Source organism: Crotalus tigris, unplaced genomic scaffold (assembly GCF_016545835.1).
Source record: "Crotalus tigris isolate CLP2741 ecotype Arizona unplaced genomic scaffold, ASM1654583v1 scf7180000019699.406680, whole genome shotgun sequence".
Classification (NCBI taxonomy): Eukaryota; Metazoa; Chordata; class Lepidosauria; order Squamata; family Viperidae; genus Crotalus; species Crotalus tigris.
In genome coordinates, this window is record NW_024097668.1 from 299,453 (window position 1) to 406,680 (window position 107,228).

Consider the following 107,228-nt stretch of genomic DNA (forward strand, 5'->3'; position numbering starts at 1 on the left):
ATTATAATTAATAAGAAATACACCAATATGTTAATGTTATTATGATTAATTAGCAATATATTAGTAATATTATATTAAGTATGGTTATTTTATATTAATTATTATGAGTGAATATGTATACCCGGACGGGTTTACTTGCTAAAGCGTTGACTTATTATGGGGATAACCCCACTATTATACCTATCTCTTCCCCTGGTCTAACCCTTTTTGTTTGTCACCCCTTGTTATAATGTATCTCCATCGGGATCATTTCTTCACTCTTTATAAAAACTGAATTACTGGAAGAGTTTCCTGCAGTCAGAGAATCCATGGTGGTATATTCTTTAGGCCATGGGTCTTCAAACTTGGCCCTTTTTTGACTTGTGGACCTCAACTCCCAGAATTCCTCAGCCAGGCACCTTGAGGGCCAAGTTTGAAGACCCCTGCTCTAGGCAATAGCATAGCAGAAAATGAAAGCAGATCTGTCCCAACTTGTTAGAAGATGGTGATTCTAAAAGGGTCTTTGAAATGGATTTAAAATTCAAATAGGAAAAGAACAAGTGAATTGTAAGAGAAAAGATATATTTGGTTAGGGAACCAGTGACACTTAAAAAAAAACCCCTACCGTTTAAATCAACTTTCCTTATTTTTCAAACACAAGTATGATCACAACTGAGCCCCAAAATACTGTTGTTAAGTGAGACATTTGTTAAGTGAGTTTTGCCCCATTTTATGACCTTTCTTGCCACAGTTGGTAAGTGAATCATTGCAGATAAGTTAGTAACTTATCAACTTAAGTGAATCTGACTCTGTCAGAAGGCTGCAAAAGGGGATCACATGACCTTGGGACACAACAATGGTCATAGGTATGAACCAGTTGCCAAGCATCTGAATTTTGACCACATGACCATGGGGATGCTACAAATGTTGTAATTGTGAAAAATGGTCATAATTCACTTTTTTTCAGTGCAGTTGTAACTTTGAACAGTCACAAAATGAACTGTTGTAAGTCGAAAACTTCCTGTAATGCTTTTTATGTTGACGGTCCATGTTCATAACTTCTCTTTTTGGGCAGAAATGCAACAACTAATTCAGATTTGTTTTCCTACAGTATGGGTGTGGATATGCCACCTTCTTTAAATCAGTTAGTATATTGGCAGTATGATCACACAACTAGCTTTTCCAGCTGACAAAACCATGCTGGACTAAATCAAAATAATACATTGTAAGCTTTGTCTGCACAAGTCAGGGGGTTTTTTGGGGGGGGACGTGTATGTAATTATTATTTGAATTACTCTTCTAATAAGTTGTTGTCAGTCACTAAGTTATGTCTGACTCTTCTTGACTCCATAGACCATAGCATGCCAGACTCCCTTGTCCTCCACCAAATTCACATTTATTGTGTTGATGACATTTCTCACCCATTGCCATCCCCTTTTCCTTTTACCTTCAATCTTTCTCAACTTCAAAGTCTTTTCCAGTGAGTTCTCCCTTCTCATTAAGGGGTTGAAGTATTTGAGCTTCAGTATCTGTCTCCTAATACAGGGGTCCCTCATCCCTGGTCTGTTGACCGGCACCAGTCTACGGCATGTCAGAAACCTGGCATTGCAAACAAGCAAAGCCCCATCAGCTGGATGCAGGCAGCACGAGAAACCACGCTCCCTCCGGTCTGTGGAAAAATCTCTCTCGACAGAACTGGTCCCTTGTGCCCAGAAAGTTGGGAGCTGCTGTCCTAATGCATGAATCATTAAAGGCATTCATTTGCTGCTTTGCTTCCTCCATTAGTCTCAGTAAACAGAAAATTAGCACATGCTGCATAATCACGTATTCTTTAAGCCTAAACTTTTTTCTCTTAATGATTGTTTCTCAGAATGTAAAAAAGAAAAGAAAAAAAAGCTTTTCCTGCACCACCAAGCAACCATTTCCACTTGACACACCTCAAAGATTAAGAGGAAATCTGATCTGGCCAGGCTCCCAGATGCCTCCAAGAAGCAAGGGAACAACTGTAAACAAAATAGCTTAGCAGAAAAAGGTAATCAGGAAAAAAAAAAAAAAAGAACTAGTGGGAATCTGACTAAAAGAAATGATAACCTAGACTTCTTGGACAGAACCACGTTTATTATTTTTTTAAGAGAAAAAGACAATATTAGCTCTATATTTTGCATGCACGCGTGCGCGCGCACACACACAAATGTACATTGAGCCCGAATCCACCACACATTGTTTCTTTTGTGGAAATGTTTTATTTTTTGTAATGGACAGATGTGTTTAATTTTTAGTTTTCCTGACCTGGTAGCACTTGCTACAACTTAAGAAAACCTCCCATTTTTATTACCCTCATTTCCTTCCTTGCTTTGCAATACAAATGGTTCAACAAAGCAATTTAAATATATTTGAACAAGAATATCTTCCTGCTTGACTCAGTCTTGCATGACTATTATTATTATTTATTTTATTATTTTATGAGACTTATATACCGCTTTAAGTGCAAGCACTCTCTAAGCGGTGTACACCAGTAAGCAATGTATATATATATATTTACATTGCCCCCAACAATCTGGGTCCTCATTTTACCTACTCCGGAAGGATGGAAGGCTGAGTCAACCTTGAGCCGGTGAGATTTGAACCGCTGACCTGCTGAACACAGTCAGCTAAAGTGGCCTGCAGTACTGCACTCTAACTGCTGTGCCACCTCGGCTTTATACTTTCGGCTTTATACTTTCCTCCTTATTGCAGGTGCAGCTGTTAATATCCACAACTGACCTCTGACAGCCAATTATCTAAACACTTAGGATGAATGAAAAAGAGTGCATTTTTTCAGTCCCAATTTCAATCCAATAGGAGGATCTTCATTAGGACCACCTACGGAGGTGAAGAGGGTCATTCCTCTCCATGCTCTCATGTGCCAGTCAGATTGCCAGCATCCCAGGCCTTCATAGAAAAGATTCTGAACATAGTCAAATGTGATCAATCACCTCCAGATAATGTACAAAGACTCTGGACAGGAGTGATAGAGAGATTGACAACATGGATGTCAGAACATTTACCCAATGTATTTACTGTCAGTTTTTTAAAAGACGGAAGACACAACTGTTCAATTCATGATGGTTACTGCAAAGTGAGTAATAGCTCAATACTGGAAAAATTCAGACCCTTCAGCATTAGATCTGATATGAAAAGTTACAGAAGATGGTTATTATGAAAAGCATTGATGTATAAAAAGGTAGAGGATGTTGGGATATATTAGGCAAGTTATCTTTGATTCAGTTGGAAAAATAGTTATCCTTTTTGTAAACATAATAAGCCAGATTATTTTTGTTTACTTCAATATTTATGAAAGCTGTTGATTTCTTCTTAGATTTTTTAAAAATATGTTAATTCCACTGTGATATTTTAATTTGTTATTGTCTTGCATTTCCTATTATTGTTTTACTGTATACGCTATCACCAAATCATACATTCCTCACCCCGTATCTATGGTTTGATTTGTTTTCTAAGCAAAATGAGGATTAAAACAAATGTATGATCAATCACCTCCCAAGTGCTAAATTACATTCCTGAATGGTGAAATGAAAATGGCAAATACCCTTTTCATTGAAAAAAAGAAAATAAAATATTTGTTTTTCTATGAAAGCACTAAAAATGAAGAACGTTTTGTTGCTGCAAATTATTAATTTTTTTTCATTGTTAATGATTATCTAAAGTATTTTTGTATTTAATCCTGGATTATTATAGTCTTTATTTTAGGGGCTTCTTGTCCATTTTATGTTTTTAATGTTTGCACATGCATATATACAACAAAGTAATAGGAGAAAGTTATACAGTAAAGTTATACAAACAAGGCCAACTACAACATGTCCTTATATTCTAGGAAAGCGTAGCTATAATAATAAATAATTTATGAGCAAGTTGGTAGTTCAGAACATATACCCAAATAGATCTCAAAAATTTCATATTCCCAATGCTATCCTCCAGTCCTTAAAAGTGTCAGTTGAAGATAGATGCTTGTTTACAGTCTCTGAAATTTTGCACTCTGCAGATATCAAGAAAATCCACAAGGTTTGTTTGGAACCCTTCTGTCATTTACCATGTTCTAAATGATCAGTTTAAGATGATCAGTGTAAGCATCCATGAAAGAAAACTCCATTGTTTTGCAGAACAATGCCTTGTATACATGTTTCCAATGATATAATGTAGTAAAATTGCTGAAAAGAATCACTTTTCAGAGTGCGTCTTACTATTCTAAAACAATAAAGCACTTAAAACTAATAAAAGCAGTACAAAAATAAATATAAATGGATTCTCATTATTACCATATGCTGTGAAAGAGCTACAAGAGGGAGTAACTTATGCTTATTTTATTTTAAAAGTTGTACTTGATCCTTCTTCAGCATTTCCACTTTTTAAAAATTAATTATCCAACTACATAAGGAAGACTGTTAATATTCCTTAATTATGGCTTTCCTAAATTACACAGATTTTTTCACCATCAACTATACTGTAGAATGTTGACAGAATGGAGAGATGATTCTTCACCTCTGTCTTTATAAATCAAGCTTTTTTGAGTGTGTCCCTTTGGATTATTATTGACTTCTAGTGGCTGCCTGGACTAGTCCCTGTATTTTTTTTTTTTTTGGCAAGATTTTGGAAATGATTTCTTCTCCTTCCTAGGACTCCAAGCAATTGAGTGATCTGTGGTCACCAAGTTGGCTTTCATATCAAAAGTGGGACTAGAACTTACACACAAAATATACATTTTCAAAACAATCAAAGAAGGCTTCTAACTTTCGTTTACCAAGCAAGATGGAGTGGCTGTTGATTCAGAAATCTTCTGTATTTAGGATAAAATTAACTTTGTATTGGAGAGAGCAGGCTAATAACCCCTGGATTATTTCTGGATTCACGTTTTTTGTTGGAAGCTGTGGCCAGAAATATTTTGCCCAGTTCCAACTGATAAGCCAGTTGTTGCCTTTCCTGGAATAGGATTCAAAGAAGGCAGTCATTCATCCTCCTATAATCTCTTGATAGGATTATTGTAATTTGCTCTACTTGGCCCTGCCTTGAAGGCAACCCAGAAACTTCAGACAAAGTCTATCCTTTTCTCTTAGGCTGATTCCTGACAGATGAATATGATTTCTGAGCAAGACGATGAAAGGGAAGTAAATGAAAGGGACATAGAAAGACTTAGTTTTCTCTCCTTCCCTTTTTTTTTAACGTTAAAAGTATTCTAGGAAGCAAAGACAAAAATGAATGGAAGAACTGTGGCAAGAAGAGTTATCTAACACTGGTTTCACATTGGATGTCTTATATGTACGCAGTCAAATGAAAGTACTAGTATGAAAAGATAAATGCCAATCTTTTCAAATTGCTGAAATGAAGTATTAGTGGTATCAAATCTTCTGGCTATTGGAACTTGACAGAATCTGAATGATTTTCATCTGTGGTTGCTTTCTAAGGTTGTAGGTCTTCTGAAGTGGATTTTGCTTTTGTTTCCATGTTTGGGATTAATGGTTGGCATAATTTTTGCAACAGGAGAAAGGAGAAGATGACCGACAGTTCTGAAGGCACATTAAGAGTTGGAAAAGACTTTTTGCCCTGAATGTGTAGTGTTAGATTCCATTACCGTATCATTTACTTCTGGCACCAAAAAAAAAAAAAAAAAAAAATCCTGGTAATTTCCCTGGATAACATATGAAGGATTTTCCACCTTGGTAGCTTTCTGGAAAAGAAAAAAATATTACATTTCACATTGACACATTTCACTTCCAGCCCAGATATATTCCTTTAAATTATGTTTATTTTAGTCATTTTTTTTGATAAGACCCAATTTTAATTGAACAGCTAATAATTTTTACAGTGAAAAATGCATCTTTGCCAAGTAATCCAAGGAGTTAAAGGATTGGGAGAGATAAACCCTCTTCAGATGTTCTGAATACTTTCTGGCACAAGTGGAAAGATAAGTGCAAGGATTCTAATTCCATTCTCATTTACTTCCTGTTACATTCCTCATAAAGCATCTCAGCAAAGTGCTGCTTCTGTTGATTTGATGAATCAAAAAATTAAAAAAAATTGGAGTTGCAGAGAAATTTCCTATTTTCAAAATGTGGTTTGGGCATAAGGAGGAGGCTGACAACTTGGATGGAGTAAGCATAGCTAGCTTGTTTGGTGCTTTTACTTCTTACGTGTTACTATATAAATTCAGAACATATAAAAAGAGCTAAGCACAATTGCAATATGCACTTGTCTTTCCCTTTTTAGAATTAAAATTCACTTAGTTATTTTAGCCACTATAGAAATAATACAGTTTTTGCTCTGTTTTTTCAAGAGTATTGTCATCTGCAAAACTGATAGGCATTTCTTACATCTCCTTATCCAAGTCATTAATGAAAAAAAATGAAGAGTGTTGTGTCTAGGATTGAACCCTGTTACACCTAACTGTACCAAACTGATGATGCACTCTCCATGGGCACTTATTGAGGGTGATTTGAAACTCTGGGGCTTTAACTAGTAGTCATTAAATCCACTCCCACATTTAATAGTTTGCTAATCAGCACATCGTGGAATACTGTGACTCTTCTCTAGAATTATCTATGCTATCGTTAACATGTTTTGCATATTAAAAATTGCTGGTGATTTCTTCTGGAAATACACTGCAATCAGTATAATTCTACCTACATTAATCATTATAGCTTTGAAGGATGTTCTAGTTATGTTCCTTCCTATTGTTTATGCTATTTCCTCTCTGACATGTACACAATCAGATGATACAAAAAAGGACTGTTCAGCAGAATATATATGCACTCACACAAACACACACGTACATATTGGGTGTGTTCTTTTATAAACATAATCCAAACTGAATGTGTCAAGCCAGAGGCGTTTAATTATTTTAAGTGTTTTTAATACATCACACCCAGGAAATATCTACCCAGAAATAATAGCTTCTTTTTGGTTATGATTATACAACTACTTTCTACAATTAAGGAAAAAAGCATAATAGCCAAAATTATGATCAGAGGAATGAGAGTGACATGCATAAGATAATACAACATTTTATAATATATCATTTAAATGATAATTTGGCTAGCATGTGAGAGTATTTTATTACTTAAATGTGGAAATTTTTATATCTCTAGCTTTTCATAATTGCATGCACATTTTGCTTATGAGCTGAACAATGAGCCCAGTATTACCAAATGATAGCATACTGAAGGGCTGGGTCATCAGCAATAGTGTCAAGAAAGAATAATAAGGAGGTTGGGGAGAAGGTTTGTTAAACTAATAATTCTTAACCAATTTCCAAACACTGGTATAAGAAGACCTTCTGTTCAAGATGCAATTAATGAAAATATTGCTTTGAGGATGGTGTTCTGGTGAACTGCTTGAACAATGTATCAATTATTCCACCTCCAAAGTTATTTAAATAATGTAAACCAAAATATTAAATAAACCAAAAACTGTATTGGAGGAATTCATTTATTTTGTCTAAGCTTCCTCTGATTCTACTTTAAGCATTTGTTATGGCGTCAATCTGCCTAATTTATAACATCTGAGTTCAGAGGTCATTTCTAATTGTCACTCTGCCATGTATCTCTGCCATAAAAAAACTTAAGAACAGTAAAAGAGAATAGCTGCAATATTATTTTTGTTCAGTTGTGCTGATCCAAAACCTACAGCAAGATAGGTTGAAAAAGGATGATCTCTCATCCTTCAAACACAGGTTTCCATGATCCAAGTCAGGATAAGATAAACAAAGAATATCATAACCAAGCAAGGGTATTTATTGGTGTTATAAGTGGTTCCATGTACTGGTATTAAAAATTTAAGAGACAAAACCTTATTTCTGCTGTTTTTTAGACTGCCTCCTAAATACCCTAATTCCTTAGAGCAACAACACAACTTACTGCCAAGGCTGCAAATTATGGTTTTTGACTGGTCTGTTCCATTTCCTGGATACCAAAATCGTCATATTTTCTTGATATCCAAATCTTTACTATGAAGAACTCTGGTACTTTCTGTATGAAACTTCAAAAGAGCTGAATGTTCACCAGCAATGGCCATGAGCAATTATGATGCCATCACTCGGCTGTATCTCCGTTTACCTGCATTCACAAGTGGTCGTAATAATGTGCCTCCTTTTGACTAGAATAACTTCTGCCTCCTTATTCCTTTGAAACTCCTGCTTTGATTAATAAAGCTGATATTCTTTATACAGTATATTAAGCAACAGAAAAACCTCCTTTTAGTGAAGCTAACAAAATACATGTTTATATGTTCTATTTTACTCAGAGGGGGAAAGAAATGTGACTGATCCACCTCCAATGCAATTATAGGCATCTTTTTAATTGGAACATGGTTTCTTTTCATTTTGTGGTTGGTTTGTACAGCCCTATTTTAACATCCTAGACTAAACCCTTCTCCTCTTTCATTTCTCATTTGTCAAATTACAGATTGCTAACGTTTGGGATGAAGCCTCTCTTCATCTAAGATAATATATATATATATATATATATATATATTGCAAACTATACTTTAAATTACGTACCCATTCTTTCTCTTTCTCAGTGAAATGAAAATTTAGTGCATCTTCCATTACTCTTCCCTTAAAATCACCTTGCACAGATATTTTTTAAAAAACCCACTCAATATGTGCATCTTGTCTTTGTGCTTGTGGTTTGCTCTCTGCAGGGAGATACTGTGCCCACTGCCTTTAGGGGGATGGGGGAGTCTTCACTAGAAATCTCCTCTTCAATTCCAGAGTGAAATATTTCCAACCTTCTCCCTTCAGACTCCTTTTCTAACCTTTCCCCGCTTATTTTTTATAAGCCAATTTCCCTTTCTGGGACCTCGTGGCCCATCCCGTCTATTGTAATCCGTCTCTCCCACCCTCGCTGCCCACCTAATTCAGACGAATCCTGGTTCTCATCCAAAGTCCCATGTACTGCTTTCTCCACCCCGCTCGCCCCTCTGACAAAACTTTACTCGAAAGACCAGAGCAAAGCAGCCCTTCTACTACGTGGAGAGCGGAAGAGGTGGGAGGAGAGACATCAAGGGGGTCTTAACGATGACTGATGGACCCCAGACTCCGGCTTTCAGGTTAGATAAACAAGTTCTGCAGTTGGTCGATTTCCTTGTGCTCTTCTTTTAAAAAGTCCCGCCCCTCTCAATTTCTCTGCCCCCCCCCCTTTTTTTGGCAGCTGCACTAGTGACGGCGGCGGCGGCGGCAACACAGCAGCAGCAGTGTAAGAATAACGGAGCCCGACAGTTGCGTGCCTATGGGGTGAGTTTTGATGGTGGATTGGGCGGGTGAGTTGGGTGGAGGGGCAGAACTGACCATCGAGGGGTTTAGATGGGCGCCGCTGGCGACAGTCAGGAAAAGGGGTCGCTGTTGAGCGGGAGACGTGAAAGCCAATCCTCAGGATAGACTCTGGAAGCTTTCAAGTACATATCAGGTCCAGATCCGAAGCGGAGACTCCGCTCTGGTCAACTTTGAGACACCCTCAATCTTCCTCCGTTCCCAGGCTCGAGGGACGGAGGCTTCCGAGCAGCCCTCCCAGCTGTCCCTTCCGGATTGCGCTCCGGGTGCCCCGGGACCAGGTAGCCCAGGGAGCGGCGAGCCAGTGCAGGGTCACCGCGACTTCTCCCTGGGAAACGGACTCGTTGGCCGAGGAATGAGCGCAGCTCGAGGTAAACTTTTGGAAGTGGACGCTCTTAGGCTGGGGACTTGGAGGGGCCGTTAATGTGACTGAGCAGCAGGAGGTCCTGCTAAGTGATGGAGAGGCAAGAGGGGAAAGCATCTCGACTTCTGGACGATTGGATAAAAAAAAAAAAAAAGATAGAAGCCAGAAAAAGTCATTCGAGAAAGGGGTGGGGGGGGAGGAAAAGGAAAACAAAATCACAGCGCTACCGGTAGTACCGAAAGGAAGTGTGTGGGGAAACAAAAGATGACAAAGGCCACTATGGTATTAATTTTTTAAAAAACTCTCAGCTTTGCTGCAAACAATTCCTTGGCAGAGGCATTTTGGTAATTGAGGCTTTTGAGAAAAGTTTACGGTGACATGACGAAAGAGGACTAAACCTCAGTAAATAACATAAATAAACCTCACTCCATTCTTTCAAACATGCATCCCCAAATCCCGAAACTTTTTCTGGGAAAAGTTAAAAGGAAGGGGGAGAAAGGGGGAGGAAGGGTTCCCACCACTGAGCAAATTGGAAAGATGGGAAAGAGTGGGGGGAAACCATGTAAATATATTGCAACTTTTCTAACTTAGTACTTCCTACATACCTTGGAATGATGTCTTTTGGATTTCCCAACCAGAATGGCCAAAGGCTTTTAATTCTGGGAGTTATGATTCCAACTTATCTCAGGGTACTAGCCTGAAAGGCTAATGCCCTCTGGCCAGATATATCATACATAAAATCCAACACATAATTACTACCTAGAGATAACTGAATTGACCTTGGAATAAGATTTTATTCTGCTCTTGGTTATATCTGTATAAGGTAAAATATGTAGCTAAACCCAAGAAAGAGAGCTTTAAACAATCTTTCTCTGCACCACTTCAAATTGAGTAAAGCAGACAGGAAAGAATGAAGAGTTTGTGTAGAATTCCTTTAAATTTTCCATAAGTTCTACTCTCTCTGGAGAAACAAACTGGCCTCTTGTCTGCAGCACTTACTCATTTTATGGAATTTCAGTGACAGGATGTACTGAATTGGATCTGGAGTTTTATTATATAGTATTTCAGATAGATCCTATGAAATCAAAGAATCTGAGTAAGTTCAGAGTAAATTTTTATGGCATCATTCCAACATTGTATCATCTGTATATTTTCACATGTATTCAAACTTCTGCTGCCAAAATATCAAAATTTTTGAGATTGTTGGTTCATAACTCCTGGGCCTTACTCTTAGTGTCTTCATTCTTTTTGGTTCAACATCCCTTGTTACCTAAAAGTTTTTTTCTTTTCTCAGATTGTTTTCTTTCTTCCTTGGTGTCCTTGACCTTTTTTTCCAAAGCATGTCTAGTGAGACAACACACCTCTTAGTTTTTACAAAATGTTCCCTTAAAGCAGCTTTTCTGATAAACCTTTAGTGCAATTCTCTAGTTCTCAAATTCCACCTCAACTCATGCTATAGATTAATAAGTATAAACATATAGTATGCAACTGAAAGACTCTCATATTTCTTCCATGCTAATAATACTTCCACTTTTCTTTCTTTCCTCTGTTGTTTCCCAATAAAAATTTTAGACTGCAAGCTCTTTGGAAGAGAGACCTTAGTTTTCTACTCTATAAAGTACCCTACACTGGTGAAACTTATAACTTGCTGTTGTAAGAAAGAAAAGAGAAAAGATCAGAGGAACTGTAAATCAAGAAAACATGTTGATTCATAAAGTCCTAAAGTAGAAATTGCAGGTTCCAAAAAATTAATGTATTGTAAACAATCAAGTAAAGTGTGATAGGAAAAGAAATTGGCAGATAAAAGACTGAGCTATTTTTGATGTATTGATTTCTTCTGGTGGCTTTAATAGATTTGTTGCTCAGAAAATGTAGTTCTTCTTGAAGTGATAAAACCAGCAGGATTCAATTACTTTAGAGAGATGAAAACTGGTATAGCTTAATGCTTCTCCATAAAATAAAGTTTGAACAAGTAAAAGAAGCCCCTCCCCTAAACCAGAATAGGTAGCCTGTCCCTAATTTTCATTATTACATTTTATGATTTTGAAAAAAAAAGAACTCATAAATCTGGGTGAAAGAGAGTATAAAGACAACTGAGATTTGGTGGACACAGATAGAGAAGACAAAAATATTCATTTGGGATGATATTCAGGGAAGTGGTTGATGGCTGAAAGCTCACTGAAAAAAATAGCAGCAATGAAAGCAAACACATACTGTGATTATTGGAAAATGATTGCAAATAGATTGGGTAAGCCATCTAAGTGAGAATAAGTGCTTATATAGTTAGCTTATGGCAGTATTTCTCAACTTTGGCAACTTATTAAAATATGTGAATTTCAACTCCCAGAATTCCCCAGCTAGCCAATTCCACGCCTCTTAACACTGGCTTATGGTATTTATCATCATATTATACCATTTATCTTGGCTAATGTGGATTAACTCTTATACACTAAGAAAAAGATCAACTCTGAAGATTCCTACAGTAACATATGACACCCTGGGTTAAAGAGATCCCTTTGACATGCACCATCATATTAAAGATACTGTAACAGCAGTACCGTCTGCACTGTTTGTTTTTTATTTTGCTGGACAGTTCCCTTCTAAAGGGTATCTCTTTAAACAACTGGATAAGATTATGGAACAAGATTACTCTTAGTTGTTTACAAAGACAGATAAGCCTGCCTTTGATACACCACTTCGGAAGACTACATTAATTAGGAATATTGAAATAGTTCTCCATCAATGTCCATTTTGATCCTGCCCAACTCCCAGCAGAAGAAATGTACAAGCAGTTGGTATAGCTCCTTACAATCTCCATTATACCATCAGCTCAGTAAAAAATTGCAACAAGCTATGTGTGCCCATGTATGTCTTTATCTATGTCTACTCCATTTCTTTGTGAACTGAGTATATTTATTCCTAGAACATGAATATAGAAAGTGACAAGCTTTGGCAGAATGCTCAATTCTTTATGCCGATAAAGTCTCTTTTTAAGCCTGTGCGTGGCTGTATACGTCCATTGCTAAGTACTGTAAACAAATTGTTAACAAATGCTCTATTTCATGAACTTTTTTTGTCATGATCATTAAGGAAATCACTGCAGTCGTTAAGGAAGCACATGGTCATTGAGGGAATTTATTCCCCCCCCCCCATTGATTTTACTTGTCAGAAGCTGCTGGGAAAATCATAAATGGCGATCATGTATCCCTAGGACACTACAACCATCACAAATCCATGCTGATCGTCTGAATTTTGATCATGTGACTTCAGAAGCGCTGACACAGTCACAAGTGTAAGGACTGTTTGTAAGTCACTTTTTTCACCATCATAACTTCAAATGGTTGCTAAATGCGTGTTTATAAGTAGAGGATTACCTGTATATGCATGCGCATTAAATCTGTACGCAGATTTTAATTTTAAGTTTATCCTTCTGCTTCACCAGATTGCCTTTAAGTGAATTATTGTCTCTCTTTTTTTTAAAAAAAGGTGCTATTAAACATTAAATCCAACCAGTAGGAAGAGAAGTATGCATTAATTGGGGGGGCAGGGGTGAAGGGAAGATGGAATGGAGAGGAAACAAAAAGATTAACTGTACAGTCTTATTCACATCTTCTTCAAAATTTACTTCCAGTAAAAAGGCTACAGATTACATTCTTAATCTCTAGTTAAGAAATTTAAGAGGCAAAAAAGGGTAGGGCTAGTTTGGGATAGACATTTTGTGGTGAATAGTCTTTCACATTTGTTTATAGAATTAAATGCTGAGGAGATGATCAGAGAGAAGTGACTTCTTTAGCGTATTTATGTTTATAGCATAACTTTTCTGGGATTTAAAAAATAAATCCCAAAAATAAGATAGGAAGAAAGTTTGTGTGTAGTTGTGTGTGTGTGTGTATTCAGGAAGAGAATGAACTTAGATCTTCTTGTGAAAAAAATCCCAAACTGCCATGTTCATAACATGACTTTCTTACTGGAAATGTAAAAAAACAAAGCAAAACAAAAAAAGATCAGAGGGCTAATATCTGAAGAGATATCTTTGCTAAAATTAGAATTTTTTCAGAGATCTTAAGATGTGATTTTAAAACCATCAGATCTGTCTAAAGCAGGCATGTCAAACTCACAACATCATGTGATGTCGCACCACATATTGTGACTTTTTCCCCATTGCCAGCAATGGAGTGGGTGCGGTTTCAGCATGACGCATCCAGCCCGCAGGCAAGCAGTTTGACATGCCTGGTCTAAAGGGTAAATATAGTCCACCTTGCCTTAAGTTCTCAAAGCAATAAGATACAGATGTTACACTATGTCATGGCGCCATATACAGGCTTTTACTTTATTTTTGCACATTGTGTATCAACAATTTAAAGGTATCTCATATCTGTTTTGGATAATATATCCACTCTGCAATCCATTTATGGTTGCATGACAGTAGTTTTGAGTAGCTTAACATCATATTATATAAATTACCCTTCCAGTTTTTCTTCCTGAAATAAGTGAATGGAATAAAATAAAACTGGGCCATGACTTTTGCTCAACTATTTGGGAAGAAATGGTTGGTAACACTTACATCACAGGCTGAAAAAGACAATTGTCACAAATACTTGTAGAATGAATATGAAGAAACTTTGCTTTTATTTTTTTTTAAATGGCAATGGGTTTTAGAGAGAGAAGAAAACTGTCTAAAAGTTGCTCCAGACAGCGAGATGGACAATATAAAACAAACAAACAAATCCAGATTCAGTGTACATTCAGGGAGTATATACCTCAGGTTGGAAAAGAAAAGACAAAGGAGCCATAGGGCTCTCTAAATCCCCTGCTACCAAGCCATCTTGACCTATTCAAAAGGAAGATGTTATGCAGTGTTTTTTAGTGTCCGTTGATGGACCTAGATTCCTAGAAGATACCATGTTTCTGGCCCATAGTATCATCCCAAGTATTTTATTCTTATTTTTGCTTTAATCCACCTTACCCGATCCTGAGGATCTTCTGAATTCCCTGTGTGCTCAAATGGCAAAATATTGAATACCTTAAATTAAGTTTGAGGTCACAAATGTGTGCTACATTAAATGTTATTTGCTTTACCATCCTTATGATCTTTTGTTATTGGCTGTAATAGTCAGAACTCACACAGCTGGAATTCAACAACATCTGGAGAACCATATGTTCTCTAGTGTAGGGCTGCCAAACTGACAGAGAGTTGAGTGGGGGAGAATCAGCCACCCACCTCATGATATCCTCACTTAATTTCCTTGCTCCAGTGACCACTAGTGAAACTAGTTACTTCTCATATCTGGAATCCTGGTCAAAACAAAGCTCCCTGTGTACAAGTAAAAAAACTTCACAAGGGAAAGCTCCTGACTGATTGAGGATGGCTCTTACTGATGATTGGTGATGTTAAGAAAAGGCTTAGAGATTAATGCAAGTGAGGGTTAGTGTTTTTTTTTTCTTTTCCTTTGTTCTTTCTCTCCTTTCCACCAGGCTTGTTTAGAGGCTCTTTGCAGTGTGCTTCATCACTCTGAAGCTGAGTAGTTGTTGAGACTCTTCCTAATAGACTTCTCTGTCATTCAGTCTTATATGAAAAGCAGCTGTCTCTACTTTTCTGCTGCAGAACCTATCACATTGCTGCCTCTAGTCTGCTTCAGGAGGTACAGAGTTGATTTCACTTGAGCCATGTTGATATCAGGCATCCCAAGAGGACATTGAGAGTGGCAAGGATACTTCTTGGGGAATATGAATATTGCACAGATATGTGCTGCAATGCTTGTTCAACTATATTGTTACCACATTGTCTTTAGTTCCACTGCTGAGACTTACATCAGCAGGAAACTATGCTGTTATGTGGTCGTGAAATTTGTTGACCTCATTGTATATCCCTATTTTGCCTTTTTGTGTGTGTGCATATATTCAAAGTCACAGCTAGTTAATATTGTCTGGAGGATGCTTGATTAGTAAAATAACTTTTCTGGCTATGCTACTATTCCTCTTCACTATATTGTCAGTCAGTGGGAACACCATATTGTTAATCAGTGGGAACAATCATGGCACTGTAACAGAAACAGGGTGGGTCTCTAGGCTTAGTTTTTTACTTTCTTCTATTTAATCAAATTGAATTAACTGAAACAACAGAAATAGGAAACATAAAAAGGAACCAAAGAATTAGGAGAGACTTTTTGCGGGGAGAGCACTTGTAGCTAGGATTTCTTAGCTCCTCTTCTTCTATTTTTTAATATCATCAGCAAGGACCAACTTCTACATTATTCTCTTTCATTGTCTGAATAACATTCCAGAGGAATACATGACTGAAATAGTTCAATTATGGGATGTCCTCCATCTGCTTCCAACGTTTCAGCCTTGCCGAAAACTGACAAAATAGTCCACTGCTCTAGCATTTGCAGAAGAAACCAGCCACAGAATTGCAGTTCGGGTGGGTGCAGCTGGTGCATAGCTACTAGGGTTTAGACTTCTAAAAAGTGCTTGTTGGGAAAACTGGGACAGAGGGGAAGCTCTGCCACCCTACTTGCCCTAGAACAGGGGTTCTCAACCTTGGCAACTTTAAGACTTGTGGACTTCAACTCCCAGAATTCCTCAGCCAGCAAAGCTGGCTGAGGAATTCTGGGAGTTGAAGTCCACAAGTCTTAAAGTTGCCAAGGTTGAGAACCCCTGCCCTGGAACAGTGGTTCTCAACCTGTGGGTCGGGACCCCATTTGGGGTCGAACGACCATTTCACGGGGGGCGCCAAACAACGCAGTCCGCCATTTTTTCCCCCTTTTCTTTGGCCATGCCCCTGGCACCTGGTGATGTATAAGTGGTTGGGGGTCACCACAACATGGGGAACTGTATTATGGGGTCGCGGCATTAGAAAGGTTGAGAACCACTGCCCAGTCAGGGGATCTATTGCTTCTACTTTTGCCCATAGCTCTACATTTGCTTCGTTGAGAAACACCTACCCTAAACTTTACAAAATTCTATGGATATTCCATAAATGGCAGACATAATCTGTTGGGGACTGGAAAGGAAGTGACCAAATTGTCCCAGTTCATGGAAAATTTTAACTGCCCTGATTAAAGATTAAAAAAAATCAAGTTTAATGAGTTCAAAAGTAGGAAAAACCTATAAGACTCTGTAAGAACAGGGCTTAGAAGATGGTTAATGAAGCATGCCCAAGCTATGCAGCATGAAATTTGAAAGTTGCAGGGAGAGTGGTGGGAAGAAAAATAATTTCTTTAGCAAGAATCTTTAGCCATGGAGAGAGATGACACCTTCCATCCTTGCCAAGCTCTCTGGGAAGTACAAAAGTGATAAATAAAATTTAAAATGTGCAAAAAAGGAGAGTTAGAGTTAGTAACAAGCCATATGTTGCTAACCCTGGAAGAAAAATGCTAAGGTATTCTAACTCAGGTACAATACAGTATGTCTGAAACTTGTAAAAAAACCTGATTCTTTTAAAACATTCTTCTGCCCAAATTAATTTTCTTGATCCCTAAATTGGCCAGAGCAAATGTAAAGGTTTTAAAGAATTTGGGAAAAGCCTATAATGCGAGGCTTCCAAACTCCTTCAGATGCTGACAATTAAAAAGGAGAAAAGCAAGCATGTGGGTGGATTTTTTTTCTTCTTCTTTTCCTCAGGACAAAGTCTTGTCATGTTGATTCTAAGCATTAATCTACCAGGGACAACTTGAATCCTGGGGAACATAAGAAACACATCTTTCTAGTGTACTTGACAACACATGCTTCATGCTGAGTATTTTTATTGCTGCTGTATCCATGTCTTAGTGAGACAACATCAAAATAGCAACAGAAGAGCTGACTGAGAAGGGACAGGGCAAGGTATATCTGCCTTAGCTTGCAATAACAAATAAGATATTTTCTTGCATCAATTTGTGGTGCCTGTTTCAGATGGCAGAGTTGTGGGCATAGAAGAGAAAAAGATATTGCTGGAACATATTTGTTTCATGATTATTGTAAGTATGAAAAACTCTAAAACCACTGATTTAGTGGGGGGAAAAAACCCAAGGATTTTGCTTGTTTGTGGAGATTCTCAGTCATCCAGGTCATGATTGTCCCAAAGATGCTTTCTTTCAAAGGCAATTTGTTTTGCTTGAAGACTTTCCACTTCTCAACACAGAAGAAGTGAGAATCCAGAACTGAAGATAAGAAGCGAAACATCTTCAAGCAAAACCAAAAAAGTCCAGTTGCCTTTTGAAAGAGCCTTTTGGGACAAGGCTCTTTCTTTTTTGGGAGAGTAAGTATGAGGTTGACATACACATAACATTGAAAATTAGCATGAGGAAAAAGTAGAGAAATGAAAAATGTTAGGGAAAATTACAAGATTAAAAAACAACAAAAGCATTGGAGTTCTTTTTTCCTCTCCTTTTGTCATTCAGGAAAATGCCTAAACGTATTCTAGCAGGAGAGCAAGATACAAACAGCAGCAGCTTTCCCAAACTCTTTGCTAATAAAATTTGTAGAGATGATAAAGCTTAATGATTAAGCACTCATGCCAATATCAGAGAAGCCATTTTAGCATTCAATCTTCTCCTCCTGCTCACGTTTTGAATACATATGGAATAAAGCTGCAAGAATAGATTCTGCCAAAGCCACGAAGCCCACTGAAGCGCTAGATCAATTTGAAATGTTTTTAAGTGATTTGGAGATATATTTTTCAACTCACAACTTTGCATCTATTTCCAGATTCAGTTAAGAAATCCACTATGATTCAGAAATGTAATCAACTTGCCTTTTCATGAACCTTTGGGTAGAATTTATATAGCAGTGAGGGCGAACCTTTTAGAGACCGAGTGCCCAAACTGCAACCCAAAACTCACTTATTTATCACTGGGTGCCAGATGGGCGTGGCCCACTGGGTGGATGTGGCTGTGGTGGTCATGGCAGACTGGGTGGGTGTGGCCAAGGTGGGCGTGATCACCTCGATGTTGATTGTGGGCAGGGACGTCTGTGGGGCCGGGCAGGGTTGGGGGAGATGCAGGCGATGTAGGGTCCAGGGCGGCTGCTGCCTGATACCATCGGCCCCTGCACAAAGAGTCCAGCAAGCGCATAGTGCTGGGATCCATCTGGCCACGTGGGACCTCAGCGAGTTAGCAGGCGGCTGGTTGAAGAGGGACGGTTGCCATTTCCAGGGTGGAAGATCAACACACATGCCCACAAAGAGGGCTCTGAGTGCCGCCTATGGCATGTGTGCCATAGTTTCACCAACATTGGCCTAGGATTGGGGCGACGGCACGTGTGCCCACCAAGAGGGCACTGAGTGCCGCCTCTGGCACCTGTACCATAAGTTCGCCACCACTGTTATATAGCTTTTCTAGGTTCTGGCAGGATAAAATGCTAGTCTACCTTTCCAGATCTCTATGGGAAGTTCTTAAGATCTTACTGCAATCTGAATTCCCCAACAAACAGTATTAGGAATACTGCCATTGAGAGATATGCTGCTTCTTACTTTGGAGGTAATCTATAACCATCATGACTAATAGGACTTGATAAGGTCTAGTTTCCTCTTAAAGCGATCCAGATCTATCTTTCATTATACTGAATTGTACTTGGAAGAAAATGCTGATGTTTCCTGTGAATAAAGGCTAAATGGGTTAGAAAGAATTCCAGAAGCTTACTTCCATACTGAATATCTATCTTCATTTTTTTTTAGATATATTTATTTGTTTGATTGATTTTTAAATTGGATTTTGAGGCCTTCTGATTCCACAAAAGACACTGTGTGGCTTACAATTTATAAAAGAATTTAAGAAAGGAATATGACTTCAAGAACAAGAATCCATAATTTAAGAAAGGGAAAAACCATATGAAGATAACAATAATATAACAATAGTTTTAAAAATCACCAGTGGCTTCACAAACAATCTAACCCAGAGTTTGAGAACAGAGCTATGTTTCAGAATATTTGAAGAGTTGGAATGGTTGAAGAGTTGGTTATTACCAAGGAGTACTGTTCTAGAGAGCAGGCAGCATGACAAAGAAAGCACGTTTGCTCAGTTTAGACCAATGTTGTCCAACTGTATAGACAGTTGGTAGAGAGAGATAGGCTGTATCCCAAATGACTAGGCCCTATGCTATTAAAGGCTCTATAAGTGATGACCAGAATTTGAATTGTATCTGGAAGTTATTTTCATGTTTATCGTAATAGCAGCAAGGATTTTATAAGCTTTTTATTGGAAAAGATTTTTGATCTCTGTGCAAGAATGGTTAATTAATCTATGGGAATATACTTTGATGTCTGGAATAACTGCATATCTAAAGAGTAAATCTGGTGTACAATTCAGTTTTATTTGGAGACCATTTCTGAGCTACAATTTTAAATAGGAATTGTATCACATCCTATGTACATATTATATTTTAATCAGGCATATAGTCTACACACTATTTAAAGTATTGTTAAGGTGACCAACTGTCCTCCTTTAGGGAGAACAGTCCTCCTTTTGTGAGTTCTGTCCTCCCTCAAAAAGTGTCCTCCTACATGTCCTCCTTTTCGATATTTGAAGACTAATGTGCAGGGCTTTTTTTTCCCTCATAGAACGCTCAGAACGGCGTTCCGGCACCTTTTTTTTATGTTTTTTTTTCAACTTATTAATGAGCTATGCTACTCCCCCTATTGGCTTTCAAAAGCCAATAGGAATTGCTGCTGAGCGTGCCAAAACACCCGGCTGGCAAACTTTGCATATATAAGTTGTCTGCAGCGAAGGCAAATTGGCAGGAATTTTGCACCCCTCCCTTCTACCCAACTACACCATCTCCTAGTTAGTCCTGAAGATACCTGGAGGAGACTGGAGTGGCAACACCACGGTAACTTTCTCTTGATGTTCCACCCTGCTATGGCAATAATGGCTGCGGGTGCAAGAGGCAGGGGCGGCAGGGCTGCTGCGGGTGGGGGTATGAGGGGCGGTGGTGGCCGGCTGCCCCTCATGCTGTGGGAGTCGCAGGGCCTGCTCTACACAGGGCTGTACAGGGTGGGCAGTGGTGCTGGCAGGGCGGCTGCAGGCTGGGTGTGTCGACGGTGGGCTGCCCTCTGGGGCCGGAGCCAGCGCAGCTGGTGCTTTGGGAGCCGCAGGGCCTGCTCTACACGGCAGGGCAGCAGTGCTGGCGGGGTGGCTGTGGGCGGGGGCGCGGTATGTAAGCATAATTACAATATAAAATGTTATTGTTACAAATGTTTTTTTTATTATGCATTTATCATATTATAGTGTATTCTGTATTATTGTTGCAATGAATAAAATGTTTCTTTTATTTACAATATTGTTTTCTTCAATTTATTTGTGTCCTCCTTTTCATTGTAAAAAAGTTGGTCACCTTAGTATTGTTTCATTGTATTATTAGCTATAGCTTTTCTTTTTTGGCTTATATATTGTTTTTTGGCTTTTATAAATTGTTTCTAATTGTGTTAAGCAAATATTTCAACAATTCAATAAAGATATGCCTTGACTAGAAATTTGGTATGAAATGTCTTATAGTACTCTAAGTTGTTAATGATGTATATTAATATATTAGCTATATGATATTTTAGATCTGATGGTTATTTAACAGTTGTTGGCCATCCATATGTATTTTAATGTTTACATGTTTTTCTTTCCTTACATTGCATCTGGAAACACCATGATTTAAAATATAAGAGATAATTGTAAAGAATATGAATTAAAAGATGAAATATATGGGGAGGTAGAGAGAATGATATTTAAAATAGTTTTCTCTATGTTTTTTTCCCTCCTCTCTTCAGTTATAATTTCTTTTACTTACTCTTTCTTACTTCTCTGCATAATATCGCTTATCCTGAAAGGGAATAACATAATGGTCATATACATATGTATCTAAGTATCTTTTGTTTTGTGTTCTGTTTTCAGTGGGAACTCACAGCAAATGTGTGTGTTGCACTTCTTTCATACAAATAAAGGTCTCCTGCCCCTACGATTTGTGTGTATCTCTTCAGTAGTGCCAAAGTCCTTTTATTTTGCTACCATCCTCAAAGTAACTACTTTAGAAACAACATTACATTCACTGAATATCAGTGAATATTCCATACTGCTAATTACTTGATCAAAAGCTATGTACAACTTATCAAAAAAAAAACACCATAATAATTTTTGCCTGTTATACACAGAAAATACAGAATGGAATATGACACTGAAGAATATAATTTAAATGATAATATACCGTATATGCCGGCGTATAAGGCGACTTCCGCGAGCACTAAAATCGGTGCCAAAGACGGGGGTCGTCTTATATGCGGAGTTGTCTTATATGCCGGAAATACTGGTAGTTTCCGGCATATAAGATGACGTTCTAGGAATGCGGCTCGGCGATAAAGACAGGGGTCGTCTTATACGCCAGGTTGCCTTGTACGCCGGCATATATGGTAGTCCTGGGGGGAATGCAAAATTTACTATCCATCTGTAATAAGAAGTGAAGAGACCTTCTTCTTTCAAATGAAAACCATTGAGAATGTAACCCTTCTCTCAGCTGAGTTGGGATCATCCACAAACCTTCATGGTAGTCTCAAATATTACAGCAAAGAAAGATTCTTATCCCCATTACCTTCTCTCTCCATAGAAATGTAATACTTTTCACGTTACAAAGGAATACAAAGCAATTTATTATTCAATTTTACTTTTATCCCTAAAGACTAATTTTTATGTTCTTTCATCAGAATTGAGTTCTTATTTTGAGAGGGCACACTGAGAGGAAAACTTGCTTATAACGCAATACCTTGAATCATCCAAGTAAATCAAACAGTAAGCAACATGGGGCAGATTAAAGGAAATACTACTTCCTACAGCATATAATTAATCTATAGAATTTGCTACATCAAAATATAGTGATGGCAACCAATTTAACAATTCATGGATAATAAGATTGTATATGCTGTCTCCAGTATATATCCTGAATAGTAAATTGCTGGAAAATAACTGCTATTGCTTTCCTGCCTTGTTTAGACATTCTATTTGCATCTGATTACTTATGAAGAGAATATAATAGAAGAAAAATCTCTGTTCTGTTCCAGTAGGCCCTTGTGAATTTGCTATGCAGTTAAGAACATTAACATACTTAAGTACTGAAAAATCCAACTTGCTTTTTGATTCAGGCATTAACTAAACCTTTTCCAAAATATTTTGGTATGAAACAAAATAAATCATAATAGCTATATGGCAAGATCAATAACTTACCTATATCAGCTGCAACACTAGGGTAGAAATACAAAAAAGATAGGTATCAGGAGGAGTTTTGAGAAAATTTATTTTTTCCAAATAATCACTGTTATTTTTATATAATGTAAGTTCTTCTCTCTCCTATATAACATCCACACACATCTGCATCCTCAAATACATATTTAAAGGACTTCATGTAGGAAATGATCAGGCTGAGTCTGAGGGCAGGGTCAAACATATCATCAGTTTGGAGTCATTAGCCCTCCCACAAGAAACCTAAGGCCAGCCCCCTATGAATTCCGTTGACTCTTTTCTAGCACGTTTCCCTGGACTGTTAGTAGATAAGATTCTTATGTATACGTAGCATGAAATAAAGTCATAGTACTTGTGAACACTATTCTAGCTCCTGGTTTCTTGCCCTTGACAATCAATACTATGATTTTAAGCTGAAATTTTGACTCAAGTTCTACCTATAGGTGAGGGGTGGCAAACTTGCAACATTACTTGATGTGTTGCGACGTATCATGACTTTTTTCCCATTGATGGCAATGGGGTGGGTGCAGTTTTGTCATGATGCATCTGGCCCGCGGGCCGGCAGTTTGACACCCCTGCTATAGGTTATTGTGTGAAGTCCCTTAAGCTCTTCCAGAAGAGGGAAGGAAATCCACAGTCTCCTTCTAGAAGCAAGAATCTCAACAGGATCAAATGCCTTTGCACAAATGAAAAAGAAAAGGACTCTTTTCTTATAATGGAAATTCTGGGTTGGCACCTTAATATGCACATTTATTTGCAATAGACTCATATCTATATATTTGTTACTAACAATTCTAGTATTTCTGGATTATCTAATGTGAACCAGAACATTTCCATAATCTATTGAACTTTTTGTTGTTGTTTTAATTTTCATAGATTTCAAACACACTTCTACTTAATAGATTCTGTTGGAGGAGAGCTGAGTTAGATTGTGGTAACAAAATATCCAAGGAGTCTGCTAACATCTTTTCCTGTTAATGCATTTTATAAAAAAAGTATAGAGACCTTTAGGAAGTGAACTGAGTTAATCAATGATAGCAAACAGGAATCTTTTGAAGTGAGCTGCAGCTCAAAAAAGCTTATACCTTTTAGTAAAAGGTGCTACCAGACTTCTTCTGATTTTTGCACTTAATACTTAACCCCAGTGTATGCATTTCCTGTATACTCTAGTTTTATGTCTGCTTTTTATTCTCCGAGCATCCTGGTTCTCCCTTCACTTTAATCTTCTCTTGCAGCTGTTTGCAATGTAACATTCCCCTCCAGTGTCTCTCACTTTCTCTCAAGTGAAAGCCTTCCTAAATTTCATTTAACTTAGCTTTTATTTCTGACTCCATTGCCAGGAGTAGTAAAACTGCCCTTCTGGAGCTTAAAATTGCAGTAGTATAAGAAGACACTTTACAGGACTATGCTATTGTGTTTGCTTTTTTTGTTTAATATAACATAGCTCTTTAAAAAAAGCATTTATATCCAGGGATTGACATTCTGAAAAAAGCTTTGCATATTAGGGAAGTCAATTTTATTTTCTGAGACTAGTTTGACAGTAGCTTCTAGGGCAATAGTTATAATGTACTGGAAGTACAGTAAACAATGTTGGTGTAATATCCTGGTTATGAGGTATTTTCTTCTGTCGGGAAGAATATATATTCTTTTCTGATCCTATTAGATTCCTTGTGTAGTGCTCCAATCAATGGAGAAGTGGTCCTTATATAAAGGTCTTGGTCAGGGTTAGGCAACCTTGGCTCTTTTATGACTCGTGGGCTTCAACTCCCAGAATTTCTGAGTCAACCATGCTGGTTCAGGAATTCTGGGAGTTGAAGTCCACGAGTCATAAAAGAGCCAAGGTTGCCTACCTCTGGTCTATGGAGATTCTCAATCATTCAGGTCATGGTTCTCCCAAAGGTATTTTTTCAAGAGGCAACTGGGCTTTATTGTTTTTCTTTGAAGACATTTTGCTTCTCATACAAGAAGCTTTATCAGAGCTGAAGAGCTGTACTCCTTATTTAAAGCTTAATTAAGACATTTAACCATGACTTGTTGAACAAGGAACATAACTACTTCTGCCCTTGTCATTTTTATTGTTTGTTTTGGATTTTGGATTGTCAAGGTGGTCTATAATAACACAAGTCCTAATATAGTAAAAAGTACAAGAATTGGACTAGTCATAAGATCAATACAAAAATAGGAAAAACTACACAGGTTGTCCTTAACACACAATCACAACTGAGCCCAAAAGCAAGGCAGTTGTTAAATGAGTTTTGCTCCATTTTTTTTAGCCCAGTTGTTTAAGCAAATTATGAGTTAAGTGAATTATGTGGTCATTAAGCAAATCTGACTTCTTCCATTGATTTTGCTTGTGAGAAGTGGGCTGGGAAGGTTACAGATGGTGATCACATGGACCCCCGGGACATAAATACATGCCAGTTGCCAAGTGCCTGAATTTTGTTCATGTGACTGTGGGGGTTCTACAATGGTCATAAGTGTGAAAACAGTCACAAGTCACTTGTTTCAATGCTAACATTTGTTTCAATGTAACTTTGAACAGTCACTAAATGAATGGTTGTAAGTCAAGGACTGTCTGTACAAATTAAATACAGAGACCTGGCAAGACAAAATTGCATGGATTGATTCTGAAAGGATATGAGATTTATGTTAGGTGAGATTGTCTGAGGAAAGCATCCAAAAGAAGAGATGCATACACCTCCACGTCCACACCCACATATACCTATACACCACTCCTTGGTAACCATACTCCTGATCTCACAAGGTTGAAAAAAATAGAGTAGCTTCTTTGAAGAGCAGCACATAATATACAGATAAAAGGGAAAAAAACAGACCAACCTATCAAAAATAGTGCCATAAAAAACAAAACAGAAACACAAGTTAAGATAGGCAAGAAAATGGTTAGTGAGCACCTGTCCAGCCTAGATGAGTTCAAATCGCCAGGACCAGATGGATTACACCCCAGAGTTCTCAAGGAACTGGCAGATGTGATATCGGAGCCACTGAACTATATTTTTCAAAGATCCTGGAACACAGGGGAACTACCAGAGGACTGGAAAAGAGCTGATGTAGTTCCCATCCTCAAAAAAGGAAAAAAAATGGATCCAGGAAATTACAGACCTATCAGCCTGACCTCAATACCTGGGAAGATCCTGGAAAAGATAATCAAACAACGAATCAACGAACACCTAGAGGCAAACAAAGTCATTACTAAAAGCCAACATGGGTTTGTCAAAAATAGATCATGCCAGACAAATCTTATTGCATTCTTTGACCAAGTGACAAAATTAGTGGATCAGAGGAATGCTGTGGACATAATTTACTTGGACTTCAGTAAGGCATTTGATAAAGTAGATCACAACCTACTACTTGACAAGATAGAAAAATGTGGGGTAGACAGAATCACCACCAGATGGATCTGTAGCTGGCTGACCGGCCGTACTCAGCGAGTGGTCCTCAATGGAACTGAATCTACATGGAGGGAAGTGTGTAGTGGGGTACCTCAGGGCTCTGTTCTGGGCCCAGTACTCTTCAACATCTTCATCAATGATTTGGATGAAGGGATAGATGGGGAATTCATCAAATTTGCAGACGACACCAAGCTGACAGGAATAGCCAACACTCCAGAAGACAGGCTTAAGATACAGAAGGATCTGGACAGACTTGAACACTGGGCACTAACTAACAAAATGAAATTCAATGGTGAAAAAAGCAAGGTTCTACATTTAGGCAAGAAAAACCAAATGCACAAGTACAGCATAGGTGGCACCATGCTCAATAGTAGTAACTGTGAGAGGGACCTCGGAGTCCTAGTAGACAATCACCTAAATATGAGCCAGCAGTGTGCTGCAGCTGCCAAAAAGGCCAACACAGTGCTAGGCTGCATTAACAGAGGGATAGAATCAAGATCACGTGAAGTATTAATACCACTCTTCAATGCCTTGGTAAGGCCACACTTGGAATACTGCATCCAGTTTTGGTCACCACGATGTAAAAAAGATGTTGAGACTCTAGAAAGAGTACAGAGACAAAAAGATGATTAGGGGACTGGAGGCTAAAACATATAAGGAACGGTTGCGAGAATTGGGTATGTCTAGTTTAACGAAGAGAAGGACAAGGGGGGACATGATAGCAGTATTCCAATATCTCAGGGGCTGCCATAAAGAAGAGGGAATTAAGCTATTTTCCAAAGCACCTGAAGGCAGGACAAGAAGCAACGGGTGGAAACTAATCAAGGAGAGAAGCAACCTAGAACTAAGGAGAAACTTCCTGACAGTGAGAACAATTAATCAGTGGAACAGCTTGCCTCCAGAAGCAGTAAATGCTCCAACACTGGAAGTTTTTAAGAAGAGACTGGACAGCCATTTGTCCGAAATGGTGTAGGGTTTCCTGCCAGAGCAGGGGGTTGGACTAGATGACCTCCAAGGTCCCTTCCAACTTTACTATTATTATTATCATTATTATTATTATTATTATTATTATTATTATTATTATTATTATTATTATTATTATTATCCTCAACTCTCAACTGTAACTGTGCCTGAAATTATGGTTGTAAGTCATGCTGGTCTTTAAAGGGGTCTTCATGTGACTATGCCCAGTTTGGATGCCATTGACATTTACAAGTTGATGATTTCTAGCAGAGGAGTGACTTGGTGAAAGTACAAAGGGATGATAGGGCTTTGTAATCAAAGGCCACATCTACCACTTTAGCACCCTTGTCTCTCCCCATTACTTCATATGGTCCTTGGTGTACTCATTTTATATGGAAGAGATTGGAGACCTATCAATGCAAGGTGAACCTATCTGAATTCTGAGAGAATTCTACAAACTAAGCAAGATGATAGATTTTTGAAAGGATCTAAATATGGTTTAGCTTCACCATTCTTAGAATATTTTTAACTGCTGATTTTTATTAATTATGGTTCAGTGAAGGCAAACAAATTATTTAAACAATTCTATTGATCTATAATGCCATAAAAAATATTCAGAAATTTAAAAACTTCAACGATATCTTTAGTCTTTAAAAATGGAAGTCTTGGTAAGTTTATACATCCCATACAGTACTTCGAATATTACTGATCTTCAACCCACTTGAAGTACTCAAGAGCTTGTATGCAGAATTAGTAAAAAACATCCAGAACATCCAGATGATGACATTTATTTAAATGTATTATTTTTTTCTTTTAAGATTTCCAGAACTGAAGGAGCTGCTGTTAATTTTTAGATCTCACCAAACTAAAAAATAATCTTTTGTAGTGTTACTGCTTTCTTTTGTTGCAAATCAGAGGGAGGTAAAAGAGAATTAACCATATCAGAGGCACATGGTATTTCCCTGCTCATATTACACCACAGAATCTGGGCAGTTCCTTTGGACAGGGGTGGGAAAAAGAATTTGTGAGCAGAAAGTAGGAGGCTGAACAACATAAGATGATTGAAGACAAAGGTTATAAGAAGCTAACTACATTTAAAGGTTTGTAAATCTATATATTTGCTGCAGCTAAATATTTCTGGTGACTCAGCATGCTTATACTTAGTTTACCTTTAGTTTTCTAACATGTGCTTTGCTGGTTTTGATTCTATTTTGTTTTGCTACTCTTTGATTCTGTTCTCAAGGTTTAACTCAGCCTTTCAAATTAGTAGTAGTTTTATCTTTGGTTTGACAACATTTTAAAACTGGATGTAAAAGGATTTAAGCAGGACACTTAAAGCACTGAGCTCAAACTGTAGCTATGTTATACAAAGTTTCCTTGCAGGATACAGTATTTAAGTTTTTTTTTTTCTTGAAAAATGTATTGTTAAATGTCTCTCAAGGAACTGGTTTAGCTCTTTGCAAATGGAAAACTTTTTTTTCCCCTGCAGATGCTGCTTCTGGCTTTTTAACTCATGAATTAAGAAACATTTTTTTACCTTTCAACTTTGGCTAGAAAGTTTGTTGTTCTTAGGACAGATCATGAGGGAATTGTGATTCAGTGTGGCATGTTTGAATGCAAGCCATATGAGGCTGTATAGAGTTAAACCTCTGTTCAAACTGATGGTATATGTTAGAGAATATCAGAGAATAATATAAAGTCTACCAAAGTGTTCTTCCCTGCACAAACTTTTCAGTTTCTTTATCTTATGTGCTTGGTAAGAATCATGTGCAATATGTGCAAAATTTTCAGATCTCTTAAGGATTTTTGCAAACTATAAAATGTTAAAAGATTTTTTTTATTGTTTGCTGTATAATTATAGAAACAATTGCCCCTAACTTCTTAACTGGTTCAAATAAACAGTGTTTTAAAATGATACATTCGGATGCTTCCCACCCAACAGATAACAGGTCTATTTTTTAAAAAAATTAAAAAGTGAGCTATGTTTTGCTCCAAGCATCTGTTGTCTTTTAATACAGGATTACATTTTTTCTGTGCATGTGATAGAATGTAATTTTCAGAATTCCTATTAACCGTATTCCCCTAATAAAAAATGCATGCTTCTTTGGCTGAACAGTTGTTCCTAGGCAGATTGTAGTCTTACTCTTGCTTTCAGGCAAAATCTTTAGGTTTTTCTTTTTCTTTTTAAAGGAATATTTTGATGAATACTGTAGATTCTTTCCAATCTTGAACTTCTGTTTTGGAACAAAAGTTCTGTCTCCCCATCCCTTGGCTCTATAGAAGACAAATGGAAGCCATAAGAGAATTGTTTAGTGAGCCCTATTGTCAGTATATCATGACGTCTTGAGATAAATTTAAAATGCATCTGAACACATTATTGTTTTTATACTTACCTAATTGATACAATCTGCTTGTGAGTGATGACTGGTGAAGTTTTTATGTACATAGTGAAGAAAAAGTGCAAAAAGGGTATTTTGTTCATCCAGATGTAGTTTTTAAACATTTAATATAGCAATATAAAGTGATTAATGACATTAGGATAATGGAGATGATATCGTTGAAGCTGCCCTTGATTTAAAAATAATTTCTGCTGGCAATAGCTTCTCCAGATGTTGCTGGAAGATTTCTGTTTCTTTTGGAGAAAAATAAAAAAAATTAAGATTGAAAGGCATGCCTAGGACAGTAGTTCAGATAATTGTATGTCTAGGAAGAATAAAGGTCAGAGAGCACACGTTTCTACAGGATAGGAGAAAAATAATGAGAGCACCGTTGCCCCTTTTGTATATGCATTAAGACTTTGCATGGACCTATGGTTGTGTCATAATAGTGTGATTTCATAATTTTGATGTGAACCTTTGGTCCTATGGACACCTCTACAATATACTGTAGAAAAGCCTCAAAGAATAATCTGGAAAAGAGAATAATATCAACAGTTAAAAGATAGGCACAGGATCCCATATAATTATTATTTTGAAACCACACAGCTGAATTTTAGGTTTTAACGTTTAACCAAGGATTCAAATTGTAGCTCTTATTAAAGATGGATTTTTGTAATAGTAGCAGAATGTAACTCCAGAATCAATAGCACAAAAGGTACCAGACTGGGGAGGTTTTAATAATAATAAAAATGGCAGAATTAGCCACAGAATTGACCCAGAAGTAATCTCACATCACTGAGGTCACCTCTTTAATTCTAAAACAGGATACAATTTAACTCAAACATGAAGATATCTTCTGGTACTGTGTCCTGAAGACCATTCCACCAGAAAGTCCTATTATTAGATTTCAATATTGTCTCTTATCTGACAGTTGAAGAAATTGTCCAGACTAAATTCTATTCTTAATTTATGGGATGTTAAATAGTTTGATATTACTTTTTCAGAAAGATGGTCGTTTAGGCAAGTTTTTAGTTTGAGATGAAATGTTCTCAATCTTAGACAGGTCACATCCATCTGTAAGGAAGACAGTAATTCTATGAAATAAATCCATTCAGGAGAATTTGAATTCTGTTATTTACAAACAAACAAAACGACTAAAGCAGAATTGTTAGGGGTACAATACAGTCTGGTGCTTTTCCAGGAAATTCAGATTATATACCCCAACTTTTTTCAATAGGCACTGTGAATATTAGACATGTTGCTTTTGTCAGCTAGGTGAAAACAGCAGGTAATCAAGAAATGGAATGCTAATTGTCGAGAATAGTAAAGTATAATGACTGCAAAGAGCTGACAATTTGCCAGAAGCCACCAGTAAAAGGAAGATGTCTCTTTTTATACAAATATTACTGAATGAATAGCACCAAGTGTGATCTGGGCCAAGCCAATCTTGGTTAGAATTTATGACCATCTTCATAAAAATTAAGAAAGGTGACAATGTTTGTTCAATTTACAATCCTTCCTGTTTGCACTTCTAGAAACAAAGCACTGATTGAAATAGAGTAATTGCAGTTGGATTTTGTCAGATGGCTGTGGGCAGCTGGTACTCATCAGAGAGGTTGAATACAGGACTAAATCTCTCTTGCAGGAACTAATGGGCCAATGTGCAGGTTTGCTATTTAACTTTACAGTAACATGTAAAAATCTTCAGGGGTGTTGGGATCAGCCAACTAGCCATATCTATTCAGGAGCTCTGCTGCTCGGCAATTTTACACCAAGCACATCTGAAAAGGTTGGAGGGCTTGCCCTCAGGATTCTTAAGTCTGCCTTTTTATGCTTCTCAAGAGGAGTTCATGGCTCAGAGTAGGCCAAGTCATCTTCAGACTCAAAATGGAAAACAAAATTAGGGGAAGGTTGAAAAAATGTACACTATATAGCCAAACAGGAGAGAGTAAAACAGTTGCTTTATGTTGGAAGCTGGTTGAGTTTTCACTCTAACATTATTAACTGTGACTGCTTAATTAAGCTACTCCAAATAAAATTGTCCTGTCCAATCTCTAAATTGAAAAAAGTATTTCAAAATGAGTGTTTATATAGAGCATAAGAAACATAATGATACAGATTTTTTTAAAAAAACAAAAAACAAAACCCTGACTCAGAACATGGGACACGTATTTTCCCAAAAGCTGGAATTTCCAAAATCCATAAAATAACAACATAGGAAACAAAGGAGATTTAAAAACTATTTTATTTTTAAAAATCTCCAAAGAAGACTTCCTGAATATGTGTCATCAGCACATTTTTAAATATCCCAGTTTTACATGGCAGTCTATAGATTGGAGATCCTGGGATGAACCCACTTGAGGTAAAGCTGGGCTTTGACTGCCTTTGTGGCCTTAATGGGAGGGAGAGGCCAATATCTACCAGCTGGAGATGATTGTGACTTAAGGAAGATTGTGACTTGAATTATGTCAGAAGTAAATGATAAAAGGGGCGAAGTAAGGGAGAGAAGATTGTGTAAAACTAAGAGAATATTGAACAATGTAATAGATCACCTGATCTTAGAAAATGGAGTTGATGAATGCCTATAGGGAAAAGAAGGTATAAGTTCCATTATGAATGGAAGTGCTAAAACACATACAGTATGAAAAACAATGGATTGGTGCCATATAAACTGTTGTGGATTTGTGGAACAAATAGGTAGGTGGTAAGTGCATGTTATACTCCCATAAACTGTGAAAATGGGGGAAAAAAGGAAATAAGTTGGGAATAAAATATGTTACATTCTAATGAATGTGATCCAGGAGAAAAATGTTACTTTGTTAGTCAACATAAACAGATGGGTAAGAATGAGAAAAAGTTATTAAGTAATTCATAGACCAAAGCATGAATGAGAATGCCAATTGATGCATAATCTGCTTAGAAAAAGGTATGACTTTTTTTTTTTTTTTTTACAAATAAGGGCTTATTTGTAAAATAAGCTATCCATTCGTACAGATAGTAAAGAAATTGAATAAAACAAAGTTAATTCAATTTTCATCATGAACAATTAGAGAATTTAATGAAGAGTACAAAGATGAAAAGAGGTTCTGACTGTAGGGCAGATATTCTTTGGTTATATGGTTCTAACTACAAAATAAATATAATAGGCATCTGCAGTAAACTGAGATTATTTCAGGTGCTCTTACGTGTATTTTGTAATTCCGTTTTTGAAGAAAAGTCATAGGAAGAATTTCTGTTCCTTCTCTTTTTGCTATCATGACCTATTACACGATTTTCATGAACCAAAATCCAATTTCAGGCAAATGGGAAAACTCTTGTAACCATATGCAAAACATTATTTGTGCAAATGACCACTGACATAGTATAATTTCAATACTTCCTTATACGTGTACAGTGTTTTCTACATGCTTATTTCTATTTCATGATTACAGGTAGTCCTTGACCTTCAACAGTTCACTTAGTGACAGTTTGAAGTTACAAGCGCAGTGAAAAAAGTGACTAGTGACCATTTTTTCATACAACTGTTGCAACATATCAAAATTCAGATACTTGGCAACTGTAAGAAGAAAAATCATAAAATGGGGCTAAATTCACATAACTATCTCACTCAGCAATATAAACTTTGGGCTCAATTGTGTAAGTTGAGACTACCTGTATTTTCCTTGACTTACAACCAAAATTAACCCCAAATTTCTGTTGATAAGTGGGACAATAGTTAAGTGAGTTTCACCCCTTTTTTTAACCGCCTTTCTTGCTACGGTTGATAAGTGAATCTCTATTTATTAAGTTAGTAACCCAGTTGTTAAATGAATCTGGCTTCCCTATTGACTTTGCTGGTCAGAAGATCACAAAAGGTGATCACATGATCCGGAGACACTGCAATTGTCATAAATATGAGTCAGTTGCCAAGCATCCGAATTTCAATGACGTGACTATGGGGATGCTGCAATGGTTGTAAGTGGTCATAAATCACTTTTTTTCAGTTCCTCTGTATCTTCGAACAGTCACTAAACAAATGGTTGTATGTTGAGGACTATCTGTACTCTCTTTGATTTAACTTCTGTCAATGGACTACGTATAACAGATGCAAATGACTAAGATTAATACATCTTCATTCTTGTAATAACAAGTTAATTGTTCTTTTGCCTAATTTATCTGCATTTATAATTTTCCTTTTCTAGAAAATAATTAAGAGTAGCTTGTTTTCAAGTGGAAAAGAATGGGCAAAGAGAAAGGTTTCATGTACAGACCTTGTATGTTTGTATAACAAATATTCATTTTATTTTATTTCATAAAATGGGGATGTTTTATATGTACTGTACCTATGCTGAACAAAATTCAAGATATTGATCAAGATGAAGGAGGTGTATTTGTGTTTGTTATATATTATCTTGCCTGCAAAAAGATAAAATGTTTTTCACAGGTAGGGGTAATGACAGGTATATTTGGGGAAGTCATATCCCATCAATATACTTAAAGGAATGAAGTTTATATATTTAAAAGTAGGAGATTAGGATTTTAAATTACTGTGGGACAAGATATAGGTGACTATATGGTCTGTGGGACAAGTATAGGTGACTATATGGTCCTGGAATGTTCTTTGGCTTTAAAAGGAGAAACCTTTCAGCATGCCCATATGGTGGTCAAACTTTTGGTGTCCACTTGCCAAATGATAGGTAAAAATGGTAATATTTGCTCAGCTGATGAGAAATGTGTGATTATTCCTAAAATTTATCAAGAATTACTGCGTTGACAATTAGACTCATTTTAAAACAGATGTTTAAAGTGTATGTTTAAGTGCCAATTCTTTGCCTTTTAATAAATTTATCTTGTCTCCACTTGAACAAGCAAATAATATATATAACTTATGCCCTTGAAGGTAACCACACTGATAAAATATTTGCAGACCACATCTTTATCCTTTTTTATTTATTAAAACCATCTCGATACAAACTTAGTTTATATACCACAAATTATTATAGAATAGACCACAGCAAGTTTCTGTGGTAAAAAAGAGAATATAATCTATAATTACCAAAATAAACCAAAACAGGCATTCTATCATTCTGGGTTACAGTGGTATCAAGCTCATTAAGAACTGACCATACATATAACTCAAAGGCATAATTTGACCATGAGTGTACAACCCAGCTCAAAGGGCTACTATTTGAAGATAAGTGCTTGGTGGTGTTTTTGATTCCATATAGGGAATATAAATTGAATTAAAGCTACAATCAATTCACTTATGTTTCTTGTTGTCCAAAGCATGGTGAATTTAGCACGAGACTGAAACTTTCAGATTTTCCTTAATCTGTATTTTCTAATTGAATCTATCATTTATTTGCTCATCATGTTCAAACATGATATTTCCCACAGCATATGACAATCTGCTTTGAAAAGTGAATCAACTTTAATAATCTGTTTAGTAATATGTTTATTTTAAACAAAAACAAAAGTTAATCTTGCTTTGTAATTTCAGACCCTAAAATGTGGTAGATTAGATTATATTTCAGTCTGCAGCGGTATCCCATTAAATATACATACCTGATTAGCATAATATCTCTCCCCCTCATTGCATGCTTATTGTTTTTGTCTATAGAACTTTGCTGCATCTTATTTTATGTAAATGGCATCTTATTTGACATTCCATTCAGGTTTTCAAGATATTTGCTGTCTTAGCTCAATCCACATGTGAATACATGTGAATACTGCTTTAGTACCACTTTATAAATCCTTAGTAAGACCATACTTGGAATACCCCATCCAGTTTTGGGCACCATATTACAAAAAAAGATGTTGAGACTTTGGAAAAAAAATGCAAAGAGCAATAAGTACAATGATTAGGGGCCTGGAGACAAAAACATATGAAAAACAGTTGCAGGAAGTGAGTATGACCAGTCTAGAGAAAAGAAGGACTAGGGATGACAGTATTCCAATATTTGAGGGGCTGCCACAAAGAAGAGGAGATCAACTTATTTTCCAAAGCAGCAGAAGGCAAGACAAGAAACAATAGATGGAAACTAATCAAGGAGAAACTTCCTAACAGTGATAATAATTAACCAGTGGAATAGCTTGCCTCCAGAAGTTGTGGGTGCTCCATCACTGGAGGTTTTTAAGAAGAAACTGGACAACCATCTGAAATGATATAAAGTCTCCTGCTTGAGTAAGTGGTTGGACTAGAAGATCTCCAAGGTCCCTTCTAGCTCTGATTGATCGATTGATTTTATTCATCCTTCCTTAGGAATACATTTGTAGAAAATTATAGAATATTTTAAGTATTTCCTGATTTGGAAGTTTTTCAGGGGTGACCTAAATCACATCTTTGCTGGAAGAGGATGCATATATTGTGATTTTAAGAATTCACTGCTAGGTTAATCCCAGGTTAGTCTTAAAAAGTTCCTATGTTGAAGTGGTATCCAACTAGGAAATTTGGTTGCATGGAACAATTCCATCATACTGTACAAAATTTGAGCAAAAGATTATAGTTTTGCTGCCTTCATAACTATCTAATCCAACAGAGGGGGCAATTTCCTTCCATTCCAATCATAGTGGGTACAAGCTGTCAGTGGACTCTTAGCTGTTAATCAAGGAATAAATAATATGTCATATTTAAATACAGGTAAATCCAATTAAGCTTCCTGAATCTCAGAAACTAATAAACTACCTCCCAGTCAGTATCTGTAGGAGTTTTTTTCTGTCTGACAAAGAAAGGAGCAATAAAAAAACTTTATCCTTCGCTTGTTTTTCAGAATTCAGTAATAACTATGTGAGGGTATTGAGATACAGCATTTCCCTCAATACTGTTGGACAATGCTTTGTCCCTTGTCATAAACCCATGATGCTCAGCGGAGAAAGTATGTACATCTTGCTGTCCCTACAGTTTCTGATTCAAATTCTTTCTTTGACACCTTTGGTATTTAAACTAATTCCTGTCAAGTCCAGACAATATACAATTCAGGAAATGAACGAAGATACAGTTTCAAAAGATTACACTTCTGTCACACTTTATCATATCAAAAATGGACATCATAAAGGTGGACATGTAGTGTGGAAAGAATGTCCCAGGCCAAGGCTTGCTGAGGCATTAATTCATTCATTTAGCAATAAAATATATTGAAATGTATTTTGAAATGTATTTTCTCTTTTTTCTGCATTGCAAAAGGGTATCCATATTTTCATCCACTGAGATATCTTACAACAGATAAATATGTGGATACTCATCTCTTTTATCCCAGAAGGATATCTGATTCATTATTGATGGCTGACCATCTGAGAGCTAAGTCTAACAATTACAAGGAAGAATAAATCACTTTCTTCCATGGTTGAATTGCTCTGAAAAGTGTTATTTGACACTTAGGAAAGCTCACTTGTGAACTACAAAGAGAAAACAAAGAAGGATTACAATTTTAAAAGTGCCTCACATACCTTTTATTTGCATTACAAGACCACCAACCAACTTGAGAAAAGGTATGATTGGCAGATCTTCCTCAGGAAAATGCATATTGTTAAATAATCTGAGAGCATATGGAAGATCAATGGCGATTATAGGAAAACATCAGTAGTAATCATTTTCTTACTCTGAGAAATATGGAAACTGATAGAAACAACTGGGACTAAACTGTTGGAGGCTGATATGGAGGAAACAAATGCCCCAATTGACATGTTACTGTATATTGGCACAGAATTTAACTATTCATCATAGAAATTCTGTTGCTTGGGTAATTTATTTTCCCCACATAGACTTTTAAGCTAATATTTATTGTGACACAAATGGTCCATGATTCGTTCAGAAATTATTTTCAGCCTTGAATCAATCCTGTGCATTGTTTTGGAGATTTGACCAAAATAACACATGATATTCACTAGGTTTAACTGTAAATTCAGATGAGACTGGAAAAGAACAACCTTCATATGGAGAGCTACTGTATATCAGTGTTAGATTTAGATTACTCTGGCTTAATATAGTTTACTCTATCATGAAGCTTAACAAAATTAGGAGTACATTTTTGGTTTGAAACAACAACAAAAATTTAGGTGCGCGCACACAAAAATAACAGTATATACTCACAATATAAAGTTTAATCAAAGTTAAGAGTGGTTATCATATATATATACTTACAATGTATGATGCAGCATGGTAAATATAATCACAGTTTGACTTTTAGGAGCTTTAAAATATTGATTTATTTTAAATTAATTTATCAGCATTATATATCATATAATATATTTTGATACATATTTTATATTAAAATTTATATATATAAGTTTTAAAACAATATAATAAAATAATATATACCTCTTCCATCTCCTTGTTCCAATAATATCAGTTTGCTTTCTTTGTAATTCATCTGGTGACATCTCTTCATGTGTGTGTGTGTGTGTGTGTGTGTGTTGTATGTCATATGGTTGTTTGAAGAATGTGTTAACAATTAAGAAATCATTGGATTGACAAAAATGGATAACAGTTTCTCCTAATTATTTTTGTTTTCTAGGCATAACAAAACAAACTTTTTAGCATTTGCAATGTTAGCATTCCATTTCTCCAACCACAAGCAGCATAAATTTGGATAACTCTCATATTAAAGGACTATCCATGTTAGAATTGACATTATTTGGTCATTGACTATACTGTATCCAAATACTATCTTTGCGGTATCTTTTCTGTCCATGAAAGCAATGCCATTTTTCTTTGTTTTTCATGCCCTGAATAGTAAACAGTATGATCTTCTGATTGAAACTATCCAATTCCAGTCCATTTCAATTCACTGATGCCCAAGATGTCAATACATAGTCAATTCATTTAATCGTTCACTGTGTTTCCCGTGTTCAAGCTTTATTATGTCCCATGTTTTTAATTCTGTCTTTGCAGTTTGGAACTTTCCTGCACTGCAATATCAGCAACTAGACTTCCCAAAGGCTTTAATTTAACTGGATCATAAATGCCATTAATACTCTGAAAAATGCAGTCCTTCCTCAGTAGCATGTTGCGTTCCATCTGACCTAAGGGGCCTATCATCTACTAGTGCAATGTTTTCAATCACTTTTATCTTGTCTATATATGTGGTTTCCTCACTAAAACCCAAGAGTGTTTACTGTTGCTTTCTCCCACGCAGTATGAAACAATGCCTCTAACATTGTCACTAAAGTGATCATCTGCCTCTAGCATCTTTCAACTTCCCAGCTGCCCAGTATAATGATTTAGCTGTGCAGTTGAAATGATCTTCAAGCCTTGGGTGATCCTGAGAGAGTATATGTTTTTGGCCTGCACTTCTTTGCTCTTCCCCCATGGAACACTTCTCCCCTTCCATAATGAGGCAGCACCTCAGGACTTGAAGAGGGATCCAAATACATCAACAGCTAAATCCTCTCCAGCTTCTATGGATTTTATATGAGAAGGCTATCAAGTCTTTGTTTTATAGCTGCAATTTGCTCTTTCTGTCAACAATCTCATTCTTTCGGCTTTTCCCAAATTGTACTCTGTGGTCTCATTTGTGCTGCACTCAAACTTTTTGCTGAGAGGATTTATATCTTGGGCAATTTTATTCACTTCAGGAAGAATACACCAGGTAACTATCAGAAGAGAATAATGGTGAGGATAAGAGTAGGGCCATGTGAGTCTTGGGCCCAGTTCAAGAATACATCTGATTTTCCATCATTGGAAATATATGTTTAATTTGAACAGTGTAAGGGAGAGGAAAGGAAGGCTCTCATGAGAACTGCCCAGATGCATGATCTTTCCAGAGACACCTTCCCCCACAACCAGCCTTGGTAAAACAACTGGCTATTCATACAGCCTGGGGTAACATTCAAATTACTAAGCCAAGCACTAAAAGAGAAGAAATGATTTATTTAATAAAGCTCAGGTCAAAAGACAACATTTCTAATGGCAGAAGAAAGCTATTAATTGTATTAGCATGCTTTCCATTCTCTTCCAAAGACTATAGCAAAGGAAGCATGTAGGTCCACTGTAGACTGAAGCCATGTGAGGCCATTGCACGGAGATGAATCAACAATGCAGTCCTCCAGAAAACAGATACAAAAGCATATTCTTTAAGAAGTTACTTAGTTTTGATGCTTGTCAATATTATAAAATCAATTATAAATGCACACACACACATAAAATACTGCAAAAATATCTCTGCTGAACTCAGTTTCTTTTACTTAGTGCTTGAAGTTCTGAAATAGTAAAATGGCAAATTTGTAATTTCAGGCATAGAGAGAGAGAGAAGGAGGAGACAACATCATTTTTTAGGGTTTTTCATGGCTGCTAGTGTGATGTTTTCTATTTTTTATGCTGCCATCACCAACCAGCATCTGGTAAGCATCAGATTACAAAAGATGGATGCTTGCCATTTTTTCCTGTGATTCCTTTGACTTTTGCTCATCTTCTTCTTAATATTGTTCATCCACTCCTGTTTTTCTCACCCATTTGGTAAATCATCTTACCTTCCTAAAAATTTAACAAACAGTGGTTACCTTGATTTTATGGCTTTTGTCACCAGTTTTCATGCTCCGTTTTCTTAATACAGGTAGTTGCCATTTAGCAAGCACAATTAGGACCCACAACTTAGTCATTAAACAAAGTGGTCACTTAGAAAAACTGCAACTGTGCTTACAGTTTTATACTAGTTTTTTCCCTTGTTTTACTGACCTGTGAAAGTTGTAAGGGTTTGTGATGCAAGAATCGATTGCAAAGTTACTTTTTTCATCACCTTTGAAATAAATGGTTGCTAAATGATGGAGTTTCTGGTGCCAAGTAATGTCATTAAGTAAGGACTACTTGAATTGTAAACCATTGGGAATATATATAAATGCAATAAATGAAGATGTGATTGTTTATTAACAGTTTATTAATATTATTTAGCAGCAGTTAAGGCATTATTAGACTTGGAATAGGGAGAGACATGTTGTAGTGGTCCATTGTCAGCCATGGAAGCCATCGACTCTGCACCACACATTCTCTTAGCTCAAAGTGACCGTGGGCAGAATGTAAGAGGGAAGGCTATCTCTGTTGCCTTTAGCTGCTCAGTGAAAGGAAAAGTATATCTAATAGATGAACAAGTAGTAAGTTAAGTCTGAGCTACCAAATATATAGAGAAATATTAGATATTAGCAGAGCTATTAGCTTCTTTTTGCTAACTGCTTGTCACCTGGTATTTGATAGCCCTACTATTAAGAGCGTGTTATTGTGAAATAATGTTTTGACTGCTGAAGTTATGGGTAACTGTGAAAAATATATAATACTTTTCTTAAGGGATACTGTGCCAGTTATCCACAATTAGGAAAGGCAGCAATTCAGTATAAGATCAAACCTCAACTACAACTCTGTTCTCTGGTAGTGAGATCAGAGAAATAAGCTTGGAACAAATTACGCCACATCTGTTCAAATAACTGGGTTTTAGTCCAATGCAATTCCTATCAGATGCCTGGTCAATTGGGGTTCCTAAGGCTTCATCAATACTGCTTTTAAGAATCATGTTCATTTTCCTGGGCTCTCCTCCAATTCGGTGTGGTTGCTGTGCCCAGCATTTCAGTGGTAACTGAACTTTGAAGTTTTGGAAGGATGTTTTAGCTTCACAGGAGATTAGGTTTTGTTAATGCTTTTTTTTCTGATTGCTTACTTGTGGGTAAGATCAGATTTTTAACTCTAAAGCAAACGCTTATTTGCATTGCAGTTTTGATACACATGGTTTTAAGAAGAGAACAAGGCTGTGTGAAGGAGTGCCTCAGTTTGACAAAATTTGGCCCAAATGACTTTACAGTATTTCACTTTGTCTGGCACAAGCAATTTTGGCTGGTGAACACAGTTGCAAACATCATACAGAGATGTTTTATTGCTTGATTTTGATCATTGACTAGCCTTGAAAGTTTCAACAGAATTATTTAGCTAAAACAGTTTTCAAACCAAAGCAGGGATCTCTTTCAAAGCGACAGATTGAAGCAGATGGCTGCAAAGTGTTTTGTGGCATTTCAAAGAGGGTTATTGATTGAATGGCTTTTTCTCTGCTTCTGGGGTTGTTAACAAAACCGTTGCCATTTTATTTCTATATATGGAGAAAGAGGAGGGAAGGCTGAGTGGGTATAAGGAGTTTGCTGAGTGATGGGTAGTACATTTTGTCACTATATTAGACTCTTTGTCTTCCCAGAGCTCCTTTTAAATAATAGGTTAATACAAGGGCTGCCACAGGCAGAGGGGGCCAGGTTGTTCACCAGAGCACCAGAAGGTAGGATGAGAAACAATGCTTGGAAACTGATCGAAGAGAGAAGCAACTTGGAATTAAGGAGAAACTTCCTGATAGTGAGGACAATTAACCAGTGAAACAGCTTTCCTCCAGAAATCGTGGGTGCTCCATCACTGGAAATTTTCAAGAAGAGACTAGACATTCACCTGTCTGAATAGGTTTTCTTTCTTGAGCAGAGGGCTGGACTAGAAGACCTCCAAGGTTCTGTTCTAGTCTAGTCTAGTCTAGTCTAGTCTAGTCTAGTCTATTCTCTGTGAGTCTACTTTGTAATCTCTTTACTTCCTCAATGTCATCAGCTTTAAGCCTGGTTAGGGGAAATGTAGTAAGAGAGAGTTTCGTGTGTGTATTTACTTACTTCTGCACTAGTGTTGCCAGTGCACTGGGAATTCATCTTAACTTTCTGCACATTGAATAAAGCTGATTAGTTCAGGATGTACTCTTGGATTAACTGTGATTCAAATGTGCACAAATGGCTAGCTTTAAAAGTCTCAGAAATGAAAAATGGCTGCTAGGCCAACACTTAAAAGTGCTAGGACAAACTTTTATAAAGAATAGTGAATATAAGACTTATACACTGTCTTTTTTCTATGCCAGCCTCTTTCTTCATGACTAGGCACTCAGTGTCATTGTCTTTATACCAGGCTGTGACTGCCACCTCTGCTAGAATATCTGTCAGAGAATATTATCAGCAAATATACTCCTGAAACAGTCGGGTCTTGCTAGTGTGCCAAGGGTAGGGTTATCAGACCTCTGGCAAAAGGAGGACATACCTTCTTTGTCTTCATGTCCTCCTTTCAGAAAGCATAATCTTAAAATCAAATGTTGTCGGTCTGTGTGTGTTTCAGTATCTAACAAACTTTATCTTCCTGAGGAATTTTTCTCTGTGTGGGGCAGCCCTTCCTTAAGCACTAACCATAAGTTAACAAGTTCTGCTCTCTGTCTTTAATTAGTTGATTAGTAGCCTCCGGCCAGCTTGTCCTGCTGCATGAAAGGACAAGTCTTTAATCAGTTACAGACTGAAAGCTTTTGCCTCCTAACTGGCTCTAACACATTCTAGCTCTTCAATTTTAAAAAACACACAGTCTTTCTAATGCTGGTAAAAGGAATCTCATATGTATGTAGGACTAAGTACATTTTGTTTGCAGCTTTCTATTGTAATTTTTGTTATGGATGCTAAGAAACGTAAACAGTTTGTGTATCTCTCCCACTTCCCCCATTTATCCTCCTTTCTAATTTTCTTTGCCTGTTCAAATATCTGATAACCCGAACCAGGGGGTACTTTCCAAGACTGCCAGTCAGATGTGCCAATTCATTTTGATCAGAGGCAGCAAGAATTACACAATCTCAGGAGGATATTGGTCACTCTCCTGCATCATGCTAAGTGTGGCTTGGTGGTGGAGTCTTGCCCACCAGTAGAGGGCAGCAAATATAGTTTTAAAGTGCAAACCCATCTGGCTTTCTAATTGTACAACTATGGTTAGTGGAAGAAAAGCCAGTAAATAAGCAAATGAGGGAATGCCAGCTGTTGGAGGTGGGTTGGAGTGAGCAGACTAAGTATAGCTGGAACCCTGTCAAGCAACACTCCTGTTTACTTGAACAAGTCCATGGGAATATGTTCCAGTGGCAACACTATTTGGAATGTATGAACTTGAAAAAAAGTTTGGGAACTTTTGCTCTATAGCAGTAGTTCTCAACCTTTTTGTTATCACGGACCCCCTTTAAATACCTTTTGCGGCCACAAACCATGGCCACGAACCTCCAAGACTTAACTCAAGATTTAAATCACAACATTTCTTCAAGCCTTCACGGTCCCCCTGTGATGATGTCTGCAGACCATAGGTTCAGAACCACTGTAGGATTACAAACTAACTTATTTCTGATATTTATACCTGATCCTGTAAAAAAAAGAAAAGATGCTTCCCATTTTAGTTAATGAACAAATATTCAAATCAAATCTTGAAGTAACTCAAATGAAACTGTTTTGCCCATTTTCAGTTTTGAAGCTATGTATCTAATCAGGGTTGATTTACAGAGACCTAATATATTATCAAATGATGTTGTTTATATCCTAAAAGCATATTTCAAATAACTGCTGTTATAATATTCCATCTTCAGAACAAATTAAAGTTATGTCCATAATTATTGTACCAGATATAATTGTGTATAAGCCCATCTGAGGATAAGATGATCCTTGAGTTTTCAACCAAAATTGTAAAAAATATTGTATCACCTGTGAATAAGTTGACCCTTAAAATATTTGTATGTTTTAATTTGCATAATAAGATTACCCATGTATAATCCACACATTATCTTCTTCATAATATTTTGAGGGTCACCTTATTTGTAGATGAGCCTATACATGAATATGTACAGGATATACCATATATTCCGACGTATAAGGCTGCCTGGCGTATAAGACGACCCCCGTCTTTGGCGCCGAGTCGCATGCCTAGAAAGTCATCTTATACGCTGGAAACTACTGTTATTTCCGGCGTATAAGACGACTCGGCGTATAAGATGACCCCCAACTTTGGCGCTGATTTCAACACTTTCAAAAGTCATTTTATACGCCGGAAAGTACGGTACAGGTACTTAAAAAAAGATTGCCCTATAAACTCTCGGATAAGGCTATCTGCAGGTAAGATTAATCCAATTTTGGGGATAGGTTTTGGTACATCAAGTTCTCAGGTTTTTTTAGAGCATATGTAGTAGTGATATTTTTAACAAATCACTGCAATTTGGGTTTAAATAATTCACAACAATATGTGGGAAATCTTTTATGTTTATGACAAAAAAGTCTTCCTGTCCTTAGATGTTGTGGGTTTTGTTTTTAAAAATTAATATTGTAAGATCATGAATAAAATCAATTGAAATGTATCAATTGCATGTACAATTCAGATCAAGTTTAATAAGAGATACCAGGAAATGAAAGAAAACAGAAGTATTATAAATATGTCAATGTGCAGATTTTGCTATGAGATTACCGTCATATAATCTTCATATGATTTTCAGACAAGGACAGTGGTTGATATTGGTATAGCTGTGCTTCCCAACTTAATACTTTCTAAATTGATTTAGTTTATGACTCCCAAATTCAACCATCCTGGGTTTTTAGACCAATTAATGCTATCTAGACTTGGTGTCCAATTACCTGTGAATGATCAGTGAATGGATTTTTTTCCTTTTGATGTCAAATGTCCAATACATTTCTTTTGTATCGGCTTTATGTCAATTTTGTTTTAACATATTGGTTTGGAAGGGGCTTAAACCACTATGCATTATCAGTACCTTAATTTAAAAAAGTGGGGTGCATAAAGATTTTGCCATCAATGTCTGAATTGTATTATCAGTTTTATTTTCAATTCAGAATTTAATTTTTGTTTTTGTAATGCCATATGAGGTACACATCTAATAAGAAAAAACAGAAATCTTTAAAGCAAACTAAAGGTTGTTTGCTGGTATGTAGGGGTTTGTGTGTGCATTTGAAGCTAGATGAATATTTTTATGTGGGTGTCCAATGTTTGAGAAGTGAAAGTTAAAAAAGATTGTTGCAAAGAACTTTAAATAGTAAGTTTATGTTTTATGAATGATAAAGGAAAGAAGTTTGAACAAAACCACAGCTAATATGCAGTGGGATCAATCTTTGCTATAGTGATGTCCAGAACTGTGCAGGTCAGGAGTTTCATTTTCAACAGGTAGACAGAAATAATTTGTTTTCCTGACTCTACCTGACATTTTGACCTCCTATTGAAATGTGTTGTTGTATGGTCATTTACTTTACTCTTCAAGTACCATAGGAAATAATAAAAAATGTTCCTAGTAAGAACATAACAGTACACAGATCTTTATAAAAATAGTGATATTCCACTTGACCTACAAAATTGAGAAAGGACTCAAAGAAACGTTTTGTGTTCAACACTAAAGACAAATGATTTGTTAGACCAAACAGAGGAACTTTTGGCTGCTCTGTACTCCCAATAATACTTTAGTGAAAAGACTCATGTTAGGTGCAATAAAATCGGTTATCATGGGAAAATAAATTTCCTGATTCTCAATATTCCTACTTTCTTTGCAGGTCTTTCTTATGGTTCCTGGTGACTACACATCCTCCCACGCTTGCTCATTACAGCAGTTAGTGCTTCACAGAGGTCCTGCAATGGACATTTACTGCAAGTAAGTTAAATTGGAGGTGAGAAAAAATATTTTGGTGACATACAACTTTTCATGTTAAATTCAGACTCTCTTGGGCCCAAATTCAAAACTAATTCTAATTAATATTTTGATCCTCTCTTGCCATTCATACCTCCATCAGAAAACAGAATGAGATATAGTACTAAAATACGTTCAGACTATATCTATGTGAGAAATACTGGTCTTTTTTTGTCAAGAGTTATTTCAAAAGCTGGAACTAAAAAAAAGATGCCCAAGAATATTAAATCTGTAAAAAGAAGTACCACAATAAAAACTTTTATTTTACTTGGTGTTTATTTTATAAACAGATAAAAAGGCATTTGTAAAATCCTTTTCTTTTTTTTAAAAAAAAGTAAGCAAGAGTAAAAAATTTAAGAAAGTAAGAAAAGAAAATTTAAAAATGTAATCCGAAGTTTGGTGTCTCCATTACTTGGATGAGGTTATGATTAATTTTATGTTGGTCTCCAGATGTTGGAGCTTTATCCATTTTTAAAAATATCTCTAACGTTTACCAGGATATATGTGAAGTAAAGTCTTTAACAAAGTTCTCTTTCATAAACCTAGGCTCTAGTTCCAAAACAGAATCCAGGAAATATTTCTGACCAAGAGCTGGATGAACAAGAAGTTCAAGGGGGGGTACTAAAGAGAGGAAAAGAAGCCCATAAAAGATGAGAAAAGCTGAATGCTTGCCAAACATATTTAGGAAAATTATGGATAGGCACCAAATGTCCCATTTACATTGTATGAACACTCTCCTTTTGGTGCTTATTTGGACTGGCATTGCAACGGCACAGAAGGACTGCACAGGTGTGGAGTGTAAGCAGCCAGAAAATTGCATTGAAGAAGTTCTAGAACCTGGAGAATGCTGTGCCTCTTGTCTGCAGCATGGCTGCACTTGCGAAGGATACCAGTACTATGACTGTGTGAATGTGGGCTTTATCAATGGAAAAGTGCCTGAAGGACAGTCCTACTTGGTCGACTTTGGAAGCACTGAATGTTCTTGTCCCAAAGGTGGGGGTAAAATCAGCTGCCAGTTTATGTTATGCCCAGACCTTCCACAAAACTGCATTGATGCTGTTCTACCAGCAGATGGATGTCCCCAATGTGGAAGAATAGGCTGTGTCCACGAAGACCAGAAATATGCTGCAGGACATACATTCCACATGCCTACGTGCAAAGTGTGTCATTGCCCTAATTCTGGCGGTGACCTCATGTGCTATCAACTCCCAGATTGCAATGAATCCATGTTAACCTCCCCTAATCCATCTGATACCGTGGAACTAGAACAGCACTACGATGATCCCTACAGTTACGACCAAGGGGCACCAGAAGGAGATGCCACTCAGGTGGAGCCACCCAAAAAGAAAAAGTTCTACAGTTATTCAGCACATATGGAGCAAGAGAGCACAGGCCAAGAACAAAGTGAGGATTATGACTACCTTGCAAGCAGTGTTACTCCCCCTTCACTGACTCAGTCTATTTCAGACCCAGCAAGGCAGCAACAAACAAGCACAGATATTCCTCTCCTAAACCATCCAGAAAAAAGGAGCAACAATGCAAATAGCAAGGTCAGGATGAATACAAGCACACTATCAACAACCAAAGTACCACAAAGATATAAGATGACCACCACAAATAGTATTTTAAAGGAAGAAGTCGTGGCAACCACTGAGACGGCCTGGAATGCGGCAGAAGTCGAGAGACAAAACGCGATCAGCCATGAGAGAATTGAGCAAGGAGAAACTTCCCATTTTAGGATCAAACTGAACGTGAAGAAAGACCAGATATCAAAAGTACCCAAATTATTGGATTTCAAGGAATCCAAAGGAGATAACTTCCCTGAAGTCAAATTTAACCCAACGCCTTCATCGCTGATTGCCCTGAAAGAAGATCACAATTGGATAGCCCCCAAACAATCTCAAACACTTTATCATTACCAGCCTGATGAAGATGTGGATCCCAACTCTGTTCACACAACCTCCAAATTGTCAGCAGGTAAGATTTTTGTTTCAGTGCCTTAATGTTAAATCAGTAAACAGTAAAGCAGGACTGCTGCCTGTTTGCTACAATAATGAAAGGTACAGGTTGTCTTCAACTTACAACAGTTCGTTTGGCAACAGTTCCAAAGTTACAATGGCACTGAAAAAAAGTGACTTATGACCATTTTTCACACTCATGACCATTGTAGCATCCCTGTGGTCATGTGATCAAAATTCAGATGCTTAGCAGATGGTTTATATGTATTTTGGCTGCATAGATACAAACGATGTGATCAGCTTTTGTGACCTTCAGAATGGGGAAACCAGATTCACTTAATAACTTAGTAACATTAGTAACAGTGTTACTAATTTAACAGCTGAAATGATTCATTTAACAACTGGGGCAAAACTCACTTAACAAATGTCTCACTTAGCAACATAAAATTTAGGGCCAATTGTGGTCATAAGTTGAGGACTACCTGTAGTCTAATACTTGCAGACTCGGAGGACACACACACAAAAAAACACCTTAGCTCTTTGAAGAATAGTGATGCATAGTTTTAGTGAAAGTCAGTGGATAACTGGTCAGCTGCAATGTGATTTTTCATTTTTCTCTTTCTTTGAGAGGTTATCTAACATTTAGACTTTTTAACCAGTTGATTTGATGGAAAAGAAACAACTTTTGGATTTTTTTTTCTCCTAAAGGAAAGGAAAATTTGGATGAAATTTTCAGGGCTGGGTTCTGACTAAGAAGGGAGTGCGAGTATTTTGCTGTCTTTTATTGTATAATAATTATTAAAGTTTTTCACCTTTCTAGCTTTGCAGACTCCCAAAACAAGATATCATAAGAACGTTTCCTCCTATGGAGAAGTAGAGACAGCCAGTAAGTAGCAAGTAGCATCTTCTACCAGTTACAAAGAGTTCATAGCCAGCCCCAAATCTGAGGCATTCCCCCCCCCCCGTTTTTAATCAAAGCATACTGTGGATACAACAAGCAGGGTGGGCCTTTTCACAGATGAAGATACTTTTATAGAAATGTTAACATATCATAACAATGTTATTGCTATCTCTTTTCCTTTAATTCATGTATCTTCATTAAACATATTTGATTTGATTTAAGTAGACACTTGCCATTGAAAAGGAAAAATTAAAGTTTGAGTTTAAGTGGCTTTAAAGATTTGATGAAAATATGAAATTATTACCTTTATTGAAAAAATTAATAAAGGGCAATGTTAAGTAAATTTCTAATCCATATTTGTTACTGACAAAATTTAACAATGTCTTAATTAAATTTTGATCCAACTAACCTCAATAACTGCTGCATATATTATATAACATTAGCTCAAATAGCAATGTAAACTGGTTTATGACCTGTACTGAAAAGGAAGCTGCTTGCTGCTTTGAAAAAGAAATTCTTCTTTAGTAATGGCTTTGCTAAATGAGCAGTGTTTATGTTAAATCCTTCCATGTATTAATAAAAATATTAGAACACCTCTTAGGACAATCTTTGTAGATTTGCTTGCTGCAGATAGCTTTGTCACGTGTTGAAAAGAACCAATGAGGTTAGCAATCTGAAACTGAAACAGAGAAATGATCAATGTTTCCAGCCAATCACCCATTGCCATAGGGACACTGAGGTTATGCTGTCGTGGTAAAATTGGCCAGATGCAACCACCCTATATACATGAATGGAGTTAATACAATGTTATGTCAGTCTATGTTATGGAAATTCTAGAAGTGACATGTCTATGGAGATTCTCAGTCATCCAGGTCACACTTTGTTTTTCCTTGAAGACATTTTGCTTCTCATCCAAGAAGCTTCTTCAGTTCTGATTGAATGGTGGAGGATGGAAGGATTTATATTTCTTGCAGTCATCTGGTTGTTAGCACTCTTTCTGAGAGTCATTAAGGCCACTTGGAGGTTTATCTGTGCCCTCAGGGTCACCTGAATAATGCAAATGGGTATGGAACCTTCTTGGAACTGCTGAAAGGACTTTGTTGTAAACAGAAAATAGGTGGTGTCTTAACAAGCTGGAAACAATGATTGCATTTGCACTATTCAGGTGACCCTGAGGGCCATCTGAAAGAAAGAGTGCTAATGACCAGATGACTGCAAGGAATATAAATCCTTCCATCCTCCACAATTCAGTCACAACTATAGAAGCTTCTTGGAGGAGAAGCAAAAACAGTCTTCAAAGAAAAAAAACAAAAACAAATTCCGGTCGCCTTTTGAAAAAAGAACCTTTGGGTCTAGAAGTGACAAGAATGAGATTGCAGTTAGAGTAATTAAAAGAAAGACCACTACAGTAGTATGGAGTTCCCTCTAAAGCTGGCTGAGGAATTCTGGGAGTTGAAGTCCACAAGTCTTAAAGTTGCCAAGGTTGAGAACCCCTGCTCTAAAGTTACACTATTTATTATTTTAAGACAAATTGATATCACTTTTCTGGCATGAAAATATTTTAATATGCTGACCATCATATTCAATTATGCCCGTGCCACATATCTGAAAAAACTTACAGGAAACCCCAATTGTTAAGCAGCTTGACTTTTGTTACATTTCTTCTCTGTAACAAAGAGCCATGAAATGATCCTTTCCTGTTCCCATTGTGATAAGATGAGAAGTGAGATCAGATCATAATGGATGTTGCCCAAAATAAACCATGCTTGTGATCTGAAGATTGCTGGGCTTGCCTCTCCCTTTCCTGTCACTCAGAGAGCCTCCATGCTTGCATTTCTCATGTGCTTCATTGCCAGGTCTAACTTAATTGGTCACGCTTGCCATCCTAATCAGAAGGAGACCTGACGGGTTTGGATTTCATTACAATAATATCCTGACTCAAGTTTAAAAAAGCTCAGTGCCAAAAGATAAAATCCATTTATTTGTACAGTAAATAGGCTAAATTCCTGGCTGCTGAGTGTTTTAAGTTGGGAAGCAGCCATCTCATGACCTAAAGCACACATGCAGAAGAAGATATCTATGGAGAAAGAGAAAGAAAAAGATTCTTCTGCATATTGACATCATTAAACTCTCAGTAGAGTGAGTAACCAGTTATTCCATTATACAATGGAAGGCATGTGGAAATAATTTCACAAGAGAGCAACCCTTGGTTTTGAGAAACAAGACTCTTGAGCAAGATATCATCAGTGATTCTCCCATCCCTTGACAAATCCACTCCCTGACAAAGTTCTTACTAGTCGTTCAGTCACTCTTCTATTCAGATCAAGCATGAGTGTCAAGCACCAGGCCAGCCAGTTCAAATGTGTATAAAGATTTATTGTAAGCTTAAGCTGTCTACAAGAATCTGAACTAATAATAGTGAAGAGAAATTAATGGAGTTAAGAATAGAAAGGAATTCAAGGTGGGCCTGATTTAGATCTCTTACAGGCATACAGGGACTCATGACTGATAATGTGTTTGACCCATCCCTTGGGCTTAACTTGGTCATCTCCTACAATGGGGAAACCATGGATTTCCAGAACTACTTCTTTAAGCAAGCTTGGCTGGCAAGGCCTACAATGAGTACTGCTGGAAGTTGTAACTCAGCAACAATTTCTTTGTGTAAACCATACCTGCATTGATATAAGAAGTGGATGTTGATTTTTTTTATTTATCTATTCTGCCTTAATAATAAGAAGAATATCTGGAGCAAGGAATGTTAGAACTGGGGCATTCTGTCCTGGGATACAAGCCTAAATTCTTTCAAGAAAACACTGTTTAATACATGTTCTGTATCCTAGGATAGATTGGTGCTTTACCATGTATTGGTGCTTCCAGTCAGACTTGTTGAAACATTCTCTGTGACAAAGCTGGAACAAAATGTAATAAAATATAAGTTGGCTGCTAGTAAAGCAACTTTACATATCCTTCTGCTTCTCTTCATAATGATAGTATGAAACCTGTGATGTTCCTATACTGCGTCCACTGATTATGATGGCATTATATCAGGTATTACTAGATGTTTATGTGTAGAGATGTTGAAAAGAGATGACTGTGGTTTTCATAGGCAGTTTGGCATGTTTTATCCTGCCTAAGAGATCCACTGGAAATTCCTAGGCCTAAGCCACAGAGACCAGCACCAAAACTCCAATCAAAGATCAGAGCTCAAATCAAAGTTAGAGAACAAGCTAAAAGAAGTTAAAAAGGTAAAAATTTGTGAGGAATTGCTTTTACAATTTGAACTAAGAATCCTTTAATTTTGGGGGGGAAATTATGTACATCTCCAGCAAGAAAGTTTCTCATATTTGTTGTTTTGGGGGAAAAGGAGGAAGGAATATTGGGCAATGTTTGCTGTTTTGTGTTATTTATAAAAATAATAAATGGATATAAATAAATAAATTTTGCAAAAAAACAACATTCAGAAATGTGAAATATAAATAAATATAAAAATAAATAAGATGTTAGAAACATGTCACAATGGAAGCTTCTCCCTTTTTGTATTGCACACATGTATAAAAGGGATGATGGTTCTTTTTCATTATCTCTGCACTTATCTTGCATTTTTTTGGGGAGATCCCATACAGGTGACCCTGCCTAATGTAGATTGTTACCCCTCTGCACCTTTATTAAACTATAATTGATCATAGAGTTTTGTAGTAAGTGGTGGCATTTAGCTAGCTTTGGACTTGCAAACAAAGCAGGTGAAGGTGGCTTCTGAGACAGGAAAACATCAGGAAGTAGACTAAATTAGGAAGTAAGCAGATATCTGCAGTGTTTTCAAAAAACCTTCATGGATGTTTTCACAAAGTCATCAAGAACTTGGCTCAGACTGAAGGAAGGTTTACTTTTAGTGTATTTCATTTGTGACATATCATATAGTTTAAGTCTGAAATATTCTGAGATGTGTAAATGTGTTTGTAATAAATAAATGATTATAGTTCTTGCAACCATAAACCTCACTTGCATCTTCACGTTTGGAGGTTGCTGAAATAGTTCTCAGTACTGTTTTAGGTGCCACTCAATTTCTTTAGTCTTCCTACCAACAATCCCAGTGTAGGCACTATGAGTACATTTGACATAATTTAAAAGGTTGGCAAACGTCTATTAGACTGAATAAAGTTTTGCAGCTGTAGTAGTGAATTTAGGCTCCAATGAGAAAGAAAAAAAAAAAACAGAAATAGCTAGTGCCTCCAGAAATAATCATACAAATTTTTAGACCATGATTATACTTCCCCCAATTCTGTCTTCTAATGTTTAACTTCATTGCATCCTGAGCAATGATCCCAATTCCACAATAAAATTTTAATTATAAACTCAGAGCAACGGAAATGAGATCCAGATTGGTGATTTAGAAATTAAGAAGAAAACTTTCTATACATTTTAAAGCTTTTTTTTTTTAAAAAAATCCACCCTTCTTTAATCTCAAATTGGCTTATATTGATTAAAACAATTACATAATTTCTGCAGTGTACCTACATTTAAGAGACTAAATAACATATGAGAATGTTTTGTTTTTTTTTTAAAAAAAAGGCCAAAATTTAAAATACATAGAAAGGCTGGAAAGTGACCTTAGCATCTGGCTAGATGAGGTGGAAGAAAGTATTTAGTTAGGTTCTGGGCTCCAGGGAAGCAATTTTGAAAGACCATCTCTCTTAACATTTCAACAATTGCCCTCTGGAACAGCTGCAATTTTCAGGCCAACTTCAAAGGCAGTCCAGGTAGATAAATGCTAGCAGTTATCTGAATGGAGTTTTTTGAGCAAGGATAAGCTTGATTAGACTTGTTCTTGTTTGTATATCAGTAGAAATGTTGCAACAACACAACGGTGTACATATCAGGACTGCACAAGTTTCAGGAATCAAAGCATTTGTGTTATATTTTCTTACAAAAACAGGTGGTTTGAACACTTTATTTTTCAAAACAGGAATGTTATAAAGAATGTCATAATTAGGATTGCTTTCTCTCATCGTTGGGAGTGGAATCAGATTACTGCCTAGTGATGCTTGTTCCTTTCCTTGGAAGTAATAGTGACTCATTTGACTGTATCCATATGTGTTTCATGATTAAACACACATGTCAATGTTTCTTTCTTTGCAACTCCTTGAACCAGCACAAATGATGGCTGCTGCAAGAAAGAAAATCAATGGGACAAGGACGGTCAGATGCTTTTCCTTCGGTCAGATGCTTTTCCTTCGGTGACATTTTGAGTGCAAGATAGAGGAAATGCTTTAAAAATGCTTCAGAAATCCAGAGTGATTATCCTTGCTGACAAGAGGAATGAAATTATCTTTTTAAAGGGTCAGTTGCTAAGTGCACTCCTCCCTCTGTCTGTCACCTTTCCCAATTTTGGCTTAAGTAAGGTGAAAGTGGCTAGCCATTTCCAGCTTAACAGGCCCTGACATTCCTGAAAAAGCAATCTCCTGAGTAAATTAATCCCCTCTCTTTGACAGTTTAGAATTCTTACTTGGATTCCTATTGAGCCCAGCTGAAGAGGGCAATGCGTTTCCAAAGCGGTAGACTTTTCTCAAATTCACAGGGGTTTAAGGAATCTTATTTAGCTCTGAATTACACCCGGCACAGATTGCCTTAGATATATACTGGCAAACTAAGAGCCACAACCAAACAGCTATTTAATAACATGATATATTTTTGATATCAATAAAATTTACAAGAGCTCATAAGGACAGGGGAAACAAGGAAAATAAAAAATTAAGTTTAACGATATATATCAGTGATGGTGAACCTTTTAGAGACTGAGTGCCCAAACTGTAACCTAAAACCCACTTATATATTGCTGGGTGCCAGGTGGGTGTGGCCCACTCGGCAGGTGCAGCTAAAGTGGGCTTGGCAGACTGGGTGGGCGTGGCCACTGGATGGGTGTGGCTGCAGTAGTCATGGCAGATTGGGTGGGCATGGCTGGGGTGGGTGTGGCCACCTTGATGTTGCTTATGGGGAGGAACACCTGTGGGAGCCGGGCAGGTTTGGGGGAGATCCAGGGGGTCTCTGGTGGGTGGAATGGGGGGCTCCCCAATGGTGGCTCCAGGCTGGCTGGCCTTAGACCAGTGACGATGAACTTTTAGAGACCACGCGTGCTGGAGCGATGGCGCGTGCCCACAGAGGGCTCTGCATGCCACCTCTGGCACACGTGCCATAGGTTCACCACCACTGATATATATTAAGAAGACAAAAGCAATGTTAGGCATTGTGATTATTATTTATTTAGCATAAGGCATGATTTGTGAATGTGTGCTTGACAGTAAAGAACTGAAGGTGGTAGATGCTTCTCTTTTCTTGGACTCAAGAACCGTTTAAGATGAAGTCTTTTTCATTGCTTATTGTTATCTTATTGTGTTTTTTTTAACAAATAATAAAGCAAAAGAGAAAGGCTGTAATAATTTTAGGATCAACAGATAAGAATTTTTCAGTAACAATAAAGTTTGGAATAGTTAAATCAGTGGACTTTCCAATGGGCAATGCATGTCTGTGAAAGCCACGTATTGAAACAGAAAGAGCAAAAGAAGACCGACTGTCTCCTTGAGGCAGTGATTAGCAGAAACTCACAATGATCTGGGGATGGGGTGGAAGGAGATGGTGGCTTGGCACAAAGGACTCCTTTTTTTAATGAAGGGAAATTCAGGTAGTCCTTGATTTACAACTGTTTGTTTAGTGATCGTTCAAAGTTACAATGGCACTGAAAAAGGTGACTTATAACTGTTTTTCACATTTATGACCGTAGCAACCTTCTTGACAAGCAAAGTCAATGGGGAAGCCAGATTCACTTAAAAACTGTGTTACTAACTTGATTGTGGTGATTCACTGAAACAACTGTGGCAAGAAAGGTCATAAAATGGGGCAAAACTCAGTCTTCATTACCAATGGAATTCGGTTGTGCTTGTAAATCGAGGATTACCTGTATTTGTTTTATTTAAGTTTCCTAGCCCTCCTTTCCACCCAGTCAGATGTTTTTAGTATCATCATATCTTTAAACATCTGGTTTAATGGCTTGTATCTTTTTCCTATCTGGTGTTCAGATTTTAGCTTCTGAAATGTGTGAGTTTTTAGCTATGAAGTTTCACATAATAAGGTTGAATTTGTGTAGTTTTTTGGTAGTTTCTATGATTTCCGTTTTTCTTTTGATTTTATAATTTTGCATGGTAAGCGTGATGCAAACTTCGAGTGTTACAGCCCTTCAGGAAACGAATCATAGGAGCCAAAGAATGCAAATTGCCCTTTGTTAGTTCAGGTGGGCTAATCTGAAACAGACGCCAGTCAAAATGATTTATGATGACTGGAATCCACATTGTAATTAAGTGGAATTAAAAGTTACTGCTTTTAATGCCAAGAAAGGTGAACTATAATCTATACATTTCAGAATAATAACTTGTAGAGGTATGAAAGGGTATATGATAACTAGACATCTTTTCAATGTTTATGCTTTTTGTCATCTTTACTAAGCAAGGATAATGCATGTTGATTTTACCTTTTCATGGTTTGGCTTTATCATGTTTAATAGTCGGGTCTAAAGGGAGCACTTCTTCAGATCAGGTTTACAGTACTGAGAATAAAATCTTCTGCCCAACCAGGAATTCTTAACAATAACAGAATAACAGAGTTGGAAGAGACCTTAGAGGCCTTCTGGTTGAGCAAAGCTCCCTTCATCAAGAGACAACGGGCATATGAAAGAAAAGTCACTCATGCTTTACTTGTTCAGGGTTATTACATTGTTTTTAGCCTTGAAGAACAAGAGCACTGTTAATTGCATTTAATACTTTTGAACTACATGATTTATTTGATTCAGACACGTATACATTAAAACTGGGTTTATACATCACTCAAAAAGCATGGTTGATTGTGTAAGGGAAAAACTGATAGCGCAGCAGTTAGAGTGCAGTACTGCAGGCCACTTTAGCTGACTGTGTTCAGCAGGTCAGCGGTTCAAATCTCACCGGCTCAAGGTTGACTCAGCCTTCCATCCTTCCGGGGTAGGTAAAATGAGGACCCAGATTGTTGGGGGCAATGTAAATATATATATATACATTGCTTACTGGTGTACACCACTTAGAGAGTGCTTGCACTTAAAGCGGTATATAAGTCTCATAAATAAAATAAATTTTTTAAACACAGATGTCTTCATTCACATAAGTCACAGTCACTGCAAAACAAATAATATTTACTTTATAGCATTTGTCTAATTAAACTATTTAAACCTGAATTCTTACAATTTTTCAACATTTTCAGCATTTATTTTCTTTTATCATTTTTCTTAACCACTAAAAGTCATAGCTTTCGTCTCTTAGTCACTGAAATTTTTTAACGTTTTTGTTATAATCAAAGTAATTTTCTTTGCATGGTGGCTGACAATGTTAGAATGCTGGATTGACAATTGGCACTTCACATTTGAGACCCGTTGCTGCCACAGGGTAGGGTGAGCTCCCCTCACATGCTCCAGCTCCCGCTGACCTGATAATTCAAAAGCGGGTGACTGCAAGTAGATAAATGGATAGCACTTTGCTGGGCAACTTCATGGGGACATGAACAGAACCCTCAATTGGGCATCCTCCATGCAACAGTGGTAGCACTGGCAAATCCTTTCACCATAGAAGCATTTTGGTGCTTCGGACATGGAAGTATTAGTATTCCATTCAATTTTCTGTAGGCTTCTAGTTTAGCCCATTGGCTTTCAAAACCATGTTTTAATTCCATGAAAACTACTTGGCCTTTTTTTTTGTGGTCCATTTTAATTTAGCTATGAACACAGTGTTTTGGTTCTGAGGTTGAAAAGGAGTTGGTATAGATCAGGGGTAGGCAACCTTGGCTCTTTTATGACTCGTGGACTTCAACTCCCAGAATTCCTGAGCCAGTAGTGGGCTCAGGAATTCTGGGAGTTGAAGTCCACGAGTCATAAAAGAGCCAAGGTTGCCTATCTCTGGTATAGATATATAGATTGTACTTTTTGATGCTTTCTTAAAGTTGTATCTTTTTCTCTCCTAATCCTACCCTGGGCTCTCATGGCTACACAATCCTAGGTAGATACTTGGCCAAATGTATGCCCATGATCAGTCCAACGCATCTTGTTATCCCCTCTGTCATCTTATACATGTCTTCTCCTGGTATTGCATTACACAACTACTGTGTGAGACCAGCAAAAATGCTGATTCTTTAAGGACCCACCAACTGATATGACACACATACCCACATGTACTTCAAATAACCTTTCAGCTTCAGTGTGCTGGGCATCACTAATCTAAACCATTCCTTGCTCTTTTGAATTACATTCTTTGTAACCATCTTTTTCTCTGTATACACATTATATAGCGTGTGGAGTTTTTTAAATTAGTTTTGCAGCAATTGTTCTCTTATAACCACAGTTAGTAAAAATGTCTACCTAAGTGTTTTGGAATGCATTTGGGTTTCTTTTTTTTTAATGTGGTTTGTAGATATATTTTGAAACACAAAATATAATAAATTAAGATTGAAAGCTTAAAAATACCTAGGCATTTTCACTGGTTTTCTAGGTGATTGCTTACAGAGGAAGACCTTATTCATCCTCTGGAATCACTTTTTGCTGTAGTATGCTGGACCACTGCTGATGTTCTTAACCATCCGTTAACCCCCCATTTTTAAAGGCTGGGCTTCCATTAATTCTTCTGACATTGCATCGAATGGATCATTTTAATTTTGTTTTTATTGTTTTTGTAAATTCTTAAAGATTCTTTGCAATAAGGTCCTTTAAAATCCTTTGAATTAAGTTAGTAAATATCAAATAAGATTTAGTAATTATAACATAACATTAAAAAAACTAAGATCATGGCATTTTGTCCCTTTACTTCCTGGCAAATAGGGGAAGAAATGGAAGCTGTGACAGATTTTATTTTCTTGAGCTCCAAGATCATTGCACACTGCAACTGAAGCCATAAAATTAAAAGACTCTTGCTCCTAATGCAAACCTAGACAGCATGTTAAAAAGCAGAGACATTGCCTGGCCAATAAAGGTCCATACACTCAAAGCTATGGTTTTCCCAGTAGTAATGTATAGTTGTGAGAATGGGACCATAAGGAAGGCTGAGTGCTAAAGAATTGAGGCTTTCAAATTGTGTGTTGGAGAAGATTCTTGAGAGTCCTTTGGACTGCAAAGTGATCAAATCAGTCAATCCTAAGGAAAATCAACCCTGATTGTTCTTTGGAAGGACAGATAGTGAAGCTGAAGCTCAAATACTTTGGCCACCTAATGAGAAAAGAGGAAAAGATCTGATGTTGGGAAAGATTAAAGGCAAAAGGAGAATGGGATGGCAGAGGATGAGATGGTTAGATAGTGTCATCAATGCAATGAGCGTGAATTTGAACAAACTCTGGGACTCAGTGGAGGATGGGGGGGGGGAGGATGGCCTGCTGTGGTCATTGGGATCATGAAGAGTCATACACAATTCAGCAACTGAACAAGAAAAAAAAACAATAGTTTGGACTCAATTAGTTATTTTATAAACCTGAACCAATATAACTATGACAAGAAAGCCTTATATAAAAGGCCAATTGCAATAAGGAAAGGTGGTGATGGTGTTCGTTTGGGGAGCTGATAAAGTTATTTGCTGAATTGTAATTCTGAATGTGTAACTTGGTCATCTGTTGATCTATCATGTTTTCTTCCAAGAAATGTTGAAAACTGTAATCATGTAGCTGCCATTAGGCATGGTTCACTTATATCCTATTAACTAGATGAGATTTGTTGCTTACAGTTTGCTATAGCAACATTTATTCTGGATTTACTCATGAACAAAATATTTCAGGCCTTTCCGTAGATAACATATATTAACTCTTTAGGGATTTAAAATAGGAAGTCAAAAAAAATTAATAGTTTACAATGATTTTCAGGTGGGGAAATATTTTATATTATATTGACTTTCACCAAGCTGCTCTTACCAATATGACTTGTCATTCACTCAAAAGCTGTTAGAGGTATAAAAGCTATTATATTATCATTAAAACTAACAGAGCCCAATAGCATGTTGACCTTTCCTGCCTTTGTCAAGAAGTCTTAAGGAATCATTTTTAGAGCATTTTTAAAATCTCTGTTAATTGGTTGCATGCTTGAAGTCTTTCATTATGGATTTACCTTATATATAAAATGGCAAGGATTCAAAAATTCAGACTTGGCTTGTATTTTGTGTTGTGACTGCATAAATTATAAGGATGAATGGTAAATACTTTTTAGGATTCAAGGAGTTCCTAGCTTTCTGAGTGGAAAATTGAAATGAAGAGTTTGAAGGGAAACTTGTTGGGTCAATGAATTTGGCTCTCTTGACTGCAATATTTAAGGTTGTCTTTTTTTCTCTCCATTTCGTCAACCACTTCCATTTTCTAAGCTAAATTTAGAGTGATAATTTGAATTCATAAGATTCAAAATATTATATAAAATATGTGGAATGGATAGAAAAATGAAAGACAGCTGCATTAATAAAAATAGAAAATCCAAACAAAGCAAAACCTATATCACAGGGCTTTTCAACCAGTGCTACGGGTACCGCCTGTGGTACATTGGCACCTGGCAGGTGGTACACAACCATCCTAGAAAAGTGGTAGCAGGGGAGGGGAATGAGCTGAACCGGTGGCAGTACCGCACAAGCCTGAGCGAGAGATGGCTGGAGCTGCAGGGCTGTCAGGGCTCCCCAGAGGTGCCAGGATCAGCGCCAGGCTCCAGCTGGAGCTCAGCACTGATCCTGGTGCTTCTGCTGAGCCCAGAAGAAGTGCCGATCAGCTTGAATGTTGCAGCATCTCCTGGGTCTTACGATTTACATTCAGATGCTTGGCAACTGATTCATATTTGTGACGATTACAGTGTCCCAGGGTTATGTGAAGTGACCAAAACCTGCTGCAACCACCCAGCAGATGCAAAAACCAAACACCCCCCACCCCACCCCTGCTGCCAATCCTCAACAGAAATGCTCACAAAATGAAAACTTTGGACAGGAGGAAGAGAGCCGCCGGGTGGGCAGGCAGGTGTCTTGCTCGGCTGTGGCTTGGGGGGCACTTTTTTCAATGCCATTGTAACTTTGAGCAGTCACTAAGCGAACTGTTGTAAGTCGAGGACTACCTGTACTTTATCACTTTTTTCCTTTTTTTTGTTTTGGTCATCAAGTTTTTGACACCTTTCTAGGCAACTGGTGGTACTCAGATATTACCATATCCTAAAAGTGGTACAATGGGTGAAAAGGTTGAAAAGCCCTGCTATATCAGACCTACTCAAAGTCACCAACATATTCAGTGAGATACCTAAAGCCTCAGATTAGATGAAGTTTTTGTCAGGCTCCAAAAACCAAGAAAGCCACGTTGAGATTTTTCTCAGCAGTTTTCTTTATTGTTCTTCATCTATAGGCAGAAATAGGCAGACTACTTGCACCATAAAATATATACTCTGGGGACTAATAGGGAGGAGCCATCTTCACTCTCTTTCTCTTACACCAGCCATTTAAACTATGTTGCCTCTTGCTCCTCTGGAATTCACTCCTTCCCTCCTGGGACTCCAGGCCAACATTCCATCACAGGTTTTTTTTAATGGTTAACAAAAATTTTCATATGACAAAAAGGATGATTAAAAAATTATGCTTTATACCGAATTTGAGGTGACTGCATTGTCAGAGCCCAGGATAAATGTGGCAAGGAACAGCAGACACTTAAGTTAGATTTATCTGTAATGATTTTCAGATTGCAGACAGGATTGTTAACATATTTTCTACAATGAAAAATTACCAAGTTAGATGACTTAAAACCTAATCACCCAAACACAGTGTTTTTGTAGTTAAGGAACAGAATAGAATAGAATAGAGCTGGAAGGGACCTTGGAGGTCTTCTAGTCCAACCCCCTGCTCAAGCAGGAGACCCTATTCTATTTCAGACAAGTGGCTGCCCAATCTCTTCTTAAAAACCTGTAGTGATGAAGCACCCACAACTTCTGAAGGGAAGACATTCCACTGGTTAATTGTTCTCACTGTTAGGAAGTTTCTCCTTAATTCCAAGTTGCTTCCCTCCTTCATTAGTTTCCATCCATTGCTTCTCGTCTTGTCTTCTGGTGCTTTGGAAAATAAGTTTTACCTTCTTCTTTGTGGCAGCCCCTCAAATATTGACACACTGCTATCATGTTACCCCTAGTCCTTCTTTTCTCTAGACTGACCATAATGTATAAAGTTATTTTGAAAAATAAATTTGCACATAATTTGGGCTTCATGAATTTGTTTATAGATAAGAGGTGGGATATGGGAAGAACATTTGTTGTATTTTAAAAGAAGTTGATAATTACTGTACTTCAATTGTTCATACTTATGGTGATGAAGAGGCAACTCACTTCTTTAGATATTTCTTTTCTTTTTCTTCACTATATTCTTATTGTTTCTTTCTTTTCTATATCTGATTTTTATTTTTATTTTCAGAGATGCACGTATGATGGCATTGTAAAATGGTGATACAATGAATCATATCTGAGCTTTTCGTTAAAATTACTAACAGTATTACAGCCAAATACCAGCTGTTTTTCATTGAAATCATTACAACAGCAGGTAATGTTTGATTCAACTGATAACATTTATGCTTTTCTAGGTTCTAAGCCAAAACATGTGAATGTATGGAATTTATAACAGTCTAATTCAAGAGAGAAATAAGAAACATGATAGTCTGCCAATTTTTTTAAAAGTCATGAATTGCAGATGCAAGTGAATATTGCTGTTATCTATATGGACTAACTTAAGTTGTCATTTGGGCTCTGATCCTGTTCTGCAAGATCATATTTTACCTAAGTGTAGCATTATTAAGATTTCATTGTCAAATGATTAATCACAGAAAATAATCAGAGGAAGATGGAGATGATCCTGTCCTGTTATCCACTAATGACAACAGGTGTAAATTTCTGTTAAAATATATTTTGAGCAAGATATTTGACATTACAAAATAAAGAAAAGGAAAAAATGGTCAGGATTAACAAAAAAGTGGATATTTTTTTATTGTAATGATATTTACAATATATTAGGAAAAAATATAACTAATATATTTAAGACCTATCTATAGCAGCAAAACAGTCAGTCAACCCCACTTGCCCTCACACTGATAATATTACCGAGCCTGGAAATGGAACATCCGCAAGAAAAACAACTAAACTCAAAACCATTCACCACATGAATAACTGAAGCAATGCATTAAATCACACAAGGAAGAACTGAAAGATACAATAAAGAAACTCAGCCTTTCCGTCAAGCTAATAAACAGCATTTGAGTCCAAAGATTTAAAATGAAAAGAAAAGATTTTTATTATTTATGTAGGGCAGAAGCAGACTCCATATTTTCAGCAGTGCCACCGAGAATTCTTTTTCTTCTGGTATAGATAGGACAGTATGAAGGGCTTAGCATCTTTATCTTAAAAGATTAGAGAGGATCACTAGATGGTTTCTGAAAGAACATTGCACCTCTATATGGAGCATGATTTTTCAGGGTTTGCATTATCATTTCTGAAACAATCAGCATAGCAATTTCTCTGCCAGTAAAAGTGTGGTTCACAGGACCAGTTATTCCTGTAAAGTTATGTACATGAGTGGAGGATGGGCATACTTTTTGTAAGTTAAAGATATAGTTAAAGAATATGTCTTATTGATTGTAGCTTTTATTTCTCTCAGGAGAGCCCAAACTAGGCTCTGACTTCCTGCCTATATCAAAGATCCAGATTTTTACCTCTTGCTCCACATCAATCTATTCATTCAATCAGATAATCCAATCCAAGAATGTACTGCACATTCACGGGCAGAGGAACAGGGTTCTGAATGGAACTCTCTAGTATGTTTTTAAAAATTTGATGGTCTCCATAAGTTCTAAGCCATGCTGGAACCCAATTTGTCATAGGTAGGAACTCAGCTTTGATGTGGAGAATGTAAATTAAATTTGTTGGTGGCCAGAATTCACACTGGCATAGTATCTGGAAATTAAAATATTCCAATTTCAAGAGTTTATTTTATTGCAAGAATTTCAGATTTCAGTGGCGTGCTGCTTTCTTGCTCCAGAGGATGAATTCTTATTTTCAAGCAAGGTCTCCATCAAGGATACTTGATTAAAAATATTAAAGAGGTGCATTATATCGTTCTTTCTTCTAATCAAAGTTAGGGATATCTCTAATTTTAAGGAAAATTTTAAAGAAAATATATCAGCTTTGCCTTTATTATTTTTCTGAATGTGTAAGGAAAACATGAGCATATTTTGGCTTGAACATAAAAAGCTCTTCCCCAAAAAATCTAGTTGCCACAAATTAATTCTGCTCTAGGGACTTTGAATATTTGGCGGCTAGATGCATGTTTGGAATCTTTACTGTGAATGTTATTGCGGTGTGATGACATTTTCAATGATTTCTGGCAGTTATTCACTTGGATAAGCAAATAATGTTTTGTTTTATTTGTTTCTCTAATAGTAACAGTTGCAAAGGATATATGCATCAATCTGCCTTAAAATGTCAATTACACAACTCGTCCTCCAGATGTTGCTGAATTGTAATCTCTGGAATCCTTTTCTATTAGCTGGGGTCATTAGGAGTGATGCTTCTGTTTATAGCTTTCTGAAAAAAATAAACTAGCATTTCTTAACCTTGTCAACTTTAAGAAGCGTGGATCACAACTCCCAGAATTCCCCATCCAGCAGGGGTTTTGCTGGGTTGAAATCCATGCCTCTTAAAATTGACAGTTCTTGAAAACGAAGACCATGCTTCTCTTAATGTCGACAAGGTTGAGAAACACTGCTGTAGATCATGATATTAACATGAATCTCAAGCTAAAATAAATTGGAGACCTTGTTCTGACATTTCAGGAAGTTTGCGCTAGAATATATATCATCGATGCATTTGAAGTAGGCATTATTGACATGTTAATGACACTCCGTTCCATTTTTCATGTTTATCTAATCCTAGAAGTGTAGCTCATGTTCAGTTTCAGGTCTATATCGGCTTGCACATGGAATGATAATTGAGATCCAGTCAACACTGGCTATGTTGGGCATGACAATCCATTTGATACTGAGTTGGGCTTGTTGTCTTTGAAGGGCAAATGGATAACTTTTCACCAGCTTTTATTTAGTATAAAGTTGTGTCCTTACATTGGAAAGAAGTTGTTAATATCAGTTAAAACCTACAACTGGTCCAGAATATGACAGTCACTTTTTCATCAAAGTTACACACTTATATCTCTGCTTTTTTCTCTCTGTTTGGTTTCACAAAGTCAGAGTGCAGATGTTCAGCTTTAAAACCTTACTTCTAGAAAAAAGTAGAGGTTTTTTTTTTCTTGTTATGGAACATATTACCACAGTGGTAATTCTGATGAACCACATGCCAGTTGGACAGCTGAGTTGGACAAACAATAAGTAAAGACAGATTCAAGCAAATGCACCCTTTTTTCTTCTCATCCTCTTCCATTTCCAGTCAGCAACAGCAGCAGACTGTCAAAGAAGGACCAAGGTTCTGAGTTGATCATTTGCCAAGGGTAGTTCAAATTAGCTCAAAACCTATGTGAAATTATGCTGAAGGCTGCCTAGATTGCCTCTCCTTTTCCAGAACTGTAAATGATCTGGTCTAACTTATAACTTCTCTTATAGTAATCTGTTTGAAACATATTTGTGCTGTGTTTCAAAGACTGAAGTTAGTTCACCAAAATTATTGACCTTTCCTATAATTCATTAACCCTCTGTCAAAAATAATGTGGGAGACAGCAGCTAAACACTGTAGAAGTTGGACTATCTTCTTCCCAATTAAGTCTGAAGGGCTTTCTTTTTAATTGCAAAAATCAATCTTAGTTAATCATAATTCTGAGAGATATTATTATACCTCATTTGACTTCTTTTATTGTAATCATAATTCTGAGAGATATTATTATATCTCATTTGACTTCTTTTATTGTAACAAAACTTTGTTGATTATAATTTTACTCTATAGCTTGCACATACAATTATATTAATTGGAACTGAGGTTGCAATCTTCAGCAAGCATTAACCTCAGTGGGTGGTGCTTCTCAGTAAACACATGCTTTTAGACTTCTAAAAGCCAGGATGTAGATGTTTTTTATCATTCTCTGTTTGCACACAAGTATATCTGGGCACATATGCATGCAGGTTTGTAGCCTGTTTTTCAGAGCTGGCATCAGTCAAAACATCAACATGGAATTTCAGTGATTGTGTTGCTCTGGATGTAGATTTGCCAATTGACACAAGTCAGAATGCTGGCCCTTGAACTGTGTAGTCTGCCTTTTATGATTTATTTCCTTTCCAGTTTTTCCCTTGGTAGGTGGTACAGAATAGGCATTTAATCAGTTGCAGGCTGCAGACGCCAATCCAGCCCCTCAGATTGTTTACATTTCAGAGCCAGACTGAATCTGGAATGTACTGTGTGGCTGACTGTATTTGAGCCTCTATAGATTTCTTAGCTTGCATTTATGAGATGATAGCTATCTTCTCTCCTGTACTGAGAAAACTATTATTCACTTCCAAATAGTGGACATTACTGTTAATTGTATGGTCATAAAACCCTTAGAATGATACAGTTTCTTGAATTTACTTTAGGGAATGACTGTATAGATTTGCTTCACATCTTTCTGGTTTTACATACTCTTTAGCCAAGTTTTAATGCCAAGCCTAGTCTGTTTTCATGCCATTATCAGTGTGCTGTGGTGCACATATAAAGAAGACATCCTGACTATTTCCAGTCCCTAAGGCTGCAAACAGTTGAAATGCAGTTAAAGTGTTGTATACACAAGGAATGATTCAAATGCTTCCACATTTTAGCCTAGAAAATGGTTACCCAGCGAGCCAGTTGGTGAGACACTTGGATCAAATAAAATAGTGTATACTATGTGCACCATGGACTTGCTCTTCATTTATAATTCTTGGGCATAGTAAGGGTAAAAACATTTTAAGGATTACTGCTCCAATCAGTATACAAATTTAACTCCTTTCTTCAGTAGTAAACAAAAATAATTCTGAAACTAATTGTGTATTATCAAGTTGGACTCAACTTATGGTTACTTTATGGACAAATGCTTCCTATCACATCTTGCCTTCAGTAATAATTCAGTTCTGTTCCAAGATGTTTCTAGTAAGTTCCTTGATATTATATCTCCACTAATTCATTCTTTTACTTTGCTCAACCTTGCCGGGCATACCCACTTTTTCTAGTCCTGTTGCACTACAGTGCCTAAAATCTGTACATTCTGCTGGTCATCACTTTTATTTTGTCAGTTTAATTCAAAGGCATTTATCTTCTTCTTTCATTTTTTCCTTGATGTTCAACTTTTACTGTTGTATGTTGTTACTGGAAAGAAATGTTGCTTTAATGATTCAATTCTTTGTTGTCTTCCAAATATCCTTAACCTTCATGACATTGTTTAAACTTGTCTTGCTTTGATTAATTGGTTCTTTACTTCTTCAGCATATTACATCTCTTCTTGAGCCCAAAGATCAAAATTTCTATCAGCTCTTTGAGTCAACTATATATTCATTAAGCGTGCAGGTTGACATTACTTTTGACTTCTTAAAATTTCACATTAACTGGTATTTTTCGCTTTACATTTTTTTATTTCCTCTAAGTCTTTTCCTTCAGCTAATAAAGTGATGCCATTAAGGAAAACATTTATAAATCTGTGGTAATTCAGAAAGAATTCTTTTTGTTTTATACTCAGAAGGTATGAGAGTACAGGAGTGGCTCTTAATAAATATTGTATAAGTTTACATTCATTTTCCTGACTGTGGCCATATTAATAATAGATTAAGGAGGGGGATTTTTTTGGCCTGCCTTTTGCTACAAGTTGCTCCTTTCCTGTAGCTGTTTCTGGAAACTTTGGCTTGATTTGCCTATTTGTTTTATTTATAGTGTTTTTTTTATTGTGTATGTCACACTGTAATTTGACCTGTAAGCAACGACTCACCCAAAAGAGTTTGTTGCCTTAGGGAAAGGACAGAATAATAGTTCCTTCACTTCATAGGGGAAAGCATGCCATTCTATCACTATAACATTGTCAGCTGCCCAGATCTAATTAGACTGAGAGGGTCTTAATATTTAATAAATAAATTGTTAACATTAGTAACAGATAAAAGAATAGACTTGACAATGACCAATAACTAAGAGAATATCAAATGACTGGAGTATTAGTAGGGCAAATGTCTAGAACTAAGAGCTAGGACGAGAGATGGGGAACTGGCAGAGCAGCATAGCTTATGCCCTATGCTATCTTATTAGGTGGCTGTGCTCTTGCAGGTAGGATGCCGTCTATAACTTTGAAGCAAGATTCATTTAATAAAAAGGTCCACTTTTGTATCTGGAGTGGGATAACCATTTGCTTCTTGTCTCAGGCAACAAATTTTGACTTCCTCCTCCTCCTCCTCCATCATTTTCCATTCAGGTAATTGCCTCATCAGTCTGGTAGTAAGGTTTGGTTGTGGGGACTGATCTCTATGTGTGGCAGAACAGAAAAGTTTATTTTCTTTTAACTCTGAAATTTTATACGTGCAATTGGAGGAATAAAAGGGGATAATGTGGAAGGCTCTTGGGAGTTCAGAAAAAAAAGTTTTTTAGAAGTTGCAGTACTGGCTACATCTACACCATCAAACTTTTTTGCCTTCATATCAGAAATACCACAAAGCCCCAGAAATTAGCCAAACAGAACTTGAGGTTCTTGGCTTAGCACGCTTTCAAGAAAAGGAAATATTTCATTGAGGTATAAATTGGACAGTTGGCTGTTCATGCCAAAAATAGGTCTCCCAAAATTGGTGTGTGTGTGTGTGTGAGAGAGAGAGAGAGAGAGAGAGAGAGAGAGAGAGAGAGAGAGAGAGAGAGAGAGAGAGAGAGAGAGAGAGAGAGAGAGAGAGAGAGAACCAAATACAATTGTGAGTCTTGGATTTTAACCACACATCAAAATGAGGCTTAAATAAAACAAAAAGTCTTCTGTTCTCTGACTTTTTTCAAAATATTGTGCAACCTATTGACTTAGGTTTTCTTCGTGTATATCATGGAGTCACTTGAGGATTGATGTAGAACTAGAGGGAGCACAAATGTGAGTCCTGTACAAGAACAACTATTCTGTATTTTTTCGTATTGCTTTTTAGGCACAATCAACTAGAAGAGCAATCCTAGAAAAAAAATAATCATTTTTTTAACCAAAATATTTGAAATTTGATTCATCCAATGTTGAGAACACTTATTTTCCATGTATTAAAAAGAACATTTGCAGAGCCATGGACATTTTAGTAGATAAGTGTGCTTGTAAGGATAAAAGGAGTCTAAATCTAATAAAATGTGATATTTAAATCCATAGAAATAGAGAACTTGGACTACATGATTGGAAAAGGATCATAGTACCTAGATTTAATTCATTCATTTAATTAATTTCTATTTAAATAGAACATGAGCAAACCCCTCAAAGGCCAAGTATGGCAGTCAATCCCCTCTCCCTTTCCAAATATACAATATACAACTTTGTTCCTGGAGAAAAAGGGATTTTCACGTAACAATAAATGAAATAACTAAGTTGTTATTGGGACTATTAAAAATACAAGGGAGAAACTGGGGGATTACCTTGCCCATTTCTCAATTTTCTTCCGGATTATCTACAATGTCATTAAATTCTGTGTGCTTTTTCCATCCTTGTAGCAGAAGGATGGCTTTTTTGCTTTCAATTCCTTTGCAGACTGTTAAGATTTGCATACATACAGCTTATAGTGGGATGGGATAAATGTGTTTTAAAAAGTGTGTAGATATTGAGAGAGCTCATTAAATATACAGATATCCCTACCAACCTGATTGGCCTCGAAGTTGGCAGTCTCAGTTTTCGAAGGATAAAGTGTCAGTGACTTCTATCTATAGGCTCTATATTGTTAAGAAAGGCAACACAGCAATTCTTGGGGAACGGTGGAGGGCATGCTAATACAAGTATGTTCTGTTTGTGGTTTCTCAATGCTATCAGGCTGCACATTGGTTCAAATGTCTTCTAATTCAGCAGAACGTTTATTAATTTATAGAAAAAGGAAATATTACTTAAAGCATCTATTCTTGAGAAAGAATATACAGAAAGTTATATTCATTTTCACCTATATCTATTCTAAAGCACTAAAGAAAGTCAAACGGGGCATGTTGGCTCAGTGGTTAAAGATGCTGAGCTTGTCAGTGGAAAGTTGACAGCCTGAGTTTAAGACCCAACTGCTGCATGACAGGGTGTGCACTCGTTAATTGCCTCAGGTACTGCCCACTTAGCAGTTTGAAAGCAAGTAAATGCAAGTAGATAAATAGGTACCACTTAGATAGGAAGGTAACAGGGTTCTGCGCACCTCCACATATAGTCATGCTGGCCACATGACCACAGAATTGTCTTTGGATAACCCTGGCTCCTTTGTCTAAGAAACGGAGATGACCATCAACCCTAGAGTCAGAAACATCTGGAGAGGGGAAACCTTTACCTTTACATTTAAAGAAAGTCATATTTGTGCATTGACATGTTGTTGACCTGAAGAGAAAATATGGCCACCAATCCAAGCAAAAGCTGTGCATATTTTAGTTACAGAAACTTACAGACATCTATCCTTTTGTTTGGCTTGTGATATCAAATCCCATCTTCACCATTTTCAAAGACTCATTCTTTTGGAGGCTAAAAACAGACTTGAATATACTAATATCATTCTGGAATCATCCACAAGGCGATGCGTTGTTGAACTCTAGGAAAAATCACCCCAGAGCTGGCTGTATATAGAGCTATTTTTGCAGGTGACTTATGCTACATTCTTCAGAACATTTTGCCATTTTTCTTAAAGCTTTTATATTCTTTAAAAATGAATAAGGGTATTGAATTTAAAAAAGTAAAATACATGCTTTGATATGTACCACAATAGGGAATTTTTTGTTTTTGTTTTGCATAGAACAATATTTGATTTGCTGTTATGCATGTTTGACATTTCAGTAAGGAAGACAAAAATGTCTCCAGAACTGAATAATGGATGTGAAGTCACTTTTTATATCATGCTTGCCTTCATTGTGAAGCTGTAGATTCAAGCACATCTTGCAATTCTCTTGCAAGATTCTTAGTGAAATGCTCTTAATAGGTGGCAAATTTATGTATTTGTAAGATCACCATGGTGACACAGCATCTGTTTAAACAGAACTGTCTCCTTGAGTATCTGACAGCCCAGCCCCACCTCCAGTTCCCACTTGCACAGTGCCTATTCCCAAATTTTTCAGCCTATGAATGAGATGCAAAGAACAGGCTGTCCCACTGTTTGCTTTTTACCCTTAAGTGCCAAAGAATGCATATTAACTGGAAAAGGGAAGAGTGGATATTTTATGTAGCCATTTTTAGTTACCATTCAAAACCATCATTTGATTGAAAACAGCTCAGAGGTACATTCTCCTAGCACAGGAATTTTCTCTAAATTGACAGAAGCACTTGTACAACAGTATCTAATTTATGTAGTGCCAGACATTTCAGAAAGAATATTTACATATTGTTTCTTATCTTAGATCTGTCATGGCTATCTCTATAACATTATCTGTTTTTTTTTTCAGTTAATCCAATAAAAATGTAAATGTGCAACATTTAGTTTTCATAGAGTCCATGAAGATTTATCCACAGAAGATGTTGGGAAAACCATGGCCTGGACTATACGCACTTTTGTTGGCAGGGTGATGTCTCTGTTTTTTAGAATGCTGTCTAGATTTGCCATAGCTTTCCTCCCCAGGAGCAAGCGTCTTTTAATTTCTTGGCTGCAGTCCCCATCTGAGGTGATCTTGGAGCCCAGAAAAATAAAATCTGTCACTACCTCCATTTCTTCCCCATCTATTTGCCAGGAATTGAGAGGGCCGGATGCCATGATTTTGGTTTTCTTAATGTTGAGTTTCAAACCAACTTTTGCACTCTCCTTCTTCACCCGCATCAAGAGGCTCTTTAGTTCCTCTTCACTTTCTGCCATTAGAGTGGTATCATCTGCATATCTTAGGTTGTTGATATTTCTCCCGGCAATCTTAATTCCAACTTTTGTTTCATCTAGCCCTGCCTTTCTCATGATGTGCTCTGCATATAAGTTAAATAGGCAGGGCGACAGTATACAGCCTTGCTGGACTCCTTTTCCAATTTTGAACCAATCAGTGGTTCCGTGTTCGGTTCTCACTGTTGCTTCTTGACCCGCATATAGGTTTCTCAAGAGACAAATGAGATGGTCTGGTACTCCCATCTCTTTAAGAACTTGCCACAATTTGTTGTGATCCGCACAATCAAAGGCTTTAACATAGTCAAATAAGCAGAAGTAGATGTTTTTCTGGAACTCCCTAGCTTTCTCCATGATCCAGCATATGTTGGCAATTTGATCTCTAGTTCCTCTGCCTCTTCAAAATCCTTCTTGTACTTTTAGAAGTTCTTGATCTACATACTGCTGGAGTCTAGCTTGTATGATTTTAAGCATAACTTTACTTGCATGTGAAATAAGTGCAATGGTGTGATAGTTTGAACATTCTTTGGCATTGCCTTTCTTTGGAATTGGAATGTAAACTGACCTTTTCCAATCCTGTGGCCAGTGTTGAGTTTTCCAAATTTGTTGGCAAATTGAGTATAGCACTTTTACTGCATCGTCTTTTAAGATTTTGAATAGCTCAGCTGGAACACTAGATTTGTTGTTGCTCAGCTTTCTAAGGCCCATTTCACTTCACATTCTAGGATGTCTGGCTTGAGGTCAGTGACCAATCCATCATGATTATCAGGGATTCTAAGCTCGTGCTTGTATAGTTCTTCTGTGTAATTTTGGCACCTCTTCTTAATCTCTTCTGCCTCTGTTAGGTCCCTGCCATTTTGGTCCTTTATCATGCCCATCTTTGCATGAAACATTCCCTTCATATCTCCAATTTTCTTGAAGAGATCTCTAGTTCTCCCTATTTTATTGTTTTCTTCTATTTCTTTGCACTGTTCATTTAGGAGGGCATTCTGATCTCTTCTAGCTATTCTCTGGAATTCTGCATTCAATTGGGTGTATCTTTCTCTTTCTCTTCCTTGCCTTTCACTTCCCTTCTTTCCTCAGCTATTTGCAAAGCTTCCTCAGACAGCCATTTTGTATTTCTTTTTCTTTGGGATGGTTTTAGTTTCTACCTCTTGTACAATGTTGTGAACCTCTGTCCATAGTTCTTCAGGCATTCTATCAGATCTAATTCCTTAAATCTATTTGTCACCTTTACTGTATATTCATCAGGGATATGATTTAGTTCATACCTGAGTGGCCTAGTGTTTTTCCCTACTTTCTTCAATTTAAGCCTAAATTTTGCAACAAGAAGCTCATGATCTGAGCCAGTCAGCTCCTGGTCTTGTTTTTACTAACTGTATAGAGCTTTTCCATCTTTGGCTGCAGAGCACATGGTCAATCTGATTTCTGTGTTGACCATCTGTTAATGTCCATGTGTAGAGCCATCTCTTGGGTTGTTGGAAAAGAGTGTTTGCTATGACCATCATATTCTCTTGACAAAATTCTATCAGCCTATGCCTTGCTTCATTTTGTACTTCAAGGCCAAACGTGCCTGTTATTCCAGTTATCTTTTGGCTTCCTACTTTAGCATTCCAATCCCCCATGATGATAAGGACATCATTTTTTGGTGTTGATTTTATAAGGTGCTGTAGGGCTTCATAGAACCAGTCAATTTCATCCTCTTCAGCACCAGTGGTTGGTGCACAGACTTGGACTACTGTGATATTGAATGGTTTATCTTGGATTCGCACTGAGATCATTCTGTCATTTGTGAGATTGTATCCCAGTATTGCTTTTCCTATTCTTTTATTGACTATGAAGGCTACTCCATTTCTTCTGATGGATTCTTGCCCGCAGTAGTATACCTGATGGTCCTCTGAATTAAATCCACCCATTCCTGTCCATCTTAGTTCGCTGATTCCTAAGATGTCAATATTCAGTCTTGTCATCTCTTGTTTGACCATGTCCAGTTTGCCTTGATTCATGGATCTTACATTCCAGGTTCCTATGGAGAAAAGATCTTTACAGCAACGGACTTTCCTTTCACCATCAGTTGCATCCACAGCTGAGCATCCTTGCGGCTTTGGCCCAGTCGCTTCACTCTTTCTGGTGCTACTAGTACTAGCCCTCTACTCTTCCCCAGTAGCATATTGGACACCTTCCGACCTGAGGGGCTCATCTTCCAGGGTCATATATTTTTGCCTTTTTGAAAACCTTTTTGCGGTTTTCATGGCAAAGATACTGGAGTGGTTTGCCATTTCCTTCTCCAGTGGATCACATTTTGTTAGAACTCTCTGCTATGACCTGTCCGTCTTGGGTGGCCCTGCATGGCATAGCTCATAGATTCATTGAGTTATGCAAGCCCCTTCACCACGACAAGGCAGTAATCCATGAAGGAGCCTCAGAAGATAAATGGCACAAATTAATAAATATTACATCTAATTAAGTTACAAGTTTCTATAACCATTGTGAATACAAGGTGTAAGCTGCCTTCTCCCCCCCCCCACACACACTGCAAATACACATCATGAGATCTTATAGTGGTAGCATAGCAACTTACAGATTATAAAACAAGTAAAAATAATTAAAATATGAAAACATTTAAAAAAACTATAGATATTATAATATCACCCACTGCAGGGCCCCAGGCCAATTGGCAAAGCCAGGTTCTAATACCCTTCTGGAAGGTCAAAAAGGAGAGGGCAGTTCTTATCTCTGATGGTAGAGTGTTCCATCAAGATAGAGGCCACAGCTCTTCTCGTTGACCCTGCCTGCTTCAATTCCTTAGCAGATGAGATCCCTAGCAGCTCTCTTCTGCCGGCCCAGGCTTGTCCTATTGGGAAGAGACAGTTCCTCAGAGGAGATATACTCTGCATCTAGGAAAAATTTGTCTAAGATGGTAAGTGAGCAATGCAGAGATCACTACGGTATAAGATCATGATCTCTTGATGGGACAGTAAGATAAGCAATTTTCTCTAACAAAAGATAGAAAATAATAAAAGTCTTGCATCCTTCCCTATTATGCTCCAAACATTCCAGTTGCATGAGATTATGACAAAGTCCTAGCTTAGCTAGGAATGCTTCCATATTCCCCAGGAACTTCTTTCTGATAAGTCTCTGTTAATGCATTAATGTGTGTTCACTTTTGGATCATGTCTACATCCTTTTGCAAATACTTAGAAGACTTTTTTTTGTCAAGCAGCAAAGATGCTTTCATTCAGAAGGGCTTTTGCTACACTTTTAATTATATCTTTAATTTTATTGTGATGGTTACCTGACCCAAGTACCATTCTTGAAAAGGGGCATATATATGAAATTAATTCAAATCTTTTAAAATGGAATCTTATCCTACCTCATAAAGTAATCATTTTCTTTTGAATAAGACCAGGTAGAAGTACTGTCTGAGTAGAAGTACTTTGATTGCATAAATTACTGAATCCAACCTTCATTTTAGAAAAGTATCTTTGCTGATTATTAATTGCTCTGAAGTCAGAATACTTGAAGATATACCTCAGCCTACCTAGAAAGTACTGGGTCTAGGAAAACTCAGTGTGGCCAATTTGGTGTGGCCAACTTGCTGCAGCCAACTTGCTGTAGCCAACTTGCCAATTGTTGAATTATTTTGCAGCAAGTTGTCTTGCAGTAAGCTGGCCACAGTGCATTGTACTGCTGCAAGTTGGCTGTGGTGAGTTGGCTGCAGGGAATTGACTGCACCAAATTGTCCCATTCAAGAAAGTACCAGAGAGTATATGATGTTCACTATATGTATTTTAATAAGGCAGTGTAAGCAATGATTGTGTGAATGATTGTGTGTGTGTTTGTACACAGGCACACACTTATACATACATATACATGTACATTTTCTCTATTTACTTATAAGTTCCTTACTTTGTCCATAAATAAACAAGTCTTCCAGTTCTGACCACAACATTGAATTTTAAGGAGAACAAAAATCAACAAAAATGTGTTGATTACTTCCATCTCTCCTCTCACATGAAGTTTAATAGCAATTACAGCTCTAGCCACAATGATTTCCTGGGGATTTAAGAGCTCTCCCAGTTAAAATAATCAAAGAACAACTTAAGGGTCTCAACTTTTTCATTAATCCAGAAACTATTGCCAAAATAGTGTACAAACATTGATTACAGAAGCTAATAAACAGAGAAAGCTTCAGTAGTTAGCTGGGTATTGATTTTGTTTATTTGCTTTAGTGTAGAATGAACAGGTACCATGTCTATATCTTTGAAGTGAACCTAAGCAATGCCTGCTTTTTAGTTTGTACTATTGAAGAAAGTTTGACATCTTCTTCAGTTCTGTTAAGAAACTGCTGCTTTGATGCCTCAAACAATGACCTTGGCACAATCATTGTCTCAAAACATATTTTGAATGAAATGTACTGGCCTTCAGGGGTTCCTGAGCTTTGTAAGTAAATATTTTCTCATTGCATCACATTAGCCAGATTTTGATTCTGTTTCCCATCAACAAAACTCACAAATGCTGAGGCTACAGTTTGAGGCCTTGCTATATCTTCCATATTTCCAAGAATGAGACAAGAAAGATCTTCTGCCTAAATCATGGGTGTGCAACCTTTGGCTTACTTGGGCCACACTGAGTGAAGAGGATTTGTCTGGGGCTGCATATAAAATACATAATATAGTTAATATATGTAAATCACATAATCTTGTGGGGCCACTTTACTAGCCATCCAGGGTTGCATGTTCATGGCCCATGAACATGCCTGGTCAAAATCCTTTGTCCTATGCCAGCTGATGTAAACAGAAAGCCAGTGACTTCTGAATAATCCCCCTCTCCTCCTCCTCTTCCTCCTTCTCCTCCTCGTCCTCCTTCCTTTTTCTACTTATGCCACCTCATATAGGATTCTTTTATTGGTTGTTTTATTATTTTATTGTTCAGATGCTTAGAATTGATTGAGTTGGGCAGCTGAATAAATATGATTAAACGAGGGAAAAATTATTTGATCCCTTGCTGATTTTGTACATTTGCCCACTGACAAAGAAATGATCCGTCTATAATTTTAATGGTAGGGTTATTTTAACAGTGAGAGACAGAATAACAACAACAACAAAAAAATCCAGAAAAATGCATTTCAAAAAAATTATAAATTGATTTGCATTTTAATGAGTGAAATAAGTATTTAACCCCTTCACAAAACATGACTTAGTATTTGTTGGCAATCATAGAGGTCAGACGTTTCTTGTAGTTGGCCACCAGGTTTGCACACATCTCAGGAGGGATTTTGTCCCACTCCTCTTTGCAGATCCTCTCCAAGTCATTAAGGTTTCAAGGCTGATGTTTGGCAGCTCGAACCTTTAGCTACCTCCACAGATTTTCTATGGGATTAAGGTCCGTAGACTGGCTAGACCATTTCATGACCTTAATGTGCTTCTCTTTGAGCCACTCGTTTGTACCCTTGGTCATCTGTTTTGGGACATTGCCATGCTGGAATATCCATCCATGATCCATTTTCAATGCCCTGGCTGAGGAAAGGAGGTTCTCACCCAAGATTTGATGGTACATGGCCCCGTCCATCATCACTTTGATGCATTGAAGTTGTCCTGTCCCTTTAGCAGAAAAAAAACCCCAAAACATAATGTTTCCACTTCCATGTTTGACGGTGGGGATGGTGTTCTTGGGGTCATAGGCAGCATTTCTCCTCAACACAGCGAGTTGAGTTGATGCCAAAGAGCTCAATTTTGGTCTCATCTAACCAAAACACTTTCACTTAGTTCTCCTCTGAATCAGTCAGATGTTCATTGGCAAACTTCAGACAGGCCTGTATGTGTGCTTTCTTGAGCACGTGTTTCATGCATTTTTGGGAACTATCCCAAGTTTTGGGTACCTAGCAAGTTTTTTATTAAATGTTATTTAATACTGTATGCATAAAAAACAAAAACAAAAAATCCAATCCACACCATATATATTTATTTTTCTGAATGGCTCATTAAAGGGCTCTGGATTATTTTTATTCATTTTTTTCCACTGAATAATCAGATTTGCAGTATGGAACTTTTGCTTTTTTTTTTAAGTGCATTGTTCACCTGCAGCATTGTTAAATGTTGGGGTGCCATTCAGCATCAGCAGACAATGCATTAATCTGAGTAAGATTAGAATGAAGTAAAAAAAAATAAACCCCTCAGGCTGTTTGAAAAGTATTTATGAACTGACACTTCATATGCCATTGTTTATCTGTGGTTGTAATGCATCTAGCTGAGGACTGCATTGTTTCCCTTCTCTAAGCAACAAGAATGCTGAAACCCCATTTATTTCATTGCAAGGTAAACATGACTGACATATGAGCCTAGTTATACCTTTTTCCCATTGAAGCTTTTCGTAGTTGCTGCCACAAAGGAATTCTTGGCCTCCAGCTGCATGTCCGCATTGACTTGTTGTTTGTATATTAGCTAAAGGGAAGCTAATATATGTATATACCACTGTTTACCAATAACCCCAAGGATGGAGATATTTCAGGAGCATGAGACAATTATTAACTCCCAAGACAAGTTAACGATGACTAATATCTTTTCTGCACATCAGGCAGGCAGGCAGACTGTTTTCCTTTTATGTCCCCTTTATTATAAAACTTTAGACATAAGTAAGTGATCCAAATAATTGGGGAGAGAGATAATACTTTCATGCTTATTAGAAATTCACACTTAAGCCTTAGCCATATATCAGAAGGAAATACTTCTAGAAAAGTACCGTATATGCCGGCGTATTAGGTGACCCGGCGTATAAGACGACCCCCGTCTTTATCGCCAAGTCGCCTTCCTAGAACGTCGTCTTATACGCCGGAAACTACCAGTATTTCCAGCGTATAAGACGACTCAGCGTATAAGATGACCCCCGTCTTTGGCGCCGAGTTTAGCGCGTCCGGAAGTCGTCTTATATGCCGGCATATACGGTAATAAAATGCACAAAACGGGAAAGCAGAATAAGTATTTGGAAAACAAACAACAACAAGCAAACATACATAGAGGAGAATGATGTAAGATGAGGATGAGAGGCATTATGCAATATGTATTCACAGGAAAAGATACTTGCAAAAATGTAATGAAACTGAACAAGAAAAAATTAAGATCAGCAGATGCAGAGAAAATGGGACTTTGGAATGTGTTTTGGAATGAGTGAATCCCAATGAGTGATGATGACTAAACAAGGAGCCTCCGCAGAGATGAAAAGGATTTAAAGAAATAAAACTGATGAAACTAAATTTGGGATGAAACTAAAGACATGGTGACAGGAATGCTCTACAGATTTGTATGGGACTGATGGGAATATGTTCAAGTGTGGAATTAAAACAAATGCTAGAAATTCTGGACAAAATTGATGAAATCATATGCGCTCTGACAATTTTTTAAAAAATGTAAATTTGCAGGAGTAGAACACATAACTTGAGAAATTGAAAAATATGGATGCAGTTTACATATGGGGTGGCTCAGTGCTTTTTTTCTAAAAAAAAAAAAAAAAGGTGCTGGAACTCACACACATCATACAACCCGCCTTGCCTACCCTATAAGGTTCCATCCAAAAAAGGCGCCGGAACTCCGTTCTGGGAGTTCTATGAGAAAAAAAGCCCGGGGATGGCTGTGCAACTTACTTAACCTGCATGAAAGCTAATGATTGTAAGTATACTGTTATCATTTTCCTATACAAAAGGAATAACAGTCAGAGTGAATGTAAATTAAGTGATAGATTGAAAAGTGATAAAGAGTAAAATTTGTAAGGGGGAAAAGCATAAGCTGGGCAGGAGCTCTACAGACCAAATTCTGCTTTTCAGCAGGATGTTGAGAAATGCATGGATGTGAGAAAGAAAGTTTTAGAAATAGTACGGTACATGATAAAGTGAATTGGACTGAACTGTGTAATGTTGTTTAACGTTTTGTGTGAATATGTAATGGAAGGTGGCTGAATGCAGTAAAATTGGTAAATGAAAGCAATGTGAAAAAAGACAATGTTTGATGAATGGTACAACTTTGAAGTGGGAGGGTAAGAAAGAATGTGCAATGCCCCTTGGTTTAGTTATTTATAGATAAATATTGTTGTATTGTTGGCTAAGAACTTGAATGGTTTGCAGGAAATGTTAGGTAAACTGTAGGAGGCAATGAAGAATATGATTCTGAACATCAATGTATCAAATACAATGGTAAAAATGTATGATTGCAATTTACGTTCAAATGGTGTACAACTGAACACACAGATGAAACTATGTACCGGATAGAACAATGGCTAAATATAAGGAGTAAAAAAGGGGCACATGTAGAGAGGTCATATATGGTTTGTTGCAAGCAATGAATGTTTGTCAAAAGAAGCAAAAGTGGTTGGGTTTAAGAGCCTATTTTGTTATGTGGAGGTGATAGTTTTGTACATCAGGAAAAAACATAAAAGTAAATTGAAAACAGTGATAATGGCATATTTAAGAAATTTTGTTACACAAAATGATTGGGTCTAGAATGTATGACTGCTGATGACAAAGGACTGAACATAAGAATGAACAAACAATATATGGAAAATGTACATTGAGGTGGTTTGTCATTTGGAGAGAGTGAATGAGGGTTGAATTGCACAGCAGATACAAGAAGGAAGAGTGAATGAGTTGAGAAGAAAAGAAAGACAAGAAAAGCTGTAGTTGAATGGAGTTGAGAAGAACCTAGAAAAGAGGAGAGTACTAAAAATACAAAACACAACATATGAATTTGTGGATGGACATAGTGAAATTTAGGATGGTTTGCAAGGATGGAACAATATAAAGCAGTATAGTGAATAGTGTTTGTGTAAATAAACACTATTTCCTAGCTCAAATCTTGGCTCATATCTCCTAGCTCACATCTCTATTTGTTGAATTACTGTCTCACCTTTTTTGTGCTCTACGTAACAGTGCTTATCTTGTGATTGTCATGAATGTCCATATTTGCCCATGTATGTATGTAAGCTTTCTAAACCAGGGGTCCCCAACCCCCAGTCTGTGGCCCAGTATCGAGCTGCAGCATGCCAACAACCAGTCCACACAAACAAGCAAAGCCCCATCCGTGGGATGCAGGCAGCACACAAAACCACGCACTTTCAGATCTGTGAAAAAACCTTTCTCTTCAGAATTGGTCCCTGGTACCCAAAAGGTTGGGGACGGCTGTTCTAATGGTTGGAGATATATAAAATGGGGTATTGGGTTAGGAATGAATGTCTCCTTCCCATTTTGGGATTTGGGATGGAACAAAAAAATTCCATACAATGAATGTCTTTTATAATAAGCATTGAGGTTGGACAAGTTTTAGTTAAAAAAAGGTGAAGTCCTTTCATTATTCCTGGCACTTTTGATACATCAGATGATATCCTGGTTTTGTATGGATATCAAATAGTATCCTGGAAAGTATGTGGCATTCAGGATGCATGAAAACCAGCTAGCTCAGGCATGTCAAACTCGCGACGTCACGTGACATCACACGACATATCGGAGCTTTTTCCCCATTGCCGACAATGGGGTGGGTGCAGCTCCGATATGATGAAACTGGCCTGTGGGCTGGCAGTTTGACACCTCTGAGCTAGCTTGATCAAGGATGTTCTGTTTTTGAAGTACTAAACACAAAAAAGCCAGCTTAGTTCCTCAAAACCTCAGTATAGAAACAGTAAGTTGGGCAATGATTCAGATCTCCTGAGAAATGACTGCATGTGGTTATTTACCTCTTTTGTTCACTTTCCATTAATGTTTAAATGTGAATGGGTTTCTAATCTTCCTGGCATTTCTGTAGCTAATATTTTGGTTGCTGGAGAGTAGCAATAGCTGCATTAATATCAAATTAGACAAGGTAACAAATTATGTTCCACATGAATCAAAATATTCATTAATGGGCTAAATGAGACCACAGAGAATAATTTCAGTGAAACCATAATTGATAAAAATCTGTATGGCAGGATAAACTTTTAAAATTACTTCCATGGATTGCTGCATAATTTTGTAAGCCATAAAAAGAATGGTGCATCAAAAAAGCAGAAAGTGTATCTAAACCTCAGTGCTATTTAGAATGAACTAAGACTTAAATATAAACTAGAAGTTTGATGTCCCTGGTCAGAATGAATGCTATTGTTAGTGGCATGAAAACTAAACATAAATGACAATGAACCACAAACATAAGGATTTGACTTCATACATTGTTTTTTCATCCCATTTTAAAAACATTCAGAAGTTGTTTTCATAGGCAACAGGTTAAAAAAAGGAACTGAGGTCACAGGATCCCTACTACTGGCCCCATCTTCTCTGGAACCAATTTAGCAGTATGTGTGAATGGAGCTCTATAAGCAGAAATCTTTGTTGCAAAGCCAATGGTGATGTAGTTGCTCTGCCAAAGTAAGTCCTAAAGGAATGAAGATGAATTATTTCTCATGTATGGTCTCTCACTCAAATAACTGTTTGTACTTGAATAGGAAACCACCCAAAGTACCATGACTATAGTTTGACTATAAAAGTGATGACAACATCCCCAAAGATAGCAGTAGGAGATATAAAGCAAATAATGTGGGTGAAATCACCAGGAATTAAGTTATGCTTGAAATAATGGTTTTTTTAAACCTGAGGATAGAAGAGAGGTTTCAGAATTGAAGGACTTTTGAGTATCTGCAAAGCTTTCCTTCTCTTCCATTCAAGGTTAGCATTAAAAACCATTGTCTCATGAAACTATAAACTAAGCTTCTAAGTTAGCTGACCTCTGTCTCAGATAATTCAAAATATTCAAAGTATTCATCACTATAGTCCAAGAGAATATTAAATGTTCATTTGTTTTAGGAACAAAGTCAATCAGATAATACAGCCTGATGCTTATTCTATTCTGCACATGAGATAAGGAGATACATCTATTTGTCCCATTTTGGCACTCCAGATTTTTAATTTAAATTTAATTTAATTTAAAAAGCTAAGCATAGATGAATTATTTATTGAACACAGATTAATTTAAAAGATCCTATTACTGGAAGCAGAGCAAAGATCTAAAAGATTGATTCTAGGAGGAAGCAATGTATGAAAGCATGAATTTTGAGAAAGCTATAAAAAGGGTGAAAAAAATTGTGAAAAGGAAATTGGTACATAAATATTTGTATGTGGGTTACATAAGCAAAGTTCCAACCAAGGCATTTGTCTTTTTGTCTTCATGTTAAGCCTGCAATCTTGAATTTGATGCCCAAATCCTATATGTTGTAAAATGAAGTAACAACCTCCATTAACTTTATACTCAAGAATGATTCTGGATCCCATATGGATTCTAGAACTTTGCTTTCAAAAATAACCAAGGATGAATAATTACAGATCAAGGCTTTCTCTGGAGGTATGCCCATCTTCCTAAAGGAGAAAGTCATGCAGGATTGTACGGGGCATGTGGGATTGAGGGCGGCACTAAAATAAGTGTAGCTAGCATTTTATGAAAGCGGCACTTTGCAACTGGTGATGGCTGATTTGTGAAAGCATCTACAATAAGTTACCAGAATCCCAAACTCAAATCTCTAAAATGTTGAAGCTGTTCAATGTTAGTTATGAAATTTAAAAAGCATGAGATACTGATTATAATAGCAGTTGTTTACAAATAGATGGGAAGTACTATCACTGAAGATTTGGAAGATCAACTAATGAATGGAATGAAATATCAAGGAAAACTCTCCCCAGATGCAATTCAGTCCAGGGCCACTGACATACTAAACTATCTTATTTGTTTAAACTATTTTTACTTATACAACTTCAAACATTCTTTGAATATAACAGATTTATATTTGATCCAGTCACTTGACTGTGTTGTTGACATAGCACTCCATGCTAGAATCATGTACTATTCAATTAGTACCAGGTCACAATCTTTCAACTAGAAGGTAACACGTAGTGATATAAGCTGATCTCAGAAACTTAAAAAAAAATTCAGGCCTAGCTAACATTTGGATGAGAAACCACCAGGAAAGTCCAGAGCTGTGAGCTGGAGCAGAAAGTCAAAAGCATATCCCAGAAGAAGACTGATAATGGCATATCATTTTCATGGTATTATTAAGAGTATTTGGAAATGGGTCCAATAGACATCATTAGTTAAGGTTGATTGACACAGGTCTTTACAATTATTAAGCCATTAAATTTTGCCCTGTCCCTAAATTCAAATACTTGAATATTAGAATTACCTGGATATTGTGGGGGGGGGGGGGAGAGAGAGATATTTGAAGAAGAAATCCAACCAGATTTGATTTTTAGGACTTAGATGTGATTTTATTCATTTATTTACATGTATCCCACCTTTATTATTTTTATCAATAACTCAAGGTGCTGAAAATATGTAATATTCCTTCCTCCTCCTATTCCATGTCTGTTGCCAATCCAATATTCAGTTTTCTGCATCATAGTGTAAGATGAATAGTTAAATGATGGAAAAGATCCAGTTTAATTCAACGATGTTAATCTTAAGTTTAGAAAAGTAAACCTTAGGGAAGCATATTTTTGTTTTATGTGTATTGTGCTTCAGAATGCAAATAAAAAATCCAGCATGAGAACAAAAATGATACAGTGATCAGGATGATTTAGACATCTTTGGTCTTCTTTCTATGGCCTCATACCAAGTAATAACTCCCATCACAATATTCCATTTCAGAGATAGTTTAGAGTAGAATATTTTCATAGCAATAAATTAGATAAGGTAATTTAAGCAGTGTGCTTAAATTCTGCTTTCTAATAAAAATTTTCAAATTCTTCCTTAATTCCTAAATGGTAAACCAAGTATAGTGTTTTCACTTATTTCAGAAAAGGCTTCAAGCTAGAGAAGACCTGATCCATCCTTGCCCCCTTCCATTTTATTTATAAGTGTGTGCAGAAGGACCTTCATCTGGATCATGGCTCCCATTCAGAGAGGGGGGAAAACTGATCTCTACTTCACTCTCTTGTTATTTTTCATAAACTTCTTATTTTCTACTTGTTAGATTCAGAACATACTTTTTTTCTATCCTCTTTCCAGTTTTTTCTTTGGAGCAGAAATTAAAACTGTAGGGATTTTTTTAAAAAATGCAAATATTTTGATGAAATCTAGCACTAGGAGCAAATTTATCACTGACTGTATGGCTACATTCTCTAAACCTAGGTATCTTATGGTTTCAGACATTAATGCCAAGGCATAGAATATTTAGAATGACTGTTAAATTGATCTTCAGCATCAAAATATATGTGAATTAATGTTTGTCAGCCGTAATTTGTTGTTCTACTTGGTGGTGCTAATTAGCCTGATTGAACTCTTGAGTGGCTCATCAGCTTCATGCATTTCTGCAACTGGATAGCTAATTTAATATGTCTCAAATTATGGGCCATAAACTACTCAATATATCCTATTAAACTTCTGTTTTGAGACAGAAAGTCTATAGATCAACAAAGTTCAGATTTCATCAAATTAGAGGACTTCATTGCCCCATGCGAATTTCCTTTTCAATTAATATTTGACAGTGATGCCTTATGTAATATTTTTGGACAATGATTTTTAAAAAGGCAAATCGTTCTTAAATAGTTGGACAATAGTGGGTCAGTATATTATATTATTCATATCATTAGATAAAATGGGTTAATTCAACTAGGTTTTATTTGTAAAATGACCTCAAAAGCTTCACAAATATGCTTTAAAGCATTTGTGAAGCTTTCTAGGTCAATTTGCAAATAAAACTATTCTGAGAAAGAAGTATCACTGTTCTTCAATCATGTTGACTGATACTTTTGAAAAAAAAATCAGCTTTTAAAAAGGTTGCTTTCTGAAAGTTTTGAATCTGAAATGTTTCCTGTGCTACCATTGACAACATTGACTGCTGTGGCATAATTTCTTTTTTTGTGTGCTGTCAGAAATCTGGTTTTCCAAGCACCATTTTAAAAAACTATTAGAAGAAGTCTATGTAGATGGAAATAAATATGCAATTTTGTTTTAGAGGGGACAGGGGATAGCATGCATACTGCAAAAATGCATTGACTAAAAATGTCAAAGCCTTTGTTAGATTTTAATTCTTATTTTCATCCTGTTTTTCAAGGCAGTTTCATATAGTATTTCTTTCTCCAATTTTATCCCCACTGTCTCAGTCCTCTGAGACAGGTTGGGCTGAAAGAGTAAGTTATTAGCCAAAAAGCATCTGATGAATTTCTCTACCTGAATATGAACTTACAACTCTTTAGTCTTGGTCTAATACCTTAGCTATTACATACTGTGTATGGTATGTACTACATGTAAATGGAGTCTGGAACAAAATACTGCAGTGTGGAGAGCTAGCATTATTCATCTTTTTTCCAGGATATTATATATCATTTCCCCTCTGTGCATTTTTGTTCCTTCTCTTGTTCAGCAGTCAGCCAACATTATGGGGTCACTGAACACAGTTCTCACTATGTTCCTTTGGATATATATATATATATATATATATATAAAATAAATAATAGTAGTGAAAATAAAAACATGATTCCTGGGTGAATTCATAACCAATAAAAACATGAGCACCAGGAATATAATAAACTGAAAAAGTTTAATACCATCACCAATCACCAAGCTTTCATCATTTTAAATATTCTATGCCTTTGGCATTAATGTCTGAAACCATAGGATACCTAGGTTTAGAGAATGTAGCCATGCAGTCAGTGATAAATTTGCTCCTAGTGCTAGATTTTATTGGTTTTTTTTTTTTGTGTGTGTGTGTGTGTGTGTGTGTGTGTGTGTGTGTGTGTATATATATATATATATATATATATATATATATATATATATATATATATATATATAATGCTCAAAAAAATAAAGGGAACACAAACATATAGGATCCTATACGTTTGTGTTCCCTTTATTTTTTTGAGCAGTATGTGTGTGTGTGTGTGTTTGAAATACTGATGTTCTCTTCAGTCTGCTGATCCCTATTTCTTGTGAGTGGATGGTACCATTTTAGAACAGGAGATTGATGCTGTTTCTATTTAGAAATTAGACATTTTCAATAGGATTTATTTTCTAGAATTTGTGCAATGTTTGAAGCCTAAATTATAGTTCATCAGATTGTTAAAGTCTACTGTAGTACATCATTGGGAACCTACATTAGCATCTTTACAGTTCATTATCTGGGGAGCAAAAGGAAGCAAGAATCAGGCTCAATCTAATTTTGGGTAGCTTTCATAACTATCTGGCACTGAGTTCACTGCAAGGTATCCGTGGACTTGAATGAGAACCCCAAGTTTTGGGGAGGGAATAGAAGTCCAAGCTTCCAGTCTTAATTCAAAGTGTTAATTTAGAACCTCAATAATTTGAGAGAGTTCCACTCACCCAAGTATTTAAATCAACTAAGTGGTTCTTTTCTAAGAGGTTCTCCCATTGTTGGGAGATGTACATTATGAAGAATTACTGATGTTTATTCCACTGATATTTTTTACCATGATATCTATGATATAGGCTAGGTAAGAAGTGTTTATCCAAACATATATGCATAATGTTGATTGAGCATGCTCAGGGTTCATGGAATTCTAATTGTTTACAGAAGGATTGTTACATCCAAGAAATCAAGGACGGAGGAAAGGGAATAGAAAGGAGTGACCATCTGCTCTGATGTCCCAAACATATTTCATGTATATAACTGCTATTTTTTCAGATTCAGCAAAAGATTTAATTGAAACTTGCTGTGGTGCTGGACAACAATGGGCCATTGATAACAATGAATGTATGGAAATTCCAGTAAGCAGAACAGGTGGTGATATTTGCAGGTATGTAAAATATTTTTTTTTTTAAAAAAAATGAGTTTACAAATATCCTGCACACTATAATATATTCAACTTTATGTTCTTTATGTCAGGTTGAAATATATTCCATAGGTAATGCTACTGTCATATATATTTCTTAGATGATAATGGTGATGATGATGATGATGATGGTGGTGGAGCTTTTCAGGCATTTTCTAATAAATGTGGATTTAATGTCAAGGAGATACTTAAATGCTCCATTCTAGAATTTCAGATTTCTCAAAATCTATTCACATCTATTGTCATAACTCTGGAAGAGATTGTGATTATCAGAATAATATTTTTTCCAGCACAACCATCTGCATCCTTTACAAAACACTGGTTGTCAGTCATGCCAGGGCCATTGTGAAGGCACAGGATTCTTTTGTGCAAATTTTAAAAAGGTGTCCCTGAAATGGAGAGAGTTCATGCTCCCTGTGCCACCTTGCTTGCAAACAATTTTCTCAAAGACAAGCTGAGGACTTTCTCCACTGGAGGTGGTAGACCACTCTTTTGTTGTTGTTGTTGTTCTTTTATCCAAAACCCAACAACTCTCAGCTATGATGCCTTTTAATTGTATTTGTTTTAACATTTTAATTTTATGGTTATTTTTATTTTAAGCCACCTAGAGTCACGTTTTGGTGGGATGGGCTGATATAAGTAGTAAATAAGGAAAGTGCCACAGATTCTCTGTACTTTGCTGGTGCTCCCCCAATGTGATGCTGTTATGCAAAGCTCAGTCTAAATAACTGAACATAGTGGCCCTCACCAACACTGACAGGACAAGCTACTGTATATACAGTAAATATAGTGCAAGCTCCACTCCCTTTGGCAATGAAGAAGTCTGGTTGTCAACATTGTGACAATCTTGGCTTCATTTTTGCTTCATTTTTGGTTGCCACAGTACTGAGAGGGGGATGAGTGGTTTTAAGGTTAGACTAAATAATTTGTCCCATGGGAACCAAGGTCATAGCTGCCTGACTTTTGACAGGCTGAGCCTTCGTTAGAAAGCCCACCAAAGTATTCTATTGGAGAACATGGATAATTACATAGTGCTGGAGTGAGAAATTCAACTTTGTAACATTGTAATGCTTGGGTACAGGCTAATAGAATTTTGTCAAGAGAATACGATGGTCATAACAAACACTCTTTTCCAACAACCCAAGAGACGGCTCTACACATGGACATCACCAGACGGTCAACACAGAAATCAGATTGACTATGTGCTCTGCAGCCAAAGATGGAGAAGCTCTATACAGTCAGTAAAAACAAGACCAGGAGCTGACTGTGGCTCAGATCATGAGCTTCTCGTTGCAAAATTTAGGCTTAAATTGAAAAAAGTAGGGAAAAGCACTAGGCCACTCAGGTATGAACTAAATCATATTCCTGATGAATATACAGTAGAGGTGACAAATAGATTTAAGGAATTAGATCTGATAGACAGAGTGCCTGAAGAACTATGGATGGAAGTTCGCAACATTGTACAAGAGGTAGCAACTAAAACCATCCCAAAGAAAAAGAAATGCAAGAAAGCAAAATGGCTGTCTGAGGAAGCTTTGCAAATAGCTGAGGAAAGAAGGGAAGCGAAAGGCAAAGGAGAAAGAGAAAGATACACCCAATTGAATACAGAATTCCAGAGAATAGCTAGAAGAGATAAGAATACCTTCTTAAATGAACAGTGCAAAGAAATAGAAGAAAACAACAGAATAGGGAGGACCAGAGATCTCTTCAAGAAAATTGGAGATATGAAGGGAACGTTTCATGCAAAGATGGGCATGATAAAGGACCAAAATGGCAGAGACCTAACAGAGGCAGAAGAGATTAAGAAGAGATGGCAAAACTACACAGAAGAACTATACAAGAATGAGCTTAACATCCCAGATAACCACAATGAGATGGTCACTGACCTCGAACCAGACATCCTAGAATGTGAAGTGAAATGGGCCTTAGAAAATCTGAGCAACAACAAAGCTAGTGGAAGTGACAGTATTCCAGCTGAGCTATTCAAAATCTTAAAAGACGATGCAGTAAAAGTACTACACTCAATTTGCCAGCAAATTTGGAAAACTCAACAGTGGCCACAGGATTGGAAAAGGTCAGTTTACATTCCAATTCCAAAGAAAGGCAATGCCAAAGAATGTTCAAACTATCGCACCATTGCACTCATTTCACATGCTAGTAAAGTTATGCTTAAAATCCTACAAGCTAGACTCCAGCAGTATGTGGATCGAGAACTACCAGAAGTACAGGCAGGATTTCGAAGAGGCAGAGGAACTAGAGATCAAATTGCCAACATACGCTGGATCATGGAGAAAGCTAGGGAGTTCCAGAAAAACATCTACTTCTGCTTCATTGACTATGCAAAAGCCTTTGATTGTGTGGATCACAACAAATTGTGGCAAGTTCTTAAAGAGATGGGAGTACCAGACCATCTCATTTGTCTCTTGAGAAACCTATATGCGGGTCAAGAAGCAACAGTGAGAACCGAACACGGAACCACTGATTGGTTCAAAATTGGAAAAGGAGTCCGGCAAGGCTGTATACTGTCGCCCTGCCTATTTAACTTATATGCAGAGCACATCATGAGAAAGGCAGGGCTAGATGAATCAAAAGTTGGAATTAAGATTGCCGGGAGAAATATCAACAACCTAAGATATGCAGATGATACCACTCTAATGGCAGAAAGTGAAGAGGAACTAAAGAGCCTCTTGATGCGGGTGAAGAAGGAGAGTGCAAAAGTTGGCTTGAAACTCAACATTAAGAAAACCAAAATCATGGCATCCGGCCCTCTCAATTCCTGGCAAATAGATGGGGAAGAAATGGAGGTAGTGACAGATTTTATTTTTCTGGGCTCCAAGATCACCTCAGATGGGGACTGCAGCCAAGAAATTAAAAGACGCTTGCTCCTGGGGAGGAAAGCTATGGCAAATCTAGACAGCATTCTAAAAAGCAGAGACATCACCCTGCCAACAAAAGTGCGTATAGTCCAGGCCATGGTTTTCCCAGTTGCAATGTATGGCTGTGAAAGTTGGACCATAAGAAAGGCTGAGCGCAAAAGAATTGAGGCCTTTGAACTATGGTGCTGGAGAAGACTCCTGCGAGTCCCTTGGACTGCAAGGCGTTCAAACCGGTCAGTCCTAGAAGAGATCAACCCCGACTGCTCTTTAGAAGGCCAGATCCTGAAGTTGAAACTCAAGTACTTTGGCCACCTAATGAGAAGGAAGGATTCACTGGAGAAGAGCCTAATGCTGGGAAAGATTGAGGGCAATAGAAGAAGGGGACGACAGAGAATGAGATGGCTGGATGGAGTCACTGAAGCAGTAGGTGTGAATTTAAATGGACTCCAGAAGATGGTAGAGGACAGGAAGACCTGGAGGAACATTGTCCATGGGGTCGCGACGGGTCGGACACGACTTCGCAATTAACAACAACAACAATGCTTGGGAGGGAATTCCAGACTTGGTTTCACTTTTGACTTTGTAGCCAATAAACATAGTCTTAAAAGAAATCTTTTGCCTTAGAGTTCTGCTTTTACTGGTCTCATCTATCAGAATCCTGACACTGGTATCACAATGTCTGCAAGCAAAGAATCAAGCTCAGGGAGCACCAAGGAGTCCCTTGTTGTATATTCTGTTAACATCCATATGACTGTTTGCAGATTAAGAGTTCAGTTCCTTCATATATCTCTAAGTGTGCTGCAGCTGCCAAAAAACCCAACACAATTCTAGGCTGCATTAACAGAGGGATAGAATCAATATCATGTGAAGTGTTAATACCACTTTATTATTGCCTTCGTAAGGCCACACTTGGAATACTGCATCCAGTTTTGGTCACCGTGATGTACAAAAAGATGTTGAGACTCTAGAAAGAGTACAGAGAAGAGCAACAAAGATGATTAGGGAACTGTAGGCTAAAACATATAAGGAACGGTTGCTGGAATTGGGTATGTCTAGTCTAATGAAGAGAAGGACGAGGGGGGACATGATAGCAGTGTTCCAATATCTCAGAGGCTGCCAGAAAGAAGAGAGAGTCAAACTATTCTTCAAAGCACCTGAAGGCAGGACAAGAAGCAATGGATCAAAACTAATCAAGTAGAGAAGCAACCTAGAACTAAGGAGAAATTTCCTGACAATTAGAACAATTAATCAATGGAACAAGTTGCCTCCAGAAGTTGTGAATACTCCAAAACTGGAAGTCTTTAAGAAGAGATCAGACAACCACTTGTCTGAAATGGTATAGGGTTTTTTGCCTGAGGAGGGGGTTGAACTAGATGACCTCTAAGGTCCCTTTCAACTCTGTTATTCTATTCTAATAGTGAGTGCACTATTAAAGATATTTGAAGGAACAGAACTCTTGATCTAAAGCAGTAGAAGTATTCCAGTAAAGAAAAAGAAATCTAATTATTCTAGCTGTGAAGAAAAAAAAAAAAACAATCTAGCACAATGGGAAATTAAATTGTTGAAATTCACATTTAAAATGCTCCCTGAATAAAAAGGTGTAGTATTTTAATGGATCTTTATTTTCATTTCATATCCCAGTGTCAGGCTGAATTCATGCTCATAAAATTCTATTAATTTCAAAGCAACTCACTGTAACATAATTTCCAAAACAGCTAATCTTTATATTGTGACTTTGCAAAAGAAAGCGTTTTGTGATAAAAACATGGCATTCCGTACTGTGACAGAATGGAGAGAATAAATACCATCTGCCATTCTGTCATGTGATCTTCCAACCATACAGACTATTTGTGATAACTTGAGATAGGAAAAGAGCTTGGGACACACACATACACAGTTTCAGGGGCTAAAAATTTGGCAGGGAACTAATGATGTTGAGCTTTGAAGGGAAGAAGAAATAAAATGACTTGTGAATAAAGATGCCATTTGGCAGTCTTGGGTTGCTGAACAAATACAGAATTCAGGATGATTTTGGCATACAAATTGCGATGCAGGGAGGAAAATGAAAGGATATGGAACTATCTAGCTAGCTCAGATTTCCAGAGACAGAAAAAGTTCAATTCAACCTAAAGAAGATCAAGGTTGTTGTAGCCATAGGAGATTGCTAGCAGGCAGGCCTAGACATTTTGGTGCCCTAAGCAAAATCACTTTCTGGCACCCTCTATGTTTTCACTCATCTTCCAATTTTATTAGAAATTTCAAAGAGCCACTCTCTTGTTTCTTTTTTTCTTCGAGTTGAGCTTTATACTTATGATTTTCAGCCCCAGATGTTTTTTCTTTTCTGGGACATTTTCTTTCTTTTTTTTAAATTTTATTTATTCCTTTTTCACTATACAACAAAATAAAAATACATTTTTTTTCCTTAACACTACTTTCCCATTCTTCCAATTTTATATTTCGGCCCACATTTCATGCCCATGCTATCATTGGCCCTTTCACTATTTCTTCCTCCAAATCTACCTCTAATAAATATTTATAAGTTTTTGTAGAAAATTGCCTTCCTTACCTGTTAAAATTTTATCCAATTGCTGTGGGGTCTGATTTATTCCGTGCTCTTCCATATCCTTACTTTGTTTAGATTGAATCTGTAAATATGGCCACCAATCTATAATTATTCCCTGTTCTTCTAATTCTTCTCTTGATTTGAGGTTTCCTTGGTTATCTAGTACTTCTTTGTATCTAATCATCTTTTTTTTATCCAATGTGTTAGGGTGAATCATTGCCTCCATTGGTGGGATCCAATTTGGGATTTTCATATAGTGTCTTTTTTTAACTTTTTCCCATGTCCGAATCAGCGCATCTCTTATCTGATGTTGATAAAAATATGTGTATGTTTTCTTGTGTTTTCCCCATAAAAAGGCATGCCAGCCAGCCTGCAGGTCATGTTCTTCAATCATTAAAACCTTTTTATTGTCTAGGTTTATCCAATCCTTAATCCAGAGTAATCCAGCTGCTTGCTTTTTTTTCTTTTCTGGGACATTTTCACCTTATTTACACAGCAAATAATTTTAATTACATCAGCATCTATTGTTGCCATTGTTGTTTGTCATTGTACTGATTCTTCTGTCAAGAATCCTGAACAAGTCAGGCCATGATTTTCAAACATCAAAAACATCTGTCAGGCTACTTCACTTCCTTTACGTGGACAATTTTGCTGCTGTGTGGAAAAACACCATCTAAAATGGAATCTCTGCTCAATTCTGCCCAAATGTATGCTATATACAGCCAAAGTATTGCAATGGAATATGAATTGTACAAATGTGTCACTCTTCCATCAAAAAGGGAAAGATAGTAAAACTGGAAGAATTGAAACACCCTATGAAAATAACATCAAGTATATACTGTGTGTGTATGTGTGTTATGTTTTGCTTTGTTTTGTTTTTTTGTTGGTTAAAAATAAAATAAAATAAAATAAAAAAGAGAAAAAAAATGTATATGGCTGCCAATTCACTCACGGTGACTATGAGCAGCTTCAAAGATAAAATGTCGGTAAAAAACCAATAACCCCCCGACCCCCTGGTTACAACAATAAAACCAGCCACTCTGGAGTCCTCAGGCCCATTGGCATGTCTTCAGGGCCTTGTAAAAGAGTGTCAACGTGGGGCTAATCTTTTTTCCTCAGATCATTACAAATATCTGGGCATTCTTCAAGATGACAACATCAAGCACATGGAAATAAAAAAACAGAATAGAAGTGAATACATCATGATAGTGAAGATCCTAAAGTTTAAACTCAGTGGAGAAAATACTCCTGGGCAATTCCAGTTATTAGATATAAAACTGGAATAGTGGACTTGGCTCAAGAAGAATGAAAAGTCCTTGATAGGAATACCGGAAAAATAATGATATTGAATCATGCTCTTTATCCATGTAGTAATGTTGACATCTACTTACCAAGGAAAATAGGTAAGTTGTAAGTACACCAAACAGTTGAAGAAGAAGAAAGGGCATTGGAAGAGTATCTGAAGGACAGTAAAGAAGATGCACTGAAGATGATACAATATAAAAGCTTACTGAATACCAGAGACCAAATTGGCCTATAACAAAGTGACATTGACCCATTTCAGTAGCTTGACCAGATTATATATGTCAAAAGCATGTTTAAATCAAAGCATTTTACTATAGGTCTTTTCTGTGGTAGTTCCACCTTCTGGAATATTGCTTCTCCAGTAATATGTGCATTCCCACTTTACTGAAATTCCAGAAAAAGGTTAAAGGCATTTTATTTCAATATTCTTTTGGTTCCAGCTGAATGTGGGCCTTACTTTGGTTTTATGGGTTTCCTCTTGCCTTTTTCTGTTTTTTTTTTTTTTTTTTTTTGGAAAGCTGGATTTATCTATCTGTTATTACACTTTTTGATTTTGATTTGGGTTTTGTTGTATATTGCTCAGAGTCCTTTGGAATGTGGTTAAGTTACATGAAATGTAAAATTAATTAATTTTAGGCCAACTTCCTGTAAATTGAGATAAGCGACTGAGAAAGTCTCTTCTCACATTTTTGTCAAATATACCTTCCTTCCTGGGACAGAATTTTGATGGTATAACTTGTTATTCAAATAGCCTTCTCTCAAGTCCTGTAAATTTTATATTCATAATCAGCAGTTTATACTGCATTCGACTGCTGCAAATTAACAGCCAGCAAAGCTGCTGAAACAGTACTATAGCTGACACTTCTAGCTTCTAAAGATAGTTCCATACCGTATAAATTATGTTGCAACAGGCCAAATTCAAGGAATGGATGCTTTTGTCCAGTGCACTTCTTCACTGGAAGTGCAAATATAACTATCAAATCTCTGTTTTGTTTTAATGAATAGCCTTCTGGTGCTTGTCAAAAAAAGAGAAAATTTGGGCAACTTCTGCATACAAGTTGAACCAAAATAATAGACCCCAGAAAAAAAATTGTCTCAAAATTCAGTGACTTGGAAGACCAGATCAGCAAGCATGGCATTAAACAGAAATTTCACAGTACTATTTTCGGAATCCCCCTTCCTCAACAAGAGCCACTACAAAATTTGCCTCCAAAAGGCATTCCAAGACGCTTATTGAGAAGGTAAGCGTCTATGGAGATTTTCAGTCATCCAGGTCATGCAGACCAGCTGTCTGCAAGGATTATAAATCCTGCCGTTCCCCACTATCCAATCAGAGCTGAAGAAGCTTCTTGGATGAGAAGCGAAACATCTTAAAATAAAAACAAGAAAGTCCAGTTGTTTCGGGCAAAAAGCACCTTTGGGACTTATTGAGAAGGGTATCTTGATTGACAGGATTGCCTTGCAATTTTTACTCAGTTCTGGTATATATCACCTGAACTGGGAGTTCTGGATTTATAGTCAGACTGAAAATGAATCTAGATAATCTGTTTTACTCAGAATTTTTTGAAATGTTGGAATCTTGTTTTTATCACAAAATATACAGTTTTGCACTTTTGGATCAGGTACTTTGAAACAAATTCAGAACTAAAAGATTCCAGCCAATTTAGCAATTACCTGATACATCTTTGTTGTTGTAGCAATATGTAGCTTTGGTCAAATCATGGTTAATATTTTAAGTTGACAAAGCCACAAAAGCTTTGGTTATGCAGATATTTTTGGATATGCAGCATTGTTATATGTAGTGGAACAACGTAGCTATGAGCAGAGTGCCTCTTTGAACTATTTGCACCACCTAAATAATAACATGCTGGATATGTTGCATTGCACCAAGTTTGTATGGCTTGAATAGAAATAAGTAAATTAATTATAAATGAATTAGCCCTAGCCAAGTATAAATATGAAGAAATAATAAAATTGGTTTTATTGACTAGAAATTGAGAAATGCAGCTTTGTCTCTTTTTTTTTGATTCCATACTTCCTCTTTTTACAAATACTACTGTATATTGGGGGGGGGAGCAGATGCAATACTTTTATAGCAAAATGTAGATACCCATGATGAACTAAAGTCACAGCAGACAAATATGGTTTTGCGTAGTGATAAAGTATTTTTAACTTGAAATTTCCATTGTTTTAAAGGTTAAAAACTGCATTAAAAATCTGAACCAAACTATGGCATCCATGTTCATGTTTTTCTCCTTTGTCTGCAACTTCATAGTGAAATCATTTTCCCAAGGAATTTCCCTGAATTTAATAATTATATTCATGTGCTTTTCTTGAATATAATGAATAAAATTGCGTTCAGACCAAATAGAAGTCCTTGAATGTATCATTTTCTCTGTTCTTTTTTGTATCTATGAACTTTATCATAAAATGTAAATGGTACACGTTTGGGTTATAGCTTAAGGAGATATAAGGAAGTATATCTGCAAAACTCAGTATTAGTTTTGTATAGGTTTGATTTCTTCTCCATTTTTAGTGCTAACCACTGGCATTTTTATGCTTACACTCGTATATAGCACCTTCCTGCACCATTTAGTTTCAAGTTTCCTTTGTTGTGGTCCATTCCGTTTGTTCAGAGAAGCCTAACCACCTGCTAGGCAGCTGATGTTAAGCAAAATGATATAACTATAAAGAACATAATCTGCTAGTTGTAGGACTTGGTATAGAAAGAGCATAAACTGCCAGTTGTATGACTTGTATGACATGGTATCTGCTAGGTAGTTTATGTTAAGCAAAATGATATAAATAGAAAGAGCATAAACTGCCAGTTGTACGACTGGTATAAATATTTGTTTAAATTTGAGATGATACACTTTAAACATATACTGCTCATGTCCTATGCCATCCGTATTTGCTATATAAGAGTATTCACCAGAAACAGCCTGTGTAGTGAAAGCAATATCTTTTTTATTTGTTGCAGAATTGCTCAAAAGCAGTGCTGTGTCTCGTACTTAAAGGAGAATAGCTGCATTGCTGGCATGATTGCTGCCAGAGAAGGTGATTTGTGTGGATCAGATGAAAGCGACACCTGTGGAGGATCATTTTATAAGGCAAGAATCTATGTGGCATCCTTGCTAATACAAACCAGCTTACACTTGGACCATTTTAAACCTTTGGTGTGGGTTTTTTTTTTTTTTTTACTTAGTTGCAGAGCATCATGGGTAGGAAATAATTTTTAAAAGTTACTTAGCTAAGCAGTTTGGCTGTTTGCCTCTATTTCAGAGCTTAGGCCAGATGTACATTTTATCTAGCTGATAAGAATTTAATTAGTGCTTTGCTTAAGCAGTCTGTCTCCACTATTCTAGTTAACAGCGTGACAGGATTTTTTTTAAAAAAACAACACGATCACATTATAGATAAATTGTTGAGTTCCACATGTGGTTAGACATATATATTGGCTTAAAAGTAAACTTAGCAATTAACCTGATTTAAACTTTAAAAATATTTTATCTGATTATATTATTCTTTGTAAAGGTGGTGTCTGGCAAAACCTGCAATACAGCTTAGTTACTGCATCGCAAGGTCTGATTTCTTACGTGTGAAACCTTTTCTTCCAGATCTTAACCATATTTAAGATTTCAAAATTAATACTGAGCACAGAATAATTTTGATTGATTACATACCATGAAATTGATATTGACTCTTAGTGACCATATATATATATTTTTTTCCCCTGAAGATTTGTTCCTGGTCCTTAAGATCTTGCAATGGTGACCCTTTGAGAGCTGTATGCAATGAAATTTCATTTTGGTGTATGCCAACTGATGTACATTCAAAGTGACAATAAAGTTGTTGTTATTGTTATTATTGTTATTGGTGTACTCATTGCTACTTTTATTGACTCCAGTCACTTGGCTGCTGGTCATCCTCTTTTATCCTTCCTTTCATCTTTTTCAGTGTCTGAACCTTTTCAGGAGAGTTAGGGCTTTGCATAATGTCTCCAAAGTATCAAAATCCAATATTTCGAGCCTGACAGTATATTTAGCCATTAGATTCCCACAAGTATATTTTGCACAGTCTTATCAAGATATGCATTAACTCTGCCTCATTAGGTAATATCCAAATATCTTGCAAATGCATACAGAATGAAAAAATATAAACCAGTTTGTGGGGCAATTCAAACTGTAATCACTGAATAATTTATTGAAAATATTATTTAATATTTTCTGACACATGAACAAATAGTAAAGCCATAGATATCCATACGGGGGGCCAAGGATGAAATGTGCTTTGTGACATTAGAATGGAAGCTTCATCTTTGACATATTTGGGTGTGATGACCTGATGCAAGTCTGAAAGAGTGGAACTGTGCTACGGTCACAATGCATGTTTTGCCTGTTTGAGATCATTGTGGTTATGGATGGATGTCCATGATAATAGAGTGATTTAGAATAGAATTCATTATGATACAATTGTATAGTTGGCATGAAATAAAAAAGTGACATTTATTTCATTTGTATTTGGAGTATCTCAAATATCAGATAATTATATTAAGCTTTTAGTATATTGATTTATTGTAGCCTTCCCATCTTTGCCCTCAAAATAAGTTTTTACTAACCACATCAGTGATGTGAAGACTGAGATGATGGAGTCCAAAATACATGAAGAAAAAAGTAGGATTAAAAAGTGATGTTTCTGTTGCTTTCCTAATGCAATTATATCTAATTATCTCTTAAATAATGAGTGCTTTGCAATATGAAGTGCACTTTATTATCCCTCTTAGCACTTATACTTCTGTGGTTGTTAGGAAAACATACTCTGGGACCCAGAGCAATCTGACTTAATTTATTCCATTCCAAATTATTAAATATGCAAGCATTGACCTATCTGCCAGTTAATGTCCTGAGCCTGAGTGACACCAAGGCACATCAACCTAAAGCAGTACTTCATCTTCATAGAGTCTCAAAAAAGATTCCCTCACCTTCGTAAACTGCAACCATGTATATTAACATATGTAAGTGGTCATATATTATGTTTATGTCTGAGATGTGAGATCTGGATATGGAGAGATTTCCATATTCCCTTTGCAATGTTCAGATCAGGTCCTGACTTCTTTCAGGGTTTGTCATCTGCAATCTCCACAGAAGAGGTACCATATAGAATAGAATAGAATGGAATGGACCTTGGTGGTCTTCTAGTCCATCCCCCTGCTCAAGCAGGAGAACCTATACCATCTCAGACAGATGAATGTCTAGTGTCTTCTTTAAAATCTCCAGTGATGGGGTGCCCATGATTTCTGAAGGCAAGCTGTTCCACTGGTAAATTGTCCTCACTGTCAGGAAGTTTTTCCTTAATTCCAGGTTGCTTCTCTCTTTGATCAGTTTCCAATCATTGTTTCTCATCCTTCCCTCTGGTGCTTTGGTGAACAACCTGGTCTCCTCTCCCTTGTGGCAGCCCCTCAGATACTGGAACACTGCTATCATGTCTCCCCTATTTCTTCTTTTCTTTAGACTAGCCAAGCCCAAGTTCCATACCCGTTCTTCATATGCTTTAGTCTCCAGGCCTTTGAAGGTCTACCTTAAGCACCTGATGGATCCAGCAGGTTCTCAAAGGATATTTGGAGAGTTCCATAGCAATCTGGTAGGCAGCTCGGACTGAATGAGCCACTGGCAATAAGAGGTAAGCCAAGTGGTGGACAAGATTGCCCCAAGCAACTTCTGACTGCTGGACTATTTTAATAGACTTTTTAGTTTACTGAGAACTTCTGAGAAATAAAGTATTAGAAAGGATACCTAGAGTGCTAGTGGAGAAAGATGAGGAAATATGCTGATTAAATACAAGTTTACACTCATGTTTGGTGATAAGAGAAGTGAATCACTTTTACTTTTCCTCTCTTATTGTATCATAGAGCCATTGTCTAATAGCCATATTTTGGTTGACCAACTCTCTATTAAGAATTTATTAAGAATTAATTAAGACAAATTTGGACCACATTTTGCTGATATAGTTGTTCAGATTTGCCAGTGCTCAGGATGTACCACACAGAGACAAAATTCAGCAAAGAAGCTTCATCTAGAAATGTGATTCCTTCTGCTCCACCTTCAGCAAGGTATACATTTTGTATAGGGATGTGTGTCAGTTATGGATAGTCAGTCAAATTCTCATTCAGCCATAAAGTTGACTATAAATTTAATCTTGTGTTCATAATTGTTGAGGTTAAAACGGTATAGGGAGAAAAATCTCCATTCACTCTGAACTTTTTGGGGAAAGGATAGAATAGAAAGCATTAAAAGAATAAATAATTTGATTCTCTGCTATAATTTAAGGCAATGTTTTGTACCTATTGTGGTATTAGACGTTGTTTTGTTCTGTAGTCAGCATGTAATGGATTTATATAAAGCTGCCCTTGGCAATTGTAATAAACTATAGTATACTGTTTCAGGGATGGACATAATAAGCTGTAATGTAATTTTAGTCAAAAACATATGTTCTGGGTTAGCATGGTCTCTTTTGTCTTCTATATGCTCCATATGTAAAGGGAGGGTTGTGTGTATGTTTTTCATTTTAAACAAAAGGAACTGAAAATCCTTTCTACAAAGAACTATGCTGCTGATTTATTTCTTCTCTAAGGGTGTACTAGAAGGACCTCTGAAACCTTTTAACTCAGCATATGTCATGTCAGAATCACAATAGACATTCCTGCAAATATTTTGTAACAAAATCTTTTTTTTCTAAATTTCTAAATTCTAGAGCCTGATGGAATAATTTGTGGTTTACAATGATGTACAATAAAATGGCACTTCAGTGAAAACAATATAGTCAAAACCCTCCATATAGAGGAAATGGCACTATAGCACAGATAATAGCTAAAAAAGAAGAAAACCAATAAGGTTGAGTTCAGCTTTTTGGAAAGGACATACTCATTGCCTTATCTTGGTCAAATGGTTTCTTGCTGTCTTGAGTGATGCTTTTTGAATTCCCAGTAATGTAGAACTCTATTTTTTCCTGGGTATCCTGGATATCCAAGCACTAGCTAGGTTTGACAATGCTTAGTTTTTCCTAGCCAAGGTCAACTAGGAAGACAGAAAGAAAGATGTATGCATGAAAACCTACTTTTAAATATTCAGGGAATTTCTGTATAATTGGTTGATTTGCAATTCTAGGCAGTAAAATATTTATTTAATTGATTATTATTGTGGCCCTCTAAACAAAGCAACCATATTACAATCTTTATAAAGAAGAGTATAAAAGGTATAGGTGCTAAAAATATTTTGTATTTTTTTTTCAAACAAACAAATAGACACTATTTCTTGGAAAGGACAATTGAACAAACCTTTTAGGACAGGTTCTTTAAAAGGACCAGCAGACTGACCCAACAAACAAAGTCATGGAGTAGATCAGGGGTCTTCAAACCTGGCCCTTTTATGACTTGTGGACTTCAACTCCTAGAATTCCTCAGCCAGTGTGCCTGGCTGAGGAATTCTGGAAGTTGAAGTCCACAAGTCTTAAAAGGGCTAAGTTTGGAGACCCCTGGAGTAGATCTTACATGATGTTTGGAATACTGGTAATGTTTGGTGCACAAACTACATGGTTTCAAGACATTGTTTCTCAGGGATGTCCTTATAAGAAGGTTGGGGGCCAAATGGTTTCTGGTTCAATGCTGATGTTAGTTTTTTAAACGAGTAGCTTGGAATTAAATTGAGAAGTGTTCCAACCTGCTGTCTACGGTTTCTTAACTTAATCCAGTTGCAGGCATGATGAGAAATGCAGCGAAATATGCTCAAAGTTGAGAATCTGATTTAAATATTTATTATGCCCTTTCCTTATTAATCATGTAACTAGTAAAGCCATTAGGGGAGGGAGCTATGGGAATAAAAAATATTCTGACTGACGTAGTTTGGAAGAAGAATGTCTGAAGAATTCAGGTTAAAGGGCTTTTTAAAAGGAGTCTTTTAAGTCTGAATGAGGACAAATAGCTTCTATGTGTCTTTGTGGTGATGGTTTTACTTTGGAGATTGTATGCAGTCCTCTTATTTGCTGTAACTTGATGTAACAATTTGCAAATAGAATTATAAATTGAATATCTTGGGGGTAAATACAATTACCTGCTGAGATACATTAAGTTTCTCAGTAAGAGATAACAAGTCTATTAGAAGCAAGTTGCAAATTATTACACTAACAATAAAGTAACTATGGATGACCTCAAGGACAGAGGCAGCTATGGAGGATCAGACCACCAGAAAGGTTTAGCTAGGGAAGCCCACAGATTGAACAAGAATAGAATGGAAACCATTTGCAAGCGCCTTATTCTGAGATGGCTTTGACTTCCCAGTCTAGCCTAAAGCCCAGTATTATCTTCTGATATTCTGTCCAAGCATTCACCAATCCTGTTAGCTTAGAGACCCAGAGAACATCAACCTGCTGAGATGTAGCTGTTTAAAAATCAGTGATATACTCTACTTGGATCTTCAAATTCTTTATTTTTTTCCCCATACTAGTATCAGTGGCAAAATTAATGATATAATTAAATATATAATGGAAAAGTCATATTATGTTTTATACCAGGGATCATATGTGATTGCTTATTTCATTTTCAATGGTTTGCTTAGGTCTCTGGGATATCTTTCCCTCAAGCAACAGGTTTGATTGCCTTATAAACAGTGACCTTTTGCTACAAGACTTCTGCCTGTTCTGAAGGACTTTGCATAAACTTTCCTCATCAGCTTTACTGGAATGGACATGCTGGCTGGATTAAAGATATTCTAGAAGTCCAACTTACCAAGAAGAAGCCTGATTGGCAAAGATTTGCTTAGGTTCATTCCCTACCTACCCACCCACCCACCTACCTATCAACCTAACATCTTTCTATCATCACCTGATATTTTTATTCACAAACTGTGTTTCACCAATATATGTTTGTATATGTTTGTCTAGTATTGGATGCCAAAATAAACATAAAGTTATAAAATAGGAAAATCTTTGGTAGTCTTGCTCAAGATTTTTGGCACAGCAAAAGTCTCACAAACCATTTAATAATTTAAAAATAATTATTCTTATTTAATATTAAGGTCTTGTGGATTCCATCTAGAGGAGGTATCTGTATCTATCTGTCCTATGGGCAGCTTCTAAATTTGATAAATAAATTTTCAGTTTCCATAGGCACTTTTTTGCTAGCCCTTACTTTATATGGTAGCACTCAAAATTGTCAGTGATAATGAAATGGTCTGCACAAAGAAGGTTTGGGAACCAATTTTCTAAAACATCTAATGTAAAAATCCCTCCAAGGGGGAAAACGCTATCAAAACGATGAAATCATTTACCTTTGAGATATGGTATGTCAAAGTTAATATGGTAAAACAGAAACAAAGCAAGGCATAAAGGAAAAAAAACAGCAGCCAACAGAATATTGCTATTGTTGGTTTATTTATTTCCTTTGGCTGTTTCTTAAACAATGTTTGACAAAGAGTGAGTCTGACTGAACGCAAGTAAAAACTTGTATTAAGGAATACCTTGTGGCAATAAGGACAGTGAAATCTTCTTATTTCTTCATCACTGTTGTACAGTATTTGCTAAAGGTTGCCTTGTGGCTCTGGTTTGGCTGGTTTGGATGATTCTGGATTCCTTGCTGGGTTGTCATAAGTATTCCACTAAACATCTTTTAGATGGCTCATGCAGGTCTTATGGAGATGATTGAAGTCAGCCTTGTCTGGTTGCCTGATGGGATTTGATTTAATTACACTTGAGGGAGTGAACAGAATGCTGAATCCTGCCACCTGTATGTTAGATCCATGTCCTCCTGGATAATTACAGTGTTCTAGAAATAACAAGCAGCAGGGTTCAAGTAGGGTAAAAAGAGGGAGGAGGTTCAGCCTACTCTTAAGAATTCAGCGGCTTATCTTCTCCTGAAGAGGCCATCACTGGGACCGGGCTTTACCTGATAATATTCATCCATCTCCAACCTTGAATTTTGGAAAAGGTTGTTGAAAAGATGATAGGTCTGTGACTTCAGAGATTGCTGGCCCTATTGCTGTCAGGGTTCATGCTTGAATAGAGCTCCAAGGCAAGTGATTGAATTTGTGGATGACCTCTGGTGGCTTGAGAAATATAAAGCAATCATGTTGTTGCTTGGGAAAGAAAAATCCTAGACCTATGCAAGCCACTGAAAAAGAAATAGCATATGAATCCTTGATACAAGCCATGAGGTTCAATTCCCATTAGGTCTAACTACATTCTATTAATTTTGCACATGACATGAAAGGTTAACTTTTGTTTTAAAAAATAGAGTATTTGAATATGATTTTCTGGTATGGGAAAATTGAAACCAAGAATCAATTAAGGACAGGGAATTTGGAAAAAAATGCTTCTTTTCATATAAAATATGACCATGAATGGCAGGAGTTTTGAGGACTGCAATTTGGAGAATAATGTTTAACCAGATTAGGTACAATAAAGCTTACCAGGGGCTCAGTGTACCTTCTTTAGGACTGTTAAACAGCAAAAATGCTAATAAAATGACAATTTTTTTATATGGATGATCTGAAGCTTTATGGATATTCAGAAATTGAAATCCAGTCATTTACAAACACTGTATGAATTTTTAGCATAGATATAGCATTGGAAGTTGGTATAGAAAAAAATACATTATATTAGCAATACATTGGGGTAAAATTACAAACAATAATTGAACTTAAATGCCAAGTGACCATTCCATTAGGAACCATCCAGATTAAGCCTACACATAACTAGGCACTTTGCAGTTGGATAACATCAAGCATGCACAAGTCATTAACAAAGAATACATCCCAAAAATAAAAAAAAAAATGTTAAAGACAAAAATGAATGGTGGGAACACCATCAAAGCTATCAGTATCTTGCCCATATCTGTAATATGATACGCTGTTGGAATTATTAACTGGACTGAAACCAAACTGGATAGTTTGTGCTGAAAAACTGATAACTATTCACTATGTATTATACCCCTACAGTGATATTGCTAGATTATACTTGCCCTGTAGAAATGGAGCCAGAGATTTACTTTATGTCAAACAAACTGTTGAAAAAGAAAGGCATGCATTGGTTGATTATGTAAAAGACAGCTAAGAACAAACATTGATGCAGATTAAAAATTGGAACTTACTGAATGCATGGGAAACAAAATATGAATACTGAAATAATGCAGTAAACCAAGAAGAGAATACTGGCAAGAAAAAGAATTACATGGTCATTTTCTACAAAAGAAAAGAAAAGTTGATAAAGATAAAATCTGGCAATGGCTTACAACTAGAACATTAAAAAAAAAAAGAAGCTGGAGGGTTGATTTTGGGTACTGGAGAGCAAGCTATTGAACCAATTAAGTCAAGGCCAGATTTGAAAAAAAATCTTCAAATGATGCAAGGTGCAGATTATGCAAAGAAACAGAAGAAGTAATAAATCATATATTTGGCTCACTGCAAGAAGATTGCACAAACTAATTATAAACAATGACATAACCTACTTGCCAAAATGATTCACTGGAACATCTGTAAAATATAATGAAAATTGATAGGAATGTGTAGTTGAAAAATGTAATACAACACAACCTGATAAAATCTTGGTTCATAACACATGAAATTTAAATGTGGTTGAAAAGAAGAATGTGTGGATAATTGATGTGGCACTACTAGGAGATAGTCATATAGAAGTAGAGTAATATAGAAGACAAAGAATTGGAGAAAGTCCCAAAGATCTGAAAATCTAAGTTGAACGATTATGACGTAAACTGCCTATGGTGGTCCCGTTTGCACACTGGATGAAAAATTCTTAGACTTCACTAAGAAAATCTGCACGTTGACAAAGTTTCTATCAATTGCAAAAGGGGATCTGCACATATTTTACCTTGATACATTATGATCTCCTAGGTTTTTGGAAAGAACTTGATACATATGAAAGTCAATACTGACAGCTGTCACTTCGTATTGTTATTGATAATATATACAAATAGTCCTCGACTAACAACCAACATTTAGTGGCCATCTGAAGTTACAATGGCACTAAAAAAGGTGACTTATGACTGATTTTCACACAACCATTGTAGCATCCCCATGGTTATGTGATCAAAATTCAGGTGCTTGGCAACTGGCATGTATTTGTGACAGTTGCACCATCCCAGAATCATATGGTCATCATTTGTAACCTTCCCAACTGGCTTCCAAACAGTCAATGGGGGAAGCTAATTCTCTTAACAACCACATGATTCACTTAACTGCAGTGATTCATTTTAACAACTGTGGCAAAAAAGATCATACAATGGGGCACTTAACAACTGCCTTGCCTAGCAATGAAAATTTTGGACTCAATTGTGGTAATAAGTCAAGGACTACCTGTAATAATTTCTACATTAAAACATTGTAATGTCAGGGATCCTGAAGCTTTGAAAATAAATTTGAGGCCTTTTTGAGAACTGTGGATTTGCTATTTCGGGCTTAAGACCTGCTTTATGGGCTCTTCTTTATGTTCTTCAATCTAGAAAACCTGGGTTGGTTGAAACACAAAATAAAGTTTGATTTGTGGTCAGTTCTGGAACTTTCTTTGTAAGACTAGACTAACTTTCTCCTGGTTTTTTTTAGGTGAATCATAAAAATGTTCTTTCTTCTGAATGATTTATGAATGATTTATGAATGAATTTTTTTTATTATGTTTGAAATACTTAATTTTTGCAGTTTGCAAATCTGTAAATAGCAATAGATTCTGTGTCACACTGGCTTCTCTTTGGCTGGAAAAATGATTCAG

The 107,228-nt window shown here is 36.8% G+C and overlaps 1 protein-coding gene across 6 annotated transcripts; it reads left to right on the forward strand.

Moving 5' to 3' along the window:
* Nucleotides 1-8,786: 8,786 nt before the first annotated feature.
* LOC120317574 (fibulin-2-like) lies at nucleotides 8,787-98,269 on the forward strand. 6 transcript variants are annotated; one of them, XM_039364249.1, is made up of 8 exons: nucleotides 8,787-9,075; nucleotides 9,177-9,259; nucleotides 9,501-9,666; nucleotides 45,921-46,018; nucleotides 46,601-48,031; nucleotides 48,833-48,898; nucleotides 87,569-87,680; nucleotides 97,441-98,269. In XM_039364249.1, the coding sequence occupies exons 5-8, from the start codon at nucleotides 46,705-46,707 to the stop codon at nucleotides 97,697-97,699; spliced, it is 1,764 nt and encodes a 587-aa protein (XP_039220183.1). In that variant the 5' UTR covers nucleotides 8,787-9,075; nucleotides 9,177-9,259; nucleotides 9,501-9,666; nucleotides 45,921-46,018; nucleotides 46,601-46,704; the 3' UTR covers nucleotides 97,700-98,269. The 6 variants fall into 6 exon arrangements, with proteins under 6 accessions (XP_039220183.1, XP_039220184.1, XP_039220182.1 ...); XM_039364250.1 differs by lacking the exon at nucleotides 9,501-9,666; XM_039364248.1 differs by lacking the exons at nucleotides 8,787-9,075; nucleotides 9,177-9,259 and having other exon boundaries at nucleotides 9,326-9,666.
* The last annotated feature ends 8,959 nt before the right edge of the window (nucleotides 98,270-107,228 follow it).

Bases quoted from the DNA above. Each gene is read 5' to 3' on its own strand.
- LOC120317574 (XM_039364249.1), top strand. From the start codon at position 46,705: ATGAGAAAAGCTGAATGCTTGCCAAACATATTTAGGAAAATTATGGAT. The intron at 48,899-87,568 runs GTAAGTAGCAAG...CTATTTTTTCAG, and splicing joins TGGAGAAGTAGAGACAGCCA to ATTCAGCAAAAGATTTAATT. The intron at 87,681-97,440 runs GTATGTAAAATA...TATTTGTTGCAG, and splicing joins ACAGGTGGTGATATTTGCAG to AATTGCTCAAAAGCAGTGCT.